General features: G+C 48.3%; 2 protein-coding genes across 5 annotated transcripts; both read left to right on the forward strand.

Annotated features, from left to right (window-relative positions):
- The first annotated feature begins 567 nt into the window (after positions 1 to 567).
- On the forward strand, positions 568 to 68,270 carry SMARCAL1 (SWI/SNF related, matrix associated, actin dependent regulator of chromatin, subfamily a like 1). 4 transcript variants are annotated; one of them, XM_062191410.1, is made up of 17 exons: positions 568 to 732; positions 8,540 to 9,408; positions 10,141 to 10,191; positions 15,043 to 15,273; positions 18,049 to 18,099; positions 22,265 to 22,451; positions 27,140 to 27,290; positions 28,742 to 28,903; positions 31,598 to 31,663; positions 40,777 to 40,917; positions 43,695 to 43,913; positions 51,503 to 51,573; positions 54,622 to 54,724; positions 61,336 to 61,518; positions 62,588 to 62,688; positions 63,652 to 63,748; positions 67,092 to 68,270. In XM_062191410.1, exons 2-17 carry the CDS (start codon positions 8,598 to 8,600, stop codon positions 67,329 to 67,331), a joined length of 2,865 nt encoding a protein of 954 aa, XP_062047394.1. In that variant the 5' UTR covers positions 568 to 732; positions 8,540 to 8,597; the 3' UTR covers positions 67,332 to 68,270. The 4 variants fall into 4 exon arrangements, with proteins under 4 accessions (XP_062047394.1, XP_062047404.1, XP_062047415.1 ...); XM_062191420.1 differs by lacking the exon at positions 568 to 732 and adding an exon at positions 773 to 843; XM_062191431.1 differs by lacking the exon at positions 568 to 732 and adding an exon at positions 936 to 1,106.
- Positions 68,271 to 84,134: 15,864 nt separating this feature from the next.
- RPL37A (ribosomal protein L37a) lies at positions 84,135 to 86,335 on the forward strand. The gene is made up of 4 exons (XM_062201852.1): positions 84,135 to 84,208; positions 84,542 to 84,670; positions 85,153 to 85,235; positions 86,094 to 86,335. The coding sequence occupies exons 1-4, from the start codon at positions 84,206 to 84,208 to the stop codon at positions 86,155 to 86,157; spliced, it is 279 nt and encodes a 92-aa protein (XP_062057836.1). The 5' UTR covers positions 84,135 to 84,205; the 3' UTR covers positions 86,158 to 86,335.
- Positions 86,336 to 142,165: the final 55,830 nt, after the last annotated feature.

Consider the following 142,165-nt stretch of genomic DNA (forward strand, 5'->3'; position numbering starts at 1 on the left):
CAAGGAGCTTTGGAATCAGAGTCACAAACTAGCCTAACAAGGACTCAGTAAAGTTATTATCTAATAGCTCTTGCTCAGTTTTCCCACCTGTAAAATGGGGATAAGAATACTCTGTTCCATCAATTGTAGTAAGTATTAATAACTCATTGACGTTCAGCACGATAACTGACGACAGCGATGATGACGACAATGGCAGAGATGACGACAATAATGGCGATGCTAAGGGAAGGTGGGGGTGCAGCAACAGGTGGGGTTTAAACTGCAAGGTTATCAACACCAGGAATGGATGCCTAGGGGCACTTTTTATTAAGAGCTATCAAATCAGTCTGGCTCTCTGGAATGCCCTCTGGGGACGACATGGACAACCAAGCTCCGAGAACTACAACTACCAGGGTGCACCGGTCCAGGCTCCGCCCAGGACGTTGCGCCCTCCTATTTTTCTCCGATCTGCCGGCCAAAACTACAAATCCCAGAAGGCTTTGCCGCAGCGCTCTTCCAACCGTCTCGACACTCCCACTTTTTGAAGAGAAATTGAGCTCGCGTTGCTCATCGGGAAGTGTAGTTCGGTGGTGACCGAGCGCTCCAGGCCTGGGCGCTGCACTAAGGCGAGCGAACTGGCAGCGCTTGAGTACCCGCTACGCTCACCGTCCGCCCGGAAGAGTAATCTGGTTCGGTAGGACTCTGCACTCGGGGTTGGCTGCGAATGCAGGCTCCCGCTCTAGGCCTCAGCAGGTAAGGAGGAGGACGAGACCAAACGCCAGCCTGCAGGAGGAGAGGGCAGGGTGAATCCAAGTGGTGACAGGGGTGGCAGCGGGGCGTGGCGCCCGCTTTCGCAGGGTCAAGGTAAGGCGTGCCCCGGAAATGGCGTGGAACCGAGGTTCCAGCCCAGAGGGGAAGCAGGGCATCCAGGTGGCGGGGTGGCGTTCTGACTTGGGGCTGGCCGTGGGAGTTCTCGGCCCATAGCCTGGCCGCACTGGCTGGTGGAGTCAGCTGCGCAGGCCTGGGCCTGGGGGAAAGTTAGCTGGGGTCTGCTCGGCCCCGGAACGGAGCCTCCCCTGCTCTTGGCCCCAGTGCTGGGGCTTGGAGGGGCTGGACGGCCTCTGAGGGTGGGTGTTTTGGGGGCCTTGGCCAAAGGGAGCCCCAGCCAGGCGGGGAAGGTTCACCGAATGCTGTTGGAGGACTCCCTGCCCACCGTCCCAATCGGTACTTGGCGCTCGACAGGCCATTTACTGTGACCCACTAGCAGGGAAATCGGTGTCCTGCGCCCTGGGTCGGGATGTGATGTGTTGAAAATAGCTCAGCTCGCAGGGTGCAGGAGCTGCAAAATAATCAGGTTGATCCTATTTTGGAGTAACTTCGTATAGGAAAAAATGGAAAACTGTACTGTGCTGAGTTACTACGTGTGGTTATTGATGACTGGTGTGGTTGCAGATCAGTTCTACTTTCCTTGATGTCTTTTTAAGATTCTTTTTAAAACTTATTTGAAAGGCAGAGTTACAGAGAGAGGAGAGAGAGAATCTTCTTCCATCTGCTGGTTCACTCCCCAGATGGCCACAGTGGCTGGAGCTGGGCCCATCTGAAGCCAGGAGCCAGGGGCTTCTTCCAGGTCTCTTGCATGGGTGCAGGGGCCCAGGTACTTGGGCCATCTTCCATTGCTTTCCCAAGCACATTAGCAGGGAGCTGGATCGGAAGTGGAGCAGCCAGGACTTGAATCAGTGCCCTTATGGGATGTTGGCACTGTGGAGTGTGGCTCAATCCACTATGCCACAGTGCTGTCCCCTCCTTTATGTCTTTTTGTAGTGTCTGAATTTTGTACAGTGAGCATGTATTACATTTTCTTTTGTCTTAGCCTCCCAAAGGACTTACTTAAGTGGCATCATGGGGTTGCAGTTTGGAAGGCTTGTACCAGGCCATGTGCAGACTGGTTTACCAAACACAAGAGCACTGAATGAAAGGGGGAGATTTATTGTGTGGTCTGTGTGAGCTCATGCTTTTCTCCTTCCAGCTCGGGAAGAGGCTGTTTTCACAAGTGTCATGCCCTTGGAGGTGGTCTGTTTCAGTCTGTTCCATTATCCTTTCTGGTTTAAAGTGTTGCCTTTTTCATTATCTGGTGGAGTTAGGTTGCACTGCAGAACTTTCTTGGGAATCTAATAACTCAACTTGACTAGAGCATGGGAAAGAGAAAAAGATTACAGCTAAAATATTTTCTTTTTGTTTAAATAAAGAGATTTATTAGTTTATTTGAAAGACAGAGTGAGAGAGGGAGAGAGAGAGAGAGATATCTTCCAATCACTGACTCACTCCCCAAATGGCCACAAAGGCCAAGGCTAGTCCTGGCTGAAGCCAAGAGCCAGAACTCCATCTGGGTCTCCCACGTGGGTGGCAGGGCCAAAGCACTGGGCCATCGTCTGCTGCCTTCCAGAGCACATTAGCAGGGAGCTGGATCGGAAGCTGAGCAGCCAGGACCAGAACCTATACTCAGGGCATGCCTTCCGGTAGCGTTGGTGTCATAGGCTGCACCACAACCCTGAGCCCGGGAACACCTTTCTAACTTTGGAGTTGCTTTTTGCTTTTCGTCAGGATCATTATTTGAACATGTAAAACTTATTGTCTGTTGCCGTTGATTTCTCAACAATGTTGCAGTGGACTGGTTTCTGAGAGGAGCAGCGTGGTGGGGCAAGAGGCGCGGAGTCACCACACAGACCCCAGGAGTCGGGTGAAACCAGGCTTGAGGCGAGCAGCCCGCAGACTCGTTTATTACAGTTGGAACAACATCTTATATAGCCAAGACCAGCCAATCTGGTCAAGGGGTGGTCTATGCCCCAACCACTCACAGCCTGTTGCCAGGCAGGCTCCGTTGCCAGGTGGGTTTCAAAGCCATTCCTGAGTAATTGACACTCGCTTGCCAGTGGCCACCTTGGCATGGCCTTCTCATTCCACCACATTTTCCCCTTTTCTTTTATTTTTGAGCAACGGGAGGCATGATTCTTGGCCATACCATTGTTGACCCCGTTTCCATGTGGTCTCTGTACGCAGCTGTGCCTGTCTTAGTTTGTCCCCCAGGGGATCTTACCCGTCATTTAACCAGCGCTCAAATTGAGAGACCACAGGATTGCTTGCTCAGATAGGGGTAGGAATGAGGAATAACGGTTATCAGGAATGGCATGACTGCACACAGGCTGTGTGCCATTTGAGTGGCTGACCAGAGCTAGTGGGGTACACAATGGTAACAGATATGGCGTTGGGCAGTTTCTCAGGATAGGATGATACGGCAGGTGCGTCTGCTAACAAGGCGGAGTCTCGGTCTTGTTCAGCTGGTTCTGGCTGGCTGTCAGTTGCAGGCTTGATGTTTCTGGCTGGTACCCAAATGGGCTGTTCCGCATTCTCTGGAAAGACACGAGCATATCCTCGACCTTTGGTTAGCAGAGGGTGTGTTCCCTTCCATTCTCCTGTCAGGGGGTCTTTCCATCTAACCACAGGGGCTGGGGTCTGGGATGGAAAGGATCCCTAGTGTTTATAAGCTGGGCTTATCCCTTGGGAATCAAAAGTAAGAAAATTGATAGTGAAAAGGACCTCAGTCAAAGCAAGCTGTGGGTCTGAGGGTATATGATTGTTTCTTTGTCTTTGTAAGAGATCTTTAATCGTCCTATGAGTTCTTTCAATGATTGCCTGTCCCTGTGGGTTGTATGGGATACCTGTGGCAGACTGTATGTTCCAAGATTTCAGGAAGGAATTAAATTCCTGTGATGTATACGCTGGCCAGTTATCAGTCTTTATGGTCCAGGGGACAGCAAGTACCAGCATGGCTGATTTAACTGCCTTTATCACATTACTAGCCTTTTCTCCGGATTGGGCTGTTGCAAATACAGCCTTTGAATAAATATCTACCACCACATGGACAAACTTAAGTTTACCAAAGGAGTTAATGTGGGTGACGTCCACTTGCCATAGCTTATTAGGAGCAAGGCCTCGAGGGTTCACTCCTGCTTGTTGCAGTGGGCCTAACAGGGCGAGGGATGCACGATTCTTGCAAGAGTGCACTAGGTGTTTGCATTGGCTCATTGTTAGCTCTGGGAAAGGCAATTTTATGCTGCTTGCTGACATACGAAATTTTTGGTGCAAAATACGGGCTTGTTCTAAGTGTCCAGTGGAAGCCGTGTTGCAGGAGATAAGACGATCAACTTTTTTGTTGCCTTGGAAAATAAAGCCAGGTAACCCAGTATGTGATCTTACGTGTGAGATATACCATGGGTATTTTCTGTTCTCAGTTAGCTCTTTAAGTGTTGTGAACATCTGGTCAATTGGCTTATTGGTCGGGTTAAAGACTGCAAAAGGGATCATCTTTGCTACCTGTACTGAGTATTTGCTGTCCGAAAATATATTTACTGGTCTGTCTTGGCTAAGGAGTAGAACCTTGACTATTGCTCTTATTTCTCCCAACTGTACTGATCCCCCGTGGGGTTCTACATGGATCTTATCTTTTTCTGTTAAAGATTTGATCACTATTCCAAAGAGTGACTTGTTGGCATCCGTAAACGCACATGGTGCCATGGGTATAGGTTGATTAGCAGGGAAAGCATGTTTTGGATAGTCTATCTCTAAGGTTTGTAGTGTCTGGAGTAACCTGTATGCTGGCAGGTGATTGTCAATCTGTCCTGGAAAATTTATCATTAAAGTTTGAAAGAGCATGCTATTCTGCATCAATGTCGACAGTTCTAATTGTGATAGTGGTAGGACCACTATGTCTGGCTCTGTGTTAAATATCTTATTGGTATAATATCTTAATTTAAGTCCCATCATAAGGATGGCATCTACTTTGTTTACTATTTTACGACAATCACTCCAGGCTATATGCACCCAAAAAAGTGGTCCGTGTTTTTGCCAAATAACTCCTAAGGGGGCCTTGAGAGTAGATATGGTTATGGCAAATAGAGGCACCTGAGGGTCATATCTAAAGGTCTTTAAATTTGATAACTGAGTGTTAATCTTTTCTATAGTGGATTTGGCTGCAGGTGTCAATGTGATTTTTGAAGAAGGGCTGTTTCCCTTAGTCAGTAAATCGTATAGCGATCTAAGTTCTGCAGGTGTTAGGGGAAGGAAGGGCTTCAGCCAATTGATTTGGCCACATAGTTGCTGAAGTTCATTAAGTGAGTATTTATGCTTAACTTTTAGGTTTGGGCCCATTGGAGATATATGGGAGATTTGATAACCCAAGAATTGAAAGGGAGGAAAATGTTGTACCTTTTCTGTGGCAATAGACAAACCCAGGAATTGTAAATTTCTTACTGTCTCACTTAGACAGGCATTCAGAATTGCTGCATTCTTGTGAGCAAGTAAGATATCATCCACATAATGTATGACCGAGCACTGATCTTTAAGTGTGCTGTTCGCATGAGAAACGTATCTTTGGCAAATGGCTGGGCTATTTTTCATGCCTTGTGGGAGTACTGTCCACTGGAATCTTTTTGCAGGGAGCTGGAAATTGGGCTCCCATACTGTAAAGGCAAGTAAGCCTTATCCTGCTCCGCAATGGGAATGGAAAAGAAGCAATCTTTGATATCAATGGTAACTATGTGGTATCTGTTAGGAATGGCCCTTGGATGGGGAATGCCAGCCTGGAATGTTCCCATCTTTTTTATATTTTTGTTAATGGCTCTCAAATCCTGTAGAAGCCTATATTTTCCCTGTTTCTTTGGTATCACAAAAATGGGTGTGTTATGAGGGGTTAGTGGAGGGTTCTATGTGTCCATTTTCCAATTGTTCCTGTACTAATTCTTTAAGGATGCTAAGTTTGGGTTGTATTATTGGCCACTGCTCTACCCAGATGTTTCCTGTTTTTTCCCATTCAATGGGGATTGGGCTTGGCTTTTGTATGAGGTGAACAGTGGCCCCTAGAATTGGGGGTGAATCTTACTTGTAGGTTCTCCATTAAAGCTGTTGGCTTGTGGAGATTTGTGATCCATAGTAAGGACCGCTTGCATTTGTGAGAGCACATCTCTCCCCCATAAGGTCATGGAAACCTCAGCAATTAGTGGAAAGATGGTTCCTGTATCTCCATTGTCATCTCGCCAAGTTATGGTGTGATGACCTGATCAGCCAATTTTAATCCTCCAACACCTTGGAGGTCAGGTTTGGGTACTGTCTTCCAATGTTGTATTTTTCTTGCGTCCCTAGCTTTTAAGACAGTAACATCTGCTTCCATATCAATTAAACCCACAAAGACAATGTCATCTAAATATAGGGTCAATTTCGGCCTCAGATTGAAGAGAGGCATCGACCGGTTAATGGTGGTGGGACTCCCTCTTACTTGCTGGGCTGAGGGCCGCCCCACTGGGAGTTTAAAGGTTTGGTCTTGCCCAATGAAAGCCTTTTTTACATCTGGGACACAGCGTTTTGGGCTTGCCCCATCTTTTAGCGTTTGGGCAGTTTCACCGTAGGTGTCCTATTTCCTGGCATCCCCAACAAACTGGAGGGTCATTAGACTTCTTTGTGCTCAATTTGTTAATGGCTGCAGTCAGGGCCTGTATAGGTGTATCGGCAGGGTTTACCTCCTTTGTGGCTACTATCCATTTAGAAATGTCCTCATTACGGACTGGGGCGATTGCTGCTTTTGCCTCTTTGGTAGCACCTTCCCAAGCTGATTGTTCGACCAAATTGTCTTGATCGGGGCCAGGCTGTGGTCTTTTCCCTACTGCCTCCAAGACTCTGGCAAGGAGATCGGGGAACCATTCGCCTGGGCCTTGAACCAGATTTCTAAAGAGCTGACTATAATCAGGAGGATTTATATTTTTTAAGGCTTTAATTGCCAAATCTCTGATCTGATCAAAATAGGCAACTACTCCAATGCGGGCCTGTTCCTGAGGATATATGTAGGTGCCGCGGCCTGTATGCATATCAAAGGTTACTGCTATTCCATAGGCAGCGTTATTCCTCGCCACAGTTTCAGCCTCTTCCTGATAGGAGGCTTTCCACTGTAAAAACTGTGGTCTCGACAAACATGCTTTGAGCAGTGCAACCCAGTCAAAATGAGTTTGAAGGTTTGCTGCCCATTGTTTAAGCACTTGTTCAAAGTAGGGAGAGTCAGGACCTGACTCTTGAGAAGCCTTTTTTAGCATAGTAAGGTCATTTATGGGTGTTGGAATCCAGGGCCTGAATTCTGCATCCGCTCCTACATTAACAGCAAATGTGGTGGGATGGGGTCCAGCTGCTGCCCTAAGAGCTTGGGGTGTCGGAGTACTTCCACAAATGTGGGGATCCTCACAGTGAGTTATTGTCTAGAAGTCCTCTTAGTTCATCCCACGGGTATGTGGGGGGTGGCTGACTAGGCATTGCTACCTTGTTTGCTACCTTGTTTGCTACATTGTTTTTTTCACCATCAGAGCTCTCTCTCCCTAAGTCATCAACCGTTGTCTGTGAGACAGGGACCTGGAGTGTCAGGCTCCTATCACTCACAAATTCACTATCTTTGATAATCTGCACAGGATTCTGAGAGGGGGGTATCTTTCCCATGTCTGAACGCTTAAGAGAGGCACGGCACGCCAACTCTAGCCAGAGGAAAGACACGTACAGCACTGCTGCCATAACAAAGCAAGTTCCTAGCACCTCAGCTGTGGATGGCATTTTGCAGGAGGTTTCCCTACGTTAGACAAACAGATAGTGGTGTATCAGATCGTACGTATGTCCTGTGCTTAGTGGGGGACTTCTTTGATTCGTTAGGTCAAGGCCGTATGCCCACACGGTGTCTCCGGAGCGTCACCTCTCTCGAGTGAGGGAAGATGACTTGGTTCCGAATTCTGGGATGATCAGTCCCTTATGTGAATTCGCCGGGCGAACCGAAAGTAAAAGGAGGAGCCGAGAAGCGACGTACGCTTCAGGGCGGTGTGTGCTAACCTGGGGTCACCTAGACCGAGGACAAGGACAAGGAAAGGGGCGTAGGAGGGGGTTCTGTGCTCACCCTCACAGAACCGAACAGCACACAAAACACCGAGGGGCCTTCTTGCCGAAATCCAGGGGGGACCTTGCCGAGTCCGACACGCTGTCTCTTTCTCAGTCACGTTGGCACGCCAGATGTTGCAGTGGGTTCGTTTCTGAGAGGAGCAGCGTGGTGGGGGCAAGAGGCGCGGAGTCAACACACAGACCCCAGGAGTCAGGTGAAAGCAGGCTTGAGGCGAGCAGCCCGCAGACTCGTTTGTTACAGTTGGTACATCTTATATAGCCAAGACCAGCCAATCTGGTCAAGGGACAGTCTATGCCCCAACCAATCACAGCCTGTTGCCAGGCAGGCTCCGTTGCCAGGTGGGTTTCAAAGCCATTCCTGAGTAATTGACACTCGCTTGCCAATGGCCACCTTGGCATGGCCTTCTCATTCCACCACAACTGTCCCTGGTGTGTTCTTTTCTTATAAAGGAAGCTTTAATATGTTTTTCAGTTTTGCTCCATATGTATTTCCTGGGACAATAGCTTGTTAAATCAAGGCAGGAGCATGGTGAATAACTAAACAATGTTTATTTGAGTCTTCTTTTTTTCTTTTTCTCCCCAGCTTTTGCCCACTTTGCAAGTAAAGGTTGAGATTGCTGCACAAGGATTTCCCTGTTAAAATGTCCTTGCCCCTTACAGAGGAGCAAAGGAAAAAGATCGAAGAGAATCGACAAAAGGCACTGGCTCGCAGAGCCGAGAAGTTATCAGCAGAACAGCCCCAGGGTGCAGGCGCGGGCTCCTCCACTGCCGCCGGCCCTTCCCAGTCCAAGCAGGGCCCGTCCCAGGATCGCCCAAGGGAGCCTTCTCAGCCGCTGAGCCATGGTGTCATGTTCAAGCAGCAGAATCTCAGTAGTTCGTCTCACGGTGACCAAAGACCTCAGAACCCCCTCGCTTTTCATCTTGGCACACCCAAGCTGGCAAAGGAGACAGAGAAGAGGCAAGAAGAGATGTCCACAGCCTGCCACAGCGCCCCAGATCCAATGACCCTTGCTGGGATCTCCCCTCCCTTAGCACAAAGTTCTCCAAAGGTCCCTAAGCAGCAGCTCTTGAGTTATGACTTAGGTCAAGGTCATTCTCAGGGGATCCAGTCAACACCCTTCGCTAACACAACTCGTGAGCCATTGGCCAACATAAAAAATTTCCAGAAAACTCCAGTTTCTTCTTCCAGACAGCCTTCTCAGGATCCTGACCTGGGGACCAGCACAGTATTGCCGTCCGCCTCAGGGCAGAATCTTTCTGATCCGCATTGTGGTTCAGGGGGTGTGACACCCAGGACAGAAAGACTCCAGCAGAAACTGGGGGCCTCCCTCCAAAAAGCAGTCACCTCACAGCAGGGAACCTGCATAAGGAGTGGAGATCGGTTCCAGGTGAAGATCGGGTACAACGCAGAGCTCATTGCCGTGTTTAAGAGCCTGCCCAGCAGAAGTTATGGTAATGAGTCTTTTGTTCTTCGGATGTTTTTTTTTTTTTCTTTCTAATTTTAGAGTCCCTTTGAATCTAACAGTTTCTCATAAATATGAAGAGAGTGCATTGGCACATTCCGTCCGTCTAGTTATCGCGTTTCTAGTTGAGCTGGTGTTTCCCTTTATAACAGACAGCCCCTCGAACAGCTGCCGTGCTTGGGAGCTGCTGCTTGCTCCTACGGAGAGTGCGCGAATGCTTACCTAGAAGCGCCTCTGCCAGGTGCTTTGTGTGCGTGCCAGCATTTATGCCCCGCAGCAGTTTCTGTGGAATAAGGAGATGCGATTTTTGTTTTCAAAGCCCTGGCCTTGGCTCAGCAAGGTTCAGCAGCACAGTGAAGTTGAGTGGTGTGGAGGTTAGAGTGGGGATGCGGCGACCCATGCCACACCTCCTACTCATCACACTGCTTTTCTTGACTGCCCTGGGATCAGGGAAACCCGCCTTCTAGTCCCAACTCTGTCCTCCGGGGCCTTTGTAGGTGAGGCCCATAACTTCCCTGGGCCCGAGTTGCATCGCACATGTGGAATTTAAAAATTACCTCTGTTTACTATTTGTTTTCTATGGAGATTTCATAAATCAGTTGACGCCGCCACCTGCTGCTCAGCTGCTTTGACCTTGGCATCCAACATTCACTTGGAAGACAAGCTCTTGTAGAGTGCCCAAGTACAGGTGATAACAGTGCCCACCTTTTGTTTATTTCAGATCCTGCCACCAAGACGTGGAACTTCAGCATGTCTGACTACAGTGCCCTGAGTGAGTAGGCCCACTGTGGCTCCACGTGCAGGGAGAGCCTGGCTTTGGAAACCATCTCTGGAGTGGTGGGTGTGGCCTGGCTCATGGTGTGTTGCTGTGGATTCATTCTGAGAGGAGGAGCATGGTGGGGGCAAGAGGCATGGAGTCACCACACAGACCCCGGGAGCCGGGTGAAAGCAGGCCAGAGGCGAGCAGCCCGCAGACTCGTTTATTTCAGTTACTACAGCAGCTTATATAGCCAAGGCAGCCAATCTGGTCAAGGGGCGGTCTATGCCCTGTTGCCAGGCAGTTTCCGAAGCCATCCAATCACAGCCTGTTGCCAGTCAGGCTCTGTTGCCATGTGGTTTCTGAAACCATCTAATCACAGCCTGTTGCCAGGCAGGCTCCGTTGTCATGTGGTTTCCGAAGCCATCCAATCACAGCCTGTTGCCAGGCAGTTTCTGTTGTCAGCAGCCATCTTGGCATGGCCTTCTCATTCCACCACAGTGGTGTGCATGATTTTCTAGGGAAACCTTGGAACTCACCATTGTGATGCTCCTCCTACCAAAACAGCCTAAAGAGGTGGCTCCTTGGGCAAAGGTCATTGACATTATGAGCAAAAGCTCATGGTCAGCAGGGCCTCTCATGCTGCTGGTCATGCTTAGCCCTTGAGTTATGTTCATATTATAATAGCCATTTTATAAGTGGGGAAACAGAGGCCCAAACAGGCTAAGTAGCTAACGCCATAACAACCACTTAGATTGTCCGGCAGTGCCAGGCCCTGCTCCCACACCAATCCCTACAACACTCTCCTGTGACTTAGCATGCAGGGAGGGGCGCTGCCCCACAAGCTTCCAGCCATCGCCTCGTTAGCCCCTGGGTGTTCTGCTCTGTCTTGTGAGATTTTGTTGACTGTCTTAAGCCAAGGTTCTTACCTCCTTGTCTTGGTGCCTCCTCCCACCCCCAGCAGCCATTTCTATGTTCTCTCTTCCCCCGCCTGTTCAAAAAGGGAAAAGATAAGGATGCATGTTCAGATCACTTCTGCAGATTTGGGGCCTGGGGTCGAATTCTGTGGAGTCATAGTACAGTTTCGGGGTGGGCCTGGGGGGGCAATAGAACAACTGCCTGCAGAATTTCCTGGCTCCTCCTGGGCCTGCACTTCCTGAAATGCGTGGCATTAGGGTGGTATCCCTTTGCTCTGTAGCTGCTGCGGTAGCATGCAAGGGCTGCCCTGGCACAGACGGACGTTCACTTTGTCACCGGCCAGGTGTTGGCAGGGCTGCTGAGGCCTCTCTCCAGGGTGGCAGATGGCCTTTGTGCTTGTGAATCTTTGATGTTCTTTTCTTGTTAGGACCCCAGTCAGACTGGATTAGGGCCACCTAAGGACCTCGTTTAACTTAGCATCCTTAGCGGCCTTATCTTCAAGGCCAGTTGTGTTAGGTCCTAGACATAGGAATTTTGAGAGGAACACAGTTCAGTTGGTGACTTTTTTCTTTTCTTTTATTTTTATTTTTTTTTTTTGACAGGCAGAGTGGACAGTGAGAGAGAGAGAGACAGAGAGAAAGGTCTTCCTTTGCCGTTGGTTCACCCTCCAATGGCCGCCGCGGCTGGCGCGCTGCAGCTGGCGCACCGCGCTGATCCGAAGGCAGGAGCCAGTTGCTTCTCCTGGTCTCTCATGGGGTGCAGGGCCCAAGCACTTGGGCCATCCTCCACTGCATTCCCGGGCCACAGCAGAGAGCTGGCCTGGAAGAGGGGCAACCGGGACAGAATCCAGCGCCCCAACCGGGACTAGAACCCAGTGTGCCGGCGCTGCAAGGCGGAGGATTAGCCTGTTGAGCCACGGCGCCAGCCGGTGACCTTTTTCTGGGAGACTCCTTTTTTCTTGTTTTGTTTTTTAAAGATTTATTTATTTATTTGAAAGGAACTGTTACAGAGAGAGAGAGGGAGAGACAGACACAGAGAGATCTTCCATCTGCTGGTTCAGTCCCCAGATGGCTGCAGTGGCCCGGGCTGGGCAAGGCCGAAGCTGAGAGCCAGGAGCTTCTTCCAGGGGAGACTCGTTTTTCAATCTATTTGTTCAATGTTAGGAGGAGGAGACCCAGTGCTCAGCATTATATGACTGCAGATTTTCATACCTGGTAGTATTCTCATTGCTCATTTTATGTTTGTGTTGTTCATTTTAAAGCAGTGACTTTTCCACTGTCAGTTTTGTTTGTTTTGTCTTCTTTGCACTTCTGTTCTCTAACCACAGTACTTGGTGACCTTAGATAACTTCTACTTTTGCAAATTCATTTAGGTTTCCTGTGTGATATGGTTGCTTTTTGTAATGTTTCCTATGGTTTTTGAGGACAGTGCACAAAACTTTGGGCACAGAATTCTCTAAGTAGCTTTTAGATGGATTTTACTAATGTTTTATACTCTTGATCTGATTTCTCCTGAGATCCCCTTGCAACAATTGTAGGATTGTGAATTTGTCCTTATTTCCCCAAAGTTTCAGATGGGCTCGTGATTTTTGTATCTTAGATCATACTTTTTTACCAATATAACGTATGAAGATTGTCCCTGTCAGTCTTTCTGTTATTTTGTTTTAGGTATATCTCTGGACTTTGCTTTCTTTAACCCTTTAACCCTATCCCAGGCTTATTATAGAGCATAGGAAGGTACAATAACATGTAAAGAGAAACTGCCTCCCATAATCTCCCCACTCCGTCACCTTAACATTTTGGGTTTGTTCCATGCATTAAAAGATACATGTTTCCTATATGTATGCAATTTTTCTCTTGCCTTTTTTGTTAAATTATATGTTAATGAATGTTCATAGTTAATTCTTAGTGATGAAAATGTGGGTAACTATTAAATGGACCATTATAACCTTCAAAATATGATTTCATATTATTGAACCTAATACTGTTTTTTGTATGTTTGTCTTTTCTAAAATTGTTCATAAGAAATACATGGCTATATGATATTCCATTTTATGAATGGATCATAAACTGGTTACATCATCTTCTTCCTGTTTAACTTTTACTTGCTTCCATTTGTCCCATTTTAAAGCTGACACCTTTGTGCATACATTTTTGTGTTTTCAGTTGTTAGTTGGCAAAGATTCCCAGAAGTTGAATCACTGTGATCACTCCATTTAGAGCTCTTGCTATATGACTGTGTGCCAAGTTGTTTTCCAAAAGGTTTTAGTCCCAATTAGCAATGTACTGTCTGGTTTTTTATTCCGCAATCTTGAGAAGTAAAAAATGGCTTTTTATTTCTCAATTCATGAGGCTGAACATTTCTCCACATATCCACAAATCATTTTTCCTCCTATTGGTTGCCTCTCTGTCTTCTTATTTTGTGGTCTTAATATTATTTTAAAACATGAGCTCTGTTTATATTTCTTGTAAATATCTTTACTCAATTGATTTGCTTTTTGATTCATTTTGTGTTTTTGACAGTTTAGATTTATGTAGTCAAATCTATTGATTTGACAGTCTGGGTTGAGTATTCCTTATCTGAAATGCTTGAGACTGGAAGTATTTCAGATTTGAGATTTTTAAAACTTTTACATTATGGGATATGTTGGGGTTAGGGACTGGCATTGTGGCATAGTAGGTTAAGCTTCCGCCTGCAGTGTCAGCATCCCATATGGGCACTGGTTCAAGACCTGGCTGCTCCACTTCCAATCAACTCCCTGCTAATGTACCTAGGAAAGCAGTGGAAGATGGTTCAAATCCTTGGGCCCCTGCACCCATGTGGGAGACCTAGAAGAAGCTCCTGGCTTCAGCCTGGCCCAGCCCCTGCCATTGTGGCCATTTGGGGAGTGGACCAGCATATGAAATACCTCTGTCTCTCCCTCTTTCTGTAACTCTTTCAGATAAAAATAATTGTAAAGAAAATGAGATAAGTTGGGGATGGGGTCCAGGTCTAAATACAAAATCCATTTATATTTAATATACACCTTATACACATAGCCTGAATGTTATTTTGTACAATATTTAAGTGTACTTGCATTTTGACTGCCATCTATCAGTTCAACCCAGTTGTGAATTTTCTGGGTTTTTGTTTTGTTTTGTTTTGTTTTTTATTTATTTGAAAGGCAGAACAACAGAGAGAGAGAGAGAGAGAGAGAGAGAGAGATCTTCCGTTCACTGGTTCACTTCCAAATGGCCATAACAATCAAGACTGCACCAGGCTGAAACTAGGAGCCTGGGACTCTATCTGGGTCTCCCACACGGGGGACAGGGGCTCAGGTATTTGGGCCATCTTCCACTGCAGGGAGCTGGATCGAAAGCAGAGCAGCTGGGACTTGAACTGCCAGATATGGGATGCTGGCATCACAGATGGTGGCTTAACCCATTGTGCCACAGCACCAGCCCCAGTTATGAGTTCCCCACTTTGACATCATGCAAATACTCAAAATGTTTCAGATTTTAGAGCATTCAGGATTAGAGATGCTCACCCTATAGCAGACAAAATATTGTACGAAACTGTATATGTGACTCCCCAGTCCCCCTTCTCATCCTCTCGTTCTCCAACCAGGAGACAGAGTAGGGACCTGGGAATAGGATTAAGTGAAGCTTTTTGTGGTTATGTTGACTTCAGTGGCTTCTGTGACACAGCATCAGAAGGTATCTGCTAAGTTCAGTCATCCTGGTTCGAGTCCTTCTTCTCTCTGTTACCCTCTGAATCGTGCTTTCATTTGAAATATTAAAGTAACAGAAGGCTTATATGCTATAAAAAAATGAAATTCTCAAAGTCCCAATTAAAGGTACTTGCCTGCCACACATAATTCCTCTCCCTACCCAAGCACCCAGGGCCTCCTGGAAGTCATTTCAAAGTCGTCATCTGCCTGGTCACTTCTGTCCTTTTCCTCTTTCGCAGTGAAAGCAGCCGAGCGCCTCCCAGCGGTCACCCTGCAGCCGTTGGAAGGGGCCGGAGGCAGCACGGAGCCCTCCTCCAGCACCAGGGCACTGGCCGGCCTGCCCTCTGCCCCATCGCTCGCCTTCGTCAAGGGGCGATGCATGCTCATCTCCCGGGCCCGCTTTGAGGCCGACATCGGCTACTCAGAGGACCTCATTGCACTGTTTAAGCAGATGGATTCCAGAATTTACGGCAAGTGATTGTTCTGTGTCTGATGCTGGGATGAGGGGCAGTCAGTCCGGGACCTTGGCACAGAATGTTTTATCTGTCTTTGGATATTCGAAAATGACTTTCTTTTTCTGGTCTGCTTCTGTTACTGTAACATCTCGGTTGTTCCAGAGAGTGACCCCACAGTGGGGGCTCTTTAGTCCGTGAGGCCTCCCAAAGAGAGCACCCAACCATTTTTCTCAGTCACCTGGTCCATCCAGCCCCATCTGTTTTTATTTTGGCCTTAGCACAACAGAAAAGCAGGTGGTGGCCATAAAAATAAATGCCTTTCCAAAGACTGAGACAATGGATTCCAACCTGTGGGACGCTCTTGGGGCTGTGTTCAACACAGACGGCTGGGCCTCACCCCCAGAGTTTCTCATTCTGCAGCCCCAGGATCAGAGCAAATGACCTGCTTTTCTCTCTTTTTCTATTTTACTTTTGTTTGAAAGGCAGAAAGACAGAGACAGAGAGAGATCTTCCATTCACGGGTTTACTCCCCAAATGCGTGCAACAGCTGGGGCTTGGCCAGGCCAAAGCCAGGAGCTGGGAACTCAATCTGAGTTTTCCACGTGGGTCCCTGGACCTCAGCACTTGGGCCATCACCTGCTGCCTCGCAGGGTGTGCATTAGCAGGAGGCTGGGATTGGAAGTGGAGCTGGGACTCAGTCCAGGCTGAGTGTGGGAGTGACCTGCTTTTCTGGGGGCTTCCTGGTGCTGCTGCAGCTCTTTCAGGAGGCCGTCAGGGGCTCCACGCCTGCTGCCTGTTAGCATCACTGTCTGCTCTCACCCGAGGCTGATGTCCAGTGAGGTGGGGCCTGGGCATTGGTATCATCAAATCTTCAGATGAGACTATTGATTAAGGACCATTGGCCAAAACCAAGCAGTTTTGTGCTATTGTTTGTGAGATGCCTTCAATGCCGCCTGGTCAGAATATGTGGCAGAGGCAGCTTTAGAATTCTGAGCTCCTGTGATGAACATTTAGCTTAGCGGTTAGGACACTGGTTGGAGTGCCTGTAACCTGTATCAGGTACCTGGGTTCAGTGCCTGGCTGCTGACTCCAGATTCCTGCTGGTGTAGACCTGGGAGCCAGTGGTGATGACTCCAATAATTGGGTTCCTGTTGCCCATATTGGTGACCTGGATTGAGTTCCTGGCTCCTGGAGACATTGGGGAAATGAACCGGTAGATGGAAGTGCCATCTTCCCTGCCCTCTGCCACTCCCTTCTCTGATTCTTCAAAACATTTTTTGAGAGAGAAAAAAAAAAAAGAATTCTGGATTCCTGGGTTTCTGTCTTTAGCTTGGCCCCTGGTGTTCATTAACAATATGGATCACTATTTCCCCATTCCTGATGATTCTGGTCTTTTCCTTAGGCAAGTAGAAAGCAAGCCCTTAACACTTTGTGCCTCTGAGACTCCGCATTCAGGCAGCATCCTGAAAGAAGGCTCTGTAGAATTGTTGGGGCTCCCAGGGGAAGAGGTGGTGCTGGCGGTTAATTATCATTGCTTAGCTGTGCCCACTGTCAGCTTAGGAGAGCAGGCTTTGGGTGGCGGATGCTCGTCCCAGCCTGGTGGTCAGTCCTTCTTCCCTGAGCTCTCAGATTTTGGCCTCTGCTTGCAGTGTCCCTTAAAGGGTGAATGCAGTGATCTCTGTCTGTCTCCAGTCTGAAGTGTCAGCACCCCATCCTGCCCACACCCAGCCATCCCGACATCCCAACACCGTGGTTGGATTGGCTGCCATAGCCATTAGTCGTGGGTTTTCTCATGTGCTCCTGGGCCACGGTCAGGGCCAAGCTGTTCCAAGGCAGACTCTTCCTGGACTGGTCGTGTCTGCTTCCGGTCCTGCCTCCACGTGGACTTCCTTGCTCTTTCCTGGAACCAACTCGCTGTGTCCACGATCCCTTCATGCTAACCACCTTGCTTTGGAAATGACCCCACAGTGAAGAGCTGACTTTTGCTGTTCAGATAGCATTTATCCAAGCCCAGGCTTTCTTGATTTTCCCAAAAGATACACGATGAGAGGAATGCTTGTTTGAATAATTAGCCACTGTTGGGTAGTAAGTGGCTCACCCTTCCCAGTTAATATTGTATGTCATTTATACTACACTCCACTAGTTAGCGGATAACATCCTATCAGCCGTACCGATAATTCACGGTAACTAGCCTTCTGTCAGTGCGTGCTGTTTTCTAGCTACACTGTTACAAGCATTCTGTATCGAAATTCCCCGAAATCCTCAGTAACCCTGTGAGGGAGGAGCTGTAGTGTTCTCAGTTTTCAGCGAGGGAAACTGAGGTGGAGAATTGTTGCCCCAGGTTGCACAGTTGGTAAGAGGTGGAGCTGGGGATTTGCATGTAGGAGGACTGAGCAGTCTGACCGCACACAGCTTGTTTCCCACGTACAAAATATGGCTGGTACCGCAACCTACTTTCTGAGGCTGTCAGCGGCGGCAAGGGCCCCTCTGTGACACAGTCCTACTTGAGGACTGCACGGGGGTCAGCCACGTTGTTGCGCTGTTTTGGACATTCAGGGCATTTCTGGCCTGGGCCATCCCCAGTCGTGTGTCCCCGCAGCACCTTTCATCACAGCGCTTCAGGCCAGTGTCGTCACTGCCTCTGCCGCTCTGTTTTCCCTGTCTGCCGTAGAAGCCTTGGCATCCCCAGGGCCAAACACAGGACCAGCCACTTCGGCTGGGTTAGTGGAGGTTTACGAAGCCGGAAGTAGATGAGCGTGTTGTTTGCTTATTTCTTTCTTCTCATTGCAGATGTCAAGACCAGGAAGTGGAACTTTCTCTTGGAAGAGCACAATAAACTAAGTGAGAAGCCTGCCTTGCTGCTTTTACATCATGCTGTTGCTAAGCTTTAATCACCTGCCTTGAAATTAATGTGTTTGGAAAGAACCCCCTCCTGCCTCCGCTGTGGTAACTGCAGGTGCAGGGCAGCTTATCTGTCTGCTGAGGGGGTGGCCTGCAGTAGCTCCAGCAGACACAGGCCCTCTTCTTCCTTAAGGGTGAGGTGGTGCCTGTAAAACCCCCACAGCCTGTGAAACCTTTTTGCTGCTTCTTACCAGTAGTGGAAGCGAGGGTCATGGGCTTAGATGGAAGCTGCCTTAGTCTGCTGCTGCGAACAGGCTGTCAGTTTACTTCTGTAACAGAAAGTAGTGCTTCATGATGGGCTGCACTCTGAGGTGCAGAGGTCAAGGCCAGTGGACGGAAGTGTAGGGACTGGCCAAGGGAAGGGGACCTGTGAGCAGTCACCACCCACTGCAGGAACGCGAAGCCAGTTTCGGCTTTTCATTTCTCTTCTGTGCCCTCTGCTTAGATGGGGCGATTACTTCAGATACTCCCGAGAGTCACAATCAACCTGTCCTGCAAAGCCAGTCTCCCTCTGTCTTCCAAGCTATACTGGCTGTGCGGTGGGTATGCAGCCTGCATGGGCTGTGTTCCTCCCACGTGACCCTCTGAGGGCTTAGTGGGCCTCCCCCACAGTGGAGGGAGCAGTCAGGCCAGGGAGACCTGGCCCAGCCTTGAGAGCTCCATGTCACTGGCTTTCTTGCCTATGAGGCTGGCACTTTGAAGGTGGAAGGAAAAGCTGGCTTCTTTCCCACTGTCTCTTTTGTGTGCCTTACTGCGTGGTGTCGGGTGGATAAGTTGACATTCTGGGTCCCATTTGGTCATGCAGCCCAAGAAGGGATTTGCAAGCCTTGTGTGCACTGCTGACACAGGAATAAAACACAAGGAAAGAGCGTTTGACTCCTGCAGGACAGGCTTGCTGTGAACTGCAAGATTAAATTTGAACATGAGGTGATGCTCATGTAGTACCAGTGCAAGCATTGACCTGGGACTCTGCCTGCTGCCCTTTGGAACTTGTGACTCAGAAGAAACTATTTGGCCCAAGCTGAACCTTCGAGAAGAAGCTAGATCGAGCTCTTTGCTCTTGCTTTCTTGTGTCTTTCAACCAAGAAACACATCTAAATACGTTAGCTACAAAGGCTTTGTCTTCTATGGAATGAAAAAAAGCATCAGCGAAAGCTGATGAACATGGCGTTGGAACACATGACCCATGACTCCCATGGCGTTGTGTCACGGTTCCTAATGTTTGTGGGCCAGAGAATCCTTGAAAACAATGAATTCTTCCCCCACATACCTCTCAGATGCATTTTATGGCCACATGTAATATGTCACTTTTGATGTTAAAATTTGAGTTAGGACTTCTAGATTTTGCATTTTTTTGCATGCTACTTTGTCATTACAATGTCCTGTGGCAGAGAAGGCTGTATAGGTTGGAAAAAGCTTGGGCCTGGAGGAAGGAAACAGTTGCTTTTCTTACTGGGAGTGTGACAGGGAGACAGTGAAGTCAGTAACAGATGTCACGCTAAGTTGCCACCACGTTTGTCCTGACCCGTCAAGGAATGCAGAAGCCAGCAGGGGCGGCATGGGCGATATAGCAAGGGTCTCAATTTAATTCTGAGTCCACCATTAGCACACTGTAGTCCCGGGGGCTTACGTCTTGTCTCACCCCGGGGTCTCCTTCCTCATGTGTGAAATTAGCTCCTGACCCTGAGCAAGTGAGCCTGTGTGTGTGACACTAAGCAGTGACAGCGAGACCTGAGCGTGGGACTGCTTGGTGATGTGCTGAGAGCTGTTTCTTCTAGCAAAGCCAGTCTAAGAGCTTTCCTTTTCTCTCTGCTCAAGTGACTTGGGGCCTCTTGCCCACACTGTAGTTGGCACAAGGCCTTTTGTTTTCCCCTCGCTGTCACAGTCCAGAAGGGCTCTCCACAATTTGTTCTTGTCAGCTGCTATTTGAAAACAGTAGCATCTCTCAGCTGTGTGGCTAGCAGCGCTCTGCCAAAGAGCGGTTGTGTGGAATCCACTTCTCAGTGACTCACGAAGCCAGACGGCATGTGCCCATCATGTCCCAGCGCCAAGGAAGGACAGTGGAGGCAGCTGTTGCCAAGGAGCGATGACCTCAGCACAGCAGCATGGGAGCTTGGTGGTGGCGGCCGCTAGGATCCAGGGCGGATGCTGGTGCTTCCCCCTCGAGTGGCTGAAGGAGCACAAGGCCTGCAAAGCACCACGTTCCCCGCCAGCTGCATCCTCAGCCTCCTCTCTGCTTCCATCAGGTGTCTGAGTTCTGGAGATGCCTGGGCTTGAAACGGAAATGATTTCTGGAAGTGCACAGGGTGCTGCAGCTCCTGCAGTGGGAGGAAATGAGCACGCTCAGGTGGAATTGCGATGCATGAAATGTATTTCTGCATCAGGATGAGCAGTTTATTTTATAGTAGAGCTTTCAGCCTTACCTCCTTTACCTCCGTTCTGTTCATGGAAACTGTTTCCAAAAATAGCAGGTGAGAGGCCGGGCTGGATTTTAAACATCGTGGAAACACACAGCAAGTGAATGTAGTCGTAGAAGCTCCGCCCTGTGTGTTCCTACCAGTGTTTGCAGTTTCAGTACTTTAGGAGGATGTGAAGAAAACATTTGGTCACACATGACCGTGTAGAACCATCCACTGTAGAATTTTGAATAATACTGGGCAGAAGAGCTCCTTGATTGGATACCCCTCAGTGGGTTACCGTGACTCCCAGGGTGCCCTTGAGAGAGTAGCGGGTAGAAGAGCAAGGGAAGAGCTGTCGGTCGTGGTTCCTGTGATGAGACTTTTCAAAGGAGAGTGGTGAGAGGGAAGACAGTGTTGGAGAACATAGCCTCCGGGCTGCAGGCTGTGCCCAGTGGCTTAGTGATAATTCTAACTGCAAGGATCTTTATGTCCATCATCTTTACTCTCACTTTTCAACGTTAACTTGTCATCCTGCCCCAATATCTCTGGGGCTCTTTTCTCTGTTTCTCTGCTGAATAAAGTTTTCTTTTTCTTTTCTCAATTTTAAGACCAGGTCAGACTCCATTCTTTCAAGAAGAAAAATCAGTGCAGTTGATTTGCCTTCATTTCTGTAATTTATTTTTCCCACTTGGGTTAGTGGCCCTCACTGGAAAAAGAGATCCGTCCACGCTTCGTGAGGTTTCAGACAAGCATGCCTGGCAGGAAAGTCAAGGCCCCTGAATCCAATGGCAGGTGCAAGTAGCGGCCGCTCTGAGAAGCCGTGTAGATCCCAAGCTGAGCAGGGACTGTAGAGGGCCAAGGAGTAGAATCCTAGGCTTCCTGGGCCTCGCGGTCTCTGTCCCCCGGGTGAGTGAAAGCAGCTGTAGACCCTCCATGAGTGAGTGGCACAGCTTGTGTTCCAGGAAAACTGTTGAACAAACCCAAACAGGCGGCACGCCCACTGCTAGTGCCTCTGTAGAGAACAGGTGACGAGCTAAGTCAGTCACCACGGAGACACTGCTGGGAGACACCCTGCTCGTGGGCAGATACTTGTCGTCGTAAAAAGGGTCAGATGTGCAGCTAGATCGGTTTGTGGCCTGCATGGCCCCTGCCTCTTTGTAGAGAACACTGCTTCCCTCCAGTCTTTCCCAGGAGTACCTGAGACCCTCTGGACAGAGCACAAGGTCACTGCCATCGCCAGTGGCAGCGCCACAGTCACAGAACCCATCGACATGAAGTTTAAGAAGGAAACAAGACAAGATTTATTCCCCTGAGGACTTGCTTACTTAGGGGTTGTTCTGGGCTGATTTTTTTTTTTTTTTTTTTTTTAAGGAATTTGAATCCTTACTTATTTGAATGGAACTTTTAAAATACCACTTCAGGTTAGAAAAAGGAAACAGTTGCCAGTTCTTCCCAGTGTTTGTGCAGCCTAGCAAGGCCACTGCGTCACCGTGCCCTGCTTGTTTTCAGAAATCAAGGACGAGAGGGGAAGGCAGTTCTCCAGGTTCATGGGCATCAGCCCCTGGTGTGCCCTCCAGTTAGCACTTTCAGAAGCTGGCCTGTAGCAGAATCACAGCTTTTGCTTTGTCCCAGAGCCCCTTCTCCTCCTGCAGCTCTTGGTGCCATTAACAGGCTCCTGGCTCACCTGCCTCTGCTCTTCCTTCCAGTTGAAAGGGTGCGCTGCCTCCCGCAGGTGCAGCTGGATCCCCTGCCCAAGACCCTCGTCCTGGCTTTCGCCTCCCAGCTGGAGAAGACGTCTCTCCATCCCACACCGGACGTGCCCGAGGCTGACCTTTCTGGAGTGGACTCCAAGCTCGTGTCTACTCTGATGCCCTTTCAGAGAGCGGCAGTCAAGTAGGTTCCTGATCTTCCTCTCTCTCTCTCTGCTTGGGTTTGATCACTCACCAATGACAGGGCTCTGATGCCTCCTCTCATGGCAGCCTCTAGGTGTTCACCAGGTGTGCTGTTGCCAAAGCCTTATAGTAACCTTTGTTTCAGATTCCATGAACTAACCAGACTCTGGGTTGCAGGTGAGCTTCAGGAAAGAGGCAGCTCCCAGCGCATGGTGCAGGAAATACAGACCTCTCTGAAGGGCTCAACAGAACTCTTTCTCTCTCGTCTCTGCCCTCGTCTGAGTTTGCTCTGTTCTCAGCTGGGTGCTGCTCGCAGGTGGTGGCTAGGTTTCCAGCAGCTTCTAGCTTGCATCCCATCAGTTCAGCAGCCCAGCAGAAGCACCCCTTTCCTGATGAGTTTGACACTGCAGTGGCTTAAGTCTGGTGCTGATGTCCAAGCCAGTCCCTGGGGGTTGGGAGCGTGAAGACTTGTTGGTGAGACCCAGTGACAGGCACATCCCTGGAGCAGAGGACAGGGCCAGCCCCACCCGGTTGGTAGGACTGAGAGTAGGAGGTGGTGGCCCTGCAGAAGAAAGCCAGGGTGCTCCTGGAGTCTAAAGGGTAAAGTGTGTGCTGACCCGTCCTCTTCTGCAGCTTCTTAGAGAAGCAAGGCGACCGCTTTGACCTTGCTTTCTCATGGAAACATGGGAGTTCAAGGAGAGGAAAGAGGAGATCTCGAAAGTCCATCCAGAAACACTAAGAGTGACAGCTGTACTGGGCTGTCAGATTGATGGAGCCCTGTTAGCAGTGCTGCGGCCCAGCCTGAAGCCTCAGGTGGCTATTGCAGCCAATGGGATTTTGTTCCCCACGTGCCTTTTGGGCACTGCCTCCCCTTATCTCCCTCCTGTGGCCCTGGCCCTGTCCACCAGCCTTTTCTTTCCTTCCCTTCCATCCTCCATCTCTCCGTTAATGCACTTGCTCTCTCTCTCTCTCTCTTTTTTTTTTTTTGACAGGCAGAGTGGACAGTGAGAGAGAGAGAGACAGAGAGAAAGGTCCTCCTTTGCCGTTGGTTCACCCTCCAATGGCCGCTGCGGCCGGCGCACTGCAGCCAGCATACCGCGCTGATCGGATGACAGGAGCCAGGTGCTTCTCCTGGTCTCCCATGGAGTGCAGGGCCCAAGCACTTGAGCCATCCTCCACTGCACTCCCTGGTCACAGCAGAGAGCTGGCCTGGAAGAGGGGCAACCGGGACAGAATCCAGTGCCCCGACTGGGACTAGAACCCGGTATGCCGGCGCCGCAAGGCGGAGGATTAGTCTATTGAGCCGTGGTGCCGGCCTATTTTTTTTTAAATATATTTGCATATTTATTTATCGAAAGGCAGAGTTATAGAGAGGCAGAGACAGACAGAGAGCGAGAAGGCGGGGGGGAGGTCTTCCATCTGCTGGTTCACTCCCCCAGTAGGTACAATGGCTGGATCTGTGCTGATCCAAAGCCAGGAGCCAGGAGCTTCCTCCTGGTCTCCCATGTGGGTGCAGGGGCCCAAGGACTTGGGCCATCATCCACTGCTTTCCCAGGTCACAGCAGAGAGCTGGATCAGAAGTGGATCAGCTGGGACTTGAACTGGTGCCCATATGGAATGCCGGTACTGCAAGTGGCAGCTTTACCTGCTACACCACAGTACTGGTCCTGGACCTCATTTTGACAGGGCCCAAGGTGGCTATTCCCTTGATCTTTCTAAGGTGAGACAGGGACTGCCCAGCCCCAGCCCTCGGGTAGCCCCTGTTTTCTGTATCCAGGTTCTTTGTGGCTACGGATAGTCACATGTTATTCATGCTGGTCTTGCCAGTTTGCCCCAGTACACCGAGGGGCGATGTGTGAGGCGCAGGCAAGTGGGCACAGGATGTGTTACCAGCAGAAGCAGAGCACGGCCACAGCTTTCACCTCACTTTGGGGCTACTGGTGGTACCTGTACCCCTTCTTTAAGAGTTTCTAATGAAATGCCCATCTCAAGTTTTACCCTCTGAGGAGGTGGCAGTTTGGTATTGGAAGGAATTTTATGTTTTGTTGAACACAATTGAGCACACCGTTAAATTCTTGGAGCAGAGTCTCTTAGAGATGTCAGCTTCCTGTCAGACCCAAGTGGGCCCATTCAGCAGGTGAATGAGTCAGGCATTAGAGAGGTAGCCATGTGCCAGAACTCACTGAGCTGGGGTGGGTGATTCCTGGTTATGAGTGCAGTGTGGTTCCCTTCTGTTCTCCTGGGGATGGCCTGGAGCTGTTGTGTTTCTCTGTTACCAGTTTTTGACCTCTTTGTTCCCTAGTGGGGCTGCCTCAAGGCAGGGGAGAAAGGAAAGAGACAGTCTAGGGGGCCCATGGTGCGTTGAGAATGACCCCAGGGACCAAACCATCCGGAAATGGTGAGTGGGAAAGTGGAGGAGACAGACAAAGCCGCTCCAGGGGTGTGGCTTCTCTGTGGATGCTGTTGCTTGGATGCTGCCTGTCCTGCCTGGTCACCAGTTCTGCCAGTCAGAGGGTGGGATAAAAAGTACATCTCCCCACACTGCCCACCTCATCAGTCTGTGGGTAGGTTGATCCCAGAACTGGTCTAGAAGGTTTCCCAGGGCCTGCGCCCAATTGGAAGGGGTGAGAGAGCACAGCCGGGTGCCTTTCCTCCCCATGGAAGGACCTCACTGGCCATCTCAGAGCTGCAGGAAGGGACACGCCTGTCACCCTAGGGGGCCACTGTGGCAGCTGGGGTGTCAGTGAAGTGCCACAATAGCTTGCCTTTCATCTCCACATCTGGAGATCCACTGCTGGGTTTCCTTCTTTAGCAACAATGTTTCCAGGCAGTGAAAGGCAGAGTCCAGCCTGGAGTTACTGCAGGGAAGGAAGAGAGCTATTCAACAAGCATATTACTGCCAGGTTTCAGAGCAGATTCTCAGTGTTGTCAGAGTTAGATTGAAAGAGGGCTAGCGTTGGGAGCAGGGGACCGCACGTCTAGCACTCGTGGTCCTTCCGGCTTCCCACGGATTCGTCGTGTGGCTCAGCAGGTCGTTTTTACTGTTTGTGTCGATTCTTTCTCTCCTTTGCATGGAATGATAGTTACAATAGAGACACTTGCTTAGTGCTTGCCGTGGTGCCAGGTACTGTCCCAAGTGCCTTGAGCGACTGAGCCTTCCCCAGCAAGTCGCCAGGGTGGGTACAGTTTTTTCCCCTCCCATCTTATTGTTGGCAGAGCCAAGGTGTAGGGGGCTTAAGTGGCGTGCACAAAGGCAGGCAGCTACTAAGCGGTGGAACCGGCATGCCAGCCCCAGCCCATCTGGCTCCAAAACCATGGAATCCACTCTTGTGTAGCAACTATTAGAAGGGGTCATTGCCCGTGAGGACTTTAGGGTCCTGGAGGCTGCTGGCTGGCAAAGAACCCGTGCTGAGGTCAATGCCCACTTCTCCCTTGCCCCCCCCAGACCAATGCGCTTGCTCCCAGGAGGCCCAGTCCGTCCTCCTCACCAGCGTCCTGTCTTGGCGGCTCCCTCCCTCTGCCTTCGCACATGCAGTCAGCCTGCTCTTCAGAAAGCCTGCTGCAGTCGCACCAGCTCTTCTTTCCTGCCTGCCTTTTAGGCAGTTGCTGGCGTGAGGACACTGCCCCGCGGAGCCCCACTGGGGACTGCACGCTCCTCGTGCACCGCTGGGCCTTGCCTGCCTGGGGCCAAGGCTGACTCCTCACGGAGCTTCCTCCTTCGGCTTCCACAAACTCCTCATTCTCTAGGTCTTCACCCTACCTTTTGGGCACCCTTCCACATTTGTCCTAGTTTGACTGTCTTTCACATTAAATATATATATATATATATTTTTAACATATGTATTTAAGAGATGAAAAGAGAGACAGAGACAGAGAGTTCCCATCCTGTGTTTCATTCTCTAAATGTGCACGTCACTGGGGTTAAGCCAGGCTGAAGCCGAGAGCCTAGAACCGAATCCAGTTCTCCCACGTGGGTGGCTGGAACGCAGTGACTTGAGCCATCACCTGCTGCTTCCCAGAGTCTACATCAGCAGGAAGCTGGAGTCAGGGGTTAGAGCCACGTTAGAACCCAGCCACTCCAAAACGGGACACGGTGTCGTAACTAGCATCTTAACTGCTCAGCTGAATGCCCACCCCTGCTTCCTTTTTTGTTTTTCAAGATTTGTTTGTTTACTTGAGAGGCAGAGTTACACAGACAGAGAGAGAAAGAGACAGAGGGAGAGATCTTCCATCCACTGGTTCACTCCCCAAGGGGCTACAATGGCTGGAGCTGAGCTGATGTGAAGCCAGGAGCCAGGAGCTTCATCTGGGTCTCCCACGTGGGTACGGGGACCCAACCACTTAGGTCATCTTCTACTGCTTTCCCAGGCCATTATCAGGGAGCTGGATCAGAGGTGGAGCAGCTGAGACTTGAACCGGCGCCCCTATGGGATGCTGGTGCCGCAGACGGATGCTTAACTGCTATGCAACAGTGCTGGCCTCGTGCTTCCTTTTTTTAATTCGTGTATTCTGCCCCTGGTTGTCTGCTGCTCTCTCCTCCTTGGGGAGCAAGTGTTGCTGTGAGGATGGCCCATGCTGAGTGGTGCAGTTGCTTGCAGCACCCAGTGCTTACCCACTTCTCTGAAGCCGGATTAACTGACGCCCCAGGAAAATGGACCCCGCTGTTGACCTTCCCTCGTGTGCTTTCAGTTTTGCCATAGCCAAGAGAGGCCGCCTGCTGCTTGCCGACGACATGGGCCTGGGGAAGACCATCCAAGCCATCTGCATCGCCGCCTTTTACCGGAAGGAGTGGCCACTGCTGGTGGTGGTACCGTCCTCCGTGCGCTTCACCTGGGAGCAGGTGAATTCTCTCTGTCTTGGGAATCTTACCGAGGGTTACCCTCGGTGTTAAAGTAATAAATAAATAAATAAAAGTCTGCTTTTAGGGAGGAGAGCCAAGGAGTGACTGTCTTAGAGACTCAGGTCCTTCTGTCACCTGATCCCTGCAGCGCCCCTGCTGGCCTGCTGCCCGTACCCCCTCCAGCTGCACCGCAGTTTATTCTCAAGGTTTTTTTTTTTACCTCCTTTATTTCCCCTGAATCCCATCGTAGTCAGGTGCAGTGACCCCACAGACAGATGACCAGACCGACTCCCATGTGGCTTCACGTGTCCTGCGGGTGAGGTCCCCTTGGCTGATGTCTTGGCCCAGGGTTTGCTGTGGGTCAGCGTTCACTGGCTGCCGGATGCCTTTGGAGGGGAAGAGCCTGACAAGAGCACTGAATTATTGCTCACCCTGGAGCTATTCCTACTGTAAATCCAGGAGTCAGAGTGGTTCTGTGACATGAATCGAAATCCCCCCAAGCTCACTCAGCTTAGGAAGACCTTGCTCACTGGCTGGGGCCATTCCAAGCTTTGTATGGCTGCCGTCGGCCTGTGGCTCCCTCAAAGTCTCCCTAAGCCGCCATGGAGAGGAGGCAGCCCTACCTGCTGCTGCTGAGCCTCCTGCCCAGACGTGCTACTCTGACCGAAGATAGACCAAACAGCTTCACGAGTGTGCATCAGAACAGTGCCTTGTTCTCTTCCTGACCTTGTAATCAGAGTTCTGCCAGAAACGGTGGAAGGCAGGCCCTCAGTATGTACGTGGTGTGTGTTAGATTCCCTCTGCACCTTCACAGATTCTGCGGGAGAGTTAGATAGGCACATGGTTACGAGCGGGCCTGGGACTACGCAAAGGCCAGCACCCCTGGTATCAGAGCAGTGTCAGCCAGGCAAGGCGGGGAGCAGCTGGCTGCCCAGGTGCTGACATGGCACCTGGAAGACTTCTGCTGGCTCCGGGTCCTGGGTTTGGCTAAAGAGGGTCAGATTGCTGGGGGGAGCAGGTGGCGAGGTAGAAAACATTGATGTAAACATTTCCAGTGTCATCAGGGAACACTCAGTTTGCCTTCAGCCCTTTATAGATTTCTTTCTGCTAAGTCGTTTAGAAAATTCTTCTTGCGAAGAGTTGTGTTCTTTTACTGCAGAAACCTGCTGTGTAGTCACAGACCACTTGGATGAAACCCACAGCTGCCGATGGGGAGGGGGCGTGTACCATCAGTGGCCAGCGAAAGAGTGGGTGATGGGGGAAGAGCGCCTGTGTGTGGGACAAGGGTTGTGGCAGACACAGGCGGACATGCACGAAAGGAACGGGGTTCATTTTTCAGGGAAGGCTGAAGTTGGCCCACTGTGCAAGTGTCACTACGTGGGCTGCGGCTGCAGCCGGCAGCTGCAGTGCCAGACCCTCATGTGGGTTTTGTTCTCTCCTGTCACCCCCAGGCCTTCCTGCGGTGGCTGCCATCTCTGAGCCCAGACCGCGTCAACGTCGTGGTGACCGGGAAGGACTGTCTGACAGCTGGCTTGGTCAACATTGTCAGTTTTGACCTTCTCAGCAGGTTGGAAAAACAGCTAAAAACCACCTCTTTTAAAGTTGTCATCATTGTAAGTGGCTTGGCAAGGGTTTTCTGTTTGTTTGTTCTTATTTTATTTATTGGAGAAGGTGGGGGGGGGGGGGAGAGAAAGAGATCCCATCCACTGATTGACTTCACATATCCCCAAATGCTCACAACAGCTAGAGCTGGGCCAGGCTGTAGCCGGGAGCTGGGAATCAGTCTTGTCTCCCGCATGCATGGCCGGGACCCGACCCCTTGTGCCCTCACTGATGCTTCCTGGAGTTTTCATTAGCAGGAGGCTGCAGTCAGGAGCCAGGACTGGGAATTAAGATGCTGGGACAAAGGCATCTTAGCCGGTGTCTCAGCCAGCAGGCCAATGCCTGTCCCTTGGCAAAGTAATTTATCTCTGGAAACTTTCTGCTTAAAAGTACTAAGAATTCTGATGTCTCACCGAGCCTCAGTCAGTGTCTAGGAGAGTAGAAATCACTGTGTTTATTTTGTGGGGATCTAGTGTTTCTTCCTCTCACATCAGGGTTCTCAGCCCACCTGATGTTAGCATATCCCAGACAGCTTTTTCCAAAACATGATGGATCGGCATGGGCTGGGGCTTTCTAGCCCATCTCTTCCACTGTGTGAGGGCCTGGGTGGAGCCTGCACATGAACTCCAGGCCGCCTAAGGCTCCAGGGACCTACTGGAGACAGCAAGGAGCAGCTCAGACCCACAGCTCAAGTGGTTAATTGATGTCTTCCAGCCACTGTGGAGTCACAGCATCTCTCCCCCTGGGGAAAAAAAAAAAAGTATGTTTTGCACTAGTATTTTTTATTTAACAAAAGTCTCGCAGATTTGACAGCACACCTGTCAGTTACTGGCTTTCCTTCTTTTAACTGCTCACACGCTTCATAAGGAAAGCACAGGCGGCCTTGGTACCCGGCCAGCTCTGCCAGCACTGAGGGTGTCGACGCAGCTCACAGATGAAAGTACTGCGGCAGGAGGAGACACAGTTGCTGCCCTCAGGGGGTCTGGTGTTATGTTTTGGACCTAAGAACAACACTGTGTTCTTAGCATAAGAAAATATAAATGTGGACATTTTTTTTCAAAGCTAAAACATCTCTCTGAGTCTTAGGGGGAGTCATTTCTGGTTTGGCACAAATTCAAGTGTGGCTTTTTAAAAATGTCAGCCGGCATGTGAAATGAAAAACAGTAGAGGACGTGTTCCAGGATGACGGCAGCGGCTCCAGGGTGTGTGGGCAGAACAATACCCTCCTCTCTGGTGTGTTCCCTTCCACTGGGGCCTTCATGTATGACCGCAGATCCTCCCACCCCCAGCCCCGGAGCAGGTATCCTGCGTCCTTGTGAGGCATCCGCTCCACAGCTGGCGAGCCTGACTGTGAGAGAGGCTACAGGCAGGAGCCAGCAAGCTCGAGAGGAAAGCCGAGTTGCACCTGGCTTCAGCATGCTTGCCGTTCTGGCTGTGGCCCATCACCTGCCCTGCCGTCGGAGTCTGGGCTAGCTGCTTACCACCAGGGCTGAGGAAGAGCCCAGTCCTCTCTGGAGGAATGAAGTGGCCGCTCTGAGATGTCCCAACTCTTAGAGAAGCTTCAGGTTCCGGCTGTTCCTGCAGCCCGTCCCAGTCGTGCCACGCTTTTCACCCTTCCACGTCCTTTGTATTTGCTGTGGTATCTATCCATAAACACTTTTCTCACAGCTGCCATGAGGGCTTGTCGTGAAGCTGGAGGACAGATCTTAACACTGCAGGATTCTGGGGCTGGAAACCGCCCTGATGTTTAGGGTCATCATCTCACGTTCGCTCCCCGTCGTGCTTTTGAGGCCCCTTTTATTCCCTGTAGCTGACATGGAACAGGGACTTCTGGTTCACCTTCAGGGACGGAGCCGGGCCCTGTCTGGTAGCTGCAGTCATGCGTCATATGAAGCTGTTGAGTGCTGTGTGACAGGACATGCAAGTGCTTTACATGTGTTAGCCCATTGAAGACATAACAACAACCTCATGCTCTGGAAACTGTTACACCATTTTGCAGATGGAAAAACTGGCACCATAGGGAGGCGAAATAGTTGCTCAGAGTCATTCACCAAGTAATCTGTGTACCAAACCATAAACTTGTCCCCAACGACTAATAATGTGTTAGATGTCTATTTGGGTTTAGCAGCTGTGGCGAGCTCCATGTTTGCTCACGCACAGAATGCAGCTCTGTAAGCAATCAACCTCTGTGCTCCGAACATCACAGGCAGTCCCTTGAGGACCGGAGTCCTGTCATTGTCCTCCCAAGTCTGAGTTCCCACAGTGCTCTGTCCACACCCGCCTCAGTGCCAGTGCTTATGTCTGATCAGCTGTTGGCGTGTCTGACATCCTTATTGCACTGCATGCCCCCGGGAAGTGGCCAGGCCCCCCAGATCCTCACACAGAACAGGACGCTCGGTGGGTCTTCAGCACTCCACTCTCATGCCCCTCACAAGGCAGTGGGCAGGGTGAAGAACAACCAGTCCTACTTCCTGGGTGGGAGAGTGTCCCCGAGAGCTGAAGCGACTGACCCATGTGGTAGAGAAGCTGCCCTCCAGTACCCTGGGTCCTTCCCCAGCCCACAGCTCTGTGCCCTGGATGACAACGTCCCCAGGGAGGCATCCAGCACTCAGCAAATGCCAGGCCAGCATCAGGCATGAAGTGTGCCCACGCTCTGTCCACTCAGGAACGCACCTGGTTTAACTACGTTGCTGTTTGCTTTCCAGGATGAATCCCACTTCCTCAAGAATAGCAAGACAGCCCGCTGCCGAGCCGCTATGCCGCTCCTGAAGGTGGGTACTGCTGGGAAGAGAGGGAGCCTGAATTTGGACCAGCTGCAAGATCTGCTGTATTTGCTCGGGTTTGCCGGGGGGTCCTGGAGAGCAAGGCTGCAGTCCGTGCCTGGGGTCTGAGACAGGACTCAGTATCAACTCAGGGCATCTGGTTCATTTTCCTCCTGATACCCTGCTAAGGAGCCAGCAGTCAGTGCTGTCATCCCTGTCTCAAGTTGAAGACCTACTGAGGGTCACAGGTCGGGCTGGACTCCAGGATCCTCTAAGGAGAGTCTCCAGCAACTCAGGAGAAACTGCCGGTCTCTAAGTCACTTGTAGTGGCAAAACCATCGAGGCCCTGGGAGCCCAGGGGATGAGTTACACAAATTAAGAACCAGGCTGGAGCTGGTGTCTCGTCAGGAAGTACTGGCCACACTGAGACTTGTCTCAGAAGCCGAGACCCTTCTCCATGCTACCCTAAGCCTGTTGGGTTAACGGGAGGACCAGCTCTCTACATTCCTTTCGGTGATGGTGTGATGGTGTGAGCACTGGCCTCAGGGCAGGTGGGCCTGGGTATGTGGTGTAGGTTCAAGTCTTTTTGCGTGTCATCTGACGTGCAATATAGGCTGCACGTGTCTTCTGTGTCTGTTTTGTGTTCCCGAGCCCTACCCCTGACAGGGGGCCGGCCCCCAGCTTTTCTTCTGTGTTTGTAGAGTGAGTTTTTCCTTATATTGGGAGAAGGGGAAGTATAATTAGAAAAGTTCCTGTTCCTCCCATGCCAAGTTAGACATCTCCCACAGATGACTTTGGAGAAATCCTCTTTGTTCTGTGTGGGCTGAGCAGAATGTAGGTCCACCCTCTACTCTGTTAAGACAGCATTTGTGTTGCACCACAAGCTTTGGGAGGCAGCATTGTGGAACAGTGGTAAAGCTGCCCCCTGGGACATTGCATCCCATATCAGAGTGCCTGGGGTCCAGTCCTGCCTCCACTTTCTACCCAGCTTCCTGCTAATGTGCACCCGAGAGGCAGCAAGTGATGGTCCAAACACTTGGGTTCCTGCCACTCATGTGGGAGACCTGGCTGGAGTTCCTAGCTCCCGGCTTCTGCCTGGTCTAGCCCTGCCTATTGTGGGTATTTGGGGAGTAAACCAGCAAGTGGGAGATATTGCTCCCTCTCTCACTCTGCCTTTCAAGTAAATAAATAAAATCTTTGAAAAAAAAAAAGAAAGAAAAAATACAGCTCTTATTTAAAAGTTTAATTTTTACCCAAGCTTGGGAAACCAAATATGCTAAATGTTAGTGAAACTTAGTATTTGAAAATTATCTTAATTCTACTGACCACCTGCAAAACACATTTAGCTGCCTACTATTTCAAGCTTTAGGTTTTTTAGGGCTAGCAGGTAATATATCTCTTCTGAGACAGGTTTATGTCATAGGCTCCAAATCTGAAAGTAAAAGTCCTTAACTTAAAAGCTTGATCCTATGCTCATATTACTTATAAATATTTATATATCACGGGCCATTTGGGGACCCACTAAAAGGAACTCATTTTCCTAGGGTGGTGACCCCTTCTTTTGGGAGACTTTAATGTGTTTTCCTTAGAAAAATATTCTTAGGCCTTTGTACTATGGACCCAATATTAGAGCCATAACTAAAATTAAATCTAGACCCCTGATTGTTTAGACAAAAGGAATCGCTCAATAGATAGATTGTATCATTAACATTAGAATATGAAAGCTTCGAAGCAGCGTCAGTGTCAGTGCAGCGGCTGCCAGGCCAGGCCGGCTGCTGCTACATGTCGGTGCCTGAGCTCTGTGCCTCTGAGCCTTTGGGAACAGCAGGTTCCTCTTTAATGCCTTGGACGTATTTCAGAGTGACACATTTAAAAAAAATCTTTATACTTCTAACTAGTACGCTGTAGTCTGCGGTTGCTACAGAATCTGGATGGATTACTCTTTTAAAATAGGACCCAGAAGCCCGGCTTGTTCTTCCTGCAGGTGGCCTGAGTCCACTCTCTTCTGTCCCACTGACTTCATGGAATGCTGGACTATGGCAGGGTTGGGATGCGGGAGTAGGATAGGGCGTTTTATGCTACTCTGTTAAGTAAACGTTTCGTCTCTCTGCTGTTTTCACCTAGATTGCAACCTTAGAGGTATTGACATTTTAGGTTGGACAATTCTTTGCAGTGGGGAGCTGTCCTGTGCACTGTAGGGTGTTTCTTAGCATCCTTGGCTTCTTCCCACTAGATGCCAGTAGTACCTCCCAGTTGTGATAACCGAAATTGTCTCCAGATGTCGCCAAATGGCCCCTGGAGGGGACAGATTACTGCCTGCCCATCTCGTACTCCTCCACCCATGTTGAGAAGCGCTGATCTAAATACGGGTACACTGGGGAAATTAATCTGAATGTTTTTGGAATAAGAGGCTAATTGGGAGGAAGTAAAGTATGTCTTTGAAAAGCCACATAAGGGCCTAATTTAATACCACTTGATTGTTCCTCTAATGTGTACATCTCTTAGAACTATGTTCTGATAATTAATATCAGAAGATATTTTCAGCAATATGCTTAATGAGGTAATTAGACTTTATGGTACAATCTGTGCGATAGCAGGGCCTGATCCTGCAGCAGTTGGCATTTAAAGGACGTGTTGTTAGGTTATAAGAAACTGGTGCCATTATCTTCTGGGAAATGTGACATCTTTCTTCCCCAACACACGGCTTGCCTAGGCTACTAATACCAAGTAAGGTGTTTGTATTTTTACATGCAGATGTGTGAAAGCAGGCAAGACTGGAAGTTGTAAGAAGCAGGGTTAAAATCACCTTTGGTCCGTGCATTGTGGTGCAGTGGGTTAAGTCCTATATCAGACTGCCTGGGATCGAGTCCTGCCTTCACATCTAGTCTCTGCTGACGTGCACCAGGGAAGCAGCAGGTGATGGCTCAGGTACTTAGGTCCCTCCCACCCATATGGGAGACCCTGATGGAGTTCCCAGCTCCCAGCTTTGGCTTGGTCCAGCCACAGCTGTTTTGTGCATTTGGGAAGTGAACCAGCAGATGGAAGTACTTGTGTTCTCTCTCTCTCGCTCTCTTGCTGTCTCTCTTTCTGCCTTTCTAGTAAATTAAAATAAATGACTTTGAAGATAGCATCCTGTTGCATAAATGTATTAAAGTCCATATTTTCCATTTCCTGTTGGTAGATGGTAACCTGGCCTCAACTGATACCTCCCACACAGCAGTGACCATCTTTTTATGCAACAGGGAAGTGGGGAGCAGAAACCTCATCCCCCTACATCTGAGAGATGGCTCTTGGCCTCTTCCAGGGCAGAGGGGGGAGAGAGTTGTCAACCTGTGTATTCCATTTTCTTCCCTGGTATAATGACGCTGTGGGACAAGAGCTCTGGGGTCCGGTAGTTCTGGATTAGTTCCCTATTTTCATTATGGAGTCAAACGTGAAAAGAAATTACTGGCATTTAAAACACACAGTAAAATAGTCTATCTTTTCCAGATTAAAAAAAAAATCCACCTGAGTATTTAATTTTAGTCTATGTACTGTGTTAATTATGCCTATCCACAAGTGTTTTGCATGCGTTAAAGTTGAGAGTGGCATTAGTTTAATCAACTATAATTAAACCATTTGAGGTATTCTCAAAACATTTTGATATTTGCAAAAAAGATTTATTTATTTATTTTTTATTTGAAAGGTAGTGCAGCAGAAAGGAGATGCATTCACCGGTTCACTCCCCCAAAAGGCTGCAACAGCAGAACTGGGCCAGGCTGAAGCCAGGAGCCTGGATGTCCATCTGGGACTCCCACGTAGGACAGGAGACCAAGCACTTGGGCCATCTTCCACTGCCTTCCCAGGCTCATTGACAGGAAGCTGGATCAGGAGCAGAGTGGCCAGGTCTCAAATCGGCACTGTGATATGAGGTGCTGGCATCATGAGCAGTGGTTTAACTTGCTGCACAAGGCTGGCCCTAAATTTTTATATTTTGAACCTGCGCACCTGTAGTCTCACTCTTCTTTCTGTCTGTTCTTTTTTTCTTTTTTTTTTTTTTTTTTTTGACAGGCAGAGTGGACAGTGAGAGACAGAGAGAAAGGTCTTCCATTTTGCTGTTGGTTCACCCTCCAATGGCCGCCGCGGTAGGCGTGCTGCGGCCGGCGCACCGCGCCGATCCTATGGCAGGAGCCAGGTGCTTCTCCTGGTCTCCCATGGGGTGCAGGGCCCAAGCACTTGGGCCATCCTCCACTGCACTCCCTGGCCACAGCAGAGAGCTGGCCTGGAAGAGGGGCAACCGGGACAGGATCAGTGCCCCGACCGGGACTAGAACCCGGTGTGCCGGCGCCGCAAGGCGGAGGATTAGCCTAGTGAGCCGCGGCGCCAGCCTCTCTGTCTGTTCTTATACAAGAATTCCCCGTGTATGTGCCATCTGAATTGTATTGACATCAGAGCAATGATCCCCTCCTTGAAAGCATTGTGGTTATCCTGCAGAAAAACTTAGTTAAGTCAGCACCTTTCAGACTTTTGACTAGAACTTTCTCTCTTTTTGGAACACAAGCTAGAACGTAGAAGGAATTGTTTCTATGAAATACACTGACCTAATGAGAGACTCAGAAAGGCCATTTCTCAAGTATCACTGAATGGCCTCTAGTCAACAGTGCTCATAATTGTGCCATTTGTCTTGGTCTGTCTTGTTTGTCATGGGGAGCGCTATTCAAGAATAGAATGAACAATATAACTTCGGTGTTCTTCCCAGACTCCAGTCACTGCATCTTTCCTCTTGTTCCTGTCTCTAGATTTAACTACTACTATTGCTTCTCTTGTTGCTCCTTGGGTAGTGTCTGTGATGCAGCAGTTGTTCCTTTTTTAATTTATTTTTTAAGGAATACAAATTTCATAAGTACAACTTTAGAAATATAGTTACTCTTCCCACCATACCCACCCTCCCACCCATGCTCCCACCCCTCCCCTCCTCCCTCTCCCCTTCCCAGTCCCATTCTCCATTAAGATTCATTTTCAATTAACTTTGTACACAGAAAACCAACTCTATACTAAGTAAAGATTTCAACAATTTGCACACACATGCACACACACACAAAATTGTTTTGAGAACTAGCTTTACAGTTAACTTTCATAATACAACTCATTGAGGACAGAGGTCCTGCATGGGGAGTTAATGCACAGTGACTCTTGTTGTTAATTTAACAGTTAACACTGTTAGGTATGATACCAGTGGCCACCTGAGGTCCTTGACATGAGCTGCCTAGGCTATGGAAGCCTTTTGAATCCACAAACTCTGTCAGTATTTAGACAGGGACATAAGCAAAGTGGAAGTTCTCTCCTCCCTTTGGAGAAAGGTAAAACCTTCTTTGATGGCCACTTCTTTCCACTGGGGTCTCCCTTACAGAGGTCCTTCATGTAGGACATTTTTTGTTACAGTGTCTTGGCTTTCCATGCCCCTGAAAGCAGCATTTGTTCTTTTTTTTTTTTTTTTTTTTTTTTTTTTTTTTTTTTTTTTTTTTTTTTTGACAGGCAGAGTTAGACAGTGAGAGAGAGACAGAGACAGAGAGAAAGGTCTTCCTTCCGTTGGTTCACTCCCCTAATGGCTGCCATGGCCAGCGCTGCGTTGATCCAAAGCCAGGAGCCAGGTACTTCCTCCCGGTCTCCCATGTAGGTGCAGGGCCCAAGCACCTGGGCCATCCTCCACTGCACTCCCAGGCCACAGCAGAGAACTGGACTGGAAGAGGAGCAACCGGGACAGAATCCGGCGCCCCAACCGGGACTAGAACCTGGGGTGCCGGTGCCACAGGTGGAGGATTAGCCAAGTGAGCCATGGCGCTGGCCCTTTTTTGTTTTTTTAAGAGATGTATTTATTTATTTGAAAGTCAGAGTTACACACAGAGAGAAGGAGAGGCAGAGGGAGAGAGAGAGAGAGCTCTTCCATCCACTGGTTCACTCTCCAATTGGCTGCAGTGGCTGAAACTGTGCCAGTGCGAAGCCAGGAGCCAGGAGCTTCCTCCTGGTCTCCCACATGGGTGCAGGGGCCCATAGACTTGGGCCATCCTCCACTGCTTTTCCAGGCCATAGCAGAGAGCTGGATCATAAGTGGAGCAGCCAGGACTCAAACCGGTGCCCATATGGGATGCTGGCACTGCAGGCAGCAGCTCCACCCGCTACGCCATAGCGCCAGTCCCAGCATTTGTTCTTGATCTGCGGACTTTTGGCCATGTACCTCCAAATGATGCTTGCCATTCTCCTTGTTTTTCAAGATTCTATGATGGCTTCTGAACAAATTGAAACAGAGCCTCAGTGTCGCTGCCAGGTCATGGCTAACGAGTGCTGGGACACTTGGGTGGTGTGGACTTGGCCTTGTTGCTGATGTCACCTGCCTTCTCCATGTCCTGCCTAAATTGAATATATTACATAAAATCTATTTAAAGTGCCTTTGGGAATAACACTGGGTATAAGATCTGAGCTTTTTGGAACATGATCTTTTTCCTAGTCTGGAGGTCTTGGTCAAGTATGCCCAATTAGAATAGTTCTGTAATGCTCAGTTGGGGGAAAAATAATGATGACAGTGGAAACTGATGGAAAAAGTTCTGGACTGCTTCTTGTATGACCTTAAAACAACTCCAGCTATTTTCTATAGCAGAGCCTTCTCTTGGCCCATTTCTTAAAATCCGTGTGTAGTTTATCTCCTTGGATTACTACCTTGGAGTCTCCTTGACAGATGACATATAGCAGCTTGTCCTGCGGTGGGCCTGCTCTGCAGGGCTTTCCCACCTCCAGCCCGTGAGGAGACAGCTCCCAGCCGTGTCGGCTCCTGTGAGGCACATTCTCGGGGACACCGAGTAAAAGTCATTTCCCCACATTGTCCCCTTGTAGCTTTCTTTCCTTAGCCAGAGGAGTTAACTGTAAAGTGCGTTCTGTTTAGAGTTGATTTGTGCAGTTGTGTGCATTTGTATTTTCCTGGACTGGAAGTTCTCAGAGGTGGAGACAAAGAATCCTGTGAAGCCTTTGCAGCTGGGCACGGATTAGAGGCCACGTAGCTGACAGTGGTGACAATTCAGACATGTGGGGGCTGAGCAGGGAGCAGTCTAAATTATTTTTCATAACTAAATTATTATTTCATAACTGAGGAGGCACCATCCTGGTTTCTTCTCAGTGCTAGCGTTTTTGGTAGTGTTTTCTCTACTTTTTAATGCCCACAGAGGTCCATTTACAGTGTCCTGTCACTGTCTACCCTGGGAAGGTTATGGGAGAACCAACTTGGTGTTAACTACATCCTCTAAATGTCTGGCAGAAGACCGTCAGTTGAATTCCATCCCCTGATGTGCAGGCTGTTTTTGCCCAGGCTCCATTCCCAGGCAAGCACAGCGATGTGGGGAACAGGTTTGGGATGACGGGCAGATTTTCTCTTATTGATAAAACTTTTCATTTTGCCCATTTCATTGAAATAGTCTTAAGTCAATGCAGAAGATGCTACAGACATCATTCAAGAAGCTCATTGTTATTTTAATGAGTCTGCATTAAACCATGCAGGAAATTAGAAGGCCTGGGTAATTGAAGTGTGGAAAATTACAGCTGGAGAAATTCACAGCTCTCCCATCATAACAGAATTAGGTATCAGGGGTTGTTGAGAGGGCAGAAGCGCTGTACGTTGTATATTCATAAAGAATCATTTTTCTTCCCTCTGTTCCCCATTTATTTATTTATTTTTATGAGACAGTGTATCCATTTGAAAGCCTAATTTCCTCTCCTAGGTGATTTACTTCATACGATTTCTTCTACTATTGTCATTAAGTCAAGGTTACAGTGGTTAATAAGCTCTTTCTAGACACCCAAGCTCCATGGTAGGAGACCTTCTCAGAGCTGATGAGGATTTTATCTCTAGTATTTTGTGATGATTTCTTGTTCCAATGTAGCAGGTCTTTCTCCTTGTGAGTTTTCATGCTCTGTTCTGTCATCTGTAAGAGGCGCGATGTTTGGGTCTGAACCTCTTTGGGTCAGGTTGGTGACAGGGTCGTGAAGAACCTGAAGTTCATCATCATTGGAACTGACCATTTACCTCCGTCTTCCTCACTGCTGAGCAGGCTGCTACAGGCCTGGACTGAGCTTAAGGTGAATGAAGCCACGTCCCACTGCTCTGGCTCCTGGCTTCGGATTGGTACAGTGCTGGCCATAGCGGCCGTTTGGGGAGTGAACCAACGGAAGGAAGACCTTTCTCTTGTCTCTCTCTCTCACTGTCTATGATTCTACCTGTCAAATTAAAAAAAAAAAGTCCTTATCAGCTGCAAAATGAGCTGGTGTCGGGATTCTCTCGGATCAAGGCCATGTGAAGTTGAGTCGAAGAAGGATTTATTTTTCCTTTGAAGAAAATCAAATGTGGTTTATACACAGGCAGTCCTGGCCCCTTCATCCTGGGTGTGTGAATGGGCTGCTCCTACATGTCACTGTCTACTAGTGAGTTTAACGGGGATGTCGGAAATCCGTTCTGCAGGAAGTTCACACCTGTTGCTTTCTCCCTCCCACTTCCTGTTCCAATCCGTGTTCTTTGAGTTTACTTCATCTCCCCTGAATTATTTTCAGCTTACAGTGAACATTTATTGATTACTTATCTTATTCCAGGATGCAAGTGCTACAGAGAGGAAATCAAAGGTGAACACAGCCCAGTCCTTGATCCCCCTGATTTTGTGGGGGAACCAGAAAAGATAGAATTTAATGGCACATCTTATGTGTTAGGGTTGAGACTGGCACAGGGTGCTATGAAGGCAGTTGGGAAGGACTTGAAGAAAAGGAGATGGCTTTTAACCACCTGCGTCGGCAGCACCAAACCACTAGGTTCTTGCCACAGGCAAGGTTTTTTCTCTGATCTGTGTGTGGAGAGCCACAGAGAGCTCTGGAGTGAGGCTGGCCTCCAGCGTCTTGGGAATTTGGGTCTGCCTTTGGTTCTAACATGGTTAAATTTGAGAAATGCCAGCAATGAGAATGTCCAAGCAAGTGCAAGGTGGTCAGTGGCCTGGATTCCAGGGGATTTTGCTCTTCCTGGGGGCATCCAGCTCCTCCCGCATGGGGACATTCTGAGTTTGCCCCTGTGTTCCTCCCAGTGTTCAGAGCACCTGTGGCTATTTATCTTCTAGGTGGCCAAGAGGGTGATCCTGCTGTCGGGCACACCAGCCATGTCCCGGCCTGCGGAGCTCTACACGCAGATAATTGCAGTCAAGCCGACCTTCTTCCCTCAGTTTCATGCCTTTGGACTTCGCTATTGTGATGCCAAGCGGGTATTTATTCTCTTTTCCTTCCCTCGCCCACCCATCCCTCCCTCTGGTTTTGACACTGCTCTCTCTGCTGCTGCTCTGGCCATGGTGTTATCAGAAGGATACTGGCTGGAGAAATGGGCCAAGATCAGTTCTGGTTTTGCCCCCAGCTCTCAAGGGTAAGAGGAAATTGACACACCCTCCTCCCCAACCTCCTCACAGTCCCACCTCAGTTTGCAGTGATTCCAGGAAAGAGACTGGTGGCTAATGCTGGGTGTGTTTAGCTCCCTGAGCTGGCGCTCCCTCCCAAGGTCCCAGCTCCAGAAGCAAAGTCCAGCTGCCATCCCGCGAGAAGGGCTCTGGGGCAAGCCAGGGGTGCAGCTGAGCCCTTGGTGGAGGGGGACCGTAGATGCAGTGAGTGAGGTTTGCTTGGCAAGGGAGGAATCTGAAGAGGAAGAAACTGTCTCTGTGCAGGCAAAGAGAAAGCAGAGGCTTGGGGAGCGAGATCTGGGTGGCCCCATTGTGTTGCCTTCAGGGAGCCCCTGCTCACAAGCACCGATCCCAGAGCTGGGCGTGCCCATGGGTTGTCGGTGTGCACATGGTGCCTTCAACCTACACAGCCTGGCTTCTGGGCAAGTTCATGATGTCACCAAGATTGTCTGCCTTATTGTTTAAGTACTTTTTTAAAAGAAAGAAAACACTTTTCAAGTACTTTAAAATTATCCACTAACATTCAAACACAGTACTTACAAATCGCAGTGCTTAGCAAAGTTAATTGCAAATCATTTTTAGCTGGAGTTTGAGGCACGGGCAGGTTCTCAATTGTTAAATGTATTTGAAAGCCATACAGTTCTGAAATCAGATAGGAAATTCTCTTTCCCATGGATCAATGTAGATCAGATTGATCGAATGTCATTGTCATTGTCATGGTGCGTCAGAGCTCTTCAGGTGGGGTTTGTACCTCTCTCCTATTTGCAAGTGATCCACTTCAGGAAAAGGAGCGTCTTATCCTTGGTGCCTGGGACCTCAGCCAGTGAGGGAAGGGGCTGAAGGCTGAATTCACTGCCTTTACTGCTCCCCATATTGAGTTTTCAGTCCCCAGCCGCCGTCTCCCCCCGAGTAGTCTCTGACCCAGAAACCAGGGCACCATCTTGAATTCTTTGCCTTCCTTCTTACTGCCCCCAACCAACACTTACCTCCAAAAACAGATGCAAACCATGCCCCCTCAGCTTCATAGCCTTCCTCCCACCCAGCCCAGTGACCAGTGCATGATACATTTTTAATCAAAGCTTCTTGAATTGCTGTCATTCTTTTTTTTTTTAACTTTTATTTAATGAATATAAATTTCCAAAGTACAGCTTATGGATTACAATGGCTTCCCCCTCCCATAACTTCCCTCCCACCCGCAACCCACAACCCTCCCCTTTCCCGCTCCCTCTCCCCTTCCATTCACATCAAGATTCATTTTCAATTCCCTTTACATACAGAAGATCAGTTTAGTATATATTAAGTAAAGATTTCAACAGTTTGCCCCCACATAGAATTGCTGTCATTCTGACATCCAGTTTAAAACCTTTGGTATGACAGATTTTAACATACAAGGCTAAGAGGTGACAATTCTAGACCATTAGGGGCATGATATCCAAATTAATTATCATGTCTACTTGTCCCAGTATGGTTTTTATATAATGCAGCCCATAAGTCGGGGCTGCTTTTTAACAGAATTTTTGCCAGTCCCATGCATTGAGAGAGGCTGCTGAAGAAGGCACCCCTCGCTGAGCTCATTCACAGCCCAGCCCCACGGCTGGCTGAGAGCACTGTGGAGACCATCCAGTCGGTTTCAGGGACTTGTCAGAAAGACACAGCACTGGGGCATCCTCTGTCTCCACCTCTGACCATCTCCTTCTACTGTCAATTCAGCAAAGGCCTGGAGGACGCCGTCCCTGTCCCCAGGAGTGTCAGGCCCTCCCGCCATCCAGAATGAGCAGGCCCAGCCCTGCTCTCGAGGGTGAGGCAGGAGGAGACGAGCTGCTGGGAGTGCACAGCAGCAGATGTGCTGGGCCCCTGGGCTTCTGCAAGGCCCTGAAAACCAGGCCTGTGTCCAGTGAGACACGGGTGGGGAAGGACAGGGCTTTTACTTGCCCCAGGCGGCATGTTCTCCGGATGTGTGGCAGGGAACCTGCCTCTGAGCTCGCCACCTCCCATCAGCTGCTCAGTGAGGCCGCTGTGTTTGCGAAGGATGCCCAGGCCTTGCCACAGGGGGTTATCAGCCGATCTCAGCCGCCATCACCACCAGCAGCAACACTGCAGTTGCGTTTGTCACATCGCACCTGTCTGTGCTGGTGTGGTCCACACTGAGGGACGGGTCTGTGAAATCCCCTGTAAATCTTATCAGATCAAGATGCTGCTGGCATTATTTATCACGCTGTGCAGTGCACTCTGTATATGCCCTAGGGAAGATTCACTCCTGTATCCGGTATACAGGAGAAGTCTGACAAGCTGAGGGTTTTTGTTTTTTAATAAAATAGACACCACGTTGCTCGCCTTTCAACATGTGCTCTTGGAAGGCTGTGGGCCAGACTGTGGAATGCTAGGATAAGTGGTGTTGTGGTTTTGCGTTTTTTCCCCCGTTCTATTACTGACTTTCTTTCCTCCCCTCGTCCCTTCTGTTTGTCATGTGTCCTCCTTGGGGGCTATGTATTCTTGTAGAGTCACTCGGATCCTGTGAACAAAGCCAGGGGTGGGTGTGAGAAGAGCCCCCTGCGAGAGTGGTAACGGGGCTGCCTCTCTGTTCCCTGCAGCAGCCTTGGGGCTGGGATTACTCCGGCTCCTCCAACCTGGCGGAGCTGAAGCTGCTGCTGGAGGAGGCGGTCATGCTGCGCCGCCTCAAGGCCGACGTCCTCTCCCAGCTGCCCGCCAAGCAGCGCAAGATGGTGGTCATCGTCCCAGGACGGATCAACGCCAGGGCCAGGGCTGCCCTGGACGCCGCAGCCAAGGAAATGACCACCACCAACAAAACCGTGAGTCCTGCGTGAAGCGGGCGTGCTACAGGTGTCCTTGCTGTGAGGGGCGCTGCGGCAGTGACCCAGGTCATTGAAACTTGCCCTTCCATAGCTTTTTCCCAGTCCCGGGGCTACAGCACCAGGCCCATTCTATCTCAGCCTGCCCGCTGCCTTTCAGAAACCTTTGATTTGGGGTGCTGTGCTTGTCTAGAGCAGTGTTGATGAGTGGTCATGCAAGGAGCCCCAGCACGGCAGCAGGATGGTATTGTATATTGCGATCCTGCAAAAGAAATTGCAATGTTTGGTGTACATTGAGAATTCCCTAGCCAGTTAGTCCTGCATGTGTTTGATACGTTTATTTATTTATTTTTAAATATTTATTTTATTTATTTGAAAGAGTTACAGAGAGAGGTAAAAACAGAAAGGTCTTCCTTCCGTTGGTTCACTCCCCAGATGGCCGCAATGGCTGGAGCTATGCCGATCTGAAGCCAGGAGCCAGGTGCTTCTTCTGGGTCTCCCACGTGGGTACAGGGGCCCAAGGACTTGGGCCATCTTCTATTGCTTTCCCAGGCCACAGCAAAGAGCTGGATCTGAAGAGGAGCAGCTGGGACTAGAACCGGCGCCCATATGGGATGCTGGTGCTTCAGGCCAGGGCTTTAACCTGCTGCACCACAGTGCTAACTCCTGTTTGATACATTTATTAACCCTCTAATCATGCCATGTTATTTACATAAGTCAAAAATAACAAGTGGACATTTAAAACAGTACAATTTTAGACCTTTTTTAAAAAAAAAAGTTATTTAAAAGATGCAAATTTTAAGTATGTCATATATTCAGATTTAGGAACATGGTGATACTTCCCATCCTTCCCTCCCTCCTGCCCTCAAACCTTCTAAACCTTTTTTGTTTTTTAAAGATTTACTTATTTATTTGAAATGCAGAGTTACAGAGAAGCAGAGGCACAAAGAGAGAGGTCTTCCATCCCCTGGTTCACTTCCCAGATGGCCGCAATGGCCGGAGCTCGGTCGATCTGAAGCCAGGCGCTTCTTCTGGGTCTCCCACGTGGATACAGGGATCCAAGGACTTGCGTCATCCTCTACTGCTTTTCCAGGCCATAGCAGAGCTGGATCAGAATTGGAGCAGCCAGGACTCGAACCAGCACCCATACAGGATGTTGGCATTGCAGATGGCGACTTTATCTGCTACACCACAGTGCTGGCCCCGGAAACCTTTTGAATCCTTATTGCAGCCATTTCTAGTTGACACCTCCATTTCACAGAGAGGGAAACTGAGGCTCACAGAAATTATGGTTTGCCTGAGGTCTTATAGCTCCATGGTAGAGCTGAGGCTGAAACCAAGTCTCGTGCCCTTATGCTTTTCCCACTACGGTTATTTTATCTTTCAAAACATTTTAGTGTCAGACTGTACTAAGTACTGTAAAGTAATGCACACTAGCTCTGTTTCTGGCCTCTTGGGATAAAATTTTGTGATTTTCACTGCCAAGAAAATAACAGTCATTGATATTTTTTGACATTATCATAAAGCATTATCTGGGCTTAATATTACCCCATATAAAAAACTTAGCTAGGGATGGCATTTCAGCCTTCTGGGAGATTGTAAGATAAATAAGACTGACAAGAGCCAGAATGTGTGATGCTTTTAATGTTATTTTACCTTACGATGAGCAAGACTAGTTGGTAACTTTTAAGAAACAGGGGTAGGATGGCCGATACCCTGGCCAATTTTCACCTTGTGTTTCATTTATATGTAATAATCTGGAAAGCCCGAAAGAGAAGATCACACACAACGTGTTTGCAACGAGGTTTTCAAACAGCTCCGCAGCACTGGTGTGGATGGGTAGAATTAGGTTTCAGTGGAACCCGGAGCAGAGACAGGGTATTTGCTCACTGAAATCAGTCTAGGTGAGCCTTTTCTGATTTCTGGATAGAAACTGAAGGATTGGGGAATGTCTTTTCTCAGTTTTCAATTTTCCCTTAAATTTTTCTTAAACTTCTCATATCTGCTAGCTCTTGTCTGTTAGTAAATGCCACCAGGCAAGAAAACCAATGGACAAGTACAGCAAATATGTTAATTGAAAAAATTCAGACATGCCTTATTTTTAGATGTAAAAACCTGGATGGTTATAAAATGCTTTGTTATTTGAAGATTTATTTATTAGAAAGGCAGAACAACACAGAGAATCTTCTATCCATTGGTTCACTCCCCAAATAGCTGCTATAGCGAGATCTGGGCCAGACTGAAGCCAGGAGCCAGGTACTCCATCCAGGTCTCCCACATGGGTGGCAGGGGCCCAAGCACTTGGGCCTTACCAGACTGGATCCAAAGCAGAGCAGCCAGGACTCAAAATGGCACTCTGACACAAGCAGTGAGTTAAATCCATGGTGCCATGGTGCTGGCCCCTAGAACACTATGTGTGTTTTTTGTTTGTTTGTTTGTTTGTTTTGGTTCTGGTGGTTGTTTCTGGTTTTTTTTTGCTATTGAAATTGTTCCTTGTACGTGTAAGATGGAAGTAAATCTGTTGCTGTTCTGTGGGACTCCTCTCGTCTATACTGTCCACCTCCTGAAGTTTCTTGAAAACAGCCAATGTAGACCCCTGATAAAGCAGCTGTGTACATTTGAATTGAGGAAGAAAGTCACATTAATTGACTAAGGGGCACCTGTGAATTGTGTGGTCAGCAAAAAGAAAATGACAAGAAATAGCAGTTCTATATGTAGAAGGAGTTCTATACTTAGTGCAGCAAGCTCAGGAAGCATTTTTTTTTCCTTTTTAAAGATATATATATATATATATATATATATATATATATATATATATATCTGGGCTTCAGTCTGGCCCAGATCTCGCTATAGCAGCTATTTGGGGAGTGAACCAATGGATAGAAGATTCTCTGTGTTGTTCTGCCTTTCTAATAAATAAATCTTCAAATAACAATATATATATATATATATTTACTTATTTATTTAAAAGGCAGTTACAGAGAAGAGGGAGAGACAAAGAGATCTCCCACATGTTGGTTCACTCCCCAAGTTACCACAATGGATGGGGCAGACCAGGCCGAAGCCAGGAGCTTCTTCTGGGTCTCCCATGTGGATTATAGGGACCCAAGAAGTTGGGCCACCTTCTGCTACCTTCCAGGTGCACTAGCAGGGAGCTGAATCAGAAGTGCAGCAGCTAGGACTGCAACTGGTGCTCATATGAGATGCTGGCATTGCAGATAGTGGCTTAGCCACTACGTCATAGTGCCAGCCCCTGAAAGCATTTTTAAAACTTCTACCAGCCGTGTAGTTCTTCAAGTTAGGTGAATAGCCCTCTCCAAAGAGGATTTCAGATGTAGCCTGAAGGTTTAATTTCCAGTTTATTGTTGACAGTCTGGAATGAACTAGGATGGGCCATGGAAATTAGCAATGTGTTCAGGGAGCTGCAGAAATCATTTAAATTCTTTGGGATATTTAATATTTTCATACCCAGAGAAGGAAGCCATGACCTGTTGTGGGGCTGCAATGGTGCCAGTTGCTGGGAGTGCGTGCTGTTTGTGTGATTGTCGTCTTTGCTCCATCACCACCCCGATGAAGACAAAGCCTGAGCTGCAACGAGATTCTTCAGGAGGGCAGCTGGGACGGCGCCCAGAGCCCTTAGCTCTGCTCTTGAGACTTGCAGTCTGTTCCCTTGGAGGCTTAGGAAAATGAAGCATCTCTCCCTGACAGATAGAAACTGTGTTGGCGCGGATTATCTTCAGTGCACTGCTGAAGCCAGCCGCTAAAATCTTTTAGCTAATAAGTCCTTGAGAACTTGATGCTCTTTTGTGTTCCGCAAGTTCATTTTTGTAATGGAGGATCCAAGTAGAAAACGAGTCTGTGTGCTGTGGGCCGTCAGAACCTTTCTCCTTCAAAAGCCACTGGAGTGTGTGTGTGTGTGTGTGTGTGTTGGGGGAGGTGCATTTCTAAGCCACAGATCTGGTCACAAGCTTCGCTGTCACGCCACTCAGGAACAGGAGCCAGCCCCACCTGGGGACTGCACTGAGTGACCACAGACATTCCTGCGGAGCCCTCACCAGCTGTGAAATTCTGAGCTGACAGAGCTGAGATGGGGAATCGTGGTTTCGGTCAAATAAGGAGACGTTGTGAATTCCCAGAGAGTGACCCCCTCCTCGGTTCTTATGGTCACTTTTTACCCCTGCAGTTTGGCATGTCCTGCTGGCTCCAGCCAAACCCTTCCGACCCACCTGTCAAGAATGGGCTCTTTCTTTGTTCTTTCACACCGTTCCATCCAGAGACAACATTTAAAAAAAAAAAAAAAAAGAAAAGACAGTTTTAAGTCTCAGAAACCAAGGCAAGGCAGCCAATTTATAAAATATGGCTTTTAATGAGAGCTTTTTTTCAACTGAAATAATAGATACCTGATCACAGGCTGAGGACAGCTGCCTGGAGACATCTTTTGTCTACAGCCGGTTTTGATTGGCGAGACCAGGAGCAGCATAATGGAACGAGCCCGTGCAGACTTCCCGGTGGCAACATCAGTTCCCCCTTGCCTTGGACAGGCCATTCCATTTTCCAACATAGAGAAGTAAATTTGAAAACTCCAGTGGCTCTAATTTAATGAAAGTCTAGGGAGTCAGGGACAAAGAACACAGGTTATTTAAAATTTCCTGTACCGTAGCTGGCAAAAGAAATGAGGTCATTCATGGATGATATTATGCCTGTTGAGTTTGGAAGAGGTTTTTTTGTTTTTTATTTTTTTAAGGTAAAACTATTGATTTTTTTTTCCCACATTAAAAATAGAATAGATGTCTATTGAACAAAATCTGAAAACAAAGAAGTCATAGTTATTGCATACTGGCTAAGTGCAGGCATGGTGCTTTATGTGTATTAAGTCATGTAATTCCCACCATCGGGGTCCAGGCCCGATGCTTGGCTCCACAGCCTACACTTAACAAGCGTTACCAATTCTGATCCTGCCATTTGGTAGCAAGCAGTGAGACAAGTAAAATCACTTGAGTTTTTGGCCTGTTTCCTCATCCATATTATGGGCATAAATATACCTTCCTCATAGCAGTGTTGATTATTAAATCAGAAAATGGATGTATAGTTCTTAGAGTACCACCTAGCTCATAATAAGTGGTGTGTGAGTGTTAATTAAAAAGAATCATCTTTTAGATCACAGATATCATTTGGGTATTTCTCTCTAACATCTATGTATGTATATTTTACTTTAAAATACTTTATAGATACCCATATGCATTTTAAAAGTAGAATTGGGATCACGACAAACATACATGAAATGGGGAAGTAAACAAGTGGTGCGATTACAATGCGGACTTTTCCGAGTCGGTAAATGTTCTTTTGTAATCTAGTATTTGAAGGCCATATAGTATTTTCTCACATGACTGCATCATAGTCTTGCCAGTCATTTTTAGTGAACCTTACATTTTTTTCAATTGCTCGTGATTCCAGATCACACCACACTGGAAAAGTAGCTTACATCTGAATCTGTGTATATCTGATGTATTGTGAGGACAAATTTTAAGAAAGAGGTTGCCGGCTGGGCATGTTTGAGAAGTTTGGGTACAAACTGCCACATCACCCTGGAAGGGGTCAGCCCACGCCCCCATTCCACCCAGCGTGTGTCATAAAAGCTCTTTGTCACAACCTCGTCCACTCTGGGTGCCCCAGGGCCAGGGGCTCGGAAACTGCTTCTCCTTGAGTCTCCTTCTGTCTGTGTTGGCCTCTCCCTTTCTACTAGGAAGTGTGCAGCGAGTCCCACACAAGCAAAAGGTTGTGCGAATGTGTCCAGAGCTTCATCACATGGTGAGCTGGGTTAAGACACACTCTGTGGAGTCGCCTCTTCCACCTGAGTTCCCAGGAGGTTTGAGTGGTTAGGTTGGACTGCTGCCACAAAATATGGGGTCAGCATCAGTGTCCGCAGGGAGTCCTGTGGCCCCCTGCATCTTCCCCCTGTCCTGTTAAGGCCTAGAGAAAGGAACTGTTCAAAGCCAAGGAGCTGACCCAGGAAGCTTTTGCCACCATCTGATGAGTCGTTAGATTCAGGTCAAGTCTGGCTGTGGCTGCTTCCCTGTTACTGAGGACCCAGAAGTAGGGCTTCAGGGCCGTGGGTTATCACCTTGGAGCCCCTTCTTTGTCCGTTAGAGCCGTTGTGATAGCCTCTGTCTCACAACCCTGCACCCTTACTCTCATGAAGAAGACGGTTGCCTGTCTTAGTCTGTTCCTGCTGCTGTAACAGAGTGCCTCAGACTGGCTAATTTAGAAATGGCGGAAATGGATTGCTCACGGTTCTGGAGCCTGGAGAGTCCGAGCTCAAGGTACCAGCAGATCCGGTGTTTGGTGAGGGCCAATCTGTGCTTCAGAGACGGGCCCTCCGACTGCATCCTCACATGGCACAGGAAACCAACCAGTTCCCAGGCCTCTTTTATCAAGGGCTCTTAGTGCATCTGTGGAGCCTTTGCTCTTAGGACCTGGTCACATCCCAGACGCCCCCCTGCCTGCACCGCTGCCCTGCAGATTCAGCCTCAGAGTGTGGATTTGGGTGAGACGCAGACATTCAAACTGCGGCACCGTCCGATGGGTGATGGTAAAGCATCGTCTCTAAGAGGCCAGCATGGTGGTAGACGTTCTCGTGTGTCGCCATGAAACGACTTGACCGTCGGTTAGCACTCTTGGTTAGGATTAACTTAGATACAAGCCATGAAGGAAACATTACTGTAGGGGGAGACAGGCCAGAAACACACAAATCATGATTCTGAAATGGTACAAGAAGAGACTCGTCAGGGTCAGTTGCGGTTGATTCCGTAACTCTTGAACAAGGAGGGCTAGGTAGCTTGTAGGAAGAAAAGGAAAGGGCAGGGGCTGGTGTGGTGACCCAGCAGGTTAAATGCCGGTTCAAGTCCTGGCTGCTCTGCACCCGACCCAACTCCCTGCCAATGCACTGGGAAAGCAGCAGGAAGTGTCCTATATTCTTGGCCCCTGTCACCCACGTGGGAGACCCAGATGGAGTTCCAGGCTCCTGGATTAGGCCTGACCTGGTTGTTGTGGCCATCTGGGGAGTGAACCAATAGATGGAAGATCTCTTTCTCTTTTTGTCTCTCCCTGTTTCTGTGTCACTCTGCCTTTCAAATAAATAAATAAATCAAAAAAGAAAAAAAAAAAGTAAGAATGAAAGAAAAGGAGGGGGCAGAAAACCAAGCCGGACAAACACAGTTGTCAGCAGGCTGCAGTAAGTAGGCGTGCTTAGCCAAGGCTGCATTTCAGCTGGTCACATCATTGTAGTGTGCACGGTGAAGCCCCACCCCAAGCACATTGCCAAAGACCTTTCAGCCTGTTCCTTGCGTCTCTACGCCAGTTCTTGGTGAGGACAGAGTACATGTAATACTAACTCTGAGGACAAAAGTAGAGTCCGGCAGTTCCCATGACTTGGCCAAAGCGAGCAGAAGAGTCGGTTGTTAGGACCGGGGCCTCGAGACTGTGCTAGTTGGTGGTTAGGATTTGTGATGCTCACAGTAACAGTAATGGGATCAGCTTAGCCCAGCGTTGTCAGAGTGGGGACCGACAACACTCGGCTTTTCTTTCAACAGAAACGGGAGCAGAAAGAAGCCCTCATTCTCTTCTTCAACAGAACAGCTGAAGCTAAAATCCCATCTGTCATGTAAGTAGTCACCAAGTGTTAACCTCGCCACTACGTGAGCCTGCCAGGATGGTATTACTGCTGTTTGTGATCAGAGATTAGCATTACAGCTCCCTTGAAACCAAGGTGGAGGGCGCTGTGGCCTCACCACCCGCAAGGTGTAAATTGGCTTGTAGCTAGAGCCACTACGATGATGTGCCTGGGACCCCTCACGGACCTGGTTAGAAGGAGGGTGTGAGTTTTTCTCTTGCCAGGAGTACCATGGTCCTTTGCCTTCAGGGTAAAAAGTAGAAGGGGGCCAGCGCCATGGCTCACTTGGTTGATCTTCTGCCTGTGGTGCCGGCATCCCATGTGGGTGCCGGGTTCTGGTCCCAACTGCTCCTCTTCCAGTCCAGCTCTCTGCTGTGGCTGGGGGGAGTGTGGGTGGGGGGTGGAGGTTGGCCCGGGTGCTTGGGTCCCTGCACTTGCATGGGAGACTGGGAGGGGGCGCCTGGCTTTTGGCTTCGGATCTGCATGGCGCCGGCTGTGGCAGCCGTTTGTGGGGTGGACCAGTGGAGGGAGGACCTTTCTCTCTCTCTCTCTCTCTCTCTCTCTCTCTCTCTCACATTGTCTGTAACTCTACCTGTCAAATAAATGAAAAAAAGAAAAAAGAAAAGAAAGAAAAAAAAGAGAGAAGCTCCCTCATGGGAATACTCTGATCTTCCCCAGAGACATGAGGTTGCAGCCGTCGTTGACCTAAATGAGAAGACAGATGCCAACATTTATTTAAGATACGACAAGTGGCCGTGGTCACACTTCCTGCTGTGTCCGCCTTGTCAACTAAAGCTAACGTAACAATTTCTATTCCTAGAATTATTCACTGACTTAAGAAACCTCAGTTGTCCGCCTTTCTTAAAAGAAAGGAAAACCCACACATGTTCAAGGATCGGTGCAGTAGGAAGGCTGACGAGCAGACTGCCTAACTCATTGTTTAATGTTCCTGTGAGGCTCTGGCAGGATGATGGGCCGCATGATTACACTGCAATGGGGATGGATGTCGTGTGGGTTGAGCTGTGCCAGACTGGCTGTGGATGAACTGAGACACGGGCAGCCTGCCCCAGACCCTCCCTCGGACCCCAGGTCCCCTAGCCTTAAGCCCTTTTCCTTGCGGTGCTGTTATGGGACCCATCAACTCCAGCCTAGAAACTTGGCTCCCAGAGACAAATCCAAGTTGGCCCACCGACCTACTTCTCGTGGGCAGCTGACTAACCCATGCCGAGGTGCTGGGTTCCTTCCCAGAGCCCCTTAAGTTTAAGCCTTCCTCTCTGGGTGTTGGGCTCCAAACCATCCCTTTCCTTTAGAGATTTGAAGTGTGAACCACTTTGCCACCTCATAGATAAACGTTGGTCGGACAGTGTGCATACTTCTTCACAAATCTGTGATGAATGATATCGTGCTTTGTAGTTGCCAGACAACTTTTGGACCTATTAACTCACCACACATGTGCAGCGTCTTTGGGAGGTCAGGAGAGTAAGTTAAATGGGCCCCGTCTTTCAAACAAAACACTGAGTAAATCGCTGGATGTCCAAGTCGCACAACTTGCAAGTGGAAATTAGATTGTAAATCTTAAGGACCTCAGTTTCCTCTGCTGGTTGGTTTTCTTCCCTTTTTTGGGAAGGAGGGTCCTGCTTGTTTTCGTGTTGAGGGCACCTTTTAATTTAAAGGCCAAGGTTATTGTGGTGGGCAGCTCTGTCCAGCCTGGTGACTTAGGAAGGCGTGGACAGGTAAAGCTGTGTCTGAGATGAGGAAAGGAAGGAGGCCTCAGGACAGTTGGGGCCTCTGGTTTTTATGAGCTCACCGAGTTGACTTTGTGGCCTTGTGACTTTTTGAAGCCATACCAATAAACTTCTTCACTTAATATCAGGGCAAAGTTTATGTCTCTCAGAATAATGAAGGTAGGTTCTGTTAACACAACAGCTCACACATCACGTGTTGAACTGAAGTCTGGAACCCTGGTCAGTCGTGGTGTTGTCTGGAAATAACTCTGGCATTTAGAGGACAGTCACCTTGTCCTCCCTTGCCTTTCCATCCCCTGCCTGTCACAGGAAGCTGCCGAGACTCGCGTTTCTTTAAGGAAGAGACCGTCTGTTCTGCTCGTGTCCAGGGGTAGCCTCGTGCTGAGCAGGGGCTTCCTGTGTCTGGGGGAGCTCACTTTGCCGTTGCTCAGGTGTAGCAGTCACCTGTCCAGGCCGCCTTACCTCTTTGGGATCAGGACCCCTCCCCAGGGTGCTAACTCAAGGGGAAGCTGGCAAGGATCTGCTGCCTGGGTACCTCCCCGCCCTAAAGCTCCCTAGGCGTGCCTGCCTACCTTCACGTTCAGGGCTGATGGTGAAGAGGTGGAAGCTCAGGAAAAAAAAAAAAAAATACATAAATAGCACAGTGGGAGAGAAAAGAAGTGAATTAAAGGCAAACCAAATAAATGACTTCTTTCACATCCTATTCCTTTGCCTTGGAAAAGAATAAAGTTACCACTGACTTAACTGTTGGCTCTGCTGTTTGAGGTCCAAATTGAAAAGGAACTGGAGAGCCTTCCCTGAATGGCTCAGTGTTGATAACACGGTCTTCAGTATTGTTACTTACATCTCAAGATTAAGCCTCCAGAAATTTCCTTAGCCCCTTATCTGGGTATTTTCAGACCAACATAAACACTTCAGTTTGCATTGAAAGCACAATCTAATGATGATAGCAGCCACAGGGGAAACTGTCAATGATCTTCTATGATCCCAGATAAGAAGAGTGTTTCTGAGACATACCAGAGACACAGAAAACACAAGGACACTTCTGTGTCCTTGCGCCTGAAAAGCGTGGAGCTCTTCCTGCACACAGCAGAAGATGCCATCCCCACAGCTCCTAGTTTTGCTTCTTCTGTTCCGTGTGACCTAGTGTGAGGGGTAAGGGGAGGGGCCAGCTCCCAGAGGAGGGAGGGCAGGCACCCTGGAGGGGTCTGTCACAGATGTGCTCGCTCTTCAGAATCAACTTCAACTGCCGGAGTCTTCTGTTTAATCTGTTTTGTTTCATTGTCAAATGTAGTGAGTACATCCTGGACCTTCTGGAAAGTGGAAGAGAGAAGTTTCTGGTGTTTGCACACCATAAGGTGGTTCTGGATGCAATTACCAAAGAGCTGGAGAGAAAGGTAAGCTCAGCACGAGGTGCTGTATGGATCCTGTGCTTGTGACAGGTTGTGAGCAGGCTCAGGGCAGATAGAAGCAAGGTTTCCAGAAGTGTTGGCTGTGACCTTCTAAAGAATTCTTGCTTGTAGCTCCACAGTGAGGGGGTCAAAATGTACCCCCAGCTGTGTCCTGCCAAGTCTCTTTGTGCTCGGGCAGCTATCCCAGGAGTCTGCTTCGGGAGCCTCTCCCACAGGCTCGTCCGTCACCCTGCACACATAATTACAGAACAGGCAGAGGAGGTGGAGGCGAGAGTCTGTTGAACATCCTCCTCTTTCCTCCTCTTGTGCCTGCTACTATCAGAGTGCCTTTGTAATCACCACGGCAGCGTGCGGACCTCAGTACAGAACGTTACGGCACTCAAGAAATTGAGCAAAATAGATCCAGAAGGATTTCTGAGGATGTCCATTAGGACTAAACACATGGTAATTTTACTGTCTTTTAAATTTTTTCTTCAATTTAGGACCATACATTACCTCCTGTCTTCCTTCCTCGTGTGCATTTATGTGGTAGTTACTTATTTTAAATATTTATTAATTTATTTGAGAGGCTGAGAGGCAGAGAGCTCTCATTCACTGGTTTGCTCACAGATGCCTTCCAGGGTTGGGCTGGGCCTGAAGCCTGGAGCCAGGGGACTCAGACGAGGTCTCCCATGTGAATTGTAGGAACCCAGTTACCAGAGCCAGCCCTGCTGCTTCCCACAGGCAGTGTTAGCAGGAAGTCGGACTCGGGAGCTGGAATCAGGTTTTGAAGCCAGGCATTCTGATGTGGAACACACGTGTCTTAACTCTTAGTCTGAACACACTCTCCTATACAATATTTTTTAAAAATGCTTATGCCATAGCAATGTATTTTTTTAAAGATTTATTTGAGGCAGAATTACAGAGAGAGAAAGAGAGGGGGAGGGAGGTCTTCCATTCATTGATCCACTCCTCAAATGGCTGCAACAGCTGGAGCTGTGCCAGTCCAAAGCCAGGAGCCAGGAGCTTCTTCTGGATCTCCCACATTGGGTTCAGGGGCCCAAGACTTGGGCCATCTTCTACTGCTTTTACAGGCGCATTAGCAGGGAGCTGGGTCAGAAGTGGAGCAACCGGGACTTGAACTGGCGCCCATAGGAGATGCTGGCACCACAGGTAGAGGCTTAACCTACTACACCACAGCACTGGCCCTTCTCCTGTACAATATTAAACATATAGAAGATTACAGAGAAATATACAATAAAGACTTGTGTGTCATTTACCCAGATTTAATGAATAAAAATTTCACTGTATTTATTTCAAGGTTTATTTTTTAAGTAATCAAACACGTAAGCCCCTACAGTATTTTAATTCCATTCTATCTCCTGCCTTCCCAGTGATGGCACCATTGTCCTGAAGCTGTTGTGAGCCTTCTCCTCTGTGTTGCAATACTTTACTCAAGGTGTCTCCTTAGACAATATACAGTATCTGTTTGTGTGTATTGTGTTAAATTTACACAAGTGGTAGCCTACATTAGTATAAATATCCAGCAGTTTACTGTTTTGCCCAACATTATTTTGAGATTTCTCCATACAGTGTTACGCATGTGGTTTATTCACTATGAATGCTGAGTGGGGTCTCGCAGGATGACTCCACTGTAGTTTATCCGTTCTCTTGCTAATGGATATTGAATTTTATTTGCAGTGCTTGCTGTTGTGTGAATATTTTTGTAAATGTACAAGAGCACTTCAAAAAGGTTCAGAGAAGATGGAATTAAAAGATAATTGAACTGGGGTAGATGTTGTGGTGCAGCAGGGGAAGCCGCTGCTTTGGATGTCTGCATCCAATCTGGAGTGCCTGGGTTTGAGCCCTGGCTCCACTTTCAATCCCAGGTCCCTCCTAATATGCACTCTGCGAGGCAGCAGGTGATGGCTCGAGTATTTTGGTCCTTGCCTCCCTCATGGGAGACTCAGATTGTTTCCAGCACCTGGCCCTGTCCTGGCTGTTGAGGTCATTTGGGGAGTGAACCACTAGCAGGTGAGATTTCTGACTGGCTGGCTGACTGGCTGTCTCTAAAAAACAAAAACAGAGATGAATCTGAAGAAGCTCTAAAATTGCACTTCTTGTTATATGGTTGATGTGTAGGGATATAGGGAAATATCCATGATAAACTGTTAAAAAGCTGTATGTACAATGATTCTTAGTTGCCATGTGGAGATAAAAAGCCTGAATAATATATACCAAAACATGAATGATGATTATCTGTAAGTAGTCTTCATTATGTTCTTTGGTCTTTCTGTATTTTTACATTGAATATATTATTTTTATAATTGGAAAAATCAAGTTTTTAAGCATAAAATAAGAGCATTTCAAAAACAAAAAAATAACATAAGGAAATGTGCTAGAGAGACTTAGCATCTGATATGACCAAGCACTAATGGCAGTTACATGCAAAAGTGACACTAGTGGACAAAGTTGAATAAATAGTTCATCAATAGCCATTTAGAAGGTTCAGTTCTACCAATAACCAAATAAGTGGAAGATAAACTAGATTTTTCTTTTACTCCATCCACTCAGCCCAGGTTTTAACAATGTGTGGTGCTCACTGCTGCTGCCTGTGCACTGAGAGGGGCATGATTGTGCATTAGTTATTGGAAAACAGTTTGGCAGTACTATCAGGAGCCCTAAGCTCAGTTTATCCCTTTGCCACAGTACTTTGCTATTTAGTAATTCTGGTCTAAACAATCAAATGTTGGCAAACCCAGTTTTCAAAAACTATGTTTAGATTTAGCAGCTTTATTGAAATATAACTGCCATGCAGTAAATTGTACATTCTGTATACCATCTGATAGGAGCCAGATAGTGAACATACCTGTCACCCCCACACCAAAAAAGTTCCCTTGGGCCACTGTCATCACTCCCTCCTGCCACTTCTACTCTTCCGACCCTAGACAACTGCCAATTTACTCTTTGTCACTGTGGCTTTGTTTGCATTTTTTAGAGTTTTGTATAAATGTGGAATCATTCAATGTATACTTTTTTGGGGAACATGTTTTGTTTGTTTTTATTTATTTGAGAGGTAGAAAAAGACAGAGAGAGCTTCCATCCTCTGGTTTGGTCCCCAAGTGTCCACAATAGCCAGAGCTGGGCCAGGCTGAAGCTGGGAGCCAGGAGCTCCATCCAGGTCTCCCATGTGGGTGGCAGGGTCCAAGTCCTCGAGCCATCACTGCCGCCCAGGGTGCACATTAGCAGGGAAATGGAATCAGAAGCAGAGCCAGGACTCAAACCCAGGGATGCAGATGTGGGAAGTGGGCGTCCCAAGGAATGGCCTGGCATTGTACCAAATGCCCAGCCTGCTGGCTTTTTTTTTTTTTTTTTTTTTTTTTTTTGTTTCTATCACTTAACAAATTTTGAGTTTCCTCCATGTTGTGCTAAGTATTAACCCTCTGCTAGGCCCTCCTTTTTAGGAGAAATTAGAAGACCCCTCAATCTGCAGAAATGGCAGCAAGGTTGTTTTGTTATGATGCATAATGAAATATAGACATTAAAAAGCATACTTACTCTAGGGGCAGGTATATGGTTCAGTCACCAAGATTCTGCTTGGGATTCCTGTATCACATACTGGAGTGCCTGGGTTTGAGTCCTGGCACCACTTCTGATTCCAGCTTCCTGCTAATGCATTCCTGAGAGGTATCAGGTGATGGCCCCAGTACTTAGGTTCCTGCCACCCATGTGGGAGACTCAGAATGAGTTCCAAGCTCCTGGCTTTGGCCAGGCCCAACTGCCACTATTGCAGGAATTTGGGGAATAAGCCAGCAGATGGAGGATCTCTCTGTGTCTGTCTGTCTCTGTCTCTCTGCCTTTCAAATTAATAAAAAACAATTAAATCATACTTAATTTATTTACAATGATGCCTACTGAGGAAAAACAAGATATAAATGTCTGTATTTAAAAGATATACACATTAAGAAGAGTAACAGGAAAAAAAGGGTTGGTAAGATTATTAATATTTTTATTTTCCTTATACTGTTTATCAGTAGAAGAAATAAATATGAAGATGTTTTTTAAAAGTTCATAGAAAAGGGCCAGCGCCGTGGCTCACTAGGCTAATCCTCCGCCTTGCGGCGCTGGCACACCGGGTTCTAGTCCCGGTCGGGGCACCGATTCTGTCCCGGTTGCCCCTCTTCCAGGCCAGCTCTCTGCTATGGCCCGAGAGTGCAGTGGAGGATGGCCCAAGTGCTTGGGCCCTGCACCCCATGGGAGACCAGGAGAAGCACCTGGCTCCTGCCATCGGATCAGTGCGGTGAACCAACGGCAAAGGAAGACCTTTCTCTGTCCACTCTGCCTGTCAAAAAAAAAAACAAAAAGTTCATAGAAAATGGAATTAAAAGGTAAGATAACTTTGGTGCAAAAACATTTTGTCACGTATAGTTTTTTCATTGTACCCATTTTCATAAACGTTTTGGAGACCTCTCATTAATGCCTCTTGAAAGACAAATAGCTCAACCAAACATGCAATCACCATATAACCCGGCAGTTGTCTCCTGGCATTTACCGCAGAAACATGAAGGCTTCTGTTCATACAGAAATCTGCACACAGATGTTCACAGCAGCTTTTTTTTTAAAAAAGATTTATTTATTTTATTTGAAAGGCAGAGTTACAGAGAGACAGAGGCAGAGAGAGAGAGAAAGAGAAAGGTCTTCCATTCACTGGTTCACTCTCCAGATGGCTGCGCCAATCCGAATCCAGGAGCTTCCTCCAGGTCTCCCAAGGGGGTGCAGGAGCCCAAGGACTTGGACCATCTTCTGCTGCTTTCCCAGGCCATAGCAGAGGGTTGGATGGGAAGTAGAGCAGCTGGGACTTAAACCGGCTCCCGTGTGGGATGCCGGCACTGCAGGTGGTGGCTTTACCTGCTACGCCACAGCACCGGCCCCCACAGCAGCTTTTTAAAAATGTTTACTTATTTGGGAGACATGGGGAGAGAGAGAACTCCCATATGCTGATTTACTCCCTGCAGTGCCCACAGTGACTGGGGCTTTGCCAGGCCAAAGCCAGAAGCTTGGAACTCAAGCTGGGTCTCTCCTGCATGGGTGATAGGAACCCAAGTATCTGAGTCATCACATGCTGCTCCCAGGGTGTACAAGATTAACAAAGAGCTAGAATCGGAAGTGGAAGCAGGACTCTAGCCATGCATTTTGATATGGGATGTGGGTGTTGCAATCACTGCACCAGGTACCTGCTTCCAATTGTGGTTTGTCTGTAGTAGCCCACACTTGGATCAACCCAGTTGTCCTTCACAGATGAAGTGAAACCATGGTACATACAGACCGTGGGATACTACTCAGCAGTAGAAGGGAATGAACTACTGATAGGGGCAGCACCTGGGGGGAACCTCCAGATAGTGGTGCAGAAAACCCCAAAACATTATGTAGCTAATGTTCTTGAAACATTTTAGAAATGCGGGAGAGGGGCTGGTGCTGTGACCCAGCGGGTAAAGCTGCTGCCTGCAGTGCTGCATCCCATATGGGTGCCGGTTCGAGGCCCAGCTGCTCCACATCCAGTCCAGCTCTCTGCTGTGGCCTGGGAAAGCAGTAGAAGATGGCCCAACTCCTTGGGCCCCTGCACCCGCGTAGGAGACCTGAAAGAAGCTCCTGGCTCCTGGCTACGCATCAGCACAGCTCCAGCTGTTGCAGCCATCTGGGCAGTGAACCAGCAGATGGAAGACCTCTCTCTCTGCCTCTCCTCTCTGTGTGTAGCTCTGACTTTCAATTAAATAAATAAATGAATGAATCTTTAAAAAAAAAATTTAAAAAGAAGTGTGGGAGAGATTAGTGGTTAGCAGAAGTTAGGAGTGGGAAGGGAAGGGAGATGAAACTGATTCTAAAAGGATTGCAGGAAGATCCCTCGCAATATTGGGACTGTTCAGTATCTTGACGGTAGAGGTGAATACATGAATACTGACATGGGTGATAGAATTATGTGGAACACACACATGGACAAGTGACATGGAAATCTGAATGGATCCCTGGATCGGGTCAAAATCAGTATCCCAGTTGTGATGCAGCGTAGCTTTACAAAGCATTAGCATCAGGGGAAGCTAGGCACCGTATGTGAGGAGTCTCTATATTTTTAAAAAATATTTTATTTATTTGAAAGGCAGAGTTACAGAGAGAAAGGGAGAGATGGAGAGAAAGAGGTCTTCCACCTGCTGGTTTACTCCCCAAATGGCTGCAGTGGGTGAGGCTGAGTCAGGCCAAAGCCAGGAGCCTGGAACTTGATCTGGGTCTACCATATGAGTGGCAGGGGCCCAAGCAGTTGGGCCATCCTCTACCACCTTCCCAGGCTCATTAGCAAGGAGCAGGATTGGAAGTGGAGCAGCCAGGATTTGAACTTGAACTGGAGCTCATTTGGGACTCCAGCCCCACTGTGTTATTTCTTAATCTAGCATGTGAATATACAGTTATCTAAGGATACATTTCATGGGGCCTGGGGAGGTTGGGGAGAGCTCTGTGAGCAGTGGGCCTCTTGGCTGTGTCCTTGGGACCATGGCCAGGTGAAGCCTGCTCAGCAGGCCCTGGACGCTACTGCGGCTCACCTCCACTCTCTCCTGTTCTCACAGCACGTGCAGCACATCCGCATCGATGGCTCCACGTCCTCCGCGGACCGAGATGCCCTGTGCCAGCAGTTCCAGCTGTCGGAGAGGCACACTGTGGCAGTGCTGTCCATCACAGCCGCCAACATGGGCCTCACCTTCTCCTCGGCTGACCTGGTGGTGTTCGCAGAGCTGTTTTGGAACCCAGGGGTAAGGGACCCAGTAGACTTGAACTCCCCTGGGCATGCCTGTGGCTCCCAGAAGGAAGGGGTGAGGGGAGACGTAGTTTCTACGAGCTTTCCCCAGTGGTGTTGCATTTTCTTCTCCATTTCTATCAGCCTCATAAACGTGTTGATACCTTGACCTATCAGATTGCACTGCTCTTAAACACTTGCACATCTGTTGACTGGTTTTAGGTCTTCACTGAAACCTGTAGGATTACTGATTCCTTCTATCAGTGGGAAAGTTGAAGGTTTAGAAGGCTGGAAGGAATCCTAGTCTTCTCTCATTGGAAAACATTGGGGCCCAGGGAGCTAGGTGGTGAGCCAGGGCTGCACAGCGGTCACCTGAGGAGGCCTGTGAGGCTTTGATGCACCATTCCCCTGAGCTGTGTCAGCCCAGGGGCCTCCGACAGCACATGGTGTCCCTTGAACATCGTCCTTGTGCCCACTGAACCTGTCTGATCAACTGAGGGCTGTGACAGCAGATAGAAGACACTTGCTTGATCTTAGAAAATGTTCTCTTCCGCTCCAAAGAGAGTTACTTCCACCCTGATGTTCTGACATCGTGTGGCTTTATTTGGCCACACATCAGAGATTGTTTCAATGACTTCAAGGTTGCAGGCTTTTTATAATTGAAACAGTGCCCTTGATTTTAGTTGTTTATCACAGGGCTTGCTGCCCTAGCCCCTCGTTGTGATGGACGATTTGATTTGTTTTGAAGGTGACTGTATCTCACAGAGAACACAGGTGGACGTGTGCCAGGTCTCGGCCATCTGCCCCAACCCACACAGCCTGAAGGCGGAGCCTGAGGCGTTCTCCATTCACAAGCATCCATCGAGGTGCTGGGTGCCCGTCCACAGATACCCAGCTTCAGATTCCAGTTCCCTCGCCAGAGTTTCATTTGGCTCTGTCTCACTAAGACCCCAGGTCATTTGCAGGTCCTAGAGACACAGGGCTGCTCAGAGGAGGAGGAGCTGTGTTGGGCCCTGGGGCATACGACTTCCTGCTGTGGTGGGCTGGAACTTACCCAGCTGTCTTCTGATCCCTGGGACACTCAGGTGCTGATCCAGGCTGAGGACCGGGTACACCGCATTGGACAGACCAACTCCGTGGGCATTCACTACCTCGTGGCGAAAGGCACTGCTGATGACTACCTCTGGTATGGCCTGGCTGTGTGGCCTGGAACTTGGAGTAGAGCAAGGCTGGACACAGACCATGTGTTTCCTTTACACTCTAAGCACTTCTGCTTTTGCTAAGACCTCCAGGGATCTGCCTAGAAGACCCATTAGTGATGCCCTGCGGCCTGCATCATCACCACGTTTGGTTTCTTTGGCCAATGTTCCCAGTGGCTTACAGGGTGTGGAAGGAAAGCTTGCAGGAGTAAGGGGACGTGCCTTCTTTCCTACTGGTCTGAGACAGGGAGAGGAATTGATTATGGTGAAATATGAATAGCATTTAGTTTGCAAATCACTCTGTTCCCAGCCATGAAGACATTTGTTGGGCTAGTCACTGCCTCCCTCTCCCCTTCTGTGATAGGAGTTGGTTGGATAAGGCCACACATAGAACTGCTGCTGGGAGAAAGCAGCTCACCCTGGACCATGCAGAGCCGGGATAGTCTTGAACCCTGGGGATTTGTGCCTATCACGTTAGCAAAAATTCCCAAAGTGCTCTTTCTCAATCCTGTTTCCCCCTGCCTAATAGTAAGTTTCTTGAATGTCTCATTAGTTTCCACCACTGTCTCTGTTTCCAGCCTTAGAACCAAAGAGCCCTACCTTTACAACGTGTGTGGGCCACCCCTGTTTCCTCTGTTTAGTGGATTTGTTAGTTGGGCAGCAAATGACATCACCAGGTTCAAAATTTTATCATAAGGAGGCAGCATTTATTTCCTGCACATCTTCCATTTGGATGAATTTTGAACCTGATATTACGAGCCCTAAATTGGAGGCGGCTTACGATGGAGAGGGAAGATAACTCAGAATGGGTGTGTGTGCCTTGGCAGATGCAAAGATGTGAAACCATAAACACATGGCAGCCCCACTGGAACCCGGAGGGTGGCCTCATTGTCATCAGCCTGCTGGTTCTGTGCAGGTTGTATTCACTGCAGTTCGTTTCTCTCCCACAGGCCCCTGATTCAAGAGAAGATTAAAGTGCTGGGGCAAGCCGGGCTTTCTGAGACCAATTTCTCAGAAATGACAGAAGCCACTGATTACCTCTACAAGGTAACGCCAGCGCGGCTCTGGGTCACTGGGGCAGGGAGGCAGTAAGCTGTGTGCTGTGCCCTTGGGTCCTGAGTGGGCAGGTGTGAGTCACCCCTGGGACCCTCCCCCAACCCCAGAGCTGCAAACGACAGGCCTGCAATCACTCTCTGTTCTGTGTGTGCATCCCTTTACAGGGAAATGCTGGCACTAGCTCCTACTGCTTGTCATGTTCCCCCATAGAGTCTCCTAGCACCCAGGCTTGCAAACGCTACTGCTTCATCAGGCCATTAGAAACTGAAGGAAAACTCCCCATGGCAGCTGCTGGATTGTGGCAAAAAATTCCATAGCAACACACCCAGCTGGGCTGCGGCAGGAACACGACCCCAGCACAGAATGGAGAGTCTATAAAGTCGGGTATTGCTTTCATAGGACAGAATTTCCCTCTCTGTCATTTCATTATATTCCCATTTTCTTGAGGGTAAACTGAGCCGTGGGAGAGCAGTAAGACTTGCACAGAATCACAGATGTTCCCAGCCCAGCCCAGCCCCGTATTCCCCCTGTGGCATCAGCCCTCGTTATAAAGCAGTGGAAGAAGCAGAGAACATCCTTCCCTGAGCAGGGGCCCTGGTCATACATGCAGAGAGGCTTGTTCGCCTCTGGAGAGGGCAGCCCCGGGCCCCTATACCAACTGTGACCTTTTCGCCAGCCTTTCAATGGAACCCAAAGGCACAAAGACTCCCCAGCACTTGTCTTCGCCTGCTCTATGGTTGACAAGGCAGGTGAAAACCTGGGAGCTACTCCCCCCCCCCCCCTCCCACACACACACAAACGCCTGGGTGCTCACCCTCTTGTCTCTGACAGAAGAGTGTGGAGGAGGCTGCAGGCTCAGTAGCTCCAGCAGCAAACAGCTGCCTTCTTTGCACTGTGGAACTGCTGAGCGTTAGTCGTTGAGTTAAAGCCACAAAACATTCTTGGTGACGCCAAATCTGAGGATTTGGTTATTCACTTACATTTACCAGACAAATAAATCCTTTCATCTTAATGTAATTATTGGGACAGGTAAGATTCAGATCATATTTTTCAACGTAGACTATTAAGTTATCCTTCTCTGCATAAACAATAAGCCAACTTTAAGCTTCTGGAAGAACTCACTAATTCGGTTGAATGGTAGGTATGTTGAGAGAGCCCAGGTGATCTACAGGTGTGTGCAGGATTTCAAAAATGCTTTTGCATCAAAATACATTTAATCTTTAATTTCGTCTTCCATAAACTTTTGAAGTACCTACCATGCTCTTTGAAGAGAAAGCCTTATTTTTGAAAGATTCCCATTTGAACTCCTGTATTCATCTTGGTTTTTCCCCCATTACTCTGAATTAGTTAAGAATTTATGCCCAAAGTATGAATGCAAGATAATAGAAATGAGATTTATTAATATTTATTGTAGGTGTTAATTTTCAATTTTTTTTATTAAGCTAAGCCTGAAACTTTCAACAACTAACAAAAGAAAATGTCGCCTCCTGTACAGGAGACAAAAGCAAAAAAGGTTCTATCTCGCTGAGATAGCCATCCTTCCAAGAGGGGAAATGAAATCTTAATCTCATCGTGGAACTGGCTTCCAGTTAATTATGCATGCGCCACAGTATCTTAATCAAACCACGCTAGCAGGGGCTCCTGCTCAGAATAAGCTGCCTTGCAGGACAGCATCTCGTTGGCATTGCACTTGTCCCGAAAGAAGCTGATCAGAGTATCCTGGAGGGGACATGTAGTTGGCATGGGGACCAACCTTAATGTTAGTGTCGTATCCCACACCAAAAGGCTGGGCGGTATGGGGCATAGGTTAATTGAATAACCTGGAAATCTTCAACAGTATGCTCCTGTGATCAGTGCCCAAGGCACTTGAATTCACCAATGCAGAGGGATTTTGTTAGGGAATAGGGAGGAAATCGTAGCCACTTAGGGAACCAACTCAAGGTTTGATGAGGCAGACACAGGGGAGCCCAATGACGGGACAAAGTAAATCTTGTTGAAGGATAGCCTTGGTGGTGGAGGGTCAGTCTGTCAGAGAGCTGTGGGCTGATGTACCATCCTTGGGTTCTTTCAAAACAATTAAGTTTCTTAAAGGAAAGAAGGGTGAGGAAAGAAGGTGGGGGAGGGAAATCACCTATGAGAAGTAAAAACATAGAACAGCCCTGGTCTAAACTGTTGAGGAATGGTTCTCTTAGTTCTTATATTCCATTCTTTTTCTTTTTTTCCTCTCTTTCTGTTTCTTTTTCTTAGACTAAACAGAAGAGGGAGGAGAAAGAGAGGGAGTAGAAGGGAGGGTAGATACGATGGGAAGAATTACTATCTTCCTAGTGGCATATTTATGAGATACATACAAATAAAATAAAAAGAAAAGAAAGAAATGAGAAGAAGCCTGAGGCAGGAGCTGTGGTTGCATTATTGCAAGTCCTTGTAGGTACCAAGTGATGTGGCCCAAGTCAAGAGGGTACCTTGATGTAAAGGAGTGGGAACTGGTGGGAGAAGCACCTGGTAGAGGTGCAGGGAGACTGTAGGGGTGTTGGTAGCCTCTCAACAACAGACCTATTGGGAAGAGAAGCTGTTCTGGGGTGTAAGAGTGAGATGAGAGAGATGGTTTTGATTTTAAGCAAGTTTAGTTTCATGGAACTGTATCAGTAGGGATGCTGAAAATGCACCTCTGGATAGAAAGACGATAAGAGTAGGAAATGGATACCTAGGAGAGATCCACAGAGGAGTGACAGTAAACCCATGTGTTGCAGTCGGTGTGATTTTAACACCAAACTGTTAACAACAGGTAGATGCAGCTGGTAGACATTTTCATAATTTGTAGCTTTAAGATCATCAGAAACAGGCATAGGTATCTACTTTTAAATATTCTGAGTGTTAAAATATTAAGCCCATGTTATTGATTTATAATTATGTAGAAATCATGGCTAACCACACCGATTTGGGAGTCAGGTTACAGCTTAATTAACCATTTGGAAGAGAAAGGCTTTGGAAGAAGTAGATGTTCAGCTATTTCAGTACTGAAGTTCTGGTTTGGAAAGTTAGAAGGGAGGAAACATTTCCAATGTGAATTATAGAGTGAGAGCAGCTGCTTTGTTGCTCTTACAGCCATTTCTTTTCTCCATGGTAATTCATTGAGCAGAGAAGGTATCAGACACAGTAAGGTCACATCAGTGACAAATCGTTTACTGAGATGGTCTCCACCCCCACCATCACCCAGCTCCTGATGACAAAGGGTGTGTAGTCTCTCACTTCTGTGCTGCTCGCCAGCCACAGAGGAGGTCCTCTTACAGCCTGGCTTCTTCCTTTTATCTTTTCTTTTCTTCCTCTGATGCAGGACCCAAAGCAGCAGAAGATTTATGACCTGTTCCAGAAGTCCTTTGAGGAAGACGGAAGTGACACAGAACTGCTGGAGGCAGCAGAGTCTTTTGACCCCGGAAGTGCTTCAGGAATATCTGGAAGTGGCTCCCAGGACTTAGGAGACACCCTGGATGAAGACACATTGACAGGCAGTCCACCAAAGAAAAGGAGATTTGAATTTTTTGATAACTGGGACAGCTTTACTTCTCCTCTGTAAAAGGGACCAAAAAAAATTAAAAATCATGGAGTTCATTAAAATAAGATAAGGTATTTTGTTTTGAAAGCCTGTGCTCCTCTTGTCTGCAGCAGTGGCTATGTCTGTTGGTAAGCCTGCAGTAGCTCCAACATCTCCAGTCCCCCATGGTTGCATGCAGGCTTGCTTTGAGTCTTAGTTCACCTTGGCTTTTAAGCTTAGAAATGCAGACAGTGGGTTGCAGCATGATCATTCATGTTTTTAAAATAATGAAGTGCTTCCTAAACACACCTTGAAATCTAGATTTTTTTTTTTTAAATTTAGTGACAACAAATATTTATAGAGCACCTGTTGTGTGCTTGACACCATTCTAGGTACTGGCAATAATTTTGATGAGCAAAAATGAAATAATACATGCCTTTCTGGTGTTTACTCAGTGGGAAAGGCAATAGTTTTACAGCCTCTTTTTCCAATAAAAGTCTACTTATGGACGTTAAAATTTGAATTTCTCTCACTGACTGGTTTGATTTTTTTCCTAACCATTCAAGGATGTGATACCATTCTAGCTTCCTGCTGTTCAGACAGAGAGGCAGTGGGCTGAATCTTTGCCACTTCCCAGTTCCTAAATGTTGGTTTAGAGCAATAGCCTCCTCAATTTTTCTTTTTCTTCTTTTTTTTTAAGATTGATTTGTTTCTTTGAAAGGCAATTTTAGAGAGAAAGAGGGACATCTGCTGGTTCACTCCCCAAATGGCCGCACTGGCTGGGGCTGGGTGTGTAGACCAGGAGCTCAGAATTCCATCCCAAGAAGATAGCAGAGACCCAGGTACTCGGGTCTGCTTTCTCAGGCCCATCAGCAGAGAGCTGGATTGGAAGTGGAGAAGCCAGGACTTGCACTGGTGCCCATATGGGATGCTAGCATCACAGGGGGTAGCTTTACCCACCGCACTATGTCAGCCACAATTTTAACTTACCTTATATGACATTTGAAAGTTTAAGATAAAATTCATAATATATTTTATTTAACTTGATATATTTAATATAGGAGAACTTCATGGAAATTTCACATTTTTTTTCTGCAAATGTATTCTTTGATGTACAACAGGCTCCAAGACAACACTTCATCCTGGGAGTCAGTGACAAAAGATGTCACGGCAGGGACACCAGATGTGTGGACAGACATGCACTCATGGGTCACCCTCGACTCAGGCACACACAGTAGCTTACTGGGTGTCACATTGCTGGATTCCACCTGTGGCCCTGGGCCCTTCCCACAGCCTTTGCTTTCAGCTCATGCAGTTCCACTGAAAGCCTCCTCACCTCCACCTCCTCTGCCTGCTTCTTGGGCTGCCGGGGGCTGCTGCTCGCCATCTTCACAGCCAGATGGAGCACACTGCACTTGTGTTATCTTTTTGTTTTTTTAGTTTTTAAAAAATGTATTTATTTATTTGAAAGTGAGAGTCACAGAGAGAGAGGGATTGACAGAGAGCCTCCATCCACTGGTTCATTCCCAATGGTTACTACAGTCAGGGCTGGGCCAAGCTGAAGCCAGGAGCCAGCAACTTCCAGACATCTCCCATGTGGGTGCAGGGGCCCAAGCACTTGAACCATCTTCTGCTGCTTTCCCAGGCAAATTAGCAGGGAGCCAGATTGGAAGTGGAGTAGCTGGGACTCGAACCGGCGCCCATATGGGATGCTGGTGTTGCTGGCAGCAGCTTTACCTGCTACGCCACAGCACCGGCCCTGCATTATCCTTTAATTCTATTTTCCCATGAGCTTTCTGAAGTCCCTTTCTGTTTATATATCTCAACATATAAATAATACTTTTTTTTTTTTTTTTGACAGGCAGAGTGGACAGTGAGAGAGAGAGACAGAGAGAAAGGTCTTCCTTTGCCATTGGTTCACCCTCCAGTGGCCGCCGGCCGGCCCACCGCGCTGATCCGAAGCCAGGATCCACGTGCTTCTCCTGGTCTCCCATGCGGGTGCAGGGCCCAAGTACTTGGGCCATCCTCCACTGCACTCCCGGGCCATAGCAAAGAGCTGGCCTGGAAGAGGGGCAACCGTGACAGAATCCGGCTCCCCGACCGGGACTAGAACCCGGTGTGCCGGCGCCGCAAGGCGGAGGATTAGCCTAGTGAGCCGCGGCACCGGCTTAAATAATACTTTTTAAAGTATTAATGAGAAATTGTCTTTTTTCCTACTAAGTCATTTTTTGTCCATTTCTTTTTTCTTTTTATTTATTTATTTTTCCCAAAGAAATATTTTATTTAAGGAGTACGAATTTCCAAACTACAACTTTAGGAATATAGTGGTTCTTCCTACCATATCCAACCTCCCACCCCACTTCCTCCTCCTTCCCCCATTCCAAGTTCCATTCTCCATTAAGATTCATTTTCAATTAACTTTATACACGGAAGACCTTCTCTATACTAAGCAAAGATTTCAAAAATTTGCACACACACACACACACACTGAGAACAAGTTTTACAATTAATTCTCATAACTTAAGGACAGAGATCTTGCATGGGAAGTAATTGCACAGTGATTCCTGTTGTTAATTTAACAACACTCTTATGTATGAAGTCAGAGATCACCTGAGGCTGTTGACATGAGCTGCCAAGGCTATGGAAGCCTTTTGAATCCACAGTCTCTGTTATGGAAGTTATCTCCTCCTTTCATAGAAAAGTATGTCCTTCTTTGATGGCAATTTCTTTCCACTGGGGTCTCACATCCTTCATGTAGTACATTTTTTGCCACAGTATCTAGGCTTTCCATGCCTGAAATACTCTCATGGGCTTTTCAGCCAGACCAGAATGCCTTAAGGGTTGATTCTGAGGTCAGAGTGCTATAAAGCTATTGTCATTCTAAGCTGTGTGTACTGCTTCCCATGTAGGAACATTCTCTCCCTTTTAATTCTATCTATTATTATTTCCAGACACTTGATTTTATTCATATGATCCCTTTAACACTTAATCCTATCTATATGATCACTTTAACATTTACTATGATCACTTAAACACATAAGATGGCATTTTTAGCACCCAGCTTAATGGGATTTGGGGTTGATGTTTTCCAAATCTATCCATTTTGTTGCAAATGACCAGATTTCTTTTTTTTTTTTTACCACTGTGTAGTATTCCATAGAGTACATATCCCATAGTTTCTTTATCCAGTCTTCAGTTAACATTTAGGTTGATTCCAGGTCTTAGCTATTGTGAATTGAGCTGCAATAAACATGGGGGTGCAGATAACTGTTTTACTTGCTGATTTCATTTCCCTTTGGTAAATTCCCAGGAGTGGGATGGCTGGGTCATATCATAGGTCTATATTCAAATTTCTAAGGTATCTCCATACTGTCTTCCATAGTAGTTTTACCAGTTTATGTTCCCACCAACAGTGGATTAAGGTACCTTTTTCCCCATATCCTTGCCAGCATTTGTTGTTGCTTTCTGTATGAAAGCCACTCTAACTGGGGTGAGGTGAAACCTCATTGTGGTTTTGATTTGCATTTCCCTGATGGCTAGTGATCCTGAACATTTTTCATGTGTCTGTTGGCCATTTGGCTTTCCTGTTTTGAAAAATGTCTGTTTAAGTCCTTGGCCCATCTTTTAGTGGGCTGTTTGTTTTGTTGTTGTGGAGTTTCCTGATCTCTTTATATATTCTGATTATTAATCCTTTATCAGTTGCATAATTTGCAAATAATTTCTCCCATTCTGTTGATTGCCTCTTCACTTTCCTGAGTGTTTCTATTGTAGTAAAGAAGCTTCTCAATTGGATATAATCCCATTTGTTAATTTTGGCTTTGACTGCCTGTGTGTCTGGGGTCTTTTCCAAGGACTCTTGGCCTGAGCCAATGTCTTACAGGGTTTTCCCAATGTTCTCTAATAATTTGATGGTATCAGGTTGTAGATTTAGAGCTTTAATCCATTTTGAATTGATTTTTGTGTTAGGTGTAAGGTAGGGGTTCTGCTTCATACTTCTGCATGTGTAAATCCAGTTTTCCCAGCACCATTTGTTGAATAGACTATCCTTGCTCCAGGGATTGGTTTTAGCTCCTTAGTCAAATATAAGTTGATTGTAGATGCTTGGATTGGTTTCTGGTGTTTCTATTCTGCTCCATTGGTCTACCCATCTGTTTTTGTACCAGTACCAGGCTGTTTTGATTATAACTGCCTTGTAGTATGTCTTGAAATCTGGTATTATGATGCTTCCAACTTTGTTTTTGTTGTATAAGATTGCTTTAGCTATTCAAGGTCTTCTGTGTTTCCATATAAATTTCAGCATCATTTTTTCTGTATCTGAGAATGTTTTTGGTATTTTGATTGGTATTGCATTGAATTTGTAAATTGCTTTTGGAACAATGGACATTTTGATGATATTGATTCTTTTTTTTTTTTTTTTTTTTGATAGGCAGAGTGGACAGTGAGAGAGAGACAGAGAGAAAGGTCTTCCTTTTTGCCATTGGTTCACCCTCCAATGGCCGCCGCGGTAGCACGCTGCGGCCGGCGCACTGCGCTGTTCCGATGGCAGGAGCCAGGTGCTTCTCCTGGTCTCCCATGGGGTGCAGGGCCCAAGCACTTGGGCCATCCTCCACTGCACTCCCTGGCCACAGCAGAGAGCTGGCCTGGAAGAGGGCAACCGGGACAGAATCCGGTGCCCCAACTGGGACTAGAACCCGGTGTGCCGGCGCCGCAAGGCGGAGGATTAGCCTAGTGAGCTGCGGCGCCGGCCAGATAAATAAATCTTAAAAACAATACTGCATGACCAGATTCCTGTCTCCAAGTCTGGTTTTTCAGCTGCAAGTTGAGTAGAGAATATGGTGCACCATTTTATCAAATGCTTTCTCTGCCTCTATTGAGATAATCATATGGTTTTTCTTCTGCAGTCTGTTAACGTGGTGTATCACATTGATTGATTTGTAAACGTTGAACCATCCCTGCATACCAGGGTAAATCCCACTTGGTCTGGGTGGATAATCTTTCTGATGTGTTGTTAAATTCTATTGGCCAGAATTTTCTTGAGAATTTTTGCATCTATGTCCATCAGGGAAATTGGTCTGTAGTTCTCTTTTCTCTGTTGTGTCTTTTTTTTTTTTAATGTTTATTATTGATTATTTGCTTTGATGTTTTCACTTTTTTTAAGGTTTATTTATTTAGTTTGAAAGTCAGAGTTACACACAGAGAGAAGGAGAGGCAGAGAGAGAGAGGTCTTCATCCGCTGGTTCACTCCCCAATTGGCCGTAATGGCCGGAGCTGCACCAATCTGAAACCAGGAGCTTCCTCCAGGTCTTTCCATGCAGGTACAGGGGCCCAAGGACTTGGGCCATCTTCTACTGCTTTCCCAGGCCATAGCAGAGAGCTGGATCAGAAGTGGAGCAGCCGGGTCTCGAACTGGCACCCATATGGGATCCTGGCACTGCAGGTTTGAGATTTTTTTTTTTTTTTACAGGCAGAGTGGACAGTGAGAGAGAGAGACAGAGAGAAAGGTCTTCCTTTGCTGTTGGTTCACTCTCCAATGGCCGCCGCGGCCAGCGCGCTGCTGCCAGTGCACCACGCTGATCCGAAGCCAGGAGCCAGGTGCTTCTCCTGGTCTCCCATGCGGGTGCAGGGCCCAAGCACTTGGGCCATCCTCCACTGCACTCCCGGGCCATAGCAGAGAGCTGGCCTGGAAGAGGGGCAACCATGACAGAATCTGGCGCCCCGACCAGGACTAGAACCTGGTGTGCCGGCGCCGCTAGGTGGAGGATTAGCCCATTGAGCCGCGGCACCGGCCAAGGTTTGAGATGTTTTAAAGGGAGAGCTGGGAGATTTGCATATGGATTGACCTGGGGGCAGGGGCAGAATTCACAGAGGTAAGAGAGAAGAAGGAAAGAAGGCTAGGCTGATTGCAAAATGAAATCCAAGATTTGATAAGGAGGCCAACATGTGGCACAGTGGGTTCAGCCACTGCTTGGAACATATTGGGGTACTGTTTCAAGTCCCAGCTCTGCCTTTTTTAGTTGTTGTTTAAGGTTTATTTTTTTGAAAGGTAGAAATACAGACAGAGAAGGAGAAAGAGAGAGAGAGAGAGAGTGGGCCTCCATCTCTGGTTCATTCCCTCAAATGGCTGCGATGGCCAGGGCTGGGCCAGGCCAAAGCCAGGAGCCTGGAGCTTTTTCTAGGTATCCCATGTGAGTGCAGGGGCCCAAGGACTTGGGCCATCTTCTGCTGCTTTCCCAGATGCACCAGCAGGAAGCTGGACTGGAAGTGGAGCAGCTGGAACTCTAACTGGCTCCCGTATGAGATGCTGGCACTGCCAGCTCTGCTTTCAATCCAGCTCTCTGTTCATGTTCCTGGGAAGGCAGTGGAAAATGGCCCAAGGACTTCGGGCCTGCCACCCACATGGGAGACCTCCTGGCTCCTGATTCGTCCTGTCCCAGCCCTGGCTGTTGCAGCCATTTGGAGAGTGAATCAACAGATGAAAGATCTATCTTTCCCTCTCTCTCTGTTGCTCTGCCTTTCAAATAAGCATATATATTATATTATATATATATATATATATATATTTTTTTTTTTTATCTTAAAGCGTTCAGTAAGGACTTGTGGGGTTTGAGGGGGTTGTCAGACTGAGAGACACACCCACCTTGCTAATACAGTCAGTCCATTCAGGAAGGGAAAAATCTTTGGGATGAGTTAAGGCCCAGGAAGCAAAAAGGTTTTTGGATCCCAGTCTAATCCTGAGAACATTTCAGAAAGGACTGTCTCTTCCCCATCTGCCTCTGTGCCCAGCCACAGCCTCTGCTCTGGGTGGTTATGTCACATGGCTGGAGAGTAGTGAACCCTCACCCACAACATATGCACGCCCTGAACCACGTCTCCCTGCCTGCTGCTCGCTCCATTGTCTTGGAGAACTTTTGCTGCAGTTTTTCTGTGGGCTCCCCTGGACAGGGGTCAAGTTATTTAAATCTCTCAGGCTCTCACTTCCTACTTCTGTTAATAGTTTCTCCTTACTCCAGGGTTGTGGTTTGGGACACAACAGGCGGGGATTTGAAAGTCCCAGGGAAATGTGCGTGTGACTTCGGAGATGTGCAGAGCTGGGTGTGCTTCAAGTCACACAGCATTTCGGTAGAGGAATTCCTGCTGTGGTCAGCTCAGGCCTGCCGCACTGCAGGGTTGGGGCAGTGTGGCTGCCACTGGGAGGGCTTTGCCATCTTTCTTACAGTGTGATGCTCATATCTGCAACCCCCATTCCTCTGTGGTCTCAGGAAACGGGGGCTGTTGAGGCTCCCTCTGCATGCTGCACTTGAACCTTGTTCTAGCTGTTCTGGAGAAAAACTCCCCCTCCCTTTCAAGATGTGCCTGTGGCCCTCCACAGCAAATGTATGACAGGGTATGACAATACCCTGTGGCCTGAATAAGGCTCACTTCAATTGTACTTCAGAAATTATTTTTTTCTTTTTTAAAGATTGATTTATTTATTTGAAAGGCAGAGTTACATAGATAGAGGAGAAGCAGGGGGGGGGGGGTCTTCCATTTGCTGGTTCACCCCAACTGGCCGCAATGGCCTGAGCTGTGCCAATCTGAAGCCAGGAGCCAGGAGCTTCTTCCAGGTCTTCACGTGGGTGCAGGGGCCCAATGACCTGGGCCATCCTCCACTGCTTTTCCAGGCCATAGCAGAGAGCTAGATGGGAAGTGGAGCAGCTGGGACTCGAACCGGTGCCCATATGGAATGCTGGCATTGCAGGCAGAGACAGCCTACTGCACCACAGTACCGGCCCCCTTCAGAAATTCTTTTTTAAGAGCTACCTACCTCACCGTGTCTACAGGATTCAATAAAAAAACACTGGGACTTAACCTGTCACCCTGGCTGCTCCTTCATTTCACAGCTCAATCCAGACTCCCAGAACCGTGTTGCCCAGAAGTATCCATTGAAATGAAGAAAATCTGGGCCCATCTGAGCCCACTCTCGTCCCTGCCACTAGTTGTGGGTCCCGTAAAGGTTGTTACTCAAAGTCCCCTCTGGCCCACAGCACGTGTCCCTGCCGCCCTCAGCAGGGCCCCTAAGTGGTGTCTTGTGTTCCCCGAGTGACCCAGATGATTCTGCCTCTAGGGGTCTTGTCAGGAAGTCTCTGGGTGGTACCCAGGGCTCTCTGGCCCTGATCCGCTTGGACTTGAGTTCATCACAGCCTTTTCCTGCTTGGCTTCCAGATACACCTTTTGCTCCATCCGTGAAAGAGCCAAGAAACAGAGCCAGGGAGCCATGCCCTCCTCACCAGCTCCTGGCTCTGCCTTGTCCATACCCTCTTCTCTGTTGGAACCCTGATGCATTCTGATGCTTTGTTCCATTGGGTTGGTTGGTTGGTTGGTTTGTTTTTGCTTGGGGAATAGGAAGAAGTGCAATCTTAGGTTTACCCCATCCTCTCACTTCCCACCAAGTTCGGGTTCACCAACAGGTAGTTTGGAAGTCCAAAGTGGCTTGTGTTTTGTTTGGGTTTTGTGTTTTCCTGTGGAGTCTCAGTGAAGGAAATGGATTCCTAATCATAGCAGAGACCACACAGGGCCTGTGAGTCACAGTCTTTCGGGTACTGTGACGGCCGGCAGTTATCGGATTTTGCAACATCCTGTGCCCACACTGCCCCCTACAACCCCACTTAACAGGTTTTATTAAGTCCCAGCACCCTCCTTTTTTCTTTTTTTAGCTTCCTCCCTTTTGGAGCTGAAATATAAAATACAAAAGAGATCATAAACAATTTGTAACTTAACAAAATATTAAAGAATACATTCCGGTGTAGCCATGAGCCAAGGACATGAAAATGATACCTGCTAGAAGCCTTGCTGTTTTGCCTCTAATACGTAGCCCCACCATCCACCTGGAGTTTATTGTCATTCGGGGGTGAGAGAAGGTGGAGGTCAGTTTTTCCCATATGGAGATGGAGTTATCTCAGCACTACTGGTTGCAAAGACTGCCCTTTCACTCTTGCTCGGTTCTGCCTTGTTTTCAGTATTGATACTGATACAAAATTAACTGACCCAGAAATGTGTGAGTGGACAAAGTGGGAAAACGAGAGTCCTCGTTCTCCTCTCTCGCACCCCTGGCCCTCCTTCCAGGAGGTAACAGTTAACACAGATAATTTGGAATGGAGCCATTTGTAACTTAGTCCCTGTGCATACAAATATTTGTAAGCATACATAGAATTTCTTTGAACGAACAGCGTAGCAAATTCTTCATACAGAAAATGGCTCATTTCCCATCACGTGTCTGGGCAGCATTTCACACCAATCACCTTACCCCTTCACGGGTTCCGAAGGACTGCTGCCCACTCTGATGGGTGCACTGCCTGTGTAAACACTCCACCAAGTGTCTAACAACAACTCCAACAATCCTAGCTGGGTGCCTGACCCATTTCAGACACGCTGATTCGCAGCGTCCAGGCCTCACCTCCTCTTGATGAGTGCTCTTGCCTGTAGCCCTGGGCCCACTGGCTTTTGGACATTGCTCTGCAGGGCTCATTCTTGTCTGTTTCACCCGGCCCTTCCATGAAGAGTGGAGGACGTTCAGACGTTCAGTGACATTCAGTGGAGGAGCAGCACGGAGGCTGGGACTCCAGGCTAACCCTTTGGTCTCTGGGAACAAGGCTTGCACCTCAGATTTCTATCTTTTTTTAAGATTTCTTTTTATTTATTTGAAAGGCAGAGTTACAGAAAGAGGGAGAGACACACACACAGAGAGAGAGAATCTCCCATCTGTTGATTCACTCCTCCAAATGGCCACAATGGCTGGGGCTGGCCCGGCTGAAGCCAGGAGCCAGGAACTCCATCCGGGGCTTCCATGTGGATAGCAGGGGCCCAAACACTTGGGCTGCCCTCCCAGGTGCATTAGAGGAGAGCTGGATTGGAAGTGGAACCACTGGGCTAGGAACTAGTAACCTTCCACATCTGATGGTCCTATGATGGGAATGGAGAGTTATTGGCCCAGAGATAAGACAAATGAAGACTTCGTGAGAGGCACAGTTCTCCAAAGTCACTTAGAGCTGATTTCATGAGTGCTCTTTGTGCATCCTCAAGCTAGCTATTTAAAGAGAATTGTTCAGTTTTAACAAAATTGCTCTGAACATGAGCAATTTCCTCCATTATGGAGTGTCTCATTTTCAGCCACTCCACTGCATTGTTACTCATGCGTGCTCTCCCTCTCAGAGCCCCTGAAGGCCAGAGACGTGGGGGGCTGTGCAGGGGGTGATGTAGGGAGGCAGTGCATCTGCTCAGTGATGACCCAAATTGGACTTCGGAGCCAGCCGGGAGAGCTCACCTCAGCTCTGCCAGGGCTGCCCTGCAGGAGCTGGCTGAACTCACCCTCTTCCCAAAGACCAGCTGAAAGCCATTGCTGCCTGGCCAAAAGGCACAGGCTGGAACAGTGATGCCATTAAGCAAGCTTCCTTCTTGGTACTCCTGCCACCTGCCTGTCTGTTAGCACCAATACAAATCCATTTCTGTTTGATGTATAGTTTTCTGGAGAGCTTTGCTGCAGATTCTCTCTCTCTCTCTCTCTCTCTCGTGCGCGCATACACACACACACACACAGTGCATTTCCCCTCCAGGGGAGGAGGGACTTGCTCCCTTGGTTCCTGCTTCCCTTCTACCCTAAGAGGCAGAAAGGGGCTCAGAGCCCATGATGAACCAGAGAAAACTCAAGGACACCTTGCATCCTTTGTGGGCCTCAGTGGCGGTCACTGTGACGGTAGGTTTCACTGTGCCTAAGCTAGATATTTGGGCATATTTCTAAGGAAAGCAGAAAGCAGATCTGCTGTAGTCCCTCAAGAATGGAAGAAGACTAGACAGGATTGCAAAGCCACCAAGAGGCTTTGAGATTGGCTAGCAGCAGCAGTAGCAGCGTCTTAGCAGTACCAATCATCACCGAGGAAGGCCCACTGGGGGCTTCCTGAGATTTGCTGTAACCCCCAGGACCTTACCTGGTGCACCATATTCTCTACTCAACTTGCAGCTGAAAAACCAGACTTGGGGACAGGAATCTGGTCATGCAGTATTGTTTTTAAGATTTATTTATCTGGCCGGCGCCGCGGCTCACTAGGCTAATCCTCCGCCTTGCAGCGCCGGCACACCGAGTTCTAGTCCCGGTTGGGGCACCGGATTCTGTCACGGTTGCCCTCTTCCAGGCCAACTCTGTGCTATGGCCCGGGAGTGCAGTGGAGGATGGCCCAAGTGCTTGGGCCCTGCACCCCATGGGAGACCAGGAGAAGCACCTGGCTCTTGCCATCGGATCAGCGCGGTGTGCCGGCCGCAGCGTGCTGACCGCGGCGGCCATTGGAGGGTGAACCAACGGCAAAGGAAGACCTTTCTCTCTGTCTCTCTCACTGTCCACTCTGCCTGTCCAAAAAAAAAAAAAAAAAAAAAAAAAGATTTATTTACCTGAAAGGCAGAGATACAGAGAGAAAGAAAAGACACACACGTGCACACACACACAGAGACAGAGAGAGAAACTTTCATCTGCTACTTTACTCCCTGGTTGGCTGCAATGGCCAGGGCTGGGCCAGACCAAAGTGAGGTGCTAGGAGCCAGGAGCTTTTTCCAGGTCTCCTACATGGCTGCAGGGGCCCAAATGCTTGGCCATCTTCTACTACTTTCCCAGGCACATTAGCAGGGAGCTGGATCAGAAGTGGAGCAGCCAGAACTTGAACTGATGCCCGTATGGGATGCCAACATGGCAGGCTTAACCTATGCCACAGCACCAGCCCCTGGTAATGCAGTTAAACAAAGAAAAGAAACAAAACTCCAAACAACTCTAGTCTGGAAGTCACTCACTCACTCTGAGACTTTGGGCAAGTCATTGACCTCCCCAGGCCCCAGGTTCTAGTTTGGGCCAGTTCTGACATAAGTGGATTAACCTTGTAAGGCAGAACAATTCAGACAAGTAAAACCCTTTGTATGGATGGGCATTGTGGGGCAGCAGGTTAGGCCACATCCTGTGTCAGTGCTGATTCAAGTCCCTGCTACTCCATTTCCCATCCAGCTTCTTGCTAATGTGTGGCCTAAATGCTTGACCTCCCACTACCCACTGGGAGACCTGGATGGAGTTCTTAATTCCTGGCTTCAGCCTGGCCTAGCCATAGCTGTTGCAGACATCTGGGGAGTGAACCAACAGGTGAAACATTCTCTCTCGCTCCTTTGTCACCATTATAGAACACTAGATAACAATTCCAAACTCATCACCATTGATGTCCCAGACTCTGTGCTAGGCCCTAAAACACAGATATTGACAACAGGGAGGCCCTGCCTTCCTGGAGTTAACTTGTAACCTTGGGTGGTGATGGTGATGGTGGTGATGGAGGTGGTTGTCTTAAAAAGACTATCAGGACTGGCATTGTGGCACAGCAGGTTAAGCTGCTGCAGCAATGAAGCCAGCATCACATATGGGCACTGGTTCAAGACTTGGCTATTCCACTTCCAATCCAGCTCTTTGCTAAGGTGCCTGGGAAAGCAATGGAGAATGGCCCAAGTGCTTGGGCCCCTGCTATCCACGAAGCAGACCTGGATGGGGTTCCAGGCTCCTGGCCATTGCAGCCATTTGGGGAATGGACATGTGAATGGGAGATCTCTGTCTCTCCCTCTATGTCTCTGTCACTCTGCCTTTCAAATAATAAATACATAAATATTTTTTAAAAAAGGCTTTTTTAAGAGCAGTTTTAGATTTCGAAAAAGGTGGTATGGTTCCTGTATACCCTCTCAAACAATTCCCCCTTTTATAAATGTCCTATATTAGTATGCTGTGTGTGTTAGAAGTGTTAGGTACTGATGTCCACAGTGTATTTAGAGCTGAGTTTCCACCTCAGGGTCCCATCCAGGAGTACACGTGACGTTTCCTCCCCTGCCCCCTCGGGCTCCTGGCAGTGACAGTGCCTCAGACTCTCCTTGTTTGGATGACCTTGACCGTTTTGAGAGGTCCTGGTCAGGTGTTTTGTAGATTGCCCCTCTCATTGGAATGTGATGCTTTGTTTCATGATTAGCCTGGAGTTAGGGGTTTGGGAGGAAGACCACAGAGGCAGAGGGACATCCCAAGGACGCAGACGGCCAGCACGACTTGTCCGTGACAGCGTTCACTTGGTGACCTGGCTGGGGCGGCGCGGTCAGCTCTGTCCCCTGTAAACCTGCTCTTCTCCCCTTTCCCTGCTGCCCTCTGTGGCAGGAAGTCCCTCGGCACAGCCCTCGCCTGAGGATCAGGGAGCTGTCCCCTCCTTTCTTAGGGGCAGAGGACCCACAGGAAGATCTGCTTGTCGCTTATTTATTTAGTTAATCAACCGTGGACTCAGGGACATTTATTTTATACTGTGGGCTGTAAATAAATAGTACCGTATTCTCTGCTTGAGTGTTTGCAGCCTTGGGAGGCCGGTGGTTAAGATGCTACTTGGGGCCAGCGCCGTGGCTCAACAGGCTAATCCTCCGCCTTGCGGCGCCGGCACACCGGGTTCTAGTCCCGGTCGGGCACCGATCCTGTCCCGGTTGCCCCTCTTCCAGGCCAGCTCTCTGCTGTGGCCAGGGAGTGCAGTGGAGGATGGCCCAGGTCCTTGGGCCCTGCACCCCATGGGAGACCAGGAGAAGCACCTGGCTCCTGCCATCGGAACAGCGCGGTGCGCCGGCCGCAGCGCGCTGGCTGCGGCGGCCATTGGAGGGTGAACCAACGGCAAAAAGGAAGACCTTTCTCTCTGTCTCTCTCTCTCACTGTCCACTCTGCCTGTCAAAAAAAAAAAAAAGATGCTACTTGGGATGCACACATCCCTACTGCACTGTTTGCCTGTGCTTCCACTTCCAACTTCCTGCTTACATGTACCCTGGGAGGCAGCAGGTAAGGGCTCAAGTAGTTGGGTCTTTGCCACCCACGTAGGCTCCTGGCTTTGGTCTGGCCCAGCCCCAGCTGTTGTAGGCATTTGGAGAGTGAACCAGTAGATGGAAGATCTCTCTGTCTCTTGTCTCTCCGCTTTTCAAATAAATAAAATTAAAAAATGTTGTTTCCAGCAATGGATATTGGAAGCTTGGGTCCTACGTCTCTGACAAACCCCCATCAAGGTAAGGTTTCCTGGCTTATTGAAGTTGTCCTTATTTCCTGGCAATCCCAGATGCCCCAGGCTCATCTTGCATGTTTCCTGCTGCAGTCCTAGAATCAGTCACGTCTCCAGGGAACCGTGGTTCCTTTTATGGAGTCTGGTATTGGAAACCAAGGTCTGGTTGCTGTGTATACTTGTTGCTACTGGAGTTTTTAGGTTTTTTATTTTTAATGATTCTTTTTTTTCAGATTACAAAAGAAATTCATGCTTATGATAAAAGATAATTAGAAAATGCAGAAATGTATACAGAAAGAAATCAATTTATTCCCACTGCCATAAAAATGTAGACCTTTTTGCTGCTATTCCTCCTTTGGATTTATACAGCCAGAGCTGGAGCCACAGACTGAGAAGGACAATGAGAGAACTACAGATGCATCTCAACTTGGTACAGGGTTACATCCAGATAAGCCCATTGCAAACTACAACCATCCTAAATTGAAAATGCACTGAATAGACTTAACCCACAGAACATAACAGCTCAGCCTTACAGCACGTGGCACACTGTCAATTGTTCCTCCTCCTGATTGCAGGGAGGATGGAGATGTGGGTCGGCATCACCCTTGAAGTATGGTTTCTGCAAATGTGTATGACTTCTGCACCATCATAAAGTGGCAGCATTGTTAAGTTGAACCCTTGCACATCTGGAATCCTTTGTACTTTGGTGATGACACAAATTGTATGGCCACTCATTGCCCCAGCAGCACTCGAAGTACAGAGGCTCTTCCTGGAACCACAGAAAAGAAGACCGGGATGGATTGTAGCACTCACTTGCCAGCAGGCTGGAGACCCTGGGATGCTGGCAGCGTGGTCCTGTCCATGTTCCAAGGCCTCAGAACGAGGGAAGCCAAGGGTGGAATTCTCAGTTGGAGGCTGAAAGCCTGGGGACCAGTAAGGGGTGGATGCTGCAAGCCCTGGATTCTAAACACCAGCAACTGATGTCCAAGGTGGGAATCAGTGTGTACCAGCCTTCTCAGATGGGGGTGGGGGTGGGGGCAGGGAGCCAGCACAATTCACAATTCACTTTCTGTATTTATTCTTTTGAAACCTCCAGCCAACTGCCAACCAATGGTCTTCCTACCTAATCCACTCTGACTCACCTGCTAATCTCATTTGAAAACACCCTCACAGATGCATCCAAAAGAATGTTTTGCCAGGTTTCTAGGCATTCCTTAATCCAGTCAAGCTGACACTATAAAATTAACCATCAGAAGAGAACACATGCAGAATTATTTGAGATAATTCATATTAAGCTGTGTGAACTGAAGCTACTTGTGGCCAGAATTCTACTGAAAACATAGCCAGGTAATCCCACAATGCCTTTCAGCCTTCATGGTCTTTCCTGGCCCTTAAATCATGAATTCTCTTATACTCTTATTCTAAGAGTCCTTTTTATTTTTAGAGATATACTTATTTATTTGAAAGGCGGAGTTACACAGAGAGGGATCTTCCATCCTTTGGTTCACTTCCCAAATGGCCTCAACAGCCAAGGCTAGACCAGGCTGAAGTCAGGAACCAGGAGTTTCATCTAAGTACTTGGGCCATTTTCTGCTGTTTTCCCAAGTGCATTAGCAGGGAGCTGGATAGAGAGTAGAGCAGCCAGGACACCAGCAGGTGCCCACCTGGGATGCCAGCATTGCAGCAGTGGCTTAATCCACTAGGCCACAATGCTGGCCCCTGAAATAGTTCCCTGAGCATCCTCTCTGTCCTAACCATCTGGCAGTGTAACTTTCTAGTCAGCTCTCTGAATCCCCGCACTTCTCAACTGTGACTCAACCAACCGTGGACTGAAAACACTGAGAGGGGAAACACTGCCCAGTCTTTGTTTTCCCCCTCTGTGCCTATTTACATAGCATGTACATCGTACTGGGAGTTATAAATCACCCAGAGATGATTTTAATGTACACAAGAGGATGTATACAGGTGAGTGCCAATACTACACTATAGAAGGGACTTCACCATCCTCGGATTTTGGTGCCCAAGGAGGTCCTGGAACCAATTACCAGTTACCACCTCTCCGCCCCCCCGAGTGGCTGTGATGTCATTTGCCTGGCTGTCCCCTGCTGCCCCTGGAAGGATGGACAATAGATTGCGGTTAGACAATAGAGTGTGGCCAGCCGTTGGTGTGGAGCCTGGAGCAGGAACCTGCCTGACAGCCCAGGGTGATGGGGGGGGGGGGGCAGCTGGTGAGAACTAGGGGCCCCTGGGAACTTGACCGTGACCCCTCCCCAGCCTTCGACTCTGGGACTTAGCGAACCGCAGGCCCTCCCACGTTAAGCCCAGGAGGCACCTGCCTCCTTGGAAACCTTGGGGCTCGTGAATGCGGTTACACGACCGTCTCCCGGCTGCCCTGCAACTTGTTCCGGGGCTGAAGCCTTGGATCCTGTCACCACTAACGCCAGCACCCGCACAGGGGCAGCTGCTCCCAGAAAGGATGGGGAAAGCAATGAGATTTGCAGTCACAAATGTTAAGATTTAAGCACTTCTCTAAGCCACCTGACAGCAGGCAAGTCACTTAAGATCTGACTCCGGTTCCTTGACCGCAAAATGAAGAAAATGGTGCGGCTCGGCAAGATTTTGAAGTAAGCGAAAGACAATGCGGTTGCGCTGCCCGCTTTGGTTCCCCGTCGCTACAGTTTTTGAATCAGGGCGGTTAGGCCAAACATTTCCCGGCAGGCAGCGGGGAAACCTCCAGACCATAGAGATCGGTTCCTAGATAGGCCTCCCCGCGCCACTTCCGCCTGCCGGTCTAAAATTGCGCCTGCGCGCGACTCCTCTTCCTCTCTGGGCTTGGACCTAGGTGGCGGCGCTATGGTGAGAAACCTGTGTCTTGCGGCCTGGATCGCTATCCCCCGGCATCTGCTCCTTGCTGGGCTCTTTCGCCCTCATTGGCCTCTGCTGGCCTGCCCTGTCCCATGCCCTCCTCGGAGTCCGGGGGCGCTGTCCCAGGCGGAGGGGCGGGGGCGGCCGGGGCCACCCAGGCTGGATTAATGTGGGGCCGGCACTGGGCGCTGCTCTTACCGGGTTGATTCGCGGCAGTCTAGGTCATGGCGGGGTTGAGGTGGAGGAGGGCGTTGTGTGGGGGCGCCGGGACCTGGATCGCACCCCTGAATGTCGCTGGCTTGTCTGGCTCCTCACTTTGAACAGGCGAAACGCACCAAGAAGGTCGGGATCGTGGGTAAATACGGGACCCGCTATGGCGCCTCCCTGCGGAAGATGGTGAAGAAGATTGAAATCAGCCAGCACGCCAAGTACACTTGCTCCTTCTGCGGCAAAGTAAGGGGGTCTCTCGGCGGGGGGGGCGGGGGCGGCCTCCGCTGGAGGCAGCTTGGGAGCGGTGAGCGGTTAGAACTGCGGGCACGGATGGCTGTCAGTTGTGAGAGTGTCTCATTTAGAGGGGGAAAAAGGGTCGTCTGGCGCCCCAGCTTAAGCCAAACATGTTTGGGAAATGAATCGGTGTTGTCGGGTGGGTACCAAGCCCCAGGGGTCTGGTGCGTGGATCTGAACGGCATCCTTGGTGTTGAGTAAGTGGAGGCTCGCGGTGGGCGCGAGTGCTGCCTTGTAGCAAGCAGTCCGTGGTTTCGGGGGAGGGCTCTTTGATTCACTGGGATTGCAAGTTTCGAACTGGTGAGCTAAAGGGGATTGGAAGCCTACCATAGCCGCATAAAATAGCACGAGGTTGGGTTGTCTCCGGTGGTTGGGGCTCCCGAAAGCCTGGAAGGCTTGGTTCACGGTGACAGTTCCTTCTCTCCGAGTAGACCAAGATGAAGAGACGAGCCGTGGGGATCTGGCACTGTGGCTCCTGCATGAAGACAGTGGCTGGTGGTGCCTGGACATACAAGTGAGTCCGTTTCTGGCGTTGGGATGATGTGGGCCACGAAGGGGCGGTGCCGGGGTTGGCTGGGTGGGCCACTTGAACTTGCACAGAACTGAGAAAGTGAGGATGCCTTTAGTGTCTTCGGGGCTTTTGGATTATTTTCAGTACTCTAACAAAACCCGGCATTCGTGTCATGGTCTGTTGTGGGGCTGAATCTTTACTGAACCTTGGCTTGCGCTGGGAATTGGTTTAAAAGCTGTAATTAGGAACTTGAGGCCGTTGGGGTCCCCTCAGCTTTGTGACCTGACGGCCGAGCCTCGGTGTCTGCTGGTTGTCACTGTTTTGACTCTTAAGCTTGCCCATTTCTAGAAATTGAAGGCCTCTTGGAAGTGTCAGCTGACATGAGTCTAGGGGTCTGAGGCTGCCCCTACCCAGTGCCCAGACCCACTTTATCTTACTTGTTTTAGAAAGGCACAGGCAGAGATCTAGCGCCCACTGGTAGATCACTCCCCAGATGCTGGTTAACGGCCAGATCTGGAGCAGGCAAAAACCAGGAGCTGGGAACTCAATCCCAATTTCCTGTGTGGAGGGCAGGGTCCCAACAACTTGAGTCCAGGTGCTGTGATAATGGAATGTGTCCTCAAAGGGGCGCTTCACCACTTGGCCAAACACCTGCTCCTGAATAATAACTGCAAATGAAGGTTTGGCTTAATTACATCAGATTGACAATAGAGCCATCTGTATCTTGGTATAATTTTTCTTTTAGGAGAAGTTTTCAGAGACCCTAATACAAGCTTGTAACATTGAAATGGGTAGGTTTGCTTATTTGCCATTTTACGTTAACATGCTTAATTATGTTGGAAACTGGATTTGTCTTAACAGCACCACTTCTGCCGTCACAGTGAAGTCTGCGATCAGAAGACTGAAAGAATTGAAAGACCAGTAGAGGTGCCATATGAGACATCAGCAGCCTATAATAAATGGGTTAATTTATATAACAAAGTCGCCTTGGTTGTTTTAATCAAACGCTGTGATTTACATTGCATTAGTGCTGAGATGGGTTACAATCCAATCTTTTCAGTAGTCAGTGGAGACAATAAAGCCATGAGAATATATGAGCCTTACAGGTTAGGTGTGTGTGTCTTGGGCTTTTTTTTTTTATCATTTTGTTGTTGCTAGGTTGACTTTTGAGATGATTTGTTTTTAAATCAATAATACATACTTCAAATGTTTGAAAATGTAGGATTTAAACATTAGCTCTTTTTTTTTTAAGATTGGTTTATTTATTTGAAAGAGTTATACAGAGAGGTCTAAGTGGAGCAGCTGGGAACCGGTGCCCATATGGGGTGCCAGTGCTTCAGGTGATGACTGCCCAATACACCATAGCACTGGCCCCACATTAGCTCTTTAAATCTTAATCTGACAGCATTGTTTTGTCATCTTCAGAAAACAGATAATTGGAATTTTGCACATAAGGATTAACAGGATAGAAATTCAATTTAATATAGATGGCTACTTAAAAAATGAAATTCTTTGGAGGGATTAATTGGTTAAAGTTACAGCCTTTTTAAGGCACTTTTTATTCAGTTCACTAATCCTGATTTGCCTGTTAAGCTTTTCTCAACCATGCTTATGTACATATTTGTGATCTGGACTTAGGGTCTGCAATGTCAACGTCTGTGCTTTGTCCACACCAAAAAAGGCAAATTAATACAAACAGGTTTCCTTTACCATTAGAGGTTATATAAAAACCTTTGGCTCCCTGTGGGCTGTCCCCTATCTGCCCATCACTGATTTTAGGTTCTACAAAGGCCCTGGCAAACATTGTCCAGCATTTGCTCTGTTGCAGACATCACAGCAAGCAGATAGCCAGACTTACTTATTTGAAAGGCAGAGTACCAGCTCCAGCCATTGCAGCCATCTGTGGAGTGAACCAGTGGATGGAAGATCACTCCCTGTTACCTCTCTAGCTCTGACTTTCAAATCTAAAAACCACCAACTTGGCAAAACTACCTAGGTATTTGTGTAGTTTGTGCAATGGCTGCTGGTAGAATGGAGTGTCCAGGGGGTCTTCAAAAGGCTCATGGGCTAGTGCTGTGGCTTAGCTGGTTAGCCTGTTTATGTGGAAATCGTAAAACATTCTTGATTGTTGTGGGCCCGTTGTATCACTGAGCCAGCAGACATGAAAGGTACTCTCCAGATGCATCACCTTCACCACCAGTGCTGGATTATCTGCCTGTGTGGGCTGTAACCATTGTTTCCCTTGACCTGTGTGACTTTTGGGTGGGTGCAGTAAATGGGAGATAACCAATAGTTCTGGCAGATGAGGAGAAAGGGGACTCATGGAGAGTAGCTGTGGGTAGACTGTTAAAAGGAGGCTACTGCTCTATCAGTGTACTTTTTGAGGCCTAGTAACCCTACTCCACCTCTGGCTCAGGCTAGTGGATAAGTCTCCCACTAGTCCTGGAGAGCTCTTGATTTTTCCTTTATGCTGTTGTACGTAGCCCTTTTGTTAACTGCCCCTCGGTTACCCTAATTGAGTGTATATTTTTTGTCACAATCATTACCAAATTGGGTGTTTCACAGCATTCTTTTTTTAAAGATTTATTTATTTGAAAAGTAGAGTTAGGGATTGATTTTCCATCCACTCGTTCACTCCCCAACTGGGCCAGGCTGAAGCCTGGCGCTTGGAACTCAATCCTGGTCACCCACATGGGTGGCAGGGTCTCAAGTACTTGTGTCATCTGCTTTTCCCAGGAGTTTTGGCAGGGAGCTAGATCAGAAGTAGAATAACTTGAACTCTAATCAGTACTCATGGAATGCTGGCTTTACAGGTTGTGACTTAAGTTGCTATGCCACAATGCCAACCCCATGGTAATCTTTGACATTTCTAGAGCTGAATTCATTTTTTTTTTTTTTTTGACAGGTAGAGTTAGACAGAGAAAAAGGTCTTCCTTCTATTGGTTCACCCCCTAAATGGCCGCTATGGCCGGCGTGCTGGGCCGATCCTAAGCCAGGAGCCAGGTGCTTCCTCCTGGTCTCCCATGCGGGTGCAGGGCCCAAGCACTTGGGCCATCCTCCACTGCACTCCCGGGCCACAGCAGAGAGCTGGACTGGGAGCAACCGGGACAGAACCCAGAGTACCGGCGCCACAGGCAGAGGATTAGCCTAGTGAGCCGCGGTGCCAGCCCAGAATTCATATCTTCTAAATATGTTCCCCGTTGTATGTCCGCAATTCTTTCCTTTTCTTTATGTTCTATAATAGCCATTATTTTTGTCTCTTGAAGGCTTCCTTTAACAGCTTACCTCCTAAACTACATTTGGTTTTGGTGGGGCTACCAATAACAAGATCCTTTTCTTTGGCCAAAAGCAGGATGGCCATGGGACACAAATGGATATAACTGACCACACAATTGATTTCTTCTGGGAATTTGTGAATTGGGTAGAGTCACACAGGGAGAAGAGAGGTGGCTGTTTAGAAAGTCTTTGAGGAGACGAATTCTAAAGAAATAGTCCTTGCATTTCTGCCTCTAAGATTCTCTTTTGTCTGGGTATTAGCTCTTCATTCAGTTTAGTGAAAGACCAGTATAAAGTGAGACTGACTCCAGAGGGCTACCCCCTAGGAGCAGAATTGAACACAGAGTAAACACCCTTACTGAGAAGATGAGTTCCAAACCATCTTGATCCATAGTTGGGTTTAATTAATCTGGAATTACTGGTTTCCTGTCTACAAGAAGCAAATGTAAAAGAATCTCATTATAAAATAAATTCTTACACTGAAAATATTAATAACTAGGAATTCCATGGATGGATTTAACAGCAAATTAGATATGGTTTGAGAATCAAATAGCATAGAATGATAAGCAAAGGAAAATACCCAGAAAGAAGCACAGAAAGCAAAAGAACAAAGTGTAAGACCTGGGGGCTAAGGTGAAGAGACAAGTGTACATGTAATGGAGTTGAAGGGAAAAGGAGAGGTGATAGTGGCTAAGAATTTTCTTAAACCAATGAAAGATTTACCCTACAGATTCAAGAATCCCTATAATCCTTAGGCAAAAGGAAAGAACCCTCACACGTAAGAATCTCGTAGTAGTATGGAATACCAAAGAAGAGGAATATCTGAAAGCTACTAGAAACAAGGAGCAACACAGAGACAGACTCAGTCAGCCTCTAACAGCAGTGGAAATCCAGAAGACAATAGACATAGATGCTCGCAGTCTTTCCTGTTCTGTACTTTTCCACCTTAGAATATACAGGTGGAATAAAGACTGTCCAGCAGCAACACAGTACTAATGGAATTTATCATCAGCATACTCGCACAGGGAGTAAATGATCCGTGGACTGACTTGAAGACTGGCAGGAGTAAACAGAAGGGAAGTGAGTAAGGACTGCAGTGATCACAGGCGGTATATGTCTGCGGTGAATAACGGGATAATAGAATGTATTACACAAACTGCATATGGATCAGGAAAGAGGGTAAAGCGTTTTAACATGTTCTGAAGTGGTTGGATTGTTCAGGAAGGGGTTGAACTATAAATATATGTTGTAACCTCTGGTTATCACTGAAAGTATGGAAAACAACGTATAACTAACATGAATCCTGCAGAGAGAGAATTCAAAGCACTCAGAAGAGGGAGGAAAAGAACTGGCGAGACAAATAGGACATAGTAAGGCAGTAGATTTGAACATACCTGTATACACATGCGTGTAAATGCATATATAAGTGTGTCAATAATATTGCAGGGGCCAGCACTGCGGCACAGCAGAGCAAGCCACTGTCTGCAGTGCCAGCATCCCATGTGGACGCTGGTTCAAGTCCCTGCTGCTCCACTTCTCATCCAGCTCCCTGCTAATGCGCCTGGGAAAAGTAGTGGAAGATGGCCAAATTGTTAGGGCCCCGGCACCCAAGTGGGAGACCTGGAATAAGCTCCTGGCTCCTGACTTCAGCCTGACCCAGCCCTGGCTATTGTGGCCATCTAGAGGAGTGAACCAGCTTATAGAACATTCATATTCTCTCTCTCCCTCCCTCTCTCTCTCTCTGACTTTCAAATAATTTTTTTAAAAAGTGTACAACATGGAAACACTAATTCATGGAGTAAAATCTATGTTATTAGCTGACAAAGTGGATTTTAAGGTACAAAAATGTTTAAAGACAACGCAAGATGTTCATATTGTTAAACTTACAAAAAAATGTGTGCATGATTTTTCAGCATTTCTGGGCCATTGACAAAGGTGTAAAACACTAGATAAGTAGGTGGTGATGGCTCTGAACATGTTCTTGAGGGGAGAATTGAAGAGTTAGTTGAAGAACATAGAGAAACACTGACCAGAGAAAATCAGGTGAGCTCAGAAAACCTGCGGACAGCACTGCCGGTGCACAAGGCAACCCAGCAAGCTGGGGTCGTTAGAAGCTAGAAAACACATGAACGTCTCAACTTCTGTATCATAGTTATCTCTGAAACGAAGACTTAAAAACTCGAGAAATGTTTCAGTACTCATGAGGAAGTAGTAATAGATACGAAACACACACACGTGCACAAAACCCAAAAAACTCGCTGCACTGAAACTTTCGTCTGTGATTAGTTTTCTGTAACAGGAGCCTGCAGCTCCACTCTTTCCTGAATTGGCTTTAAACACTGATGGATTTCTAAAATGCCAACAGGGGAGAACAATCATCGTTGGTGCACATACCTCACTATATTCATAATTTTCTTTGTCTATTGACTTTGGGAAATTGCTTTCACAAGGTGTCACCATGGAATCAATAGTTAATCAATAGTTCCACTAGTTTTAAAAGATTTGTATAGTATTCTTTGGACTTGGAATCTAATGGATTCACATAAATTCTCTGGGAACCTAATCTGTAAGTCAGGAAAGTGTTTCTCTGCAGATTTTATTCGTGACTTCAACAAAAAATTGGAACATGTATTGGCTGCAAGTAACACATATAACGCTAGGGGGCGACAGAATGTCAAGAGAGGCACATAGCCTGACCAGAATGAGGTGTAAGGTTTGGAGATTCAGCTTAAGGGCATATGTGATAGGAGCTTGTGTAAAATTAAAGTTTAGCAGAAAGTTATTCTAAAGATTCATATCCATAATGTCACCAATAAAGCTAAGGCAAATTAAAAACAAAAGTAAATTTCAGGACTTCTGGGACAAACACACTAATACATAATTAAGATGAACTTGGGTGTATTTTCTAGGATATGCTAGTTAGAAACTATTATTGTTTTCATTTTATTGCTAATGTTAAAAATTATCTTTACCTGTTGTGAAACCATAACTTCTAGGACTTGCGTTGTGGCATAATCAGTTTAAACCATAGCCTATGACAACAGCATCCTATATCAGAGTATTGGTTTGAGTCCTGGCTGCTCCACTTCCGATCTAACTCCCTGCTAATGTGCCTGTGAAAGTAGGGGAAGATTGCCCAAGTATATCTGGGTCTCTGTCAACCGTGTGGGAGATCTGGATGGAGTTCCTGGGTCCTCCTGGCTTTGGCCTGGCTGAAAGTTGAGTCCATTTGGGGAATGAGCCAGTGGATGAAAGATCTTTCTCTGCCACTCTGCCTTTCAAATAAATAAATCTTAAAGCTTCTGCAGCAATAGAGCATAATTCGAGTGTGTTTGACTGAGTATACTTTTATTAAGGATTTCTTTTTTTTTTTTTTTTTTTGACAGGCAGAGTGGACAGTGAGAGAGAGAGACAGAGAGAAAGGTCTTCCTTTGCCGTTGGTTTACCCTCCAATGGCCGCCGCGGTAGCGCGCTGCGGCCGGCGCACCGCGCTGTTCCGATGGCAGGAGCCAGGTGCTTCTCCTGGTCTCCCATGGGGTGCAGGGCCCAAGCACTTGGGCCATCCTCCACTGCACTCCCTGGCCACAGCAGAGAGCTGGCCTGGAAGAGGGGCAACCGGGACAGGATCGGTGCCCTGACCGGGACTAGAACCCGGTGTGCCGGCGCCGCCAGGCGGAGGATTAGCCTAGTGAGCCGCGGCGCCGGCCTTAAGGATTTCTTAAATTAGGGCATGCAGGTCTCAGCAGTTTTAGGATTTTCAAAAAATTTCCCTCTAAACATATCAGTTCAGGAGGAAAGTCTTAAATACACCTTCATAAACACTGAACTTTGAATTCTTTTAAAAAAGATTTATTTTTATTTATTGGAAAGGCAGAGTGACAGACAGAGCCAGAGCCAGAGACAGAGGGAGATGGTCCATCTGCTGGTTCATTCCCTGATTGGCTGCAACAGTCAGGGCTGGGCCAAGTTGAAGCCAGGATCCTGGAACTCCATCTGTGCTTCCCATGTAGGTGGCAGGGGCCCAGGCACTTTTCCAGGTGCATCAGCAAGGAGCTGGACTGGAAGTGGAGCAACATGGATTCTAACCAGCGCTCATGTAGGATGCCAGTGTCGCAGGCCGCAGTTTAACCTGGGCCACGAGGCCGGCCCCTGAACTTTGTAATCCAATAACTAGAGAACGAAGACACAAACCAATGGGGGACGCCAAGTGACAGCTCAGACCCCATAAGGGGAGTGCAAGGCTACACCGATGAAACATCTTTATGGCGCTACTCTTGGACATAGCTCCACAGACTTGGCAGAAGGCCAGTAGGACAGGGGCATCTTTCTGTCAGGTGCGGGCACTGTGCACATACATGACGTGCATGCACACGTATGCTCACACTCATGAAATGCTGTAGTTTGTTAGGGTCAAAGAGCTGTGTTATAGGGGAGAGTTGGGTTTTCACTTCTACTCCCTCCTGTTCTTTCTTCTGTTTTTATTGAGAGCTTCACCCTTGCCCAAGCAACTATTCTGTTAAATTGCTAATTCAAGGCTGTTCTGTTCCATATACTTTCCTTGCTTCAGGGTCTCAGTGGTGATGAGAACTGGAAAGTTTATTAGAATTACGTAGCATGGAAGGGGAAGAGATTATGGAGTAGCAGGCTAAGCCTCCACTTGAGACCCCCTCATCCCATACCCAGGTGCCTGGTTTGAGTGCCTGCTATTCTGGGTTTCTGATCCAACTTGTGGCTAATGTGTCTGGGAGGCAGTGGATGATCGCCAAAGTTCTTGGATTCCTGCCACCCATGGGAGACCTGGATGGAGTTCCTGGGTCCTGGGTTTTGGCCTGGACCTAACCAAATGTTGTAGGCATTTGGGAGAACGGATGGAAGCTGTCTCTCTTTTTCTCTCTCCCTCTTTCTCTGACACTCTGCCTTTCAAAATAGATAAATAAAAAAACAAATCATTTTTTTAAAAGAAAAGAAACACCTAACATGTGCTGTGAGCCAGACTGAACCATATAAACCCGCTCAGTCCTCAGGAGAGACCTGCTCTGGGAAACCGAGGGATGTGTTTCACAAGGAAATTCATGGCTTGGCCCCTGCTCAGCTCTGGTGCCCCCTACGGTCACATCCTGCTTAGGTGCCGAACACCAGTCACACTGAACTTCCCTGCGACTTGCTCCCTCTGTCTTTAAGGTCTCAGCTGGTTTTCGCTATGCTCTTTCACCTGCCAAGTCTCTGTTCCTCCCGCATCATCTCCCTTCTCTTTACACAAAACTCATGACATTCCTATGGCTGTTTCCTCCATTTTGCAGATGAGGGAAAAGAAGCTCAGAGAAGCTGAATATTTTACCTAAGCTGATACCCTTCAGAAAGGGATGGTGATGTGGGAAAAGGATGAGCTCTAGGTGCAGCAGCTATGTTATCCTATCTCTACCTTGATCTGCAGAGGGCATTTGCTCTCTCTACAGAAAAACAGGTGCAGAGCAGCACACGGTGAAAGATTTGGGGGATGGAAGAACCGTGCAGGCACGAGATGAAAGGGTAACATCAGGGAGAAGTAGGATAGAAGAGCAGGGAGAGAATGCTTTCTAGGGACGGTGTTAGCAAAGTGCAAACAAGACTCCACCGATGGGCTTGGAGCACCCTGGTGCCCCTCAGCGTCCCAGCCTGATACAGGAAGGTGGATATGCAGAGCGGACAGCAGAGGGAGCCCTTGAGAAGTTTCGCCCCTCCAGAGAGTTTTGCTGGACTTCAGTGAGAAAGTGAAATTTTCTCCGTGCTCCCTGCCACGAGCTTATTCCTCCCGACTCTCGCCTCCCTCTGCGACTTCAAATTATTTCCGTAATGAAAGCGGACGGGGGTGCCGGCAGCCGTGCCTGTCCTCACGGCACCCCTGGCATGTGGCTGTGCAGGTCAAGAAAGCCACAAACTGGGACGCAGTTGGGTCAGGATTCTGGTTCCTGGGGCTTTTGGCTTCTCAAGTGCAGCTTGCTCAGGCTGAAGCCAGTGTCTCTGTGCGCCTCCATCTCTGACAGCCCTTTACCCTGCAAGGGGCTGGAGGGGGTAAAAAGATAAGCTCAGAGCAACACAGTAGCAGTCATCTGGACAAGGACATTTCAGAAACATTGCTTTCGCTCAGAGGAGGTGTTCTCCGTGCAGCACAGCTGTGGGGACCAAAAAGCGAGTTTTTGGAATTTAAAAATCACCCCATAATTTGCATTCAGTATCTATCCCGCACCCCCCCACCATTAACAATGGTGATTACCTTAATCGTGTAGTTAAAGTTTTGCACACACAGCCTCAGATCTCCTTCCAGGCTGCCACCATGCCACTGTTTCTAAGGCTGCTGTAGCCTTTATTGGCAGCGGTCAATGTCCCTCCTGTGAGTGATGGGGCGTCCAGGCAGTGCTGTGTTTAGGGACCCCTAAAATAAAGGAGCTCCAACTCCATATCCTTAGTGGCCACGAAAGAAAGACTCCTGTCTTCTCTCTCTCTCTTGCTTTCCCTGGGACCCCCACCATGCAGCTCGGCATGGGACCAAGTCTTTAGGGGGCTCAGCAAAGGCTTGCTGACAAGCTGATTGATGGACTCCCCGCCTCTGCCTGCCTGCTCGCCCACTCCTGCAGGCGCTGGCTCTGCTCCACCGTCCGGCTGCCTGAGGGGTCTGCTCTTTGTTGAGTCAGCACCAATGAGTCAGGGCCAAGATCAGCTGGGGGTGCAGGGAGACTTGCAGGCAGTCAGGGAGGGGGTGAGAATTGAGTGGCCCAAGGAAGGCAGGATGCAGAGTGCCTGACGGAGGGCGGTGGGTGCAGTCGGGGAGGCTGACCAGAGTGTCATGATCAAGTAGACCCTCCATAACCTGTTGATACCATTGACCATCAGCTGTTGGTGGAATACCTTCATATGGAAAGACACAATGGGTTACTCAAATCATATTGCTTAGAACCCTAAAAATTCCCAGTCTTGTCTCTTCCATGCGTTAACTACTCTTTCAGAGATGCCAGAATGGCACTGTGTTTCCCATGAACACTGCTAATGGAAGACAAGAAGCTGGCAAATGAGTAAAATTCTCAAATGGACCCAACAGCCATGATACTGCTGAGCATCAGGGCAAAGTGACTGGTGGCATTCGTGGCATCTCCTGTACTTCCCACCCTCAGGTCCTACATGCTGATAGCAAGGGCTGGAGAGTTGGACATGCATGGAGGGAAAGGTAGAGGGACAGAAGTTGATATGCATCAGCCTTTCTAATAACATTTATGCGAGAGAGAGGACGGGAAGAGGTAAACCAATAATGTTGTTCTCACTAATGGTCTGGCAGGACACTTATGCCAGTGCTATTTCCAGGACTGTGACCCTCACAGCTGCCTGGAACCATGCTGCTGAGAGCACTCACGGAGGTTCTCTCATCCAACGCCCTCATTTCAAAGGGAAGGAGATGCAGGTCCAGGGAAGTGAGATGACTTACCCACGAAGATACAACCAGATGAAGCAGTGCCCTAATCCAGGTGTTTTTCCATGACTCAGTCGCAGGATCCAGGCAACAGGGGGTATGGAGGGCTGCCCTGGGCACGGGTTTAAGGATGAGGGGCTCACTACTGGCCAACAGATGAGAGATCCAGGTTCCCTGGGTGTGACATTTCTGTTCCTCTGAAGGAACCGATCTCTTCTGAGGTCAATTGAACTCTTGGGGCTTTTTCATTCTCAAGAGATGCACCATCATCACTGGGACTGGCACTGTGGCACAGTGGGTTAAGCCGCTGCCTGCAATACTGCCGGCACCTCATATGGGCACCAGTTTGAGTCTGGGCTGCTCCACTTCTGATCCAGCTCCCTGCTAAAGTGCCTGGGACAGCAGCAGAAGATGGCTCAAGTGCTTGGGCCCCTGTGCCCATGTTGGGGACCCAGATGAAGCTCCTGGCTTTGGCCTGGCCCAGTCCTGGCCATTGTGGCCATTTGGGGTGTGAACAAGTGAATGAAAGATTTCTCTCTCCTCTCTAACTTTATCTTTCAAATAAACAAATCTTTTAAACAAACAAGCGAAAAAGGAGCTGGATCATCAAGAGAGAGGGCCATGGAGAGTGAAAACATCTTGCCCCAAATACCTTGCACTTCTGTCTAACAGAAGAAGGGTGGCATGAAGGCTCTGCTTGGTGCAGGGTTGGATTGAGCGCAGGAGTATGGGGAGTCTTGCCCGTGTCCCAGCAGTGCTGCTCTATGAAAGGAGCAAGACTTTCATTCTTGGGACCATTTTTATCCCTTGCTTCATTCTTAGGGGGCTGAGGAGCACCTGTTGTGAGGATCAGTAAGATAAAGTCAACAAAATTCCCATGGACCAGGGGCTGCAAACCTGAGTTTAGGGTCACAGGTGAGGCCATGAGGCCCTACTCCTGCACCCTGGCCTCTAGCACTTGCCACTAAGTGCTTTTTAATCCACTTATAAAAAGTCCCCTGGCAAGAGCAGGCCACACATTTCTTCATGATGAGGCTGCAGCTCTGGAAAGGAACAGCTGGGGCAGCCCTTTGCCCTCCTGAGCAAGTGGGCAAGGCCTCCTCTGTGAGTCACATGCATTCCATTTCTCCAGAGCCTTCCTCCAAAACATTCAGATGACAGCACACATAGTTGCCTTCACCCTACGAGAGGAGGGCAGTGGTGAACGTGGGTCTTGATTTCACAGCTGAAGACCCAGGACAGTCATTCCCATGTGTTAATGACACAGAGTCCTAGTGACTCCAGATGGATGAGGCCTCAGAGGAGCCCTGGTGCTCAGGGAGGCCAGGAAGCTCTGCTCTCGGGCCATTTGCCTTCCATTAGTGGCCATCTCGTCATCTTAGATTCTTCTTGGTACCCTGGGGCAGGCTTCCTAACCTCTCCAAACCTCTATTTTCAGGTGTATAAAATGAGGATGATGGTAATGCCCACCTATTAGGGCTGTTATGAGATAATATGAGATAATTTTTCTGTGTGTGCTTTTTAAAGAAAGTCCTTATTTTTAAATTTTAAAAATTTACTTGTAAAGGAAAGAGAGAGAGCGAATAAGAGAAAGAGAGAGAGAGAATCTCCCATCTAGTGGTTCACTCCCTCAAATGCTCACAATAGCCAGAGCTAGGCCAGGTGGAAGCCAGGAGCTGGGAAGTCAATCCAGGTCTCCCATGTGGGTGGCAGGAATCCGACTGCTGGAGCCATCCCCTTGTTGCCCCCCAGGGTGTGCGTTAGCAGGAAGCTGGAATGAAGAGTGGAGTCAGGTTGCAAACCCAGGCATTGCGATTTGAGATGTGGACATCCTAGGTAACATAGTTAAGCTGTGCAAAACTTCTGCACCAGTGAGGTAATTTTTCTAAAATGCTGAGCCTGGCATTCGATTAATGTTTCATTTTGTTAATAATTGCTGTTATTCTTTCTCTTACTTTATAGACTTCAAAATTAAGGCCAAAAGAGGTTATATATATCTGAAAGTCACCAAGCCCACCTAGGTGAGTGTGAACATTTTCTTTCATTGGTTAAAACGAAAGGGCCATATGGGCATCTGGCCAGGAGCCAGGAAAGGCTAGGTTGTATTGCAGTTAACAACTCCCAAATGTGCATTTCTTGCTCACACTCAATGTCCATTATGGGTCAACTGTGGGCTCTACTTCTATTATGATTGTCCTCACTCCAGGACCTCGGCAGATGGAGCTGACCCTTAGGAAGTGACTCAGATCACTTCTGCCCACATTTCATGGCCAAAGAAAGCCCTGTGGCCATATGGGAGTTCAACAATGTGGGTAAGCATGGTTTTTGTACAGGGAGGTAACCAGATATGGGTGAAGAGTGGTACAAGTTATGACAATCTGCTACAGAAGCAAAAATGATCTGAGTGTTGAGCAATCCTTTTACATGAACCAATTAAAGCACCTGTCCCAAGATGTCAAAATCAGTATGAAAAACTAGAAGGTTCTTCCACAGCATTAAAAGGAGCATCTTTATATTCTTTGAAATAATTTCTCAAAGTCCCCAAACCATGGACAAGATAAAATTTTCCACTCATTAAAAGCCAACTACATGATCCTAGGATGAGCTGGTCCTTGTACTAGGGCACCACAGAGGGTTCACTCTCCCTCTCCCCTCCCCAAGTGTTTCCTCCTGTGCCATCCTAGTCCATCCCCTTTGTGGCTTATTCCATTAACCTCCGCTGAGTTAGTGCTGATCACTGGAGTAGATGGTGGAAACCAAAGAGAATGGGACAGAGCCTAGTCCTCAGGGAAGACAGACACCTGTCCCCTGGCAAAGGGAAGATGAGCAGTGAAGCCAAGAGTGTGGATTCTGGCTTGGGCACTGAGGAGCCACAAAGAGAGGCCACCTCATCTAGCCAAGGGGTGTCATAAAAGTTTGAACTTGGAAAGCTGGCTTTGCTGGAATTTCATTCTTAGAAGGGGTGGGGATTATACAACTGGTTACAAAATTATCTGGGGACAGAAAGCGCCATCCTTTAACAAGGAAGTGTCAGAGCTTCCTGGTGGTTCTTATTTATTAGCAAGCGTCTTTTCCGAGTGTTGGGCATTGGTGGTATGCAGGATAGCTGGCAGCACAGCTCATGCTCTCTGGAACTCAGCTGGAGCAGCTTCTCAGAGAGCAGGTCTTTGTTGTAGACCAGAATGGGTCACAAGGAGCAGATGACTCTCCCAGGGAGTTTGTTCCTGCTTCAGAATTGTGGGACCCACCTGGGGTCTATAGGTGTAAGACACAGAGATCCATTTTAACCGAGTGCCTGTGATAAAAACCACATCCAAAGTTTGAGGCTCACTGCGTTTTAGAAGGAAGCTATCATAGGGTTGCATGTGGAGAAGATTCTGGAGGAACAGAATGAGTGCAGTGAACAAAACAATATATTGGAGTAAAAAATATTTGTGTTGCCCATGAGTCAGGGGTCAATGAACTTTGAAGTGTGATACAAAGGTCAGAGAACTTGATGTTTCTTTCTCAAGCCGCTGTGGACTTCAGCTCAGGACCATCTCTCTGTGCTACTCTCTAATGCATACATGTTTTGTTTGGTTTGTTTGTTTTTTTTAACTGTGTTGCTTTTTATCTCTTCCAATAAAACATTTTAATTGTAGAATCTGGTACCCACTTTGTGTACAACAGCCAATTAGGGGTAAAGGTGATTAGTGAATAAAAATAATGACATCTCTCTGTTGGCTTAGAGTCTGCAAAGACCTTAGGTTGTCTCATTTGACCTGTACCCAATCCTGGGGCATGGCTTTTGTATTAGCCGTGTGCTTTGCAGTTGAGGAAGCTGAGTCAGGAAGAGGGGCAAGCAGCCCCAGGTCAAGTAAGGTGACTGATGAGCTGCCCATATGCAAGGCTGAGGCCTCTCTTTGAGGATTCAGTCTCTCAGGCTATCCCATTGTCTCTACTGATACTGGGTGAACAGTTTGCCTGTTTTTTTTTTTTTTTTTTTAGGATTTATTTATTATTTATTTGATAAATAAAAATAATAAATAATAAAGAGAGAGAGAGAGAGTCTTCCGTCCACTGGTTCACCCGCCAAATGACTGCAATAGCCAGAGCTGGGCCGATCTGAAGCCAGGGGCCAGGAGCTTCTTCCAGGTCTCCCACGTGGGTGCAGCGGCTCAAGGACTTGGGCCATCTTCTACTGCTTTCCCAGGCCATAGCAGGGAGCTGGATTGGAAGTAGAGCAGCCGGGACTCGAACTGACGCCCATCTGGAGAAACGACAGAGCAGCTTTATTCAGCCTGTGGTCCCTCCTGTATTCCTCCCCATCATTTCCTTCATCCCCACTCCCCCTCCCCTGCCCCATTTTAGCCCTTTCTGTCCCACAGGGGACTGTGGCTCTCCACACAGAAGAACCAGGGAGCTGATATCTTCTCCTTCAGGGGCCTTGTTTCTACTTTCAGCACAAGGCCGATTTGGGGAGCTAAATAACAAAAAGGAGGAGGGGGGAGGAGGAGGAAGAGAAGAGGGAGGGGGAAAGGGAGGGGGAATAGGAGGAGGACCCCACGAGGAGCAGGCAGACAGCCTGGGCTGGGAAGGAATCTGTTATCCGTCAAGAAGGGAGTGTCTATAACAACATATCATAAAAGAAGCAGCTTATAAACAACAGAAATTTATTTTCCACGGTTCTACAGGCGGAGACGTCTGAAGCCAAGGCAGACTCGGTGCTCGGTGAGGGCCTGCCTTCTGCTCGTAGTCTGTACCTTCTCGTTGCATCTTTACGGGCTGGCAGAGTCAGCTAACTCTGCAGGGCCTCCTCTGTAAGGGCGCCACCTTCATGACCTGGCCAACCCACAACCTGGGGTGTCACCATGTGAATCGTGGGGGGGCACACTCAGTCCAGAGCAGGCAGACTTCCAGAGAACTGTTTTCTAACCACAGGCGAGAAGAGCAAAAGCCACAGAACTAAGGACCCTACAGTCGCTCCTTGTCCTTGCGTGTGCTTTCTTTGCTGCAGTGCCAGCAGCAGGCCATGGCATGGGGTTTGAAAGCTGGGCTCGGATTCTGACTCCACCGGTTGAAGTCGCAGCTGTCCTTGACAAGTCTCTTCACCTCTGTTAGGCTCAGTTCCCCCATCTGTTGAGTAAAGATTGCCCTGCCCACTGCCTACAGTGGCTGCGAGACTCAGAGCTGTGTAGGGTTCAGCTGGCGACAGCTCCTGTGAGAGAGCTGTGCAGTCAGAATGGAGGCACCGAGTCCCTAAGCACAGGCCTTCATGGATGACGCCCCAGGGGAAGATTTCTGTGTCATCTTGTGATGCGACTGAGCAGAGGTCACCAGCCAACCTCACCACAATCAGAAGACAGCTAAGGCAGCAAACTGGGGACTAGTTCAGAGGATGGGCTCAGGCCAACCCCCTGCATTTTCCAGACTCTGGCTCTCCCTACTATATGACTCTAAGAAGATATTAACTTCTCCAAACCTCAGTTTCCCCATCTGAAAAATGGAGGTAATAGTGATCTCGACCTCAAAGAGTTTCCCTGAGAATTAAATGAGACAAGAGTAGAGTGCTTGGAAAGTTCTTGGCCTGAGAAGGAAGCCCACGATGGCTGAGGTTAGGCTGCGTTGAAGCCAGATGCGAAGAAAGCAATCCAGGTCTCCCACACAGGTGGCAGGAACCCAATCCTAGAGCCATCTCTGCTACCTCCCGGGGTCTTCAATGGCAGGAAGCTGGAGTCAGGAGCCGGGCCAGGAATTGGACTCAGGGACCCTGAAGCGGGGCTCCAGCGTAACCCGAGGCTACACTCTTCTCCTATCCATTCACCTGTTTTCCTTGTGAGAATGCTGAGCTACATGCTTTCTTAATTTCCTCTTTGTCTAAAAGTCTGGGGAGAGCAGTCTTGCTGTTTGTCTTCCTTCCGCACTCCATTTTTCAACTTCTAAGACGGAAAGGGTCATCAGCTAACCAGCTAACAAGACCCAGACAGAGACTCCGCTGGGGGGAAGCTGGAAGACTGGGATGGTGTCTCCCATCCTGCCATTTGCACCAGTCCTCCGTGACTCCTGTCATATCCACACATTACCTGTCATCCAAGTGAATAATTTTCTGCAAGTCATCTTACTTTGGTTCTTTTTCCAATGTATATTTTTTAAAAAAATAACAATGACACTCACTTGACTCAAAAGTAAGAGAAGAAATACCGGATGAGAGAGTTCCCCTGCCCTGACCCATCACCCATTTCCATCCATCTCCACTGCTGACCAGTGAGCAGTTTCTTACCTAACCTTCCCAAGTCTTTGTCTGCTCATGTAATGAGGTGTAGATGTATTTATCATTCCTCCACCTTGTACTCCCCATCTTTTCTACACAAAAGTTTTGCAGATTAAATAGATACGTACCTGCACATTTTATTTAACCAGCTGCTTTGGAAGCATTTCCTTAGTGGTACACAGGGAGCACCTTCATTCTTTTTTTTTTTTTTTTTTTTGACAGGCAGAGTGGATAGAGAGAGAGAGAGAGACAGAGAGAAAGGTCTTCCTTTTGCCATTGGTTCACCCTCCAATGGCCGCTGCGGCCGGCGCATCGCGCTGATCCGAAGCCAGGAGCCAGGTGCTTCTCCTGGTCTCCCATGGGGTGCAGGGCCCAAGCACTTGGGCCATCCTCCACTGCACTCCCGGGCCATAGCAGAGAGCTGGCCTGGAAGAGGGGCAACCGGGATAGAATCCGGTGCCCCAACCAGGACTAGAACCCGGTGTGCCGGCGCTGCAAGGTGGAGGATTAGCCTGTTAAGCCACGGCACTGGCCAACCTTCATTCTTGTGTTTTAATAGCAGAATAGCATTTTTATTGTGTGCAGAATTTATTTACACCAGCCAACCTGTGATGAATATTTGGGTTTGTTATAATTCTTCGCTGCTGCAAATAGTGCTATGGTGACTGTATCTTTATCCAAAAATCTGTGAATAACCACGTGTATTTTCATTCTTTTGTCATTGTTTTTTTCAGTCCCCAAGGCTGACTTATCTTCATGTGAGTGACGTGGATAGAGTGTTTGTGTCCCCTCGAGGGTTGTGTGTTGATATGCTGTCTCACCGTGACTGTATTTGGACGTAGGGCCATGAAGGGTACATAAGGGTGAAATGAGGTCATAGTGGAGGGGCCCAAATCTGATAGAGCTGGTGCCCCGAGAAGAAGAGGAACAGGGCTCAGGCATTTGGTGCAGCAGTTAAGGCTCCCCTTAGCCGCCTGCATCCCATTTCAGAGTGCCCGGATTTGTGTCCCATCTTTGCTTCTGATTCTGGTTTCCTGCTAATGCATACCTTGGGAGGCAGTAGATTATGGCTCAGATACTTGGGTTCTTGCCACTCACATGGGAGACCCAGTTTGAGTTCATGGCCCTGGCTTCAATCTGGCTCAATCCTGGCTATTGCAAGCATTTGGGGAGCGAACCAGCATACGGGACATTCTCTCTCTCTCTCTCTCTCTCTCTCTCTCTCTCTGCCATGAGGACACAGTGAGCAGGACACTGTCTATAAGGCAGGATGAGATTCCTTGCCAAGAATCCAATCAGCCAGCACCTTGATATTGAAACTACTAACCCTTCCAGACCCATGAGGAAATAGTTTCTGATGTTCAAGCTACCCAGTCTGTGGTATTTTATTATGGCAGCTAGAGTTTACTAACACAATAAGGATATCAAAGGTTAAATCACCAGAAACAAAAGCATGAAGGCAGAGAATCAAAGGGTGCGTGCATTTACGAACTTCAGAGCTTTTGCCGAGCCCCCCTAGTGAGAGGCACCCACTTCCAGCCAGCAGCCATACCCAATGGTGCATGACTGCCCACTGCCTCAGCAACAAATTGTGTTTTCAAACTTGCATCTTGATTTCCCGACAGAGGCAAAAGTGACTTTTTTCATATTCTTAACCAGATTTATTTGCCAAAGAAATGTTCTATCACTAAGCTGACAGCTAGCGTATTTTAAACAAGTAAGATGTATTTGTCAAATAAAAACAACAAAAAATTACTAGTACATCTGTGCTGAATATTGATGCCTACAGAAGAGTCTGAGATAAAGATCTGTTCTCACTCATTAAAAAGAGAGAGCAGAGGTGGGCGTTTGATGCAGTGGTTAAGACACTGAGTGGGATACTCAGAACCCATAAGAGAACGCTTGGTTCAAGTCCTGGCTCCTTCACTTCTGATTCAGCTTCCTGCTAATGTGCCCCTTAGTAGGCAGCAGATGATGGCTCAGGTGCTTGGGTCCCTGCCAACCCCATGGGCAGCTTGAATGGAGTTCCAGGCTCCTCTTTTCTGTCTGACCCAGCCCTGGCTGTTGTAGGCATTTAGCAAGTGAACCAGCAGAGAGAAGATCTGTCTTCTCTCTGTATCTCTCCATCTCTCTGTCTCTCTTTCAAATAAATGAAAATAAATTCACAAATAAAGAAATAAAAAGAGGAATGATGAAGTTTAAATGTTCAGACTAAGTGTGGCTTAAGACTGTCCCTGCAGGGGCTGGTGCTGCGGAGCAGCAGATAAAGCCTCAGCGTGCAGTGCTGGCATCCCATCTGGGTGCTGGTTTGAGTCCTGGCTGCTCCACTTCTGAACCAGTTCTCTGCTATGGTCTGGGAAAGCAGTAGAAGATGGCCCAAGCCCTTGGAGCTCTGCACCCATGAGGGAGACCTGGAAGAAGCTCCTGGCTCCTGGCTTTGGATCAGCCCAGCTCCAGCTATTGCAGCCATTAGGAGAGTGAACCAGCAGATGGAAGACCTCTGCCTCTGCCTCTCTGTAACTCTGCCTTTCAAATAAATTAATAAATCATTAAAAAACAAGACAAAAAAAAAAAAAAACAAAGAAAACCAACCTGTCCCTGTAGTTGAGTGATGAAGTTTGATTAAAAATGACCTTTATACTAATGCACTGTACCCTGACTTGGTATGTAAATAAATTATAAAATTAAGAGTGTACCCTTGTAATAAAGCAATTGAACCTCAGCCAATCACATAGTTGAGCTTCAGCCAATCACAGGCTGCTGCTGATCAGACCGCATCCATATTAGGCAAATCCCAACTACAGCCAATCAGGTTGTTTCTGTGCGTCACTTCCTGTTTCCTGGCTATGAATGTCCTGCAGTTGTGGTAGCGGGAGATATTCCGAGCCATCTTTGGTGGTCTGGGTGCTGTCCAGTGTGAAAACCTTTTTCTTTTTTTTTGAAGATTTATTTATTTGTTTATTTGAAAGGCAGAGTGACAAAGAGAGGGAGAGTCACAGAAAGAAATTTTCTGTTTGCTGGTTTACTCCCTAAATGGCCACAACAGCTGTGGCTGGGCCAGGAAAAAGTCAGGAGCCAGGAACTCTATTCAGGTGACAGGAACCCAAGGACTTGGACCATCATCTGCTGCTTCATAGGTATATTAGCAGGAAGTTGGATCAGAAGCATGGAGTAGCTGGAACTTGAACCAGGCACTAAGCAATGACATAACCCACTAAACCACAACGCCTGCCCTTAAAACATTTTCCTATGAGTAAATTTTGTTAAATTGAACTGGTCTCAGATTTTCTTTTACACAAAAGGATGTGAAAGACAGGCCCAAACTGTGGCTCTTGTTGATATAATCATAAAATGTTCTGTGGTCTGACTCAAGTCTCAGTCTCTTGCCTCCTCCTCTCTTGTCAGAACTGCTGTTATACACTGAGGCTACACAGATTAGGTATCCCTTATCCTAAGTGTTTGGGAACAAAAATGGTTTTGATTTTCAAAATATTTGCATGTACGTGATGAGGTGTCTTGGGGATAGGACTCAAGTCTAAACATGAAACTCATTTACGTTCCACATACACACATACACCTTGTACACCTAGCCCGAAGGTAAGTTTATACAATAGTGTTGAAGCACCTGCATTTGGGACGGGAGCCATTCCATGAGGTCATATGTGGAATTTTCCATTCGTGGCATCATGTTGGCTCTCAGAAAGTTTCTAATTTTGGAGGATTTTAGATTTCAGATGTTCTGACCAGGGATTCTCAGCCTGTGTTGTCAGATAAGCCCAGGGAAGCTGTCAGCGAGGTGGTGCCATGTGTGGATAAACAATCCTGCCCCTTGGCTCAGTGGGAAAAGGAGAGAAAGTTCCGGAGACCCCCCACTTCATCCATGTAAGAAGAGGGGTGGGACTTTTACTATTCTCTGGGATAGGACTTTTACCCTGACATTCTAATCAAGCACCTGCCAGTGAGTCACATCACATCTTTTTGGTTTACTTTTTTTATTAGAAGATTTTATTTTTTAGAACAGGTTTAGACTTGTAGAACAACGAGGCAGCTGGTACCCAGGGTCCCCTGAGTCCCCATGTTCCCCTCTGCTCTCCGTTACTAGCATCCTTTATTACAATGCTGCATTTACTACAAGTATTGAGCCAGTCTTGGAACACTGTTTTGTACTGACATCCACAGTGTATTTAGATCTGAGTTCCTGACATCTTTCTTCCAGGGTCCCATCCAGGAGTACACGTGACGTTTCCTCCCCTGCCCCCTCGGGCTCCTGGCAGTGACAGTGCCTCAGACTCTCCTTGTTTGGATGACCTTGACCGTTTTGAGAGGTCCTGGTCAGGTGTTTTGTAGATTGCCCCTCTCATTGGAATGTGATGCTTTGTTTCATGATTAGCCTGGAGTTAGGGGTTTGGGAGGAAGACCACAGAGGCAGAGGGACATCCCAAGGACGCAGACGGCCAGCACGACTTGTCCGTGACGACGTTCACTTGGTGACCTGGCTGGGGCGGCGCGGTCAGCTCTGTCCCCTGTAAACCTGCTCTTCTCCCCTTTCCCTGCTGCCCTCTGTGGCAGGAAGTCCCTCGGCACAGCCCTCGCCTGAGGATCGGGGAGCTGTCCCCTCCTTTCTTAGGGGCAGAGGACCCACAGAAATGACTGGAAATTCTTCTGTAAGATGTTTTCTTTTCTTCCCATTTCTTTATTAAATCGTGTATTTAATATCATTTAGTGTATCAGTGTGGATTCTTGGGTATTTGGGCTATCAAATCAATGCGTTACCATATTGCTTAGATTCTTGGCTCCTGTGTCCTTACACATTACCCCATCGTGGTAGGAGTCTGTATTTATTTATATATTTAATTTTTAAAAAGATTTATTTATTTATTTGAAAGTAGAGTTACAGACAGACAGAGAGGTCTTCCATCTGCTGGTTCACTCCCCAAATGGTCACAATAGCCAGAGCTGAGGCTATCTGTAGCCATGAGCCAGGAGCTTCCTCTGTGTCTCCCACATGGGTGCAGGGGCCCAAGGACTTGGGCCATTCTCCACTGCTCTCCCAGGCCATCAACAGGGAGCTGGATTAAAAGTGGAGCAGCCAGGACTTGAACCGGTGCCCATATGGGATGCTAGCACCACAGGCAGAGGCTTAGCCTACTATACCACAGTGCTGGCTATTTATTTATTTATTTGGCACTTTCTGGAATTACAAGATGCTCCAGATTCATGTTGTGTGTTTCTTGCCACAATCCAACTAGACTCAGACATTCCCTCAAGGAGCCCTTTTAGTTCTTTCCATTGGCCCTTTTATTCAGTGCCTGTTATAGTTCTTGGTATTAAAAAAAATCTGGGTGCTAGGTATGCTTGCTGCCACTGGGATGTGAAGCCACACTTTTAATTTGTGGAAAGCATTCACAATACCGAATTTCCAGTCTCTCCTTAACTCCCTGACAATCCCCACCAAAACCAACTGTGACCTCACTGCTTCCCCCAAAGGCCTTGGGGTTTTACTTTTTTTTTTTTTTTAACCTTTTCCTGCATTTTGCCTAAAGCCTTGCCATCCTTCATGCCCTGACCTTCCTCCCGTCATCCCTCCCTCCATCCCTCTCCCCACTCCAGCTTCCTCCTTAGTTCCTGCTTCCGAGCCTCTGAAAACCCCAATGAGAACTCCTGAAAACTAGGCCAGCTGGACTTCGGGACAGGAAATAACACCTGCAGTTTTGTGGCTGAAGCCCCTGAAGCAGGCCCACCTGAGCCCTGGGGGGCGTCTCTGTCTTTCCACGTTCATCCTGCAGGGCCTTGGGTGAGTTTTGTGAGTCGGGGTCGGAGCTGTGCCATGAATCCTGAGCACACACCTGGAATTTGTGAAGCAGAGAGAAGCCACAGGGTGGGTGATGCTGGGGAGGCCTTTGTCTAGCCTCTCTCTAGCTGTCGTTCTGCAGAAGAGAGAACTGAGACCCAGTGAGGTTAACAAACCAGAGAACTCACCCTAGGACCGGGGGCTGACTGAAGGAAAGCCGTTTCTAGAACTCTGCATTGCTGACCCCGTGCTCTTTCTGAGACGGTGTAGACGATTTGTAAGGATTTCTTTCTTTCTTTCTTTCTTTCTTTCTTTCTTTCTTTCTTTCTTTCTTTCTTTCTTTCCTTCTTTCCTTCTTTCTGACAGGCAGAGTGGACAGTGAGAGAGAGAGACAGAGAGAAAGGTCTTCCTTTTGCCGTTGGTTCACCCTCCAATGGCCGCCGCAGCCATCGCGCTGTGGCCGGCGCACCACGCTGATCCAAAGGCAGGAGCCAGGTGCTTCTCCTGGTCTCCCATGGGGTGCAGGGCCCAAGAACTTGGGCCATCCTCCACTGCACTCCCGGGCCACAGCAGAGAGCTGGCCTGGAAGAGGGGCAACCCGGACAGAATCCGGTGCCCCAACCGGGACTAGAACCCGGTGTGCTGGCGCCATAAGGCGGAGGATTAGCCTAGTGAGCCACAGCACCGGCCAGGATTTCTTTCTTTAAAAAAATTACTTATTTTGGTGCCGGTGCCGTGGCTCACTTAGTTAATCCTCCACCTGCGGCACTGGGATCCCATATGGGTGCCAGGTTCTAGTCCCGGTTGCTCCTCTTCCAGTCCAGCTCTCTGCTGTGGCCCGGGAGGGCAGTGGAGGATGGCCCAAGTGCTTGGGCTCTGCACCCGCATGGGAGACCAGGAAGAAGCTCCTGGCTTCGGATGGGTGCAGTGCCGGCTGTAGTGGCCATTTGGGGGGTGAACCAAAGGAAGGAAGACCTTTCTCTCTGTCTCTCTCTCTCTGTCTATACCTCTACCTGTCAAATAAATTTAAAAAATTTATTTATTTGAAAGGCAGAGTCAGAGAGAGAGAGAGAGAGAGAGTTTTCTATCCCCTGGTTCACTCCCCACATGTCTGCAACAACTCGGGCTGAAGTCAGGAGCCTGAAACTCTTACTGGGTCTCCCATGTGGGTGGCAGGGGCCCAAGGGCTTGGGCCATCTTCTGCTGTCTTCCCAGGTGCATTAGCAAGGAGCTGGGTCAGAAGCGGAGCACCCAGGACTCCAACGACATCCATATGAGATGGCTGATTGCTTCTTGGCCTTTTGGCTAAGATCAAGTGTGTATGAGATGGCTGACAGGAGGCCGCTTAACCCAATGCTTACAGCACAATGCTGGCCCCTGGGATTTCTTTCTTTAAGAAATTTGTCTTAGCATCCCTGTCCTGCACCTGCTGAGGCACCCAATGACCCTGGTAGAGGAGAAAGCCCAGTTTTTCAAAGGTGCCCAGGTTTCAGAATCCATGAGACCTTCAGGGAAAGCCTAGGTCATTCTTTCTGCCTGCCGGCAACTTCTCAGAGCCTCAGTTATCTTATCTTGAAAACGGGCTGGGCCACAGGTACATTCTGTGCGCAGGTACATTCTGAGGCATAAACATTCTCAGGATATGAACATGCCGAGACGCAGCTGGTGCGTCACGCACGCACGCAGGGCAGAGGCTAAGAAATGTTCCTTTGCATGACGCAAAGGACAAAGCATGCTCTTTGTCACCCCGCAGGGAGACAGCGGAGGGGCACGGTGTGGTGCACAAGCCCCGGAGCGTGAAGAAGGCAGCAGCTGCGTAGGCCTCTCATCTTACCTACGAGGGGACTGAAGGGGAGGCGCTGCAGGGCCTCCTGGGGAGGGGTCTGTCGAGCTGGGGCCTCTGCCCAGGTCAGGGTGGGGCTGCAGTCGCTGGGCTTTCATCCTTCACGGCCTTGCCCGCCCCTGCGTGGGAGCCCCCGGGCAGGTTCACAGCCGAACAAGATGTGGCAGGAAACCGTGAATCAGGGGGCCGAAGGCATTAGTGGGGCCGAGCTGGCTTCTGGGTCTAAATCCCTTTCCCTGTGCGTCCAGGCTTGCTCCGGCCTGTCTTCCCCGCCTGGCGGAGGCTGGGGGCGGCCCTCAGCTCTGCCTTTCCTATCGCGCCGGGAGCGCAGAAATCAAGCATCCAAGATGGAGAATTATTGTCGCAGGGACGGGGCTCCCTTTGCTGCATGACTTTTATGGAAAGGGAAATTTTCTTCGCAGCACTTTCCGCGTTAAGCGTCGCCATGACACAGAGCTGCCGTGGAAAACTCCACAGCACATATTTTAGGCTTTGAGGGGCAAATACCCCAGCTCTTCCGTCACAGCACAAAAGCAGCCGACCTACAAGTCAACACTCGGAGCCGCGTTCTAATAAAACTTTATTGATGGGCACTAAAATTTGAAGTTCATATAATTTTCACACATCACAGCATATTAATCTTTTTTATTTTCCCCAAGCACTTAAAAGCATAGAAACCCATCTTAGCTCGGTGGCCATACACAGTCTCCAGGCTGGAGAATGAAGAATGAAGTTTTGCAGACCACTGGCATCCAGCATGGGATCTGGGAGCCAGACAGGCTTGGGTTCAAGTCTTGGCCAAGCTGGACACTAGGCATCTGCCCTGTGATGGGTGATGAGCTCTCCGAACCTCCGTGTTCCCATCTTCACTCCCAGAGATAATAATGTGTACCTCACAGAGTTTTTGTAAGCCATAAGTGACCAGTACAAAGAACCTGACATGGAGGTCATTGTCACTGCTTCTCTCAAGTGCACCCTACAGAAGACCACCCCTCATGAGAGCCGAGGGTGACAGTTCACCCTCCGTTTCTATCCAGGGACTTATAAAAAAGATTTATTTATTTATTTGAAAGGCACAGTTATAGGGAGAGAAGGAGAGACACATGTAGAGATCTTTCAAACATTTTGCCATAACAGCTGGGCTGGTCCAGGCTAAAGCCAGGAGCATGGAAATCCATCCAGGTCTCCCAGGGGCCCAAGCACTTGGGCCATCTTCCACTGCTTTCCCAGGTGTGTTAGCAGGGAGCTGGATTGGAAGTAGAGCAGCTGGGACTTGAACCGCTTCTCCTATGGGATGCTGGTGTCACAGGTGGTGGCCCAGCCTGCTGTACCACAGTGCCAGCCCCCACTACCAAGAACCTCTGAAGACCATTTATCAAGGCAGTCATCACAGGGTTTTATTTTATTTTATTTTATTATTTTTTTAACAAATAGTAACACTCTTGTTCTCGGCTACTGTTAACTCTTCCTTTTCTGTGTCTAGCCTACCTTAATTTAGCACACACTCACACACTGGCTTTGTCCAAGGCTCAGGTGCAGCAGGAACGGAAAGAAGATGTAGTTCCTGCTGACAGATAAGTATTTCTTTAAGAGGGGGGATAAGATGTGAACCCAGACAACCATAAATCAAAACAGCAGGTGGAATAAGATCTCCCGGGGAGGCAGCTGTGTCTGCCATTTAGTGAGCACCAGACCCTGCGCTGAATTCCTTCTGTGCATATGTTACTCTTATTTCTAGAACCCCGTGATGAGGACATTATTAGTATTCCCATTTAATAAGTGGGAAAATAGGGACAGGGCGACCACAAAGGTACTTGCCAAGGCTCACACCTGGGTGAGCAGAGTACAAAGCTCCAGGCCTGGCTGACGTGGTAGCCAGAACTTCTGCCACTCTTCCCTAAAGGGTCCCCCCCCCCCAAAGTCCTCCACCCCCGGAGCTCAGAAAAATCCCTTCTGGCTCTGAGAGCTGGAGAAGCTTCACAGAGCAGCCAGCTGTGCAGCTGTCCCCTGGAACCTGTGATGGGAGGAGCCCTGGAAGATACAGGTGGGCCGGTCAGCATGATCCCTGGCACACTGGGTTCTAGTCCCGGTCGGGGCACCGATCCTGTCCCGGTTGCCCCTCTCCAAGGCCAGCTCTCTGCTGTGGCCCGGGAATGCAATGGAGGATGGCCCAAGTGCTTGGGCCCTGCACCCCATGGGAGACCAGGAGAAGCACCTGGCTCCTGCCTTCAGATCAGCGCGGCGGCCATTGGAGGGTGAACCAATGGCAAAGGAAGACCTTTCTCTCTGTCTCTCTCTCTCTCACTATCCACGCTACCTGTCAAAAAAAAAAAAAAAAAAAAAGACTGAGTCAGTTACTCTGTCCAAAGTGCCTATGACCATACGTGATGTGCTTAAGCCCAAGGTTAAGTGCTTTTTTTATTTTATTTTATTTTTATTTTTAAATCACCATTCAGAGCATTCCTCAAGCAGAACTAATGGGTTCCAGGCTGTGTTAGGGGCTTTCCCCGTGTAACATACTGACCTGCCCTGTAGCCCAATGAGGCATTGCCGAGCCTGCTCTGCATACAGAGAGATGCCAGTCTGAAGAGTTTGCGTGACTGGGCTGCCGAGGACTTGCCAGCAGGGCGAGGAGGAGCAGGCAGGTCCCCTCCTGCCCCTGTCACTTAGCATCTGCCTCATGTCCCCTCCCGGCTGCACCATCTTGCTCCTTGCTTACACCTGGGCTCCCGCTGACGTCTTGTGCTGAGCTGTATAACCTGTCGACACATAAGACTCATCTGGGGATACAGGGGAGCGGGGCTCGGGGACAGCGTGGTGGGGGTGCAGGGGAGCGGGGCTGGGGGTGTAGGGGAGCGGGGCTCGGGGACAGCGGAAAACTGCCACTCCAGGGCTTGTTTGGGAGCTGCTCCTCGGCCAGCCCAAATGAGAGACTTCCTGCCCAGGAACAGTCTGGATGCTGGTCCGCAGAGGGGTGAAGACACACGTGTCTCCACCGACGTCCCTGGGGATCAGACCCCGTATGCCGCACTGGAGTGCAATTTCCTCTCGGTTTTTCTTTCTCTGGCTGGGGTTTATGCAGATGGTCAGCTCTGCTTACTGGAAATAAGTCCGGGAATGATAAAAGGGAAATAGGAGACAGCTGGATAGCACTTGAGCTGAAACCTGACACCGCGGGTCTGATGGAAAATCCAGCAGACCCTGCATCCGGCTCTGGATGGCAAGCGCCTGCTGCACTCTCCTGCAGCCCTCTCCAAACCACACTCTCCCTAGCTCACGTCCCCTTAGCCTGACTGCATCAAGGGATCCTCACTATGGAGTCCCAGCACCCCACATACACCACACACACGCACACTTATGCATCTACGGAAGCACACATACAACATAGGTCACACGGCACATGTGCACACGTGTGCCTTTCGTCTAGCTCTAAACTCCTCCTCGCCGGCCTCCTCCTGCAGACCTCTGAGCCTTCTCTCACCCTTCCAGGGGACGAAGCATCCTCTGTGCTTCGAGCTCATCTCTTTCTCTTTCAGAGCATCTCTCCCAGAATGCCTCCTCCACAAAGCCCTCCTCATTTCAGATCCCTGTCTTTGGCTAGCCTTCTCCTTGTCCTGGTGGTATGCCCCTGTTGTAAAGTCTGTGTGCAACACAGAGAAGTGACTTTCTCGAAGGTTCAGGCTCCTGTCCCTGCCTCTCTGGACCCAGCTCTCCTGCACTCCATGTTGAATGCAGACTCCAAGGCACGGCGGGTCTCCTTGGCACCTGTCTTAGGCACTGGCTGGCATTCCTGAAACTCTCTTTTCCACACCACTCTGGGACTGCACCAATTTTAGTGCAGCTAAACCTCCAGTCTATATGTTTGACTGATCCCTTTAATGATGTACTTGCTTCGAGGAATCCCAGAGCCCAGACACAGCGACTGCTGACCCAGTGACTGGCCCATTTATGTTGCCTCTCAGGAGAGTTCGTTCTCAGACCCTGGCCCAGGGCCTACGAGGACGTGAATTCCTGCTGGCCACCAGTTTTGCTCCCTAGGCCAGGGTGGGGCATTGGCCTGCCCCTGCCCCTACTTCTCATGGTCGTTTAGTGTGTAAAGGTCTGGAGGTCAGGAAGGCTAGGACAGTTTTGCTTTGTGTCAGGTTCTGTGCTTTATTATTTTTTTAAAGATTTTTATTTATTTGAGAGGTAGAGTTACAGACAGTGAGAGGGAAGAGAGAGAGAAAGGTCTTCCATCCGCTGTTCACTCCCCAGATGGCCACAACAGCCAGAGCTGTGCCGACCCGAAGCCAGGAACCAGGAGCTTCTTCCCAGTCTCCCATGCGGGTGCAGGGGCCCAAGGACTTGGGCCATCTTCTACTGCTATCCCAGGGGATAGCAGAGAGCTGGATGGGAAGAGGAACAGCCGGGACTAGAACCAGCGCCCATATGGGATGCCAGTGCTGCAGGCGGAGGATTAACCTAGTGCGCCACAGCGCTGGCCCCAGATTCTGTGCTGTAATCTCTTTCAGTACCAGTTTCAGTCCCACTGCTCTCAAGCTCTGGCCCTATCCAGGAAGACACCATCGATCGCACCATTGCTGCACAAACCCAGCGTGTCTAGTGGGGCTTGCCACTCACCAAGCTCCCTTGAGGAAGCCGTGGGGGCCCCAGGTTCCCCACAGCCAAGAGCAAGCCTGTGGGTGTCCCAGTGTGGGCATCACACACTCCCCACATCCCTGTCCCTCCTGTTTTCTCTAAGGTACTCCTGGGTTCTTGCTGGCCAAGTTGGCTCAAGCAGCACACACAGGGGCAGCATGAACAACAGAAACGTGTTTTCTCTCAGTGTTGCAGACTACAAGTCCAAGCTCAAGGTGTCCGCAGGGCTGGTGTCTGCACCTCTCCCGGGCTTGTGGACGCCGCCTCCTCCCTGTGTCACCCCAGTCTTCCCCAGTGTGTGTCTGTGTCCCAATCTCCTCTTCATATGACACTGCCCATGTGGGCCACCCCCGTGACTGTGTTTCACCTTCTTCACCTCTTTACTGACCCTGACTTCAAATATGATCACATTCTGGGGATCCAGTGCTTACAACTTTGGAGATGGGAACAGAATTTAACCCATACACACTCTCTCTTTTTTAAAGATTCATTTATTTATTTATTTATTTGAAAGTCAGAATTACACACAGAGAGAAGGAGAGAGAAAGAGAGAGAGAGGGGGAGAGAGAGAGAGAGAGAGAGAGAGAGAGAGAGAGGTCTTTCATCTGCTGGTTCACTATTGGCTGCAATAGTCAGAGCTGCACTGATCCGAAGCCAGGAGCCAGGAGCTTCTTCTGGGTCTCCCACATGGGTGCAGGGGCCCAAGGACTTGGGACATCTTCTACTGCTCTCCCAGGCCATAGGGCACAGCACCGGCCCCTATACATTCTCCATTTTTAAACTAGGACCTGTGCTGTGTCACAGTGAGTTAAGTCACCACCTGCAGTTTCAGCATCCCATGTTAGTGCCGGTTTGAGTGCCTGCTGCTCCTCTTCTGGTCCAGCTCCCTGCAAATGCACCTGGGAAAGGAAAGGAAGATGAACCAAGTACTTGGGACTCTGCACCCACAGGGTGAATTCGTGGTTCCTGACTTCAGCCTGGTCCAGACCTGGCTATTGTGGCCATTTGGGGAGTAAACCAGTGGATGGAAGATTTTTTCTCTCTCTCTCACTCTGCCTTTCAAGTAAATGGATAAGTATTTAAGCAGACATGCATCCTGCCTGGCTGTAGAGCATCTTGGGCCTTAATTTAGCCTTCCTAGGGGACATGGTCTCCTCTGCAAAGTGGGGTTAGTGCAGATACTGACTTGTTTTTCCCCAGATTTTTGTGAAGATGAAATGCTTGTAAGGTTTAATATAATCTGGTTTTTAAGTGCTCAGGAAATTCTAGAACCACTTAAGTAAATAAAAACAGTGAGGACAACGAAGTGACGGTGACGATGATGACGATGGTGATGGTGATGGTGAACGCTGGTGTTTTTGGTTGACATCTTGGTCATGATGGATTTCCTCTGTTGTAGCACTTGATGGTCACTTTGCTTGTGCCACTTCCATTTTGCTTGTTCATTTCCAAGAGTCTTCATGGTGGCTGCTCAGCTACTCAAGATTCAAGTCATAGCCATTCACCACCTGCTGCACAGACTTTGAGGAGCTCTTGGCAGGACGAGGCACTGGGCCTGCCCACCTCTTCCATCTCCCCTCAGTAAGCAGGAGACCCTGGTGCTCCCTTGCTCATAACTCACTCAAGTGTCTGCTTTTGACCTTGGCACCTTTTGACCCTGTGCCCGGGGCACTGCCAGCCCTCTCAGCCTGCCACGCTGACTCTTCCATCACTCAAATGACTTGGGAAATCCCATCTCCCATGCAGCACAGCGTCTTTTGGGGCTGATCACAGAAGTGCTGCAGTTGGGTGTGTACTGTCCTACGCACAAGGGGGCTTGATGTGCTCTGACAGCACCTGTTGATGAAGGTTTCCTGCTAGAGACTTTCCATCTCTCTAGCAGCATCCATGTCTGTGAGCATCTTCCAGAATCTGCAGGTCTGAGGCTGGGTCTGACAATGTATGTGCATAAACATGCCCAGCACAGAGGCGGGGCCTTTCTGGTTTGCAGAGCCGGCATGCAGGAGCACTTAGTCCCTCTCCTCCACCCTGTTTCATGCTCTGTGCCTTGGCATCTGCATTGCCCTGCATCTGCCGCCTTGTCCCAGCTCAATGCCTGTACCTGGCTCAGCCAAGGCTCTAGGAGATGCATCCTAGAGCTGCTGCCTCCCTCCTTGATGGCTCTCTGGTGCACTGGTTGCGTCTGGTCTGTCCTTACCCAGTGCACTGTGATTATCTAGGTAGTTTCCTCCACTGGAATGGGGGCTCCTTGAGGGCAGGGGTGAAGGTTCATTCAACTTTGCCTCCCCAGTGCCCAGCACGGCACCTGGCTGGAAATGAATGAAGCCAGCGAGGAGAGTCCTGGGTGCTGGCCACGCCAGCCAGTGCCTTTCATGGCATTTTCCATTTGGCCTCCCTTCTCCCTTTGTCCTGTTTTTAGCCTAATTCCTTTCAAGGCTCCGGCGTGGGACTCTGAGCTCATTTTCATGATTGCTTTAAATATTTGGGGCTGTTGGCATGCCAACAGGGGCACCCATGCTAAGCAGGGAGAGGAATTCTCCAGCTTTCTGGGTTCTGCCCAAACACAAGGAATGTGCCAGAGGCAGGGGCGGTTCTGAGAAAGTGCCAGCTTGGGTTGAACTAAACTGCTTCCCTACCTGGCTTAAGGAGTCAGGAATCTGGGTAAGTCAAGCAAGTGAGAGGACATAGAGGCCTGGGAGACAGAGGCCGGGGTGGGGGCTGGCATTCTGGGAAACCCAGGAGGAGCCCCAGATGGAAGTGGAAAGGCAGCCACAGCCCTGACCTGGAGATACAGCAACTATGCCCGAAAATGGTGCAAAGTTCCCTGGAGTAAATGCCTGACAGCAGCAGTCCTGGGAGCCACTCCTGAAAACCAGAGGTAGGAAGAGACCCTCCATGTCTTGTTAGAGAAGGACTGGGAAGCCCCCAAATAAGTTCATGAGCATTCAGCAGAAGAAGGACCTCGGACGTCACCCCATGTGGCCCCCACCACCTTATAGACCAGGAAACAGAAGTTCAGAGGCAACCAAGACTACGTGGGTCATAAATTCCAGGACTGGAACTCAGGTATCCTGATCCTCTTCCCGAGGCTCCTGTCCCCTCAAGGCTTGGAGAGGAGCTGGAATCAGGCTCTTCTCATTCCCCCCAACAGTTTTATAAGAAGAGTAGTGTAGCCTCAGCTCGGTGAGCCCTACTGGATGTCATGCACAGTGTGGGGTGGTTGAAGTGTTTCCTCTTATCTCAGAGCTGGCTTATGTGGTAGACAACCTATCTCTATTTTAGAGGTAGGGAAACTCAGCTTCAAAGACCACATGATCTGCCTTAGATCCACCAACTACAGAACAAACAAGGCCCGGACTCTGACTCACAGACTGATTCTGGAGCTCAAGTTTAGTGACTATCTCCTAAACTCTTTCCTCCCTTGTCTTCACAGATCTTTTAGATCAAAACAAATCTGGCCTTGAACTATGAGGTGAAAATGCAACATCTCAACCCTCGGACAGTGAGACGGGGTAGGGGTGGGGCAGGCAGGCACAGGCTCCTGAAGGATGTGGGGGCATATTTCTTCCTTAAAGACACTCCAGACCCCAAGAGGCCTGTGGGGATGATGGGAAGAGAGAGCCAGACGACTTGTGGGGAGGACACCAATTCCACAGTGGGCTTTGAGATGATGGAGCCCCAAAGAGACGTCCAGAGCAAGGACACGGAGAGGCTTGACCCACTTCCGTGGTTGGCTGATGGCTCCAAGAGCTTTGTAGCCTGAAAGAGTGGATTCCTAAAGGAGAGCAGCCCCTTAACAATCCCAGCTCTTCACGGTGTAGCGACTTCCAGCTCTCAAAGTGCCTCTCAGTAGGTCCTTCAAACAAGAAGGCATAGTTATTATCCCCACCTTAAAGATGAGGACATTGACCCAGAGAGGTCAAATGACTCGCTTAAAGATGTCCGGCCAGCTAGCCATGGTGCCAGGGCCAGAGCTCAGCTCACTTGAGTCCTACATGGAAATCCTTTGTGGTGACACCCCTGCCGGGGGATACAGGACTTGGCAGAGAAGCTGCCTTATTGTCAATAGAGAAGATAACTCAACTCCCAGCTCTAGGTTTGCCCTGATTGATTGAGCTAAAGAAAAATCCCATTTTAATCATCAGTTGGTTCAAGAAAGGTCATTTGCCGCAGCTCTGGTTACTAAGGTTGGAATGGGGTCTGCTGAGCAGCCTGTGGGAGGATGTCAATCACTCCTAAAAGAGCCACAGGGAAGGGCAGTCTCTGCTCCTCTGTTTGTTGTGCCTAGAGCACAATGACTGGAACTGCTGAAGACAACTTGCTACTTGAAAAAGGCTGGCACATAGAAGAAAGATAAGCGAAGAAAAGAGAGACTGGGTCTCTGATGACACCATCTATCAACACCGAGTCCCAACCCCCAGGCCACACAGTCCAGGCAACACATTCAGGCTTCACACATGGCACTGTCTAGAAAATTAAAGGTCATGGGGCTGGCACTGTGGTGGAGCTGGTAAAGTTGCTGCCTGCTATGCCAGTACCTCATATGGGTGCTGGTTGAGTCCCAGCTGCTCTACTTCTGATCCAGTACTCTGCTAATGGACTGGGAAAAACAGCAGAAGATGGTCCAAGTGTTTGGGCTCCTGCTACTCACATGGGAGACCTGGATGAAGTTCCTGACTCCTGGCTTTGGCCTGGCCCAGCCCTGGCCATTGTGGCCTTCCAGGGAGTGAACCAGTGGATGGAAGATCCCTCTCTCTCCCTGTAACTCTGCCTTTCAAATAAATAAATAATTCTTATAAAAGGTAACATTAAAGGCCAGGCACTCTCATGTTCCATATCTCAAGAGTTAAGAATACTTTCTCAGGATCTGTGTTTCTGTGTAGTAAGTCAAGCCACCACCTGCAGCTCGGCATCCCATATAGGTGCCGGTTTGAGTCCCAGCTGCTCCACTTCAGATCTAGCTCCCTGCTAATGTGCCTGGGGAAGTGGCAGAAGATGGTCCAAGTGCTTGGGCCCCTGCATCCCACGTGGGAGACTCGGATGATGTTCCTGGCTTCAACCAGGCCCAGCCTTAGCTATTGTGGCCATTTGGGAAGTGAATTAGTAGATGGAATCTCTCTCTCTCTCTCCCTGCCTCTCTCTGTAACTCTACCTTTCAAATAAATAAATGAATGAATCTTTAAAAAAAAGCCACTGTCTTCCAAAGGTCCCCAGTAGACTCCCTCCTGACTTTTTGGCCATTATTGGACCCATGGCTTTACCAAACTAGGTCATGACAAATGATGCAGAAATGCCATGGTTATCTTTGTCTAGACAGGGTGAAAACAGCTAGTGTCCATAAACACAGCTTGTGTTATGGGCCAAGAACTCCTAGTGTTTTACATGTGTTATCTCATTTAGCCACCTTAACAGTACTCTAGAAGGAGTGCTATGACATTAATAGCCTCATTCTAAACATAAGGAAATTGAAGCGTGGAGTTCAAATACTTTTCCCAGGGGTCAGACACTTAGAAAGTGGAGGAACTAAGTTCTGAGCTCAGCTCCACCATCTGTGTCTCTACTCAACAGGGCTAAGGATGAGGTCTATCTCCTTGACACTCAAGGCTGTGCCAACTTTAGCAGAAGGATACATGCAGGGAGAATTGAATTGGACAAAGCTGAGCTTCTGTTAGGGAAGAAGGAGGGGGCAATGGATGCTGGTTAGCAACAGTGTTTGCTGTAGTCTACCCCATTGATTCTTCTAGTTATAGATTTCCTGTGACATGAGCTAACAAACATCCAATGGTTGAAGCCAGTCTGAGTATCTCTCAAACTATTACCATAGCCCAACTTTCCTAACTACGACAGGTTACTGTTTGGGGTTGGAGCGGTCAGAAAGGCCCTCGAGAAGGCTTATTCAGAGCACAAGGACTTTACAGCTGAGATGTGCAAAAAGTCAGGTTCAAAAGATAGTGCTGTAGATGTAGAATTCAGTCAGGTTTTTGAATACCACACGGAGGAGTGTGGCCTTTATTCCCACAATGAGGCCTGCAGATGGCCTGTGAGTAGAGAGTGCTGGGCATTTAGAAAAATTCATCTCCAAGCTGACTAAAGGTAGGAGTGTGTAGGGGAGAGCTGGTTGGCTAGAGGATTACCATGAGGTAGATGTTGTGGTGCAAAGGGTTAAGTTGCCTCCTAGGATGCCCACATCCTGTATTGGAGTGACTGGGATCAAATCCTGACCCCCTTTCTGATCCAGAGTCCTGCTGATACACAGCCTGAGAGGTGGCCGATGATGGCTCAAGAACTTATGTCCTTGCTGTTTGCTTTAGCCTGGCCCAGCGCTGGCTGTTGCAGGCATCTGGGGAGTGAATCGGTGGATGGAAGATCTCTCTCTCTCTCCCTATTCTCTCTCTCTCACTCACTTTCAAACAAACACATTTTAATAGCAGAAGACCTGCCTTATGATAAAAGCCTGAATAAGGGTTATAATATTAGAAGTGGAAAGAGAGGCAGTCCAGAAGGTAATAAGAAAAAAACAATGCACTGTGTCTGACTGCTCAGAGACCAGGGGTCAGTTCAAGGTGTTTTTCAAATTTCAAGTTTTGATGATGGGAAAGGTGGGAACCAGGAGCTTTTCTGGGGGAAGGGGCAGGTGGAGGAGAGGGAGATGGATGTGATAAGTTTGGGGTTAGATTGGAGATTTGAAATGTTGGGACATCCATGTGAAATTAATAAGTGACTGGAGACATAGGAGTGAGAACTAGAAGTGTCAAGTAGGAAGTAGACAGGATGGCTGGCCCAGCAGAGACCTCTGAGAAGCACTGTGTAGAGAAATAAGACTGCAGCAGTCTGGGCGTGGCCTCAGGTAAGGGGATGCAGCAAAAGAAAGGCAAGAAAGGTCTGAGATGTAGAAGGAACCTGGGGAGTTCTGAGTTACAAGAGAAAGGGTCAAGAGTGCCACGTCCTGCCCCTACAGAGATGTCCAGCTCGATGACAGCAAGTTTTGTGGGTGTTTTAAAGAAAAGCTTTGAAGATTGTGAACAACCCAACATCTGTTTAAATTGCTTTTGGTACTATAAATTGGCATAACCCCTCAGCTGGGCAATATGTTTAATGGTCTTAAAAATAATGCAAAATCTTTGATCTGCAACTTCCTCTAGAACTATAACCTCAGAGATATAATAATTAAAGTCTGAGTACTTTCTCAACCAAAGACACAGTGTCAAGGATGGCATTGTTTTGAGCACTTTGCATCTATTAACTTACTGAACCCTTAAGACAACCTATAAAGTAAGCACTATTGATACTTCCTACAAATAGAGAAAATGAGGCCTAGAGAGACTAAGTTATTTGAGCAAAGTCTAACAGCTAACACATTGTGACACTCTGGGACTGCATTCAGGGACAACAGCTGCAAGGCCCTTGTTCTTAACCACCAGGCCGTCCTGCCTCTTGGAATGGTCGGAAAAGAACATGACATTCACCCCAAGGGTGCTCATTTTAATGTTATAACAACAGGAAGTACTCTAAATGTTCCACAGCTGGAGATGAAATATGACTTCCAAATGAAGGCATGCTATATAGATGTCAAAGATCAACTTGTAGAAGAATATTCGGTGACATGGGAAAATGTTGGTGATACATTTTTAAGTGAGAAAAGCTGTTTTCAAAATTGTACAAGCTGAAATAGGAAAAAGGAAAGATATTGGTAATTATTCACATGTGTGTGTGTTGGCAGATGGACCTGGCTTCTGTACTGGACTGTCTATGCCACCACCAGCTACCCACGTCCATCCTCACCCTGCCTAGCATGGGAGTCCATCCTCCTCCCTGGGCCAGTTTACAGTGGCTATCTCTGCTCCCCTGGGCTGAAGGGCTGCATATTTTAACAAAGGAAAGATGAACAGCATGTGTGGCAGAGTTCCATGCCTCAAGTGTCATTGTTTCCCCTCCGGCTGGTCCAGGAACCCTTTCTGGATGAGCTGGGATTCTTAAGGAGTGTTGATTGACAGAAATGGTTGGGCGGGGCTCCTAAGAAGAGCATCTGAGATATATGGTGCCACTTAAGGGTAGGCATGAAGAAGAGGATGGCAGCAAGGAGGAGGTACTTCTACTGGGACCCTGGAAACCAGGCCAGCACCCTTGCCCCCTGGGGTCCCCAGATTTATACTGCAAGCAGCTGATCTCAAGATGATTCAGAAGCCCCACTCAAAATCTGCAGGGTCTTAGTCCACCCGTACAGGATGGACTGGGTCCGAGGAAAGGTAAGTGCGCCGCTCGCCCGTTCCCCAGCCTCCTGGTCCTGGAGACAATCAGACGCAGCAAGGGAGCCAAGTCTAGTAGCAAGTACTCCTTTACCTTTTGCATAATAGTACCTTTTATAACACAAAACTGCAGAGTCATTGGGGCAGGGCTAAGGGCCAACCAATCACTTAAAAAATCACCTTATGGGGGGATTTCTATAGGACTAGCCCTATGTCTATACACTTGTTACTAGTTTTGTTACCTCCCCTGATGTTGCGCAGCCAATTCGTTTTAGTGGTAAACAACTTTGGATTCCGCCCATCTTACTTCCTCTGGGTGCCATCTTACTTGGCTCCAGCTCGGGTGGGGGCACCCGGGGGCAGCTGCGCATGCGGAGCCCCCAGGCCTGGCCTGGCCATGCCATGGCCGCGCTCATGCCCCACAAAAATCCTCTTTGTTTTTTGTCCTGTGCTTTACCCCACTTCCATATCCATGTTGAGGCAAAGCCCAGAACTGACTGCTTAGAAAATTATTTAATTGAAATTCCTCCTACAGCGCTTATTTTTGTCTCAATAAGGCCTTGGCATGCCATGGGTGGCTAAATATATTGGCTGTTTCCTCTCCAATGCCAACCTAGTTTTTTAAATGTCCCTAAGTACATCTGCCCAGTTTTTTCTCCCATAGAGAGAATTTGCAGCATAAGCCCTCTATGACCTAGAAGAAGAAAAATACTGTAGAGAGTGTTGACTTACTTACAGATGAGAGAAGTCAAGGAATTATGTCTGAGTGGAAGATGTATCTTCATCCAGTCATTCATTCAGGTAACCCTCCACTGAGTTCCTCCTGAGTCATTGGAAATGTGTGTGTGTGTGTATGTGTGTGTGTTTTAAAGATTTATTTTATTTATTTGAAAAACAGAGTTACAGAAAGAAGTAGAGACAGAGAGAGAGGTCTTACATGTTCTGGTTTACTCCCCAGATGGCCGCAATGGCTGGAGCTGCATTGATCCAAAGCCAGGAGCCAGGAGCTTCTTCCATGTCTCCCATGTGGGCGCAGGGGCCCAAGGACTTGGGCCATCTTCTACTGCTATCCCAGGCCATAGCAGAGAGCTGGATAGGAAAAGGAGCAGTCCATATGGGATGCTGGCATTTCAGGCCAAGGCTTTAACCTGCTGCACTACAGCACCGGCCCCATGGAACTGTGTTTAACATGGGCCACACAGGCTGATGGAATTAGCCCTGGTTCCTGGCTTCAAGGTGATCATAGTCGAGATTGACCAGCAGTCCAGAGTGTTGAGTACAAAGGATGCACAAAGCAGAGCTGAGTGGGGTCTGTGACCCAGAGGGAGGATACACAAGGACGTTGCTGTGGTTTGGATGATGGTCTGGATGTTTCCCAAAGGCCCATGTATTAAAATCTTACTCCCCAAAGTCTTTTTAAAAAATTTTATTTATTTATTTTGAAAGACAGAGCAGCACAGATGGGAGAAAAAGACAGAGGGATACATTTTCCATCCATTGGTTCACTCTGCAAATGGCCACAACTGCCTGGGCTGAGCCAGGCTGAAGCCAAGAACCTGGAATTCCATCCCACATAGGTGGCCGGGACCCAAGCACTTGGGTCATCTTCTGCTTTCCCAGGCACATTAGCAGAGAGCTGGATCCTAAGTGAAGCAGCTGGGATGCAAACAGATACTCCTGCTGGGCCACAGCACTGGCCCCTCCCCAAAGTCTCAGTGTTAACAGTACGAAAAAGTCGGAAACTTATTCCAATTACAGTGATTGGATTAGATCCTGTCATTGAGGGAACCACTTGAATGAATCATGGTGACTTTGTATGGAAACACATGGACAGGCACGTGTGTTACCTCTTGCTATGTGACACTCTGCACTGTCTTATAACTTTGTCAACAAGAAGGCCATGTTCAGATACCAAGTTAATGGAGCCCTTGGTCTTGGACTGTGAACCTCCAAAAGAGTGAGCTGAAATAGATCTTCTTTCATAATTGCTTGTCTTAGGTATTTTCCTGCAGCAATGAAAAACTGACCAACACTGACACCTTCCTGAATTGTAGCATCTATGCTTCTCCTAGGAGCACTTAGAAATTGAGGAAATGGGGAAAACTAAAGAAATAACAAGAATAAAGGTTAGGTTGATTTATATGCATGTTATACCAGTTTAAGATCCATAGCTTGGATGATTTTTTATTATTAAAATTTTATTTATTTATTTGAAAGGCAGAGTTACAGAGAGAGAGAGAGAAGGAAAGAGAAAGAGGGAGAGAGAGACAAAGACAGAGAAAGATCTTCCATCCATTGGTTCACTCTCCAAGTGACTGCAATGGCCAGAGCTGAGCCTTACCGAAGCCAGGAACCAGGAGTTTCTTCTGAGTCTCCCACATGGGTGTAGGGGCCCAAGCACTTGGGCCATCTTCTGCTGCTTTCCCAGGCGCATTAGCAGGGAGCTGGATCTGAAGTGTAGCAGCTGGGACTTCAACCAGCACCTATATGGGATGTCAGCTATGGTGGAATGAGAAGGCCATGCCAAGATGGCCGCTGGCAATGGAGCCTTCCTGGCAACAGGCTGTGATTGGATGGTGTAGTGGAATGAGAAGGCCATGCCAAGGTGGCCACTGGCAAGCGAGCGTCAGTTAGTCAGGAATGGCTTTGAAACCCACCTGGCTTTGGAAACTGCCTGGCAACAGGCTGTGATTGGATGGCTTTGGAAACTGCCTGGCAACAGGCTGTGATTGGATGGCTTTGGAAACTGCCTGGCAACAGGCTGTGATTGGATGGCTTTGGAAACTGCCTGGCAACAGGCTGTGATTGGATGGCTTTGGAAACTGCCTGGCAACAGGCTGTGATTGGTTGGGGCATAGACCGCCCCTTGACCAGATTGGCTGGTCTTGGCTATATAAGCTGTTGTACCAACTGAAATAAACGAGTCTGCAGGCTGCTCACCTCTGGCCTGCTTTCACCCGACTCCAGGGGTCTGTGTGTTGACTCCGTGCCTCTTGCCCCCACCACGCTGCTCCTCTCAGAAACGAACCCACTGCAACATTGTTGAGAAATCAACGGCAACAGGATGGCTTTAGAAACTGCCTGGCAACAGACTGTGATTGGTTGGGGCATAGACCGCCCCTTGACAGGATTGGCTGCCTCGGCTATATAAGCTGCTGCACCAACTGAAATAAACGAGTCTGCAGGCTGCTCGCCTCTGGCCTGCTTTCACCCGATTCCAGGGGTCTGTGTGGTGACTCCATGCCTCTTGCCCCAGCCACGCTCCTCCTCTCAGAATGAATCCACCTCAACAGTCGGCCCTGCAGATGGCGGCTTAACCTGCTGTGCCATAGGGCTGGCCCTGGATGCTTTTCCCAGTAGAATTCTTTTGGGGCCCAGCACTGTGGGGTAGTGGATAAAGCCACCACCTTTAGTGCCAACAGTGGGGCTCAGCTCTGGCTGTTGCAGTCATTTGGAGAGTGAACCAGAGGATGGAAGATTCTCTCTCTCTCTGCCTCTGCCTCTCTGTGACTTTGCCTTTCAAATAAACAAATAAATAAATAAGTCTTTAAAAAATATATGCCTCTGTGGATGGGGCCAACATTGTGGTATAGAGGGCTCAGCCTCCACCTGCAACAACAGCATCCAATATGGGTGACAGTTTGTGTCCTGACCAGTCCTTTTCTGATCCCACTCCCTGATAATGGTCTGGGGAAAGCAGTGGAAGATGACCCCTGTTATCCACATGGGAGACCTGGATGAAACTCCAGGCTCTTGGATTTGGCCTGGCTCAGTCTTGGCTTGTTGCAGCCATTTGGAGAGTGAATCGGAGGATGGAAGACAGATCTCTCTCTCTCTCTCTATCTCTCTCTCTCCCCTTTTCTCTCCCTCTTTCCCTGTAACACTTGACATTCAAATAAATAAATGAATTTTCAAACCATACTTGGTGGGACTGCAGGGCTCACTGGTGCTGCTGTGGGATTCCACAGGTTGAAATGGTGCTTCTGGCTTTCCCGGCCCTAAGTCGGTTTTTCAATCTTCGCTCTCACTGCAGTTTGAGCACGTGGCTGCCCCCTGCTTCCAGGAGGCTGCACCTGCTCTTTGAGTGCTCTGATGGAGACTGGTGGGAGATGATCTTGGAGTGGCTGGGATCACCAAGCCCTGTTTCCTTTTGTGGGAAGTCGATAGGTTGTCATCTGAGAGCAGGAGGGGTGTTGGCAGTCAAAAGCATTAACACAGGCTGGTGGCATTTTCCAGGTGTCTCTGGGCCCATTCACTTGCAGAATGCTCCTGGAAGGTGATCTAGGGCAACAGTCCTCATTTTCCCATCTCCTTGGTTGGAGAACCTCTCCATTCATGGATCTCTCCAGATGTTTCCTTTTCATGTGCCAAGATCTTCGGCATTTCAAATGGATTTTTTGCTTTCTTTGTCAAGTGAGGCAAAGAAAAGAAGGATATTCCCATTTTGTAGATAGGGAAATTGAGGCCCAATGTGATTGTCTCTTTCATAGGAGAATACCAGCTCACTGTTGAGACTATGGTGCTAATACCACGCCCTTTCAGATTCCTGAGAAATTCTTTCTGTTCTCTAACTTTTTATCCATTTCATCTATATAAAATATTTCCTCCATGCTTATCTGTTTCATCCAAATTGTCCAGAAAAATCTGGACTTCCTTCCATTCTCCACATTGCATAAAAGACATTGGAAGCAAGAGGAGGTCTGAATGAATGGCCTGAAAGAGTGTGGCAGATTATCTTCTCTGGGAAACACTGCTTAGGAAATCTTGGCAGGTGGCTGTTCGGTGGGCATGATTTTTTTAAGGTGAGGGTGATTTTGATCCTGGGGAGTCTGTAATTCCCCAAATCTTTGTAGCATAGAGGTGAACAGCAGATATTCCTTTGGCTCTGCATGTTGATGTGCTCCAACTTTTCTAGCCACTTCTCCATAGTCTGGAAATTTTAGGGCATTCCAAGCCTCTTCCTCCTTCCCCTGCACCATGATGGCATGAGGTCAAGCATCTTCACACTCTGCAGCTTCCATTTGGAACTCCCTTCCTTGATTCCTGATGCTGGTAGCCTGGGACCTGCTCACCAATTCTGGTGCCCAGAAACCCACAGAGCTTGGCCAGCTAAGGTCACGGTGAACTCCTGCAGCAGGTCGGGATGGGTTTTCCTGGAGGAAGAGGACCTGTGCATACTACCCCTGACAATTTATCAACTGCTACCTTAGGGAAAGTGAAAGATAAATTACAAACCAGGAGAAGATACCCGGATTGCACATCATCCAGGAAGGTTATCATCAAGAGCAGATGAAGAATATCGAGTTATCTTTGGGCTCCACAATTCTAATATTTTCTGTAATAGTGACTCTCCTCAAGCATGATACTTTGTCAGATTTGGAGCCAACTCTTTTCCAGAATAATTTTTTAAAGATTTATTTTATTTGTTTGAAAGGCAAAGAGAGAGAAAGAGAGAGAGAGAGAGAGAGAGAGAGAGAGAAAGAGAGAGAGAGATCTTCCATCCACCAGTTCATTCCTCAGATGACCGTGATGGTTAATCTGGGCTAGTTCGAAGCCAGGAGCCAGGAACTCCATCTAGGTCTCCCATGTAGATCATCTACTCCTTTCCCAGGCACGTTAGCTGGGAGCAAGGCTTACATCAGCACTCCCATGTGGGATGCTGGAGACACAGGCAGCAGCTTAACCGGCAGCGCCACAACCCCAGCCCACAGGATAATTTTGTCTCTATTTTACAGATGAGGATGCTGAAGCTCAGAGAAGCACTTTTATGTCCCTGTGCGCTCAGCGGCTGAATCAGAGTCTGACACTAGAGCTGCTTGATGGCAAAGCATCTCTCACGACTCCATGTCTCTGCTCCAAGGTAGGACATGGGATGCTTATAAATGCATTGAATCAGGAAAAAGGACAGTTTAAAAAAAATTTTTTTTTGGACAGGCAGAGTGGATAGTGAGAGAGAGAGACAGAGAGAAAGGTCTTCCTTTTTTGCTGTTGGTTCACCCTCCAATGGCCACCGCGGTCAGCGTGCTGCGGCCGGCACACCGCGCTGATCCGATGGCAGGAGCCAGGTGCTTCTCCTGGTCTCCCATGGGGTGCAGGGCCCAAGGACTTGGGCCATCCTCCACTGCACTCCTGGGACAGCAGAGAGCTGGCCTGGAAAAGAGACAACCGGGACAGAATCCGGCGCCCCGACCGGGACTAGAACCCGGTGTGCCAGCGCTGCAAGGAGGAGGATTAGCCTAGTGAGTCACCAGTTTAAAATTTTTATTTGTAATTAATATTTACAGGGGCCAGTGTAATATTTCAATGCATGTGTACCACGTGGAAACTGGCATATCTATCACCTCAGCCAATTATCATTTCGTTTTGTCCGGCCATTAAAATTCTCTCTGCCACCTATTTTGAGATATTCAATTAATTGTTGTCAGCTGTGGTTATCCTACTGTGCTATGGAACACTGGAAGCTATTCCCCCTACTTAACAGCACCCTTTACCCCATTACCATACCTTCTTCTTCCCCACCCCCACTCCCTTCCCAGGCCCCAGTAACCGCTGTTCTACGCTGTCCTTCCAGGAGGTCAGTTTTTAGCTTCTAGGTATGTGTGAGAACATGCAGTATTTATCTCTGTGAGCTAGACATATTTCACTTAGCATAACGTCCTGCAACTCCATCCATGTTGCTACAAATGGCAGGATTTCATCCTGTCTGTGGCAGAGCAGTAGTCCATTGAGTGTGTCTGCCCCGTTTTCTTTCATCCCCTCATGCTCAGCTGGCTTGATTTTTTTTTTTTTTAATCTTGGTCATTGTGATTAGAGCTGCAATGGACATGTGAGTGCAAATGTTGCTTTGACAGACTGATTTTATATTCTTTGGGTAGTACACAGGAATGGGATTTTTGGACCAAATGGTAGTTTTCATTCTAGTGTTTTGGGGACCCTCCATAGTGTTTTCCATGTTGGCTGTACTAACTTACATTTCCACCCCCAGTACGAGAGTTCCCCTTTCTCTGAACCCTCACCAGCATTTCCTTTTGTCATTTTGGTAATAGCTATTCTCACTGGGGTGAGCCGACATCTCCTTGAGGTTTTCATTTGCATTTCCCTGATGGTTATTGATGTTGAACATTTTCTCATATTCTTGGCCATTTGTATATTTTATTTTCTACAAAAATGCACATTCTAATTTAGTAGGTTCACAGAAGAGCCCGAGATTCTGCATTTCTTAATTTAATGGATGTTTTTATTTATTTAAGAAGCAGACACACGCCCCATGGTGCACTAGGTTAATCCTCCTCCTGCGGCGCCGGCATCCCATATGGGCGCCGGGTTCTAGTCCCGGTTGCTCCTCTTCCAGTCCAGCTCTCTGCTGTGGCCTGGGATAGCAATGGAGGATGGTCCAAGTGCTTGGGCCCCTGCACCCTCATGGGAGATCAGGAAGAAACTCCTGGCTCCTGCCTTCGGATCAGTGCAGTTCTGGCTGTTGCGGCTATTTGGAGTGTGAACCAACGGAAGGAAGACCTTTCTCTCTGTCTCTTTCTTTCACTGTCTGTAACTCTACTTGTCAAATAAATAAATAAAAATCTAAAAAAAAAAAAAAAAGAAGAAGCAGACACACACACACACACACCCATACACACACAAGCACACATATACATAGAGAGAGAGAGAGAGAGAGAGAGAGAGAGAGAGAGTATTCATAGGTTCACTCTCCAAATGCCTGTAATGGCTGTGGATAGACTAAACCAAAACCAAGAGCCAGGAACTCACTCCAGGTCACCCACTTGCCTGGCAGGGACCTGACCACTTGAACCATCCCCACTGCCTCTCTGGCTGCACTAGCAGGAAGCTGGAGTCAGAACCAGAGCCAGGTGTCAAGTGCAGGTATTCTACTGTGGGACATGTGCATCCGTAGTGTCTTAAATGCTAGGCCAAATGTCTTCTCCTGTGTATCTTGAGAAAAGTCTCTTTAAGTCATTTGCCCATTTTTTAATCACAGTTCTTCTTTTTTAACTTTTATTTAATGATTATAAATTTTCAATGTACAGCTTATGGATTACAATGGCTTCTCCCTCCCATAACTTCCCTCCCACCCACAACCCTCCCCTCTCCCGCTCCCTCTTCCCTTCCATTCACATCAAGATTCATTTTCAATTCTCTTTATATACAGAAGATCAATTTAGTATACATTAAGTAAAGATTTCAACAGTTTACACCCACATAGAAACACAAAGTGAAACATACTGTTTGAGTACTAGTTATAGCATTAAATCAAAATGTACAGCACATTAAGGACAGAGATCCCACATGAGGAGCAAGTGCACAGTGACTCCTGTCGTTGACCCAACAAATTGACACTTTAGTTTATAGCACCAGTAACCACCCTAGGCTCTCGTCATGAGTTGCCAAGGCTATGGAAGCCTTCCAAGTTCTTCTGTTTTGTTCTAGAGTTATTTGAATTCCTTTATATGTTTTGGATATTAATTCCTTCTCTAAGGAATAGTTTGTAAATATTTTTTCTTATTCTATAGGCTCTTCTCTTTACTCCGTTGACTGTTTCCTTTGCTGTACTGAAGCTTTAGTTTAGTTTGATGTAGTCCCATTTGTCAACTTTGTTTTTGTTGCCTGAGCTTTGGGGGTGGAAAACAACCAATTTGACACATGAAACTGATATGAATTTAGAACCTTAGCTAGCATTGAATTCTTAAGAGTCTTTTGATCATACCCTGAAAGCTTAAATCCCAGGTTGATTAAATCTAAGGCTCATTTTTTTTTTTTTCAAAGAAGCTAAGGGCAGGTTTTATTACTGATGTCTCCTTTAAAATGTCCTATTCATATTTCCAGAAGCACAGCTCTTCTAAAAATTTTGCTTGATGAGACATGGCTCAGGGATGGCTGATGTCTGAGTCAGATAGCCAGAGAGAAGCTGTGGTAGTAATACAAGTGTACTTGAAAAAGTTTGTAGAAATGTAATTTAAAAATAAGTTTCTTTGCAGCAAAACATTGAAATTCATGCATACAAGAGACCTTCAAAAAGTTTATGAAAATTGTGTATTATGAAAAACTGTGCATAGATTTCAAATTTTTTTGCACTCAGATAAACATCTTTTATATCCATTTTTTGCATGAACTTTTTGAAATGCATTTTTATGTCTCTTTTAAGACTGGTGTCACAGCAGAAAATGTTCTTGCCCTTGCATAGGATTAGATTGTAATCAAAGGAACAGGGTCATGAAGCAAATTCTTGAAACAGAACTCAGCTATTATAAACACATATACCTCGGCCAAGTTCCCAGATGTGAGAAATCCCCTCACAACTCTAAAAAGAAAAACTACTCCATTGCATTAGGTTTTGGAGAAGAAGGGCCGGGGGAGAGGAAGGGAGGGCTCCAGCACAGATGAAGAGAAAAGATAACAAATAAAGAAGGAATGGAGGAATGATGGGAGAATAGGAGGTGCCCACTGCAAAGTGGATGAAAAACGCACCTTGAGTTTCCAGTCTGGAAGAGGAAGGGACTTTTGTCTTAAGCACAAACTCACCCCAAATCCTTTTCATACCCCCATCAGGGTAAGCACAAGGCCTGGTGGTTTGGGAATTAGGCCCACTTAGAACAATTCAGCTTGTGTTTCTGTCCCCCATGCTAGAACTTGCTGACTCACAGATGAAGGCCCAGGTTCGACCTGACCAAAGACAGAGCTTGCAGTCGGCTAATCCCATCTCAGGTGGTCTCTGTTTGATCCCCAAAGGTTTCTGGGTCATAACCCAGAAGTTACTCAGCTCTCTGTTGCTCTAAGATGGCACCATGCTCCCTGTTCTCGGCTCTGTGTGCACCTTCTTTAAGGGACAAGGCACAGGGAACCCAGGAGTTGAGGTTAAAGGCTTAGCTAGCAGTCCTATTTCTCTCTGTGGTAGGCTCTGGACAGCTTACAAACCATAGACCTTCTGGAGTCTTGGGTAGAGGGAAAGGCAAGGGATCCGAGGGATCTGAGCTTGGGTAACAGAGAGTCTTTGTGACCTGCTTTTGTCAACACTGATGCCCAAAAGGCAAGCATTTGTCATAGGTTTTGTCCTATGCTTAGACAACAGGTCAAACAATATACCCCATACAGTAACTGCTTAGGTAACAGTGCCTCAGATCCTAAAAGAAAAAGCCTGTCTTGCAGAAGGCATGGTGGAAACAGAATGGGTTGTGGGATCAAATATTCTTGGGATTAAGTCCTATGTTAGCCACTAAGAATTATACCACCTGGTAGATTTTCAGAGCCTACAGGTGCCTACCAAGGGTGGTTTTGAGAACTAAATAAACTGAATTGAATAAGATAAGGTGCTTGGCATGTAGCTGCACCTTCCTCATTTTAGATTCTACAAAAGTGTAGAGACAGTAGCCTTGCCCGATTTTCCAAGTTCATTTCCTGATGCTCTTCCCTTTGTTCACTTTGTTCCAAACGCTCATACAAAGACACTCCCCACTGAGGCATTGAGGCTTCTGCCACCAGATCTCCCTGGAGCTCCTGGACTCCAGTGAGGTCTCTGCTCCAACCCTACCTCCTCCGAGATTGCTCCCATGCCACGGTGTCTCAAGCAGTACCCCTGTGCTCTCCTCCCCCTCCCCCATCTCAGTTTTCTTATAATTTTTTTTTAAATTTCTTTTTTTTTTTTTTTGACAGGCAGAGTGGATAGTGAGAGAGAGAGACAGAGAGAAAGGTCTTTTTGCCGTTGGTTCACCCTCCAATGGCCGCTGCAGCCTGTGCATGTCGCTGATCCGAAGCCAGGAGCCAGGTGCTTCTCCTGGTCTCCCATGTGGGTGCAGGGCCCAAGCACTTGGGCCATCCTCCACTGCCTTCCCGGGCCATAGCAGAGAGTTGGCCTGGAAGAGGGGCAACCGGGATAGAATCCGGCGCCCTGACCGGGACTAGAACCCGGTGTGCCGGTGCCGCAAGGCGGAGGATTAGCCTGTTAAGCCACGGCGCCGGCCCAGTTTTCTTATAATTTTTAAACATTTATTTATTTGTTTGAAAATCAGAGCTACAGAGAGAGAGAGAGCGACACACACACACACACACACACAGTCTTCTATCCTCTGTTTTACTCCCCAGATAACCACAATGGCAAGGGCTCGGCAAGGCCAAAGTCAGGAGCCAGGAGCCAGGAGCCAGGAGCTTCTTCTGGGTCTCCCATGTGGGTGCAGAGGCCCAAGCACTCAGGCCGTTTTCCACTACTTTCCCAGGTGCATTAGCATGGAGCTGGATGGGAAGTGGAAGAGCTGGGACTTGAACCGGTGCACATATGATATGCCAGTGTCGCAGGTGGTGGCTTAACCCACTACGCCACAGTCCTGGCCTCCAGCCCCACCTTAGTTTTCTTGATAGCAAATACTTATTGTCCCTAACACTACAGTCTCCTCCACTAGCACACAGAATTAATTCATGGGGCAAGGATTTTTTTAATCGATTTTTTTACTTTATCCCAAGTGTCTTCAACCATTCTGAGTACGTGGTAGACATTTAATAAACCTCTGTTAAATGATTGTAAGCCAGAAATGTTGGGAAGAGATATTCTGCTGGCCAGGGGGAAAGTGGAAGGGGCACGGGTCACACTGCTGCCTCCGTGGGCACGTGAGCCAAAGCAGAACCTCGGCCTCCACTAGTCCTTCAGCTGGGCATCCCGAGGCTTGCACGGTGGGTGGGGTGGCCCTGCTGAGCTACGCCGTATGTCTGTAGAACACAGACACTCCTGACCTTTTTGCCCAGATACTGGACTTAAGAACTGATTTTCCCATGTAACTTATCTGGTTGCAAATCTCAGGTGAGGTAGCAAAGCCTCCACCCTGGCCTATGCTTCCTACCCTGGGCAGGGGGCACACCGGGTGCTGTGGGGCTGAAGAGTTTCCCTACAACTTCCTGAATCACCTTTTTTACTCATTGATGATTCCTTGGGGACTGTAGAGCAGCTTCCCTTGGGCAAGTAGCTGGGAGTGCTGAGGTCTGGACTGGGAGCCAGTTTTCCTGGGCTTTCTGATCCTCTCCCTTCAGTTCCAGGTTGCTTTAGGAGGGAAATGCTTAGCTTCCCTCATTAAAGGTTTCTGGGTGGAGATGCTGGATTGGAAACATCTTCTCATCCAAGATGCACGCCAGTGTGTGAAGGCGCCTCTCTCCCAGTAGAAGCTCCACAGAATGTACAGACGGGCTGGGGGAAAGAGCCCAGCACTTGGCGTCAGGAGGACTGGGTTCTAGTTTAGCCTCTTCCCTGCTCTGAGCCTCATTCTCATTCTTGGAGTACTAGGGGCCTGGACTTCATCTTTGCAGCTTCCTCTCAGTGACTCGTGGGTATCAAAGTCCCATGAGAAGATCATCCCCGATGGAGGTGCCCGCTGGCTGGACAGGGCACCGGCAGCTCCCTGCGTTAGTGAGAAAGTGGCCTGTGTCTCCTGTCAGGAACACAGAGGGCTTGTGACATCTTCTGGCTTCCACAGCAGGCTCCTGATGTCCCGGCCAGCTTGGCTCTGAGGAGTTGTGCGATGCTCTGCTTCCTCGTATGGGACTGGAGACCTTCAGAAACTGGGGGTTGTTCAGAGTTAGGGAAAGAACAGGCAGAAGGAGGAGGGTCCTGAGACTGGTAGGGTCTGGGAAAGTAGCCGGGGAAGTGGGCCAAAGACAGAAACGGGACTTCTGCGTCCCAGGCCAGAGCAGGCTGTTTCTTTCTGGATAAGCAAACGTCTCCACCCACGTGTCCTTCACGACCACCACGATGTTTGCTTGATCTGGAGCAGCCCCGCAGGAACTGATCCTGTCCTTTCTCTGCGGCAGTTTTGAAACACGGCCCCCAAGTTCTTGGACTGTTCTTCCTCCAGGAGGTGGGATCTGTCCCCTCCCTGGAATCTGTTGTGACTGCTCGACAAATGAATACAGTAGAAGAGGTGCTGTGCCAATTTCCGGACTCGGGCCTTCAGAAACTGGCAGTTCCCACTTCCTGCCTCTGGGGACGCTTGCTCTTGGAACCCAGCCACTGTGCTGAGAGAGAGCCAGACAGCTGCCCATAGGGAGGAGAGGTTCACAAGGAGAGGAGCCGATTCTCCAAGCCCAGGGCCCTGGCTGAGCACCAGCATGCCAGTCCTGGGGGCAGTCATCCTGGCTGCCCTAGCCAAGCCACCCCAGCTGACAATGCACGGGACAGAGCAGAGTGCCCTCATCAGTCTGCTCAAACTGCAATCCCTGAGCCGAATGGCTGACTGCTGTCCTTGAACCACCAGGTCTGCGGCGATCTGGTATCTGCAGTAGAAAGCCAGTGCACCCGGCTCTGGGGAGCCACACTCCGAGTCCTCCAGATGGTTGCTTATATTTTCCTGGAAACAGCACCCCATGGCCACTCCCACGATCCTGCAGGCTCCCTTTTCTCTGGCAAGAGACTCTCAGCCTGTCTCTCTGAACAAAAGTGATGCTTAGCAGAACTTTTATTCCCAGGAGCCTGCTTTTCCCATCTCCCTTACAATCTTCTCCTTCAGTTCTTCCTTCCCCCCTAGCGACATCTTCTCAGCCTTGGGCACCTCCCTCCAGGACTGCACTGGGTGTGCGTGTGTGTGTGTGTGGCAGGTGTGTGCAGAGGGCAGTACAGCAAATATTGCAGGTGGGAGCAGGTAGCCTGGGAGCTGATCCTTGTAACTGTTGGTGGAGTTATTTTTTTGTGGCTTGTCTGGAAGCCAACCATTTTTTTTTAAAGATTTATTTATTTATTTGAAAATCAGAGTTACACAGAGAGAGGAGAGACAGAGAGAGAGAGAGGTCTTCCATCTGATAGTTCACTCCCCAATTGGCCACAATGGCTGGAGCTGCGCCAATCCGAAGCCAGGAGCCAGGAGCTTTCTCCAGGTCTCCCACGCAGATGCAGAGGCCCAGGACTTGGGCCATCCTCCACTGCTATCCCAGGCCATAGCAGAGAGCTGAATCAGAAGAGGAGCAACCGAGACTAGAATCAGTGTCCATATGGGATGCCGGTGCTTCAGGCCAGGGCGTTAACCTGCTGAGCCACAGTGTCAGCCCCAACCAACCATTTTTTTTTTTAAGAGATTTTAAAACAAAAATCAGTGTATTTTGATTATACCATTCCTCATCTTCCAAACTGTCTATAATGGACAAGGATTACTCTTGTAACGATGAGAATAAAGCTCACTTCCCATGTTAATGCAGAGTTGACCGTGGCTTGTATTCTGATGAATTTCCTTCCAGGCTTTTGTTTGCACTTGAATATCTGCTGGATATTTGAGATCATGCCATAAATGTAGTTCTGGGACTTTTCACTGTACTTGATGTTTTAAGAGTCTCTCTCTCTCTCAATAAATATTTTCTCAAACCTGGCTTTTAATGGCTTTACAGTGTTTTAGCATATAAAATAATCTTCACCAGGTTCTAGCTAAATACGTTATTTATCTAATCTGTTTGGCAGAATTGAACAAGAAGATTGTGATATGTATGGACCTTTTTTTAAAAAATAAATCTTTAAATCTTGCAACTTTTAAGTCTCTGAATGTTTCCACTTTGCCTCCTAGAAGTGAAAGCTTCAGGATGGACACGACGAATTTTGGGAGGATTCTTCAGAGCACAAACTGGCAGAAATCATCTCGAGTGAGCGTCTGTTTGCTTTTGGGAACCATCTCCTTATCATCTGGGAACCAATCAATCACCCTTTGACTCCCGGGAAAGGGCCAGGGCTGGGGAACTAAAGACCAGGTAAAGTTGGGGGAGAAAGCATGTAGATGACAGCCAAAGCCCCCAGACTTAGTCTGTGAATATTTGAGTGACGCAGGAGACAACTACATTTTTCCAACCTAATGAGATGGAGGAGAAGCAGACTAACTCTTGTCAGTCACATGGCGAGATGCCTTCCATTCATGACTCTCTTGGTCCTCACAAGGACCCTCCGATCCCATACATGAGGAAACTGGGCTCTGAGGGTTTAGAGAACCTGGCTAGTATTGGACAGCTGGTGACAGCAGAGCCCAGGTGTAGCCCAGGACCAGAGGGCACCAAAGCCAGTGAGCTGGTCTGGCTCATTTCCACAGCAATGAGGGGGTGGCTAATGGGCTCTGTCCCTTCTCAGCCCCAGTTTGCTCTTTCTCCATTTGAACAGGAGCGACTGAGCTGAAGACAAGAATCCCCTTCCCAAGGGTCACAGATGAGGGACACAATCCCCCAGAAGTTGTTGAAACTCACTCTTCCCAGGCAAACGTCTGAAATGGGGGAAGCCTCCTTGCCCTTGCCTCTGCCTGGATAACCTTGGGGGCAGAGGACTGCGTGGGCTGCTTGGGAGTGTCCTGTGGCTGTTCGGACCGGCATTCTTCCAGCACGTGTTGTCTAGGAGCATAAGCCCTGAGCGTGTGCAATGAGGGGAGGGAGGGCACCGCTGGCAGGGTAACCACAGGGAGCCTGGCAGATCAAGGAGTATTAATAATGTGGCCACAGGCTGTCCTCAGAGTCCCTGGCGGGGGTGAAGGGGAGGCACAGAGGGCAGCCGAGGGCAGCCAAGGGCAGAGGGATGTGCATGCCACGCCGAACCCTGTGTTTAAACCCTAGCATGCCGCAGGAGGATTGCTCCTTAATCAGAGCTTTGGGCCAAACCCCCACTCTCCTAGCCACTAAATTGCATCTCTTGCCCCTTCAGATTTCCTTTGCAAGATTTGTCTTCCACTGAGCCACCCCAGATGGACCCCATGTGGCTCTGTTTAGATGTCTCATTCCATTTGGGTAGCTTCATGGAGGTGGAGGGGTTTGACGTCGAAGCTATTTAAAAACAGTAAGGATGAGTCTAGTCCTAGATGAATCTGAACAGATAGTGAACTCTAAAGGAGTTCTAAAGGAGAAGGCTCCAGAGGCCCTCTGCAGGGGAAAGGGTTAACTGTATAGTTGCTGGGCTGGGCAGAGAGAGAGAATTGCAAGGGCACTCATGGGTCTCTGAGTGGCGGCTATTTCCTAAGGGGTGCTAAAGTTTTTCAATATTTTTAAGAACTTGTAAGACTGTAGCATTGCATACAGGTATTGGAGGGGAGGCTTTGCCTAGATGGGAGAAGATGGAGACCAGCCCATGCGTTCTTAGCGTCATTGCAATCACGTCTTCCTTGGCCCCTCAAGAGGCACGGCCGTGTATCCTTCCTGTTCTGCATGTCCCCACCGAGTTGCACAGCTGTTTGTGGAGTCATGTCCCAGCAGCTGCCACCTTCCAGCTCTTCAGGGGGGAGTTCCCCATGACCCTACGTCTGTTCCCAGGCCCAGGACTGAGGGGCCCTCTACCTTCAGTTTACTGCATGTGGACTCCCTGACATCTCCATTGTGCAGACACACAATCAAAGGTGCCTGGGAAAAATAATGGAAATATTAGGTGAATTAGCATTAAATTCCACTTGAGAACTTCAGTTAAGACTTGCAGTTCTCAAGGGCTGTGTGGCTGACCAGCTGTCTCTCTCCCTAATGGATCTGACCACTCCTCTCTTTTACGGTAAGACAACACCCAGGGCTTCCAGAAGCTGGCTCCACCACTAGCTACATGGCCTTGGATGAGAACTGCCTATCTTTGGGTTTCACTTCTTCATTTGTAAAACAAGAGTTTGTTGGTGGTGGTGATGGTGGGGGGCAGCGCTGTGGTATGGTGGGTAAAGTGGGCACCTGTAGTGCCAGTATCCCATAGGCACTGGTTAAAGTCCTGGCTGCTCCACTTCCCATCTAGCTCTCTACTATGGCTTGAGAAAGCGGTGGAAGATGGTCCAAGTCCTTAGCCCCCTCACCCACGTGAGAGACCTGGAAGAGGCTCCTGGCTCCTGGCTTTGGATCAGCCCAGCACCGACTGTTGCAACCATTTGGGGAGTGATCCAGTGGTTAGAATACTTTCTCTCTATTTCTCTCTCTCTCTGTCTGTAACTCTACCTCCCAAATAAATAAAATCTAAAAAAAAAAAAAAAAAAAAAAAGTAAAACAAGAGTTTGGAAAATTGACCTCTCAAAGCCTGTTCAGTCTTCAAAATGATTTAATTCCTGGGCTCCTTCTTGCTGCTGGGGGAGTGTAGTGTTTATTACAGTTAAGGAAGTAGACCAGAGCCAGCTGCTCTGGGTTCCAGTGCTGCTTCAGCCACAGCCTAGCCTTGGGTGTAATAGCCGGAGAGTTAGGAAAGTCAGCCATGTCCATAACTGCTTCAAGACCATGAATGCTTGGTCGTTAGTGAGCTCCCGGTGAATGGCTTCTGATTTTGATGTTTCACAAAGCCAAAGATCTTCTTTCTTCTGGATTTTGTGACACCCAGAGCTGCCATGTTTGAATCCTTAGCCATGTGCCACTGAACCACAAAGCACTGATATTCACTAAGGTTCTGTTATGGGCCAGATCCTGCACCAGACACTGAACATGCACTGTCTCTTTTCATGCTCGAAACAATGGCAAGAGTTAAGTCTTCTTCTCCCCTCACTTTACTGCTAAGGAAATGGAGGCTCAAGAAGAATGAAAGCCACACTGCTTGTAAGTAGCGGATTACGGGTGCAGACGCAAGTCTGTGGGTTTCAAAGCCCAGGCCAGGGTGGACAAATGCATTCCTGTGGAAAGGCAATTCCCTGTCCATCCCGGCTCTTCCCAGGCCAGAAAGCTGACACCTGCCTTCAGAGAAGGAAGCCATCCTGGAGGGGGGATGGACGAACATTTCCCCTAAAGCCATCTCCTTCTTTCAAGCCAGGCTTAAGGATCCAAACCACAAGCAAAGATGAAAGGACCTTGTTGATGAAGTCCTCCACTCCGGGAAGAGGAAGATTTTATAACGAAACAAAGAAAACGAAGAAAAGAACAGAGAAGGGGGCGGGGGAGAAAGCAATCCTTGACAAATATTTTCTGTTAATAAATTCCATTTTGCCTCTCAAGTGTTTGCCAACTATCTAAACAGGAAAAATTGCTGACATACCAGGGCAAACCGTCACCCAGATGCCTCTGTCTGCGGGCCCATGGCCTCTGTTTCCATAACCTCCCAGGAAGTAGCCTGGCATGGACCCTTGTGGTCTTCCCCCCAGAAAGACCTCCCTTTTCCATGAAGGCGATTCAGGGGGATTTAGTGTGTTCTCCTCCTGGTCTGGGGAGGAGGTGCCCTCGTGGTCAATCAGGTCTTCACCCTCCCCTCCCCTCCCCTCCTCTCCCCTTCCCTATATATTATTATGTACTAATAGATTCAGCAAGGTTTACTGAGGGGCCACTGACAATTTCCATTCAAAGTTCTGAGAGAGAGAGAGAGAGAGAGAGAGAGAGTGAGAGAGAGAGTGATCGTCTATCTGCTGGTTTTGATTCCAAATGCCTGAGAGAGCTGAGACTGGGTCAGGCCAAATCCAGGAGCCAGGAACTCCTTCCAGGTGTCCCACATATGTCACAGGGACCCAAATGCTTGAGCCATCATTTGTCATCTCCCAGGATGCACATTAGCAGGAAGCTGGAGTCTGATGTGGATCTGGGATTCTAACCTAGGCATTCTAATAGAGGATGTTGGCATCTTAGTCGCTGTACCAAACACCTGCCCCTGACTTCCAGTTTCGAAGAGAGCCTCAGCTCTCCTTAGCGGTTTGAAGACAACTCCAGTTAGTGCCAATGACTTGTTCATTTTGTTTTTATTGAGTTTGCTTAGGAGTAGGACCAAGCGAAGGTCCTGTGGGTAGATTTATGCCAAAACATACACCATTCAGGGACTCCTTCAGCAATCCAAGGAATATCTGGATGAAAAACAAAGGCGTTTGTCAGCTTCATTCTGCCAAGCTGGGAGCAAATATGGATCTATTTAAAACTAAAACAAGGCCTCAGGGTTGATTATCTCGCCATCAATGGCACATCTTTCTACCTCCAGCTCTGCTCTTTGCTTCCTTGAGCAGAGAAGCTGACTTCCAATGTGTGGTTCTCACGCAGCCCAACCAGCAGAATGCATCTGAGATGGCCACTTATTGCAGAAAAATGTGTGCTCACTCTCCTATGGCTTTGCCCTGGGGCTAACTTACTCTTATTTTTCTGTCTGGTGTACTTTGGAGACTTTTGGAGAGCCTTTGGGTGGCAGGATCTCATCGGGATCACAATTCTCAGGGACTAACCTTCCTTAAGACAGCCCTTCCTTCTTCCTCCTCTTCCATTAGCAACTATTTATTGACGCTTACTATGTTGTAGGCATGGTGCCAGATGCCAAGGATTTGCATCCATAATAAATAGGACAGACAGAATCTTGCCTGGACAGAACTTACTGTCTGGTGAAAGAGAGAGATGCAAATGCCACTATGGTCAGTTGTAGCAGCATTAGTGAGCATAGCAAAAGCCATCTTTAATCTTTCTGATATCATGTGTTTGTCCTTTACAACTAGAAGTTTAATTTAGCATCAACTCTTTGACCCTACCATTGTACTTCTAGCATTTATTCTTCTTTATGTCTAAAATAGCACATAGATGCAACTATAGTCATT

The sequence above is a fragment of the Lepus europaeus genome, chromosome 1, assembly GCF_033115175.1.
Source record: "Lepus europaeus isolate LE1 chromosome 1, mLepTim1.pri, whole genome shotgun sequence".
In the NCBI taxonomy this organism is placed as follows: domain Eukaryota; kingdom Metazoa; phylum Chordata; class Mammalia; order Lagomorpha; family Leporidae; genus Lepus; species Lepus europaeus.

Excerpts from the sequence above, each read along its gene's own strand:
- SMARCAL1 (XM_062191410.1), top strand. The coding sequence starts at position 8,598 with ATGTCCTTGCCCCTTACAGAGGAGCAAAGGAAAAAGATCGAAGAGAAT. Across the intron at positions 15,274-18,048 it reads GATGGATTCCAGAATTTACG|ATGTCAAGACCAGGAAGTGG; the intron begins GCAAGTGATTGT and ends TTCTCATTGCAG. Across the intron at positions 51,574-54,621 it reads GCTAAAATCCCATCTGTCAT|TGAGTACATCCTGGACCTTC; the intron begins GTAAGTAGTCAC and ends TGTCAAATGTAG.
- RPL37A (XM_062201852.1), top strand. Across the intron at positions 84,671-85,152 it reads CTTGCTCCTTCTGCGGCAAA|ACCAAGATGAAGAGACGAGC; the intron begins GTAAGGGGGTCT and ends CTCTCCGAGTAG. Across the intron at positions 85,236-86,093 it reads GGTGGTGCCTGGACATACAA|CACCACTTCTGCCGTCACAG; the intron begins GTGAGTCCGTTT and ends TTGTCTTAACAG.